The 144179-nt window shown below is 44.5% G+C and overlaps 1 protein-coding gene across 1 annotated transcript; it reads right to left on the reverse strand.

Annotated features, from left to right (window-relative positions):
* Positions 1–21629: 21629 nt before the first annotated feature.
* Positions 21630–78865, reverse strand: LOC144130396 (guanylate cyclase soluble subunit beta-1-like). The gene is made up of 12 exons (XM_077664320.1): positions 78072–78865; positions 52388–52461; positions 51633–51736; positions 50479–50718; positions 47834–47999; positions 44940–45195; positions 39548–39952; positions 31532–31720; positions 30470–30616; positions 27834–27988; positions 24021–24240; positions 21630–23654 (listed from the first exon to the last, which is right to left on the reverse strand). The coding sequence occupies exons 1-12, from the start codon at positions 78072–78074 to the stop codon at positions 23028–23030; spliced, it is 2586 nt and encodes an 861-aa protein (XP_077520446.1). The 5' UTR covers positions 78075–78865; the 3' UTR covers positions 21630–23027.
* Positions 78866–144179: the final 65314 nt, after the last annotated feature.

Genomic DNA, 144179 nt, shown 5'->3' on the forward strand with positions numbered 1-144179 from the left:
GGATGTTTGTGTTCCAGATCCCATGCATTATGTAGTTATGGGTACCTTTTAAGATCTACGCCCTCGGGACAATGTGTGTTTCGTTAAAATTCACATGAACTAAATTGTTCGAATTACGATGAAGGACACTTTAAGCTGGCGTTTCGAGAGGAGGCCTTTATGTGCACCATCTCAATATGAGATGCAGGATGCGCGTTGAGCGCTGCACTAGAATACGTATAGTACAGCTAAACAAAGGGCACAGTATAGAATTAGTCTGCAGCGTCAACGCTTTAGGGCAAACGCCGCTCGCCCTGCTTTCGCAAAGAATGGTTGCAGCCGTGGTTCTTAGTGGGTGCTAAATGACAGCGACTGTAATGGCTGAGATGAAATCATTATCAGCAAATGTCAACCTACCGGCTGAAAGCCTAAATTTCTGAGTACGCATTCGAGATATTTGAATCAAAAAGAAGATTTAACCGCGGCAGTTCTGTGCTGGCAACATCGCCTTACAACGAGAATGCCCTGATTATGTTAACGACGGAATATGCATTGTTCGCAGCCGCAAGCTTGTGGTGCTCTTCTTTTCTTTTCGAGCGGCTTCATTCGTTTCGTACTTCAGCCAGTGCGCACAATATTGTGGAGGCTTGAAGGTGTCGCACACTAATGGTGTCGTCGGTGAACCAGACACCGGAGATATAAGCGCCCTGCCGGAGAGGAAGTCTGTGAATGCTACAAGAAGGTGCTGCTGGGAGTTCGCGGTCTAGCAGAATCACATGTGTCCATGCATTGGGAAGGTTATTATTGACATCCAAGATATAACTGGGGCACTTGACTTAGTATTAAGGCTTTGAGCTTGATTTCAGGTTGTTTAATTTACAACACAAGCAAAGTGAAGAAACGAGGGGAAAGCCGTAAGTGCTTAGCCAACAGAACCCAGAGGAAGGCAAGCCCTCTTGACGAAACGTTGGCGGAGAACCCCGAGGCTCTCCCCTTCCTTGTTCACTTTGTGTTCTCAAAAAAGCCATCTACTAGTCCTTTATTTACCATAGTTTAATTTACGCAGTTGTTTTCTTTATACCGTCGTTTCAATTAATTTTAACCAGCTTTTAAAACAGACGTAATGATCTGGAGTATTTTTTTCTATCTGCAAATCTGTTTAACCAGTACAAATTAGCTATCTTTTAAGGATGTGCTTAGAGAAAAAGATCTAAATTGAAAATTGCAGATCCTCACGGAAATTAAGACTAATATGTTTGCAACAAGGTACCATTTGCGTAGCGTGGATTCTTATCCCGACCTTAAAACAATCCTTGCCGACTAATTAGCAGCTGTTGGCGCATGTCTTGCGGCTACTAGAAGCCCACAGTAAAATCGGGGACAGTGGTCCGAAGATTAGCGGATTTTTTTTTTTTGTCTCAAAGAGCGCGTCTTGGCGCTGGAGGTACACCGCTATCATGCGGTCGTGTTTGTATTTTTCGGGCTTTGAAAAACGAGCATCGAAATTTCGCGGGCTACGCAAAGGTCTCCTTGCTTTAAAATTTGTCTGTTCTTTTTCAACATTGTCCAAATATTTCGAACTGACTACTTTTCCCCCGAAAACCTTATTTAGAAAGTTACCAAAGAAGTCTTAATAATTAACTACCTTTGCAGAGCGAACAAGAAGTGCCAGACTAGGCCGCATGGCTCTCAACAGCACTGGGCCCCTTCGAGTTACCGCGCTCGGACACGCCGCTAACTGCCACAATATTCGCCCCTGACAAGAAGGCGCATCGCGGCCACATGGGCTGGCGGCCACTTGAACCAGCCTGCCCCCAGTCACGGCGGTAAGGCTTGCCACGGATCACGGAGGGCAGATGCTCTTCGTTGCTTCGCGTTACGTTGCTAAGCACGCGTACGGCAGAAATAGGCCCCTTGGGCGCAAAAACAGCAGCCGCCTACCACAGAACAAACAGCTTATTACGCTCGCACCATCAGCGACGACAGCGCGAGCGTGTGACTTCGGCGCACCGTGTGCTGTGTAAGCTTCGAGAAATCCTTAAATGCATGCGACGAGCAATCGCAGTCAAACGGCTTAAAGTCGACACAAAATCGGAGGAAAAAATTGCAGGTGCTTTGCTCATCAGACGACATGCCGTACTCTAGGATTATCGCGTGTGTGCTACGTACAATGTATAACCAGACGATCGACCCTGCATGGTGATTGCCTCGGCTGTGGTCGTTGTGATGTCATTGCTCGTGAACTGCCACCTGTAGGCTGTAAGGGGAAAAGAAGCGGGGCACAATTCGCCCAGCTGTAGTCTGTCGCCCGCCGTCTATGGGGAATCTGCGCTGCCAAGGTGGCACTGCAGTTGTTCCATTCGGTGATTCAAAACTGCTTTTGTCAGCCGCTTGAGCCGCTGCAAACGCGATAACACATTCTTCGCGATTAGATGCCCGCATTTGGCGGAGAGCACTCATTGCCTAGCTTCTATCGGCGTAGCCCAGATAGCTGACGTGCCGCACGTACGCCTTCGACAGAGCGCGGAGGCTCACTCCAATAAGCGCCTGAAGGCGACGCGGAAAAGTACTAATAGTACTACTCAAAACTACTTGCTCTTCTCGCTAGGCAGTGTGTTATGGCGCTGCAATCGGCACCGCAAACTTCAGGGCAAGTTCCCCATTGCTGCAAGCAAGGAATGCACGCATAATTTCGACAAAAGCGCATATCAGCTGGTTAAACGTTCATTTAGAGCTAGCGGGTGTACTGTACACATTTGGCGGCATATCGCACCTGCATGTTACAGCTTTACCGTAGAAAGATAGCACTCGAATGAAAGGCTCTGCAATCCGGCCCTGTGTGTCGGGGCTTCACGTACCGCGCGCGCTTCTCTTATGATCCCCCCCCCCCCCCCCCCCCCGGGAAACATTTTTCTTTAAGAGTCATATGCGAGGCGGTGTACTTCTCAGATATTTTAAGCACTTGTCGCAGAAGGCCCGATCATCAAGCTTTACGGCAATCGGCGATGACCTAATCAGCAGCCGCCTCTGTCGCCGTGAGAGCTGTGTGGGTGCACGTATGTCCGCACATGATGCCTCGAGCAATGTGTTCGTGAGGGTTTTTAACAAAGGACACGAACACCCCGGCACGCGCCTTCATGACACGCATGTATGCGCACATATGAGCGCGTACTCGGAGCTGAAATCTGCGGCTGTTCTCGCGAAAGACCTCGAACAACATCATAATATCAGTAGGGCGCACGAAACTAAGGACCTAAATATTAAGGCGATAGCCTTTATTTGCTCATACTCGCGGTGACCGTCCGTCCGTTCCGTCGCCACCTAGGTCGCGTGACCTACTCGCGGTGACCATTCATCCGTTACATCGCCACCTAGGTCACTTGGCGCCACGCTTTAGCCAGCGGCTCTTCTCCTCTCTCGTGAAATGAATTCAAGCGCGGCAAATTAAAATCAGTGCAATCAGTCGCAAACGGCTTTAGAATTCCCGCAGTTATGTTATATCTAAGTGCCTCCAACAAATGTTTTTTGTAAATCAGAACTATGCGAGCATAATATGAAGTGAGAATTTATACTTTTGAAGTGCTGAGACGATCGCAACAAGGTGATACACATGCCAAAATAAATAAACAGCAAGAACTGTCTTAGGCGCTTCTCGGTGGGTCGTTTGAGTGCGTTGGATTTACCTGTTGCTGCAGATTTTGTTGTATGCGCTCCTTAAGGGTACGACGCGATAGATTTAATGGGTCCATGACCATATATGCGGACTTGGTCGTGGTTTACTTGACATTCATAGATGGCGAGGAGTCCTCATACCACTCCTGGGGCAGTGGTGCAGCAGTTAAGCGATGTGCCACTGCCCCTGATGGTGGATATTTCATACTCAGCCACGGCTGGGGCTTGTGAGACCCAGGTTTCTCTACCTGACCAACCTCTCGTGACTGCAAGCTGCCATGATGGGCAGGTGGCAATGGGCAGGTTGCGATGACGTCTGAAAGTTCGCCCCGTTTCACGCGTCACGCGTGTTGGCGGTCACCATTTCCGCCTGAACAGACTTTTCTGAAGCCAACGCATGAAAAGAGAGACTACCGATTGCTGTCTCCTGCCTGCAGTTCGATATTTAGGAATGACATGCAGCGAAGTAGCACGCTGTTCGGTCCTCACCGCGCCAAAGAAGCGGCGTCTATAGCGGCGCCACAACCTGCCATCGAGTCAGCGCTCGTCCTGTGCATGCCTTTCTTCTTGTCCGTTGTTTCTTGCGCTCTTTTCGCACCATGAAGCCATAGAACTCGCCCAACTCAACCTTTTACGGAGCGTATATACGTTTGCGCAAATGCTGACTACGATGTGTATAGAGCGCGCATAACAACCACCGCCGACGCAGTGCGTGGGCTTCAAAAGGAAGCGCAAGCGCATCATGAACTGGAAAGAAGAGCAAAGGAACGCCCGCCCACCACCATAACCCGCCTCTTCGTATCTTCAGTTCGACGCAGAAAAGCACTCTCGGCTGCGAACAACTTCGTAGGAGCTGCTTGGAACCTCGCCTTCAAACGGGTCGCACAAAGTCGAGCAAGGCAGGTCGGACGTGACATGGCGAGCAGGCAGCTTTGCATTCTGGTGACATTTCCGCGGTCTCGCCCACGTGTCGACCTGAAGGGGATAAAAGAGCACCCCATTCGCTGAGTTTTTGAAACCTGGGGAAGAATATTAATAAGAACAGGCACAAGTGAAGGGCACCGGTCATAGAAGCGAATGCGTTTTGTTAATTGCGTTTACTTGCAGCTAGTTCTGATTTATATTTCATGTAACATGAACGGTGCTGCAGCTGAAGCGGCCTTTAAAATTAACTGAGCTTTAGCGCTGCCTTCCGTTCATAAGCAGTAAACATTACCACAGCGGGTTAACAGAAGCGACAGGAGCTTCTAGCTTAGTTTTTCATTTGCAAAATCTGATGCTGTATGGTCTCTTGCTAGTATGTCCTGGCTACTTCATACGATGCGCTGACAAAGGAGAGAAGACATCGCTACTGCTCCACCTTTCAGAACGCTGCTCCGGTGGTCATCACCTTTGGTGAACGTTGATGATGGGGCAACCAGGGATTCTACGGGAGCATGCACATGTTTATATTCCTTGGAACAAAAAAAAGGAGCCATATATTTATGGTGTTTTAGCTTGCTTGTGTGAGGCAGTGGTTGAGTTTCTAATATTTTTCCCGGTTCCAGTGCCTTGCACCATCATAGCAGATAATGGCATTTATTTTTGCTTTGATTGTGCAACATATTTCTGCACAGTTAACAATTTTCGTATTAATATACGAATGCGGCATTTAATTGCCTAGCCGGCTTGCAATGATTTTGCGTTGTGGCAGCAAATGCCAGTGGCAAAGGCAGCAAAGAAAAAACGAACGCCTATTACCAGGGATTTCGGCAAAGTTTGGTAATATAACCTTTTATTATACTTCTGTCTTAGTTAAACAGCAGTTTCTGGTTACATGAAGCAGTTTTTGTTTCCTAGCCTCGTAACTATCTGTGATCATTGGAGACAAGTAAAGAGCCCTAATAATGCTCCTCCTGAAAGTGGATCACCCAGCATCAGCACTCAATTACAGCTATGTAAGGAGCGAATGGTCACCTCACGCAGCTGAAACTTTGCGGAGGCGAGGATTTTATCTTTTTTCCAGCCACCACTCTCGTGCTCTTCTTAAGGCCCTGTTGTGCTAGATTCCATAAAATGCCGGAGTCGTTCTGTCGGCAGTAAAATTTCTTGCCAGCTGTAGAAACATAAACGCAGAGCTTTCTACAGTCTTCTGCGAAGCGACGTTTATGTTCGACTGTTTACTTCTATTAAGAATTGGTTTTGCTAGAAAAAAAGACTCCACCATTTTAGCTATGAAACGGCATCACTGTAATTACATTTATGCCGCAATTATTTTATGCCTGCTTTTCCTCGCGTTATCTTCTCAAGTAAAGAACATAGTACGCCTAGGCATTGTGCGCCCCCTGACAGTAATCTTGTAGTTTCTATGTTTAAGAGATATATACAGCGTTTCATCATCAGTTCTCAGCCAACGGTAGCTAGGGCACGAAACACGCTTTTATTTGAAAATTTATTGCAGAGCTTTGCTTTGAAAACAGTGATATTTCGCCGGGCACAATGCAGAATGCGTCAAAGTTATTTACCACCTTTAACCGATAAGGTGAACGTGGCAGCTGTTCATTAGGCTGGAATGTGCTGCTTTCGGTGTTTGCTTTATAGCAGACTGGCAGGTGACACTCAACAGCTTAGACGTCAGACGTAGTGACTCCTATAGAAGGAATGCCAGGATGCGTTCGCTCTGTTAAGATAACACTGCCCACCCATTTTTTTTTATTATAGCCCACCGCACTCTTCAGTATTTTAGAGCTTTCTGGCTAGCTTCGAAGTATTCATGGTAGAATCCGGAGGTTCTAAAAATTTATCAGCAAGTGCTTATAGATTGCTCACGGGTCAATTCAGCAAGATAGCACTTCGCTAACTGCGCTGCCTTGTAAATGCTTCGTTCCAGTTCTCTAACTGCCTCCTATTGAAGTTTACTCTCCTGACAATCGCGATGTGGCTCCTGTTTTACACTAAGGCGCAGCGTGTCCTACAGTTTACCAGGTAACCATGCATACCACGTTGTGGTATCCAGCTTAGATGTACTCGTTTCTTTTTTCTTTCGGGTGTTTCTTCTCTTTCGTATTCATTTCTCTTTTATATTTGGTGCTTTGCTCCAAGACTTCCCTTCTAGCGCAGGCTTTGTGCCACATCACCCCATAGGTCTTGGCGTTTTTTCCAGATTCACTGTGTTAATTTTATTACAGCTATTTCATCGACACTAGACATGCCACATTATCTCTTCTGTCCTACTTATCACTCTTAGTTATTTAAACCTCTTCATTTCGAGGCATACGGGTGAAACCTTGTTTATTGTGCGGTTGGAGAAAAGGCGTTCGTTTTTTCGCACCAACTCAAACAACGCTTCTCTTGCTCATAGAGCCCATCTTTCGTTGCGTGTCTCGTCGGAAGCTGTATAAGACCTAAATGATAGTTCATCCAAACTTCAAACCATAAGAAGGTAAATCTGCGTTGTTCCTATAGCCACATGCAGCTGGAATTTCGAATTGTTTCGACCCGCCGCGGTGGCTGAGTGGTGAGGGCGCTCGGATACTGATCAGGAGTTCCCGGGTTCGAACCCGACCGCGGCAGCTGCATTTCCATGGAGGCGAAATGCGAAAAGGCGCCCGTGTGCTGTGCGATATCAGTGCACGTTAAAGATCCCCAGGTAGTCAAAATTGTTCCGGAGCCCACCACTACGGCATCTCTTTCTTCCTTTCTTCTTTCACTCCCTTCATTATTCCTTCCCTTACGGCTCGGTACAGGTGTTCTTCGATATGTGCGACAGATACTGCGCCATTTCATTTCCCCAGAAACCAATTTTCAATTATTTTTCGAAACCCGCCGCAGTGGCTCAGTGGTTAGCGGGCTCGGCTACTGATCCGGAGTTCCCTGCTTCGAACCCGACCGCAGCGGCTGCGTTTTTATGGAGGCAAAACGCTAAGGCACCCGTGTGCTGTGCGATGTAAGTGCACGTTAAGGATCCCCAGGTGGTCGAAATTATTTCGGAGCCCTCCACTACGGCACCTCTCTCTTCCTTTCTTCTTTCACTCCCTCATTTATCCCTTCCCTTACGGTGCGGTTCAGGTGTCCAACGATATATGAGACAGATACTGCGCATTTCCTTTCTCCAAAAACCAATTAATTATTATTAATTATTTTTCGAAACTTGAGTCGGGTGCCGGCATCACGTTGCTGCCTTTGGTCTTTTCTTTATTCAGGCGGAGACACTTACGACCATGGTGTCTTCATCCCCAGCACGCTTATGGTAGTACATGTTTTTGGGCGTCGTGGCTCACGTTGTAGATGTGCAGGAGCTGTAACCTATGACGAGGGCGTGTAAGGATAAAACAGACTGGGTAAATGAAATGGCGCAGTATCTGTCTCTAATATTGTTGGACACCTGAACCGCTCCGTAAGGGAAGGGAAAAAGGAGAGACTGAAAGAAGAAGGGAAGAAAGTTGCTGTAGTGGAGGGCTCCCGAATAATTTCGACCACCTGGGAATCTTTAACGTGCACTGACGTTCTTGAGATTTGCAGTGGCTGTGGTATGTCAGCTACTCCTTGTCAATCACTGCTCCTTGATTAAAGGTCCGTTTTTCATACATAATATTGTTTCCGTCGCTTTTTTTGGGTTGTATATTTATGCTAACTGTTTAATACACTGCCTTCCATTGTTTGCGATTTTACCCCACTTGCTTTGCTCTAGGAGGTCTCCCCGACAGTCGTGTACTATGGGACCTCATTCTGTTCTAATTTTATTGTATACACTATTACTCTGGGCGTAACTCAATGAACTTGAAACTTGAAATTTGAAACTTGAAACTTTAGCTGTATAGGCTACCTTCACACTCGTAATTAAATCGCTCTAGCTTCGCCCAAGGCCTTGAGGTGGATCATAGCTGCAGCAGCAGAATTTTGATGGAGGCGAAATGTAAAAGGAAACTTCCGTCTGCTCATATTTTCGCTTAATTTTCGAAAATGCATTGGTGGGTGAAATAAATCGGGCGCTATTCACTAAAGCGTACCTTGTAGCTCACAGTGTTTTCTGGATACTTAAATGTCTCCTGTTGAATTATGCGCAAGGTCTTCGGTAATCGGTACTTGAGGATAGAAATAAAGTTAACCTGGAAAAGACTTAGAGCATTTGTACCCATAAAAAAGTAGCCGGAAGGCAAACATACATCTCTCGGTGAGTGGACTTGCGAGTTCCTAATGTGTTGATAAAGAATTATACACAAAACATTGGTTGAGCTCCCCCTTTTCTTAAAAGTAGCAATTAAAGTAGCAATGGTCTGGGCGTCCGTTTTGGCTGCGGGAGGTGGTTGGTACGAAACCCACCGCCGGACAACCACCGGTATATATGGGTACAAGCCACCCCCGGCCCGGCGCCCGGCTTCTTCAGGGGTGTGTGCTTGGAGGAGGCTCCGCAAACCCCACCGCGCCCCTTCGGGGGCAAACCCAGTTTCGAATAAGTCAGCCTGCAAACAGGTGGAAACAAGTGAAGAATACACTTGAATAGTTCTCAAGCGAGGAGTACACTTGAAGAGCTCGCTTCCAACTGGAAATGGGTCAAAGACCCATTTCCCAAGCATTTCACCCTAAATAAGCCGAGCACCAGACCAAGGGAACGCTTGTACCTATTGTATCACCGGTGGGTACCCGGCGGCACTGGGGATCGAAACCCGCACCTCCGGCATACGAGGCGGATGGTCAACCATGGCAAGGTTCAACGATTCATTTTTCAAACATTTATTAAATGCTTGTGATGGTATTTACATTAGTTAAGAGCTAAAAGAGACGCGAAATTTGTAGAAGTATATGTCATTCTATCTGCAAGTAGTACTCGTTTTTAAATTTTTCCGCACAACATCTAAGAAACGAACTTGTCTTTGTTTCAGCAATGCAGTAGTTCAGGTAACTATACAGTGAAAACGCATGCACTATATGCACTTAAGGCTCAAGCGACGTCGGCAGTATAAACTAGATTGAAAGAACTTGACATTTGGGGTGATTTTTTCTGTCGTTCAGTACATTAATATACATTTCCACTTCAGATCTTTTTATATGTCAATGCGTGTTCTTTCCAGCCATGCATTTCCGCTGATTGTATAATATAATATACTCGGAGACAGCCATGACGATTGATGTACGCGTCCTCTTCAACTCGCGTAGAGAATCGATGCTTTCAAAGACGGTGACCTGTTCATGCGAGCGAGGGTTGTTTCGTTGCACCATTGTCTTCCGACGTTCCATTTAAGAGGCTCTGCAATAACAAAGGAACCATTATCATATGAAGAATCTTTGTTTTAGCACCAAAAAGACGAGAAAGAAGGGCAGATTGAATAGTACGAGTCTAAGCTCATGCTATCGCTTTCAGGTGCTTCTATAAAATTATTCTGCACTCAAGACATCTCAATTTCTCGGTAGATGCAAGAGCAATAAGCGTGTCTTACAGTGAAAGACGGAAAGAGGTCAGAATCGCTGTAGCCTAGACTTAAAGCAAGTGATAGGGCAGCTATAAATCTACTGTCAGGTGACCCATGAAAATAGGGAGTAGGACATGCAGAGTTTTAGTACAGGGAAAAAAAAAATTACCTGTCGTGTTGATTTTGTTCCTTGGAACTGCGCCTTTCCTGAAAATATTCAAGCAAAAAATAAATTTGTCGTGTTTTGCGTTGTCAATTTGTTAAGCGGCAGATTAGAATTCCATTTTGAGTTAGTTCTTTCCTCGCTGCAAGGAATTAATGATTGCTGTCTTATTCACTTGTTAGACCACCGCATGGCGCATTTCAAGGAACTAAGAGTTGTATTTCTTTTCTCTGTAAGAAAGATACATGGCGGTTACAAAGTTTCAATATGAAACCGCTTTATTTGTGCAGCCTGGCGTTATACCCCCCGCGAATAGAGCGACCTACACGCGCTTGTGGACACATTGGCTTATAGACAGAGATCATGAGATGGGTAATTGCACAATAAAATGTCAGTTTAGGACCATTTTTCTTTTTCTGTTGAGTGAACGGCAGTGAATATTGAAATGGTCGATCTCTGATATATTTCAAGCCGCTGAAAAAGAACTAATGGAGCTCTAGATTCTTCCAAAATCGCGTCTCTCTCCCGACAACGGGCTGCTATTTTGGTTTATTTGCACAGACGCGTATTTGTGATATTAATAATGTCTTAGAATCAAACGTTTGGTTAAGTATCAAGACCTAGCTGCCTTCAGCGTGTGCGGAAAATCACTTTAGGCTGTACCCAGGGAAAATACTCCAGTTCGTTACGTGTACTATTGGTTCTAAAATGCTCGACTTTTCTCTTTAAAGTTGCATAGACCGTACGGTTTAACGGCACTTGATAGAACGTGTTCCAAATTCCTGGTAACAAGTGGATCATGAAGTACATTAAGAAAATCTCGTAAACAAGCGGCGATTGGGAGTGGCTGTTCCTTTTACTGAGCTTTCTTCTTTTACTCTGCTCGTCGCTGTCCCCGCAGGGGGGCGTCTGCAACGTGCAGGCGTTGGTGAGTGGCGACACCATGGGGTTCCGAGCATCCGCAGGGACATCGTCGCAGGGGGATGATGGTGAACAGTGCGTCACCACGGACCCCAGCACCCGCGCTTAGCCGTGCGTGGCATCGCCGTGTCCGGGGAAAAGGGGATCCTAGTGGTTGAGCCGATGCCGAGCGTTTGGACCTTTAAGGCCCCTCGGTGGAGGCAACACACCACTTTGTGGTATTCCAGCGCTATGGCACATAGCCAAAGAAAGGAAGATGGAAAAGAAGAGGACAAACACAGCGCTGGCTAGCAACAATCCATTTCAAGTTCTTGTTCCACCAGACTTCCGTCAGTCTTGCAGCTTCACCTCTGAGGTGATGAAACCGTCTCGGCGCGATCCATTCCGGGTAGTGCGCAAAGCATGCAGCGCGTAGCCAGTCGGTGTATAGCCTTTCTTGTCGCCACAGTTGTGACCTTAAGAGTTTGCAAACGCGTTTCACATGCCCCCACGACGGCAGAACAGCACCAAACAAGGCACTCACTTCTGCGGGCGTCACTCTCTTCTTTATGCAGAATGCCAGGAACCTAGCACGGTGCGTCGATCTTGCAATGCTGGTCTGGAGCACGTTCACATCCTGAAGACCAGGAACACAGAGGAAAGGCGAGCCCGATGTATAAGAAATGTACTTAAGTAGAGTCAGCTGTTGGGCTAATGCGTATTCTTGAGTCATTGGTATTCTTGAGACTTTCTCATTCCTGAGAAGTAGGCTGAGGCTTTTTATTTGATTGGTTGGGAGCCTCAGGATCGTCCTTGCCCTGTCAAGGATAGCTGCTGAGGCTACCTGACCTTCATTAAGGCTTTTACCATTAGCTATTTCCAAATTTCTTCCCCAATGTTATTACTAGGCAGTACAATCTTTTTAGGCCATCTACACTATCGACTATTTTTCATAGTTTCAAATATTCTACAGAAGACCAGTTCTATAACTTGAGCTTGGCGCATGGTGGCCTTAGCTGCCTATGCGCCGTAAAACCCAACACAACACTCTGCTCGTCGCTGAACAAAATGGCAGTTATCAAAAAGTTGTTTAAATGCGGGCCCCTTAAGTGGAGAAAAAATTTTTGGCCTTTCAACCGGCAAGTTTCACGAAAGCAGAATTTGTGAAAGCGAAAATTTCACTAATCGTTGGATTAAACTTTCAGGCACCACTAAAAAGCAGATTTGGAGCACATTCACCACCATTAATTAGTTATAGATATCTGAGGCAAGAAAAAATTTTCTATAAAGAGTGATGGCAGCTTTGCATAGAAAAAAATCTACCTTTGTAATAAACCAGGACTTCGACAAAATTCAAAGGTGCTTCACGTGCGGGCAACGTACTAAACCCTATAGCTTTCCGACAATTCTCAGCATCCAATTTATTGCTCGTTAGCTGTGCGTTGTTCACAAGGTTTGGAACGAAACTGCACGGATCGCCAGATGGCGCGCCTTTGCGTCCCCGTTATACTAACACGAGTCACTGAACATTACTTAACAAAAGGCGTCAGAAGTAAGCTTATTTTTGCAGCCTCAGAGGACCTTGTTTGTTGCCAGATATATGCAATATTTCTGTACGCCTCTGTGCAAACTGCTCGATGAGCCTGAACAGTACTGTATATATTGCTCTGAGAAATATTTTTCTCTGCAATGACAAGCTGAAGTGTTTGTGGTGTGGCAAGTTCAAGGTTCATAACTAATCTCTGTGAGTAGTTTTAGAACATCGCCGTGTGTTTTGCACTGAAGACGGGCAGTATAAGCAAGTAAGTCATCTCTGTGCTCGGAAAGGGGCGATGAATTTGAATGCAAATGTCCATGTCGCCCTACAGTTAATAAAATTGCTGCTTGCAGTGTTCATGTTCGAAAACTATGGGTCAGTAAAACAATAACTCACAGAAGCTACAAGCCGCTCACTTATGTTAGGGAACTAAAAGTGCCAACACCGTGCTGAACGACAACAGTCTCTTCATTGTAGCGTCTGCAGCTTAACAGGACACTTGTTAGGCACACAAAAATGAGTTCGAAGAAGACATTGCGAATAAATCTTTGTATATAGTCATTAATATACTAAAACTTTTTTTGTGTTCGACATCGTACCTACATCCACATTCCGCTTAGTTAACTACGATCGCTACAAAGAGCCCTTCAATCACAGTGGATGCTGCGTGTGCATACCACTGCGTGCACGTTTTACAGTCTCCTATCGCGATGCGGCGTTGATGGCCGTTAAGAAGTTATCGTAATGGCGCATATTGCCGTTCTCGATGCACGTTCCTATCTTCGCGTTCTGTACGTCGGGTTAGCTTCAATCGATTAGTAGTAGTTTTAATTCGCAGATAGCGGGGGTGTTTTTTTTAATGCATTACCAAATATTTTTTTTATTTTATGGGAAAGCTCCGACGTTTAAATGCGACTCGGCATGCTTCAATAGATAGAGTCCTCCGGCAGGAGAGTTACCGACATGTTTCCGCTCAGGCTTTCAAATATTTAACGTAATGAAAAATTAGGTTTTTTTTTTCTTTTTTTGTCAATGCCACTTGACCGCAGCCGTCCAGTAATATGCACTCATGAACCGTCACTCTTTCCAGTTCTGGGGCGTATACTTGAGCATGACAGGTTAGGATGACCCTGTATCGATTATCAACATTTTCGCACGGAAGCAACACCAATGTGAAAACCTGGAATACACAACTTTTGACAACGTAAGATGTTACTAGCTCTTTCACGGGTTTCACGGCATGGCTGTCGGTGCACTATTACACCATCTGCAGAGACATATCTCGGCACCCTGGCGGAAGAAAGAAAGAGAAAGGTGTGAGAGAAAAGAAAAAACTCTGCCCAATGTGTGCCGTGTCCCAATGCACGGCTCTGTCTCTTCTTCACCGAAGAGCTTGGCAGCGCGGCAAGCAGTTTAAGTAAGCTCCTAATAAGTTTTAAAGGACATACGTACAGAGAGACGAAGCTCAGAGACGCAGACGACAAAGTAATGAAGTTGGCCTGTTTCGAAACATTTCAGCATTTGAGGACAAAGACAATACTTTCACCCAAAACAGAGCTTATGTACGCTAAGAATAGATTGAAAACAAAATACAAGTTCCAGTGCCACCGGCCCGTTTCGCTTGAAAAAAAATCAAGGGGACACTAAAGCTCCGCCTTAAGGATATGACGCGATAGAGTAATGGTTGACTCCCAAATATGCAAAAAGATCATTCTCTACTTTAGATTCGCAGATTCCTGAGAGTCCTCATACCACACCTGACGCAGTGGTGCAGCGGTTAAGCGATGCGCCACTGCCCTGCAATGGCAGGTGATGCCACCAGTAGGACTTGTGTAATCCAGGTCGCTTTTTCCAGCAACCTCTCGCCACCAATCATTAATTTAACTGTCACCTACCACGGTAGCCAGGTTGTGATGATGCCGCAAGGTCACGTGACATAGGTGGCTCACCATCCTTCTAGGTTGCTCTCTGGGGACCCCCTGCCAGAGCCATGAGCGTAAGTTTTCGCTCACGACGCTGACGGCGACTACGTCGACAACGGTTTTTCTAGTGAACGGGGCCTATAACGCTATTGCGTTAAAACTGCGTGGGTTGACGGAGTTTCCTGTACAAAGATCCCAGATGCGGGGATCCAAAGCTATTTACTTGAAAACAGTGATCGCGGAGTCTTTCCCGGTTATAATCTCACGAGTATGAATCAAGTGCGGGGAAATTTTTAAATGCGATTTTTGTCGGCGATAATCGTGTCGTTTGCGGACGTTCGAACATCAACATGCCCATGTAGCCAGAGTATCGATTGTTGCTAAGGGCAAGAATAAGATGGCGTGGTCCTCGTTGTCCCTGTAGCGCAAGCCGCAGAGGCGGTTTCCTTTCTCGCAGCTGTCCAAGCGACGCCCCCGGGTTCGAGTTGTTTCACGCAGGTTCTTCGCCCTTCTCTGCACTTTTCTTCGCCTCCTCTATGCTGACGACGTAACGGACAAGGAACATAGCACTCAGAAACCAAGTGTTGTTGCGGGAGCCAGGAAGAAACAGGTACGCCTAAAAAAGTGAGTGCCATGATTCACCATTCCTCCGCGCCATCTGACGTTGAACGTTCCCGTCATTGACCTATAGACGTCCTGTGGGTTCCTTAGATTTATTCTCAAGCACCTCTTGTGGCTCTCGCAAGAGTAAAGCATTTCAGATTTTTGTGACCTTACGCAAGAGTAAAACTTCTGATATTTCGTGGTCTGCATATTACCCACCTCTTGGGTCGTATTGAAGCGAGAGCTTCACTACGCTAGGTAAAGCCAATCTCGCTGTGCGTTCCCAGCTGACATTCAAGTGAGCCAGAGGTCAAGTGTGGCTATAGACCTTACCATAAGTGGTCCACCATGAAGTCGCACCGCTTGACTTTTGGCCTTTGACCTTTCGATTTGCTGGTAGAGGGCGGTAGAATAGGCCGCTGCGTTCCTTGGGTGCCCAACCTTTCGCCATGAACCGATAATCTAACTGCTATCTGCCAGGTTGGCAGGGTAAGCGCGGTGCCTATTCAGGGTGCGGAAGGCACTCAACCTTACAGACGCCAAGCCACGTATACTCGCCCGATACACCAAAGCTTTCGCTCTCTAACCAGATTCAGCAGTAGTTGAACCGCAGCTAATGTTTTTTCCCACTGCTAATGAATGAACTTTTAATAGTTTCTTCTTAGATCTCTTTAAAAATATAGCACCGTCACAATACTGCAGCTGAAATGCGTCTTCCCTACTTCATTTGGCTCAGGCTAGAAAAGTTGGCGGGTTGCAAGCTAGCGTTTCATCCTTTCTGGGCGGAGAGCCTCAATTAAATGATTCGAAAAAATAACGCTGCCAAAACATAATTAATTTCTTGCTCGGTCTACGGAAAACAGGCTTTAGAAAACACCGCTTCTATCAGAACTTCCGCGGTGTTGAGCATTCAGCGCTGAATATTTTTGTTCTATTCATGAAGATTCAATTATGTTAGGAAAGCTGCGTAAACAACACGCTTCTTCCTGACGTAGCAGTTTCCTTACCGGGAGAAATGGTGGCCGAGCACGCGCGAGGGTGTAATCAGGTTACCGGTGGGTCGCCCAGTTAGTTAATAAATTAGAGAGTAATTCGATTAACCTGGTCATTTTGGCTCAGAAGATGAGTCACAGGCTGTCTCTCGAGGGCTACCGAAGGGGGAACATTCATCAAGGGAAGCTGAAGCATTCAGAACTACTGCAGGAGTGCAGCTCCCCATTAGCTAACTACCGTCATCGGCAAACTTTCCGCGATATAACCTTGCTAACACATTTTAAAATTTTCTGTAGTAAAGGAGGTTACAGTGGGCCGCCCTTTCATTCCGAACTGGTAGCTATATGACGAGAGAGAGAGAGAGAGAGAGAGAGAGAAGACTTTTAATTAAAAAGATCTTTGCTCGCGTACAAAAACCGCTGACAGGGTACTCTACTTCCAGGGGTGTGCTTAGGAAGAGAAAGGCAAAAATGCAAGGTTGCGGAAAATGGGTTGGAAAAAAGTTATACAAAAACGCAGTAATAAAACGGGAGTAATACCGCTGTATAGCAGATATCATTTCTAGGCCTGTCAAACAGAATGTGATGCAGGTAGATCGGAGCCATAAGACACGTGTGGGACGGCGAGTGGAGCTCTCTAGAAAGCACCACCAGAGATGATGGGACGGTGATGAACCTGCAAGGGCGCGAATATTGCAAAGGAGAAGTGGGGAAGAGATGAAGTCATTGCTGCATTTGTTTGCTCCAAAAGTAGGCAGAAACTTCAGCAGCGTGACCTGCTGAATTTTTTCTTTCTGTAGAATTCAGAGTCGTCATTACAGGCCAGTAGCACAGGTATAGAGCATACGTCAGTCTCCAATCTGCCTACTATGCTATCAGGAATAAAACCGCCTTTCTAATGCTGCTCAGGGAGTACATTTATGAGATTGTTGCTAATGTGGGTTGACAAAAGAAACTGCTCTGCTTGTTGATATTGTATTATGAATCTTACAGCGCTGTGGAGGACACGGGCTTGAAAAAGGATGACAAGCACTTAGCGCTGTTCTTTATTGAGCTATAAAATTCAAAGTGCTGCAGCTTGTATGATTTTTTTTAATAGGCCGCCGCAGTGACTGAGTGGTTATGGCGCTCGGCTGCTGGCCCGAAAGTCGCGGGTTCAATCCCGGCCGCGGTGGTCGAATTTCGATGGAGGCGAAATTCTAGAGGCCCGTGTGCTGTGCGATGTCAGTGCACGTTAAAGAACCCCAGGTGGTCGAAATTTCCGGAGCCCTTCACTACGGCGTCTCTCATAGCCTGAGTCGCTTTGGGACGTTAAACCCCAATAAACCAAACCAAACCGAGCTTGTGTGATTTTTAAAAAATTCCTTGAAGAAACTGTCATGGCCAAAGTTCCCTCGCCCAAATAAGATCGTGAGTTACCCTCCAATTATAAATACAGAACAAAATGACGTTTACGCGCGAATAATGATTTTTAATTGTTTATTGTGGGGTTTGACGTCCCGAACCACCATGTGAGTTATGAAGGACGTCGTAGGTGAAGGCTATAGATCAATCTAGACTACCTGGGTTTTTGACATTCGCTGATATCGCGCGGGACACGAAATCTTTTTTTTTGTGTGTTTCGCCTCCACGGAAATACGGCCGCCGTGGCCGGGATTGAACCTCTGACCTTGGGATCAGCAGCCGAACGCCAAAACCACTGAGCCACCACGGTCAGTTTATGGACAAATACAAGTGACTCCAGGAAAGTAAGCTGGGACCTAAAGCCTGAAATTCAGTGTCAGAATTACACAATATGCAATACGCAAGCGAAATCACTTGCAAAAAAAATCAGAAAATGTTCATAAATCTCACTTAAAAGAAGCCTTATCAAAGTGAAACAATGTAGCACTTAATTTTTTCTGGGGAGACAAACGCAACAGGTTCTGTTCGGCTTAGGCGAAGAGGCGACCAAAAGTAACACCTCGCTTCGTTCAGATAAATTGCTCGGCCTGCTCTCAGAGTACCTCTAACTGAATCGGTGAGCACTGAAGAGAATTTTGCAACAATATAGGATGAGAAACACGAGAAAGAGAACGAAGCCCCATACCGTGTCTCAAGCAAATGTTTTCCAAACCACCATTGGGTCCCTGGAACGCATTGCCTAGCACGTTCCGGCGATACGTTGACAATGGCACATATGCTGGTGTCGAAAACTCTATCACGTCCCCACCTTCGCCGCTCTTGAACAAAGGCAAACGCTGTACCAACATCCATACCCTATGTTCTTGCTGCATTCCACGGGGAATGAGGAAAACCGGTCACGTAGGCCATTCCATTCGCCCCTGTCTAGCAACCAAAGTAACCTTCTCCCTCCTCCCTTTCAGTCTGTGGCGCTTTTGTCCTCGTGTCGTCGACGCTATTCGCATGTCTGGGTGTTGTAGCACATAGCGTGCTTAGGACAACAGCTGCGTTGAAATGAGGGAGACGGGGTGCTGAGGTAGCAGCGATGCAATGCCGCTGAATGCGGCTTCTCGTGCAGCCGCTGAATGTCCCGCGTCATCCGTTCGTCAGTGGACACTTGCGAGGAGTATTTAGAATCGAGTCTGTTGTAATTTTCCTGTAGTCTCTTCTGCTATTTGCCTCGGTTGCTCCTTTGTAACACCGTGCTCTGTAACATCGTCCTAATTGTCTCTGGTTACGAGCCTTTGAGGTAAGTTGTGCCTGGGTCATGTAATCGCCGCCTCTAAGAGAAAACAGCACCAATCGCGAACACATACATCCGATACTGAATAAGGCAATCATGAGGCTGGCGTTTGTAGTTTTATTCCGTGCATCATTTTCACAGCAGAGACCTTGTGGGGTTTTTAAGAAGCTCCGGCTTGAACATTTTGATCCGTGAACGCCGAATACTGGGAACTTGTTTATAACAAACTTTGTGTTCAAGCTCTGTGCAGCAATGAATATCACGAATTCGCGGCACTGAGCAGTAAAAGGTTAAAACAAGTGTGAACCGCATACGAGTAGTTGGTTGGCTCGCTTTAAAATAAGGCCCATTCCATGAATACCGCTGAGATCTCGCAGCTTATCGTTTAACAGAGAGGCATCTCTCCGACCGCCCGCCCCTTAACATGAAAACACGATCAGGAGAGCATCGTTCGAGTGGGTGGCGACCAATGCGACCAATTTACTGCCCCGGAAAAAGCAACGTGCCCCGCTTCGACAGAGGTGCTCACACCCTTCTATAGCTCGGACTGTCAAGCACCAGGCAGCAGTGTGATGCAAATAGCGGGCGTCAGCAAAGTGGAGCTGTCTTTATGGGGAGCTCGTGGCAACCAAGGCAAGGGCAGGATGAGACGCTCAAAAGCTAACTATGGAATGAGCTAGATAACCTCTAGAGGTCGCTGCCAGTGTTAACATGCTATCAGTATTTTTTATTTTGTCCGCGAGAAAGCTGACACAAGATCTAGTCCCCGCAGGCCTGCATGCATTAACAGAAGCAGAGTGCTGTCAGACGTGGCTGTTGTCGTTCCCATGGGTAGCATAAAACCAGCTGCTTTTTTCTTTCCCCCTTTGCCAGCGAGCAAAGCAAGCTTGGACGCCCGCGTGAGCAGCGCAGTGAAAACCATTATTACCGGGCTCTTGCCGAAAAGTTATTTGGTTGAAATAACTACAGAGCTGAGCGTTGGTTCACACTACCGATTTTATTTGGAAGGTTTTAATATAACGTTGCATTTTGCATAAGTTTCTTGTGAAAAAAAGATCTTTTCTATCATAAGGAAAAGAAATGATGCACCTTACGGAGGGATCACGGAGTCATTTTACTTTTTAATGTTGGTGGCGGCGCTGCGGACTTTGCATTTTGAAACACTGATAACGTATTCCAGAAGTGTTGCTTGTTGGGCGAGTTGGTGATAGATAACAATAGAGCAGCGCGTAACAAGACAGGACAACAGTAGGAACACGGAACGACACGACCGCTTAGACAAAACAGCTAGTGTTCCTCGAAGCGCTCGTGTCGTTCTGTGTTCCTCCTGTTGTCCTGTCTAGTTACGCGCTGCTCTATTAGATAACACATTGCTGGAGGGCTTTGGCTGCTCAGGTTCTGGCCACGCAAGCAAGAAAGTAGGGTCATGCAGGCCTGCTACACGTTGCTTCTCGCAAGGTTTTCACCTCGTCACTTTTATTGCAAGTGTTCCTCTGGAAGACTGAGTACTGAAATAAATGTTACGACCTAAAGTCTCTTTGCGTTTGCTTTCTTAGTTTAGAAAACACCTTAGATAGATTTTACATTGCTGCTGTGTCATCTTTGTTGCTGTGGTGTGGTGTTCACGTAGACATCAGATAACTTATCGTGCCCACCTCACAATAGGCGAAAATTATTTTATATTGTACAGAGTCACCGCATATGCTACGGTATGATGTACAGGTAAGAAGTAGTTCTACGCAGGTACGAAGGATGCCCCAAATGGTATAAGGTTTCCAGATAGTAACATGCGGCTTCTCGACACGTGTACGGTGATATCTGTCGGGTAAATAAAATAACTTTCTAACACGAAACCACCGCCTGGCAGGTTTTTTTTTCGACAAAACAGAAAGATGTGCAGATGAAGAAACTGAACTAACATTAATAAAGCACATAGGAACTTCCGCGATGACAAGATTTCTCTGCTGCCACCGGAACGCGTTTTAATAAAACGGGTTACATTTTTCATCTTCTGCCTCGAACGCGTTATGCTAGTGTTCCTCTTTCACCATCGCCTTTCTCGTCGCTTAGGAAGGTAAAATTATTCTAAGCTGCACCTGCGTCAATGAATGCCGCACTGTCAGTATAGTTAAGATAATTTCAAGCGAACTGATATCATCATCGTAGCGTGCAACATGTGCCTATTTTCATTTATGACAGGTACATGTAAGGATCGTCACGTAATTTGAGCGTCGTCAAAACCTCGATCAGTTAACATAGCGCGTTAAACATGTGTGAGCGGCTAAAACGTGTGCATATGTGTGTCCGTGCTTGGCGCTGAACAAAATGATTCTTCCCTTTGAAACCAGAATTCTCATTACTCTCGCAATATTTAGAGAGTTCAAGCATAAAAGCTCGCAGAGGGGCCATGATGCGCCGGCAGTTGTAGCCAACGGAACCTCAACAGTTCGATCCCGGCCGCGGCGGTCGAATTTCGATGGAGGCGAAATTCTAGAGGTCCGTGTACTGTGCGATGTCAGTGCACGTTAAAGAACATGAGGTGGTCGAAATTTCCGGAGCCCTTCACTACGGTGTCCCTCACAGCCTGAGTCGCTTTGGGACGTTAAACCCATAGAAACCAAACCAAACCAAACCAAACCCTTAGAGTTGGAAGTCTGCGACCGCACCTGTCACCTCGTGAAGAAGATACCAAAAGCGCGCCGCTCATCCCTCTATGCAAGAGCTTTATTACATATTAGAGTACGAAACAAGCAAATACAAAGAGCATCTACACTGTAGACCAATTTGTGTTCCAGGGTTGACGATTTTATTCAGGCGTACGAAGTCCATGTGGGCGAAGGGAGGTAGCGTTAATTTATGAGGCCATCCATTCATTCAAAGCACCGTGATGAGCATAATGTCTGAGAAGACACGACGACAGCCCCAGCTTCTCAGCTTCTTGAAGGGGAACTCCTATCGGCAAGCGATGTCACCACGTTCGAGAAAGTAGAGCACGGTAGCATCTGCCGGCACCAGTAAGTTTTGAGCCAGGGCCTGCGTAACAGGGCAATAGAAGCCCGGTTTAGAAATGAGAGTATTCGGGCTATTCCACCAGAAAGTGCACTCGTGCCGTCTTCACAGAAATTGCGACTGCTTCTTAGAAAGTAACTATACTTGATTTTCGAAATCGCTACCTGAGCGGATCCAGAGTTTTCTGCCGACAGAGACGGTGCGCCACTAATCTTGTGGCAGAAACTTCATGTCCAAGCACGTACTTACAGGAGCATTAGAAATATGTCTAGCTTTGAATATGAAATAAATGTTTCATGCATAGCGTAACAAAATTCTTGTGATTGGATGGCGTTAAGGTCTCACACTTGTGCACATAGAAACAAGGAAGCCATTTTTTTCCTTTCCACAAGGAATACATTCCATGTACATCTTTAGGAAGAATAAACCCCGATACGAGAAAAGAACCTTAAAAATGTTAATAGCCCTTTCTTCTACATGAATTTAATTTTGAATACTTTCTGCGGAACTGTACTTCATATTGATGTTGGAAAAACAAAGTGTGATATGCTACTGCACGATGACCGCGTATAAATTAACGCTGTACACAATACATTCATGTGAGTCATTAATCGGCAACATTCGCGCCACGACGAAAAGTTTGGCTGACGAGATATTTCGATATTTCGCGAGCGTTCTCGGCGATGCCGTTGAACCCCCCAATGCATGTCGAATATACAGAAGGAGTGATCTAGATGCACAACCAGTGTGTTTCGTGCGGGTAAGAAAACAACATGCATCGTACCTTAATTTACCAATTCACAGTTGCAAAGTGAATGAGCATACACTGCATACGGTCGCAACAAAGGTCTTGAAAAGGATATATATCGAGTGTTCACCTTAATGTGGGTGTATACTTCATCCAGCGTCGCGGCTAGTTATCGCTCATAGATGTGCGGTAGTGGAACGAGTGCGAGGCTTCCATGTAGTCGTGGAGAGCTTGGTGACGTAGGAACCCTGTGCGGCCATTTTCATCGAGGATGCAGGCACAGGGATAACAGGGAATGACCAGGTGGTCGGCGACGGGCAAGAGTCATTGGACACGAGCACGGCAGACACAACGCGGCCTCGTACTTTCATTTTTTTTTGTGAACCGAAGACGAAGTACGCTAGGCAAGATAGGACCGCACTAACTATCACGAAGGAAAGATAGCCCGCGACCTTAATATGTCCTTCTTGCGCACTCCGGCGTCCCGTGAGGATGCGCTGTCGTGTAACCCACCACTGATTGCACCTTTCGTGCCGGATGACTCCAGAGCAGATGATGGTGGTATGCGGCCACTGCTTGGGTCTGGCGATGCTACGTGAAATGCAGGGTCCTTATTTCGGAACCGAGAAAAGGGACACTGCTGACGATCTGCGTCGTTATCAGCAATTTCTGATGGTCGAGCTGTTCCACTAACTTGGCCATGCTCTCGGCTGTAGCTGTTGTTTGGTGGGGACTGTGTAGATTTGTTGTCGTTTTCCATTTGCTTGCTTGCATGTGGCAGGTCCCAAGTGTAGGCGAAGGGGGAAGTCTTTTCGCTGGATGTGCTGCTCTTGTCATGCTTCCCTCCAATAGAACGCCAATCCGAGTGGTCCGTGCTGCTAGTTACAGGACAATCTTCAGTGAGCACTGTGGAGGCGAGGCCTGTAGGAAGTGATAGGTGTGGTTCTCCTTCTGTCGAGTCAGGTTCTTTTTCGTCTACTTTCTCGCTTGCACTTCTGTCCTCAGTGCTCATAGCATCACTGCAGTTCAGCCTACTCTTGATGAACATTCCGATCTGCAAGAGGAAATAGTTCCTGCGTTACCATAGTATCGATCATTCAGTGCTTTAGCTGGTGCCGCTATACAAAGACCGCGAGAGAGTTATATTGTACTGCGACATATTAGAAAGAATAATTTAACTGCAGCGGTGTCATGCTCTGCATACTAACCAAAGAGTGGTGCATTGAATCTCACCTTCGCCTAAATGTTTTAAAAGAGAAGTCGGTTTCTCATTTCCACCGGCACCCTGCACTTTAGAGCCCATCAAGTCCTACTCGCGCATGACGAAATATTATCTTTCTCCCTCAGGTAAGACGCACTGAAATCCGGACAGGCAGTGGCGGATACAAAAACTCATGAGCCACTCGAAGCATAGTCGTACCTCGCCTGCCTCTAAGGACGGCGTCGTGACGGCGGAGTAGCGGCGCACAGGCGAGGACGACGGGGACAGCAGCATGCTGTCGTCGGCCGGTTGCTCGCCCGCGGCCGCCGGCTGAGCTTCTGTGCTGCTCCGAGAGGCAATGTCGACCAGGTAACAACGAAGAGGGAAGTCGCCCACGTCCAGGTTGTCTTCGAACACGTAATGCTGCTTCGTCAGGTGCCTTCAGGCAGAAAGAAAAGAAAAATGCAGAAGTGTCAACAAATAGTGTGATTTTCGCCGCCTGACAAGGATAAAGTTTAGGGGAAAATAAGCTTCGTAAAGAAAATATAGAGAAAAAGAAAGAAAAGAAAGGTTGGTTATTTAGAAGGTTGTTTCGGTTGGCTAACCTGATAGAGGTGAAGGAAAGAGGGGAACTAAAGACGCTATGCAGGGCCAAGCAAGAAAGCACGTTCGTACGCATAGTAAGAAGGCACAGCACGCCTGGATCTCGCTCAGGTGCAAGCATGCAAAATCGTTGCTCTGTTACATGTTGCTACGTTGCATATTGATGTTGTGGTTGTATAAAAATTGTTAATATTGTTAATGAACGGCACTCTTCGACCACCTCGGTTGCATAGATTAGAGTTCAATACTTGCCCTACATCATCATCATCATCACCATCATCATCACCATCATCATCATCAGCCTGACTACACCCGCTGCAGGGCAAAGGCCTCTCCCATGTCTCTCCAATTAACCCGTTCATTTGCCAGCTGCGCCCATCCTATGCCTGCGCACTTCTTAATCTTATCCGCCCACCTAACCTTCTTCCACCCCCTGCTACGCCTGCCTTCTCTTGGAATCCATTCCGTTACCCTTAAGGACCGGCGGTTGTCTTGCCTTGGCATCACATGCCCTGCCCAAGCCCATTTCTTCCTCTTGATTTGTACTAGGATATCATTAACCCGCGTTTGTTCCCTCACCCACTCTGCCCGCTTCCGGTCTCTTAACGTTACACCTATCATTTTGATTTCCATGGCTCGGTGCGTTGTCCTTAACATAAGCTGAACCCTTTTCATTAGCCTCCGCGTTTCTGCCCCGTCGGTGAGTGCCGGTAAGATACAGCTAATGTACACGTTTCCCTTGAGGGATATTGGTAAACTGCTATTCATGATTTGTGAGAACCTGCCATATGCGCTCCACCCCATTCTTATCCTTCTAGTTATCTCCCTCTCATGATCCGGATCAGCTGTCACTACCTGCCCTAAGCAGACGTATTACTTTACTACTTCCAGCACCTCGCTTCCAATTGTGAACTGCTGTTCCTTTGCTAGGCTGTTGAAGCTAATTTAGTTTTCTGCATGTTAATTTTTAGACCCACCGTTTTGCTCTGTCTGTCTAAATAATTGAGCATACTTTGCAATTCATCTCGTGAGTGACTCAGCAAGGCAATGTCATCAGAAAATCGCAGATTATTTAGGTATTCTCTATTAACTCTTGTTCCTTACTGTTCTCAATTCAGCCATCGGTATAGCTCCTGTAGACAGGCGGTGAATAACATTGGCGAGATCGTATCTCCTTGCCTGACGGCCTTCTTTATTGTAATTTTATTGCTGACTTAATGGAGAACTACGGTAGCTGTGCAGTTGCTATAGATATCTTCCAGTATTTTCACATAAGGCTCTTATACACCCTGATTCCGCAATGTCTGCATGACAGCTGAAGTTTCCACTGATTCGAATGCTTTCTCGTAATCAATGAAGGCTATATTTAGGGGTTGGTTACATTCTGCGTATTTCTTTATCACCAGGTTGATAGTGTGAATATGATATATTGTGGGATATCCTTTACGAAAGCCTGTCTGATCATTTGGCTAGTTAAAGTCCAAGGTTGCCCTGACTCTATTAGCGATTACCTACATAAGCTCTCAATTCACGCCCCCATTGATTTCCTAAATGTGACAAAAGTTTTGACCATTAAGTGCTTCTTTCGTGATGAATGTATTTGCATTCACACCTGTGTGTTTCACTACCGCTACCCGCAGAAGCGGCGTGAATCTATCTGCGGTGGTACCGCACATGAAGTACGCCACACGCCACGAAGAAATCACGGATGACAAGCGTAGGGCACAACGAAGCAAAAAACTGCGACATTGCAGTACGGACTGCTGATCACTGTGCCTTTTGCTCCACTTAAGACTGCCTTTATGGAACATATTTTGGTCAGCCTTAAAACCCGGCCTGAAATACCAACAAGCCACATTATGCAATATCTACAGTGTACAGTATCTAGATATCCTGCTTACATGTCACATTGGGAACCATCGTTAAATGTGAGTACAATGGGTATATAATGCTCTGCGATTGGTTCTTACAGCCTCCCAAAGTGCTAGCGTAAGTCTGACAGCCGTTGGCGGTTGCAATTTCTTTGGTTTCAGTGACAATGAGTACTGTTGCTAGCTCTTTTAGTCTATCGCTCGCATTACTGTATCAGTGCTCGTCTCCTGTGAATAAGGAAAGCCATTACCTTTGCCTTCAAAATACCGTAACAACGTCCCACTGGCATCCGCATAGTGCTATTTCAAGTTCCGGAGGGAGTTGTTCCGGAACTAACGTAGGTTGAACAGCACAGTGTGAAGTTTCGCTGATAATTTCTAACAGCGTGCCACGACAAGAACTTCGTGCCTAACGCCACTTTATTGAAAATTACTTGCGATTTTCATGGACCATTGTTTACACAGGGGAGTAGTTGCAAGTTGTTAAGGTACAGAGCTTGCGTCGTCAGCCAGTGGTGAAAGCGCCTTTTTAAGCTTCATATGTCACTCGTAAACAGGCTGAAGTGGCAGACAGGCGCCCCATCTTCATTTCTCGATAAATGTCGACTTGCGTTTCGTCCTCACTTGAGAGAAAACATACTGTAGCACGATATTACTTTCTTGTTTATGTTTCCAAATGAGAGGTCATCTCTAAAAGCGCTAGTCAAGTCATCCTTCCCGCCTTGATGTCGAAGAGCGACAGACTGCCCCACGTGGCGGTTGGCAATAGAATAACTATACTAGAATTACAAGGTTAGACTAGAAGAAGCAGACTAGAAGCAAATAAAATAAATAGAGAGAACGAACCAGCAAGGCTGTGCGGTGTAAAGCCAATACGAAATAAATGAAAAAGAGCTAAACGCTCATAACAAAAAGAACCATTTGAAGCATATCTTGAAATGTAAAAAAATGATAAAAACAAAGCAAGTGACCATCCTAAAGTCTAAGTCGGCAAAATTCCTTCCACAATGCAACAAAAGAACAAAACAAGAAAGACAAATAAAAAGTTGGTGGCCGCATAACTTCGCCTCTCGCTACTCGGCTGGGTCAGCTACCGATGATTCACTAGAAGAACGAACTAAGCCCTGCGTCAGCCTTGGCCATTATGAAGCTGATTAGTGCTCTGACTATCAGCGGTGTACATATGTGTTTGTCGTGGTTGCAGAATGGGTGCGGTGTCGTGCACCTGGCACTTGGACCTCCTCGCCTCAATGGGGTTCTGGTGATGCGGAGACAAGAGACAATATTGGAGACAACAGTAAGGACAATAAGTAAAGAGATAATAACGCTTCTGTATTGCACTTTCTTGAGCCCAGTTTCATGGTCGTCGTCACTACCAAAAAACTTCGTCTGTCACGACTAGTAGTTTTTGTTTATTATCACCCCAAGTTCTTCGGCGTGAACAGCAGGGTAGACTTCTTGCTCCTGTTCTTGCATGTGACGTCGCTCGAGGACAGACGAGCTGAGCAGACATGACAATAGGCCATTAGAATAACTCGATGGCTGCGTATGCGCTCACCTTCTGGCCACCTCGGTGACGTTCACCCTTGACGGTTTGGACAGGCTCTCGGTCTTATTGGCCAGTGTGACCGTGTTGCCGAAGAGGCAGTACCGCGGCATAGTCTTGCCCACCACACCGGCTGTCGCGTAGCCCGTGTGAATGCCAATGCGCATCTGCGTGAAGAATCAGTTACTCATAGCACGTATACTAAATAAATAACGCAGCGCGAGATTACCCTGGTCGGGGGAGACTTGAACACGTGCGAAACTGCCAGGGATTTGTATTTTTGCAAAAAATATTAGTAGCGTAATAAACCGGACGAATCTCCTGTCGGCTAGTAACACCATAAAATGCGCTGTTGTATAAACCGTTGTGTCAATTTTTGTAACGTCGCTGCACTTAAGAGCGGCGCTTATCTAAGGTCATCTTCTATTATTGTTCTGAAATTGTAGTCTCTAAGCGGAGCATTAGGCTTCTGTTTCTTTACTATCCAGAATGTCTCACGTCGAGTCCGCAAAGTATTAATCAGGGCTAACGGACCACGAAGGTAGGTCGCCATTTTTGTCCGATGCTTATCGGATTGCAGCCCTCGCCTAAGCAAGTGAAACTAAATATTCAACCAGTGCATGTCTCAAAGCGAAACGCTCGGGAACGTTAAACCCAGCATGCCAACAAACTGATACACTAACTCCAAAGTTATAACGCTTCTAAGGGTGAAGAAAAACTGGTACCTTCGATCTAACTGCAGCCCAATAAAATGAGTGAGTAGTCATCAGTGAACAGCGCAGGCTTCCCGGCGTAATGTGTGTTCATTGACACCGGGTGAGATACTGGAAGAGGAACTAGTAGGGCTTGAACAGGTGTGTTCATGCCAGACATTTCTTGCGGATAGTTACACAACCGACGCTGAAGTAATTGTCGAACACTCGGAATTCATGAACGAAATAATCAGTCTTACCCACGTTCTCGCTATGCGTGGTGTGCGTGGTGCTCACCGTATGATGAGAATATTTGAATATTGGTGCCGCAGGATTCTTTTCGAAACAAGGACATAACACCTGAAGAAGCTCACCAGTTATCATCTGACATGTACACCAACAAAGTAACAACAGAAAACCTTGGCGCTTCGTGTGGTTGTATCGCCCTGCCCACTTGGAAACAAAGCTGGTGCCACTGTAAACATCAGCTCCATTTTGCAGCTTATCTGGCCATAGGGAAATCATTTGCGCGGTTTTCCTGCGCCATCTCTTTTTTCCCCTACGTACGTATGATGAAAGCGTTAAATGGGAACCTTTTCGAAATATCCTCGCACAAAATCTGAAGAAAAAGGTGGCAAGAGAGAAATTTAAAGGCAGAATAAACCGGCCGGAATAAAATGCACCAGGCGCAAACCTAAAAGCAAGCTAAGACGATTTTGAGTCATCAAATCCAGGCGGCCCGTTTGTACTACCACCCCTAGTATAAACAAATATTCTTAACTTTCTTACCGCGCATCGCTGAGTCCTTCAGCCCAAGCATTTTCAGACTTCAGAAATTGTCTTCTCTTCTTTTCATTTTCGTCTTTACCTTTTTTAGTTCTTGCCGCGCCAACAGAAAAAAAGTAAGTTCGCAGTTCTGTAACGATTGTGTTCTAGATCTTAGAGTCAAAAATTTGTTCGTTTTTTTTTCTTTTCTGATTTCTTTCCGCTTAATTGCTTAATTATGGGGCAAAAAGCAGCCTATTTATGAGCCAATAAACCGCTACAGAAAACAGTGAAATCTCGATAGCATCAATTGTATTCTGGCGGAAAGAAAGTTCTTGACCGCTGAGACAGTATGATCTCAGTTCCCTCTTCCAGCAACTGTTTGACGATCCCCCTAGGAACGGTTAGTTCCGGTCTAGTCGGAGGAGGGCATTTTTCTCGATTTCTGGAAGCCTTTGCCAATTTCTCTCTTTTCACTGCGCAGATAAATTTTTCTGGTATTGAACTTTTCGTGCTTGCTGAGGTATAGCATGTGCTGTACAGGGGTGTGATAGGGGTTTAAGTGCGGCCGACTTCAGGTGAAATTATATGAGAAAAGCTGCTACGTGTGTCGGAGACGGCAACATAACTTTGCTTGGTGGTCGTTATTTTTTTTTTTATGGCAGCCACTCGTGTTAACACAGTGAAGTTTTCATCATTTAGCTTGTGAAGAGCCAAATGCATATTCGATGCGGTAGTCATTCGACTATAATTTACTTTCTTAAAAGGACGCTTCAAGCAAACTGGCAAGACTCGAAGAATGATTAGCACGGCAAATTTGTGAGCAGGAAGGGAGTTGTGATTGCGCGCCTAGATTCTCCGAATGCTAATTTAAAACCTTCCAGTTTAATCTATTTTTCTTCAATTGGTTTAGCGTATTGCATCTGCTGTTTCATTTGATTCCCTATTTGGATAAGCTCTTTGAAAGCAGATTGTAATTAGTAGCCAGAAACTCGCACAATTTTCTTGTTTGCAAAAATAATTCATGACTTTTATGAAAAAAATGTTTTCAGAATATGGTGTAGCCAGATCTGCGCTGATGAAAAACGAAAAAATTCATTAATAGGGAGACGAAATCGACAAAGAAAGAGATATGCTGGTCGTGTTATAATGGCTTACAGCAGTGCTTCAATTGCCACTATCACACATTACCTGAATTGGCTCTCCGCTGACCGGATTCACGACCGTCTTTGTAGCGGCGATCATGTCTAGTCCCATGACAACCAGCCGGTCAGCGTGGTCTTGCACGAAGTCCGGCACACCCGCCACCACCACGTACGCGTCACCGATCGTCTCCACCTGCGCAGGCAGCCACAAAGTTTTGCGTCCGCGATGGGCCATGCCCAAATGAGCGGCGCGCTCACCGCTAGTCGCAATTTCAACCGGCCTTATAAGATTTCGCACAACGCCTTTTTCTAGCTACGGAGATCACTATTATGAATTAATAACTACGCTGGCGTTGTCCAGAATATGCCGATCATGTGGGCTGATAGAATACCGTAGCATCGAGCTCTTTTGCACATATGATATGCGCAAAAGCGCTCGATGCTACCCATTGCACGGTGACCCCAAACTTCTCCCCCATTGACTGAAAACCTCATGCGTGATTGCTTCAGGCGCCATAGAGATACCGGGCGCTGTGTGACTGCAAAGACAAGAAATGCAAGTGTACATCCCGCCGAATCCAAGATCGAACCATATGAATGCGATGATCCAACAGTGAATGTAGCCGAATTAAAGGAAGACGGGTTCAGCGCCAAGACGCTTCAGTATGTGGAGCAGAAACCGACAAGCAACAGCGCAGGTGCAAACATTTAGCAGCGCGGGCCACCATTCGGTATAGTGGCTCTCTCTATTGACACGGAAATGCGCCCTTACATTCGGAAATCGTCCTGCCAGTTTATTTGTTTCTCTTTTCAGGCTGAAAGCCTTTAAAACTGAAACCTTAGTTTTTCGCCTTTCACCTGTTTCAGCATCACTGGGCAAAAACAAAAAAAATAATGCACTCGAATAGCAACATTTTTCTCGTTTGCATGAATTATCTTGTCGCCAAGAAGGCGCAAGTGAACAGCTACGTCTGAGTCAAAAGCTCTGCCTTGCGTTTGGCTTGATTTGTCGGTATCAATGCTACTGTTTCTAGAGGACATATTGAGGCAGCTAAATCGCATTTTTGCAGGGAAAGGATTCGCAAGTGCTGCTGAGAAAGCACCTCACCTTGTAGACGCCGTGGACGTTGGAGAGGTTGTCGAACTGAAGGTACAGCTTGTTGAGCAGGCGCACGATGTCCATGGGCGCGCAGCTTCCGCACATGTTCGTGAAGCCCACGATGTCGGAGAAGAGGCAGGAGACCGTCTCGAACTTCTCAGCCTCGACGGGAAGGTTCTGGCACAGGAGCTTGGCCACCTACAGAGTGCAGAGATGGGCCTCATTTTGAATCCTTAGAGAAAGGTGAACACTTAAACTGAGTTTAACTATCCTGAGCAGAAAATATCCTATGAAGGCAAGTCTGACATGCAAGACACATTAAACAAAGTTAATGCTAAGAACTAAAGCCCCTTGACGTCTCATCGCCATCAGTCTAAAAACTACCGGGGTACATAGCCCCACCTTGAGCAAACGAAAAAATACCTTGTGCCATGGCGCTCATTGGCCGCACACGCCCTTGCGCCATAAAAATTTACTATCAACGAAAATTACCTGAAGCAAGGTCTGGGAGCATCCGATCGATATAAATATGGGGGAAGCAGTATGGCGTATATAGCCGCAAAGATGTTACGTTTCTGCCTGAAAACCACGTAATTAAGCCTGTAGTTTTATGAGCAATGTTTTCTTTTTCAATAAAAGTTCTGAGAAACTATTTATAAGACCATGCGAAAAAGATTCCTTCATTGAAGATAGTTTTTTTTCTCATAATAATATTAGCGCTTGTAAATGCTCAGATAATTTTTTCATCTCCAAAGACACGTGATGTGTGCAACTTGAGAAATTTCACAATTTTTTCTTTACGAGGAAACTTTGAAATCCACAATTATCGATGCTTGAATCATTTTTCACGAAAATCACATTGCCCATGTGTTCGTATATATGTCTCGTCTATATATGCATCAATTTACATCAGTACGGACCCTATCGCAGTGCGATTACAAATGCTGACGCGGAAAAAATAAGCGCCACGTTTTCACCCGCAAGCACACTGCGCGACGAAGACGCGTTAACTGTAATGTCTGGCGGTTTTCGGAGCATTTTTTGTTGCAGAGTCTAACAAATGGAAGACTATTTTTGCAATTGACCGAGCAAAGCTCTTTCTGTCTTATTATTTTTAAACAGTCAAAATGCTTATAAAAATACTGCGGCCATTTCGTCATGAGAAGGCAGGAAGACAGGATTATTGACATAGCATACCAAAAGGACCAAGACTCGAGAGGGAGTCTCGGTCTGCTAGCCAACGTTTCGGCAGCAGGACGTGGAGGATTTAACCAGACGAAGAGAGTTGCTCGTGTCAAAGTTTTGGCTAGTGGAATAAGATTTCTTCACGGCGGTGCTAATTTTAATGTGCTCATTTTGTTTTGTGTAGTTTATGAAGAATATAAGAAGTGTTGCATGAAAATTGCCGCTGCTCCTAAGTTCTTTCCACTGCAACCATACACATTGAAGGAATAAATAGAACGTGCCGTCATGGTTTTTTTAAAAACAAATTACGGCATCTAAAAAATTCTCTGCAGCTATAGTGAATTCATGAGCATTTCTCTAGTATGCACTGACATTTTTGCATGTAAAAATTGTGCACATTACCTGGTCCTATATTTACTTTAGTCACCACAACTACAAACTGTTGGCATGAGCGCGTACTTGATAAAGAGGCTTAATGCGGCCAGGTGTGGCCCGATTCATATGCGCCAACACACCGGCAATATTTTTAGTGCAAAACGCTGCTTCCTATGTTTTCTCAACGCTTCTACCATATCTAAGAGAATCTCCATCCCAACTATACAAAAGTGGAAATTAATTATTGAGATGAAATATATGAACATGTATAAGAGAGTGATTTGCATAAGCCGTGTTCATGCCTGCAGGTGAGCAAAGCAGCGTCAGGAAAGTAAATCTAAATTATGAATGGAGGCATCTGTACTTAGGTGCGGGAGCCCTGACGAAGACAAAGAAATAGCTGACGTTCTCCACAAGTTGATATTTGTTAATTAATATGTATGCTGTTGTAACTGTTTCGCTTGTTGTTATGAGCCTGCATGAGAGCCATGCACTGAACTAAAACTTTCAGGCAAACAGACGAGCGCAAAGAACCGTGACGTTCCCGGCGAAGTGCATTTTTGATGCGAGCGTTGTTTCAAGAGCCGGAAACTAGGAATGTCGACATGCAGCCGCTCTTCATTCGCATTTCCTGCGCCAAAATGGCAATCAGGTGAGTAAAAAATGTCGGCCAACGAATTGCGTAGTTCGCTAAAGGGTTTGTATTAGCTCAGCGATTATTTTTAATGTTGGCAGGTTTCAGAGAAGTGAATGGTTTTCATTTAAGCATGACACGATAAAGATAACTGTCCTAGTCTTTCACGTTCTGGCGAAGGAATAACTTGGAGACACCAATGATTCTTCCTGTTTTCCTTGCAATACCATAGACATTGATGCAGCTTGACACTCATCAATCTCATTTTTTAATTTCGCGCGTGTACTTCAAGTGAATAGGAAAGAAAACATGGTTTTAGTGCGCAATGTAATATAAACAAGAAACTCTTTCGCCATTTGAGCAATGAGAGGACGTTGGTCTGTGTAATGCACGCCAATTTCCAAGTTCTTTTTTTAATGCTCTTATACACGCTGCAGAATTTCTAATTAAAATTCTTGCTTGAGGCGGAGGCTGAGGCCTCCGTCAAGCGTCTACCTTGTGTTATTCTTTGTCGGTCTGCTGTATTTTGTGCGCTTCATCTACTCAAGCTACGCGCCAACTTGCCCCAGAACGTGTTATATTAAATGTTTGCGGTATCGGTATATTGAAAAACAAAATAAACTGTTTTTGTGATGAAAGCACCTTATTTTTATTGAAGAGAAGCACCTAATTTTTTTTTCTGTTCGCGCAGTAAACCACGGCCTTACAAAGTGTTCACAAAGGCTGCTTACAGAACTTCGTGCGATATACGAGCGTGAGAGTACAAAAACTGAGCATTTGGTTTGTTCTTAATTTATATCTCCTCGAGATTGTTCATTCTTATCTCCTCAATCTTTTTCTTTGTTTGAGGGTTTTCCACCTTCTATTTTTTTAGACAATGAGGATATAGGAAAGAACCTCCTTATTGCGCCTGCTTGCGATCTAGTCTAAGTGGCTTATGCTGACTTGCTCAACTCGTCCATTTCGACACCTTCGAGCGGAAAATGGCCAACGTTCGCCTACATCTCAGTTTATCTGCCATGGCGATGAATACGTGGCCTATCCTAGGAAGATCCATGTCTCCGACTCATCTCATATCAGAAAATAATGAACACAGAAAAAAGGATTTCTTTCCTTTAAAAAACAGAGGCGGAAAGAGAGGCACAAATAAAGCACAACAGTCATTACATACACTCTAATGAAAGCCGCATTTTTTCTTGCGACTTTCACGAAAGTGGTGTTTTTCGGGTAATTTTTTTAAACACATATTTTAGCGCCACTACTTTACTGCATCACATATTCTTACGTTATACCTGGCGCTCTGTTACAGGTACCTTTAAAGTTTTTGGCTATCGCTCTCACCGATGCCCGCGATTGGCTCCTCAACGCTCTCATAAATGGTATCATTTTCGGTTCCATCGACATGCGAAATTTAAACATACCACTGATTCAAAATCCAGGCGCAACTGAGGAGCGGAGCTGGAGACATGCTCTCCTTAGCGCTCCTGGCGGCGCAATTTATTAATGGCAGTAGCCATTCAGATAGGAACTCTTTTTTAAGTGGCAAGGTGGTGTTTCCTGGGAGATAATAATGATAGCAGGAGGTAGCTTTTTGCCATTTGGCAGCTCTTCGAGGAATCCGCCACCAACGAAGTATATACACAAATGAAGCACTGCTGCTCTTTGAATATTTCGTTTTCGTTTTGAATATTTCGTATTTCGTTTTCGAAACAGTGGCCCATACACGGGCATGGTCCTTAACCAAATGTATGCGGTATATTTCGGAGTTAGCCGAGAAGCTGCCGAGAAAGATAAACAAGAAAACAAGAAGAGCAAAAAGAAAAAAAGTAAATTCCAAAAGCGGTTTTGTTAATTTTGCTATTTCTTTCCCATATTTTGATAACTTTTATTTAGATTCACGCCTGTCACAAGAATAAAAAAAGCATGTAGTAAGCAGTAAGTGCTGTCTGGCTTGTTCTGTTGACGCCGTTTTTTAGGCTGTTTTCTTCGTGGCGTATAAAAAGGCACGAACTGTCCGTGCTTAAACGTCACTGCTTTCAAACCTAGAAGGCGGAACGATTTCTGATGAAACTCACAGCATTTAAGCCTTTATCTGAGGATGTTAGCGCATTTGCTGCCCAATTGAGAGGTTTCTTTTTATTCCAATCATTGCTAGCTATGCTGCGCAAGACGTGTGACTTACCAGCAAGTCCGGAACCACAGACACCTTGCCTGCCTTGGGAGTGGTGCAAAATAGTGCTTTCTCTTTCGTCCCTTCCTTTGCTCTGCTATAGAAGTGGACTGCAGTGATTGAGTCTTGGGTGAGGATTACGTGCTCTCGGCGAAAACAATCCTTCCGCACAGACCACTAGCTGCTGGTTTCGGCACAGTGCGGCCTGAGGGCCGGCACGTCCAAAGCACACATCTTCCCCCAACGCCTAGTTTGTTGTATAACTTGGCCGATGGAAAGAAAGCACAGTGAAGTGCATGTATTCCCCGAAGACAAACGCGCGTGCTTCTTCGTGAGTTGTATTAGCAGAGTTTGGTCTCAACCTTGAGGCATGCAGGCATTTCTCCTGCCTGTGTTCCTCTTGTCGAATGCTGATTGCACCCCACTAAGATGGCCGCGTGGCGAACGTTCACTAAGAATGTTCTTCATTGGGCTAAGACGTGAATGTTGTGCCATTTGTTGGCATTTCTTGTGTGTTCCGGGCGACATGTTCAACTGTGTTTTGCTCGTGCTCGTGGGATTACAGCAACATGTTTTCGTCTTTACTCCGGTTTTTCATATTTTTGCAGATTTTATGAATGCGAACATGCCAGGAGTAGTGAAAGTATGTCATTTTTTTTAATCCTCTATCTGAAAAATTAACGGAGTCGGGGGAAACACACTTAGAGACCACTGACCTTCTTTATTCTCGACCGCGATCATTGCGTCTGACGTTGGTGCGAGGATGCCGCTGGTATATCTTACAGCACGCCCTCATTTTAGTAACAAGAGCTGCATGTCGAATTTCGCAGGTTAATAACCAACGCCTATTGCAGTGGGGACTCCTGGGCGATCTTGTTAATATCACCTGCTATTATTAATAAAAGCGTTTGATATTGCGTGAACTTCCTCTGCCTTTCGTGGCATACTTTTGGCTCACAGTGCACGACCGTGTCCGAAAGCGTGTTTACAAGAAGGATATATTCAGAATGCGCACAGAATTATTTATAGGTTTCTTTGCTGTTTGATTCACTGTTTGTTTGTTGTTTAAAACAGCGGAATTTTATGAGGTTATGGCAGGAGTGGAAAAAGAAAGTCAAGCTCGAACACAACAGTAAAAATAAGTAATAAAGGACGGTTTGTAGTTCAATTAAGCGAATATTGTATAAAAATCTGACACAAGCCTTGAAAAGTATTCTCTGAATGTCATCACAGGCTTTCACCTACGGTAACCTGCCCCAACAGCCCTTGGCCTATTGCCATAAAGAAGACGGACCACAAAGACACTGCATTGTTGCCAAACATGTATTAGAGAACAGTTTTCTGACCGAGAAATTTCATTCCACAGATGATGGCTTCTAGAATGACTCAGCCTTGAACTTAGGTTTGCTAAAACTGATATATTTCTTCTCTTCGAGCAACTTTTATGGTTCTCGTGATCTCGTTGCAGTATGATTTTAAGAAATCTTGCGACGCGACAACACTATCTGTTCCGCATTCGAAATGCATAGGGTTGCTTGAACGGTCGTGAAGTAATTCCCTGTGCTTCCCTAGCGGCGCGCATATTCGCTAATCCTCGGCTTGCTCACATAAGATAGGTGTTTAAATGAAGACGAAAAACGCAAGAGGACGTACAGGAAGGAAAAAAAAACAAACTCACGTTGAACACCTTTAAGCGTGGACAACATTTGTACGCCAACACTATTGAAATGAATTAGACTGTCCAGTGCAATAAGCCGGAACTGTGCCTCATAAGCAGACAGCATATTAACGAATAAAAAACAGAAGGTTTGAATATTTGGTGAATTCAAATCGATTGGGATATAGATGAGGCGACGACGCATGTTAGAAGCGAGCTGGTTTACCAAAATATACGGTAGATCAATCATTAAATTCCCTTTAGGATCTGCAATTTTCAGTTTCTACCGAGCAAACGTTGTATATCTTTTTTTTCAAAATAAACCAGGGATCTGTACCTACTGTGCCCGGCGTCGTTAGTAGCTCTGCCCACATTATTCGATGATAATAAGCATGCAGCGGCCATATCTGTGCGCCTTTAGAATGCGTTGTTCCTTTGTTGTAGCTGGAGTCTCTATCTTCACTAGTTACACTCCTATGGCGCGTTTTCTAGTAGGACTTTTTCTGAGTTAATTTGGATCGTTGTAGTGTCTCTATATTCCTAAATGCTAGTATTTCGATAGCACATGTGCAAGCGGGTTTATAAATTAAGCGAAAAAAGTTAGTCCAACCTGGTTAGCTGAAATGACTTTTTAAGGCTTGGCTATTGGCTCATAGATTGTCATAAATCTTCACCCTCAAAATGAGAGGCACTGGTCACTGTATTAGAGAAGCCTCTTCTAATAAGATGCGAAGACGAGCTAATGAATAGTGACAGAGAACTTTTTTTTTCACTAATGCTGAATGCTAATCTGTATAAAAGTGGCCGCGTCATGCACTCATAATAGTTGTCACAGTCGTCACCTTGGAGATGAGCAGTGGCGGTTTCCGTTTCCGTGTCGAATATGGTGCGTAATTATCTACGTTTTATTATCTCAAAGTGCTTAACAACTCCGTGACTGGTATCGCTGCCTTCGATACTGCGGAAGGGTATAGATTACAGGAGTGAGACCATGTGTGAGCGATCTCTTGCGAGACGCACCGAGGACTTCTTTCTCAGAAGGAAGAGTGAGTTGGAAAAGAAACAAAGGGCAAGAAATGTTTTTCCTGTTCCCTTCAAAGACAGCGGCGTTCGAGACCTCTTTCCTGCGGCCCTCCAAGACTGCACTGTAGAAGTGAAAGGCGCGACCTCCTTTCTTTTCTTTTTTTTTCGTTAAAGCTGGCGCAGGGTTGCAGGCAAGAAGCATTCGTGCGTCGCATACGAAATTTCTCGCCGGGTTCCCGAGTCGTCATTAAATATGAAAGGGGATTCTTTTTTTCTCTCGCGCTGTGGGAACGACGAAGTAAAAAATTTTCCACAAAGAAAGCGCGGATGGTTAGAACGACACTATCCTGGAAGCGCACGCTGACACGCTCGCTTTCAAATGCCGACCCTACTTTTATTCTTGTTCTTCAATTTTTGCGCTGAGAGCGCCACGGCTTCCTCAGGGTATCTCCCGCATGAATCTCGATATTTAACGCTGCTTCCCGCTGTTTCTGGTCGATTCTTTCCTCCACTCTCTGCTGCATGCCATGTGCGTCATGGTGAAAAAACACGCACTCCGAGAAAGCCTTGCGAGGTCTTTAAAGGGCGTGAAAAGAATTGAAATGATAAAATCTGTAAAATGAGAGTGAACAAATTCAGAGACTATACAGAGTAATTACTTGGCATCTGGACCAAGGGATAAGCGGCATATTGGCGCAATGCAGAGGACTGCATAGCCAGATTTTAGAACAAGAATTTTCGATATTGGTTTACCGCTGCAACACTGGAACGCCTTGATAGCAGTTGGAGACCATTGACAACGGCTTCCTCCTTTACGCTGTGGGCAAACGTGCCAGAGATATCTATATTAGGGGAGCTTTTTTTTATACTGCTTCGTCAAGATCCAGTCTGCCCTCTGAACCGACGCGAATTCGCATGCCCACTGTGCAATCGTACACACGCTGCCGAAACACTTTCGCCTGAGATCGTAAGGAAACTCGCCTTAGCGGGCAGGATGCCGTGCAGCAGCTCCTCGGTGCGTTTCTTGTCTTCGTCCAGCTTGGACTGGAGCATGCGCAGTCGGTTGGTGGCCTCGTCCAGCTTCTCAATGAGCTCTCGTTCGCCGCGGTGGTGGTGCGAGCGGAGGATGAGCTCCCTCGCCGGGTCGTGGATGGCCAGGTCGCTGAAGTAGAGCCCCATGCGCTGCATGTCGTCGATGTCCTTGACGCGTGGCGAGCACAGGAACATGATGCTCTGCGTCTCCTCCACCGACACCATCTGCCCCTTGAGACGAAGCACAGGCGGAGGAGGAGCGTCTGGACTGTTCTTGTCGCCCACATCCTCGGGATTGGAGGTGGCTGTGGCTGCTGGTTTGAGCACACCTTCCTTGGTCTGCACCACGAACACCTATGGCGAAGCAAAAATCAGGTTCTTTGTCTCTATAGCATCTATTTAGGTGGCCGGAGAGCAAGTACGAGGCCATTTAACGAACTTTTAACTTCGCCGCTGGCTAATATTTTGACATATAGCCGCCGCGCTGGCTGAGTGGTTATGGCGCTCGGCTGCTGGCCCGAAAGACGCGGGCTCGACCCCGGCCGCGGTTGTGGAACTTCGATGGAGGCGAAATTGTAGAGGCCCGTGTACTGTGCGATGTCAGTGCACGTTAAAGAACCCCAGATGGTCGAAATTTCTGGAGACCTTCACTACGGCGTCCCTCATAGCTTGAGTCGCTTTGGGACGTTAAACCCCCATAAAGCAAACCAAACCAAATTGTTTCGACATACTTTTTTCTTTTCAAATTAAAGGACACTAAGTCCTTTTCATTTTACGATTTTGCAGAAAATACTTCTGAAAGCAGCTCCTAGCGAGTGGTCCTTCAGGTAAAGGCGTACTCTCTGTCGGTCTTGAGGGGTTTCTTTCCAAGTAGACAGATATATAAGCGCGACTGAGTACATGATAATTTTGTCTTCTACAGTGTCCTTCATATTTACTGAAAACACGTGAGGGCGTCATAGCGCTGTTCGGACCACCGGCGCGTCAGTCGCAGCCACTCATCAAAGCAAAATGGCAGAAGACGAGAAGCACCACCTCCAGGTTTCCCTGTGCATCCAACACTTTCTTTTGATGCGTGGGTGTCGTACGAACGGGTGCTCCAAACTGGACGCGAACGCGCTCTCGTGTCAGCCTTTAGAATGAGTCAACAGTATAAGTCTTCTGGATTGCAAAATAAAGCACAGAAAGTGCAGAAAGAGCCGAATATCGGCTGTTGCCTTTGCTGCCATTTAAAACGGTAAAAAATTGACAAAATTGTGCATAAAATGGCTGAAATGATCAACGTAGAGTTGTGCCGTATATTCCCCACTACCATAATACGACATCCTTCAGTGGCGATGAAAGAGCAGTTCTCAGAGAGCCGGTCTTTCTTGACGAATAACACATAATTTTGAAACTTAACTGGTGTTTTTAAATTTATGGTACCTCTCAGTGCGATGCGTGAAATGCTTTTCATTCTAGCGGGCGTCAGGAGTTTTGATACAATCTTTGTTTGATTTTCATCCATGCAGCTAGTTTTGTGTAGCCATATTTGGCAAGAGCAAGTAGCAGGAGTAGCTGACACCTGCAACAGCTTTGATTTCTTGAAGTCATAAGTGCCACATGGTTGAATGACTAGCGATTACCCGCCTAATTTAGTCGGAATGATACGCACACATTGAATACGCATAATAATTATGAAGAAATGAGCAACGAGCACGTATGCGGTCACCTGGAGCGGATGCTTATGCTTCGCCTCAAGATATGGCGTGATAGCGTTAATGAGTTAATGGCCATATATGCGGAATTGGTCATTCTCATCTTTGTATTCATATGTCCCTGGGAGTTCTCGTACCCCTCTTTGCGCAATGGTTAAGCGGTTAAGAGATGCGCCACTGCCATGCGATGACAGGCGCTGCCAGCGGTTGGTCTTGTGCGACCCAAGTTGCCATTTCCGAGCAACCTCTCGCGATCAACCATTAATTTAACTGCCACCTGTCAGTGTGGTTAGTTGTCTCACTGTCCGGGCGGTATGCTGTGATGACCCCACAAGGTCACACGCCCGCCTAGGTTGCTTCTCTGATGGTGGCTGCTTGAACCACCCGGCGCCACCCTATTTATCGCTCACCGCCGACGCCGGATTCTCTGTGTAAGGGGGTCTTTAACGCTTTCGCGTTAAACGTATCTTGGTTGCGATAAAGACATACATTTTTTTCTGGGGGTTAAAAATGATAGACGGCTTTTCTAAGGACGTTCCAAGGTTCTTGAGAGGCCAGATTCTTAAAGCTTTAGGTGTTTGCACCGCACACGAAACACGGACGGACAGAAAAGGGAACGAAACACAGCGCTGTGTTTCGTTCCCTTTTCTGTCCGTCCGTGTTTCGTGTGCGCTGCAAACACCTACAGCATGAAAAACCAACTAGCCCAAGAAAAGACGATTCTTAAAGCTTATTTTTGCGGCGTGTTAGTGAGAGCTTTGATGTCATTTTTTTAAGGTTTAGAGATTTTTCGCGCGTTTTATGCTTATTCTCAAAAACATGTGCTCTTAGTTTAAGACGCTGAAACCAGAAATAGTAGTGAATGATTCGACGAACATTCGTGCAGTCAGGCATAGATGTGAAAAAAATGTATTTGCAGTCTCTGACCAAATCAAGCAATGATGAAAGACGTTCCGGAACCCGTACTCCGGAACCCGTACGGGTTCCTTGTTCGCGATGAGGCGGACAAAGCAAGCGGTGCATTGTGAACAAAAACCCCGTACGGGTTTCGAAACGTCTTTCATCATTGCTTGACTTGGTCAGAGACTGCAAACACATTTTTTAAAATCGAAAATTGTGTGGTTCTCCCCATTCTAAAACCTTCCTTTCCTTTAACCTTCCCTGCCACTCCTCTTCACGGCTTACCATTTAAAAGTTCCGTGCTAATTTGGTTATCAGTTTTTCTGAAGAGCTATTCTCCCATTGTCAGTTAGCCAATGCGAGCTGCCTTTACTTGGTGTCTGTTTTCGTCCCAGCTGCAATGTCAGGGAGGTTACAAAAATTGTGTATAACGTAGCTCGTGCTAAAGAGGGCACTAAGCCTTCCTAAAATAAAAGGGCTTTGTAGTTCAAAAGCTTCGAAGTACAGAAAAAGCTTGCGCAGACCTAGCGAAGAGTTTAGTGTCAATGGTTGCGCATACCTGCCCGCAGGAGTCAGGAACGAGTTAAGTGGTGCGTACTAAAGTAAATTATTAGACAACTGTGGAATAAAAACATTCTTCATTGCCGCTATCTGACAGGGCCAAGTGCATTGAACCAGGAAGTTTACAAAGAAAACAGAGTATAAGGGATGTCTGAGGTATGAAAACAACTAAAGCTTTCGTCATGTCGCTCTACGTTATAGGCACCTTATATGTTTTGAAAGCATCGTAGTTTGACTGCTTCGTTAGGTCGTCTTAGTCATGCTCTCCCGAGGCTGCGCAGTGGTTTCAACAACACTTCTTTAGCCTGACGTCGAAAATTTATGGCGTTGCAAAACCTTACGACGAGGAAATGGTGGCTACGTAGCGAGAGATAGAGTGCATCGAGACCTCTCAGAACAACAGAAAAAGGAATATTTTTCGTATGATTTTTTTTCATCACGGCGACAGAGCTACAGCGAGGAAAGCTTTATGTACAATTTCGGACCCTAGTCTAACCGCATTCCGGAAGCACGTGGCTTAGAGAAGTAAAAAAAAACGAGATACTAAAGCAACAGACGCTACAAAGGTATAACAATGAAAAGCAGAGGGCGAGGCTGGGTGCGGAATCTGACGTCTAGGAAGCAGCCGGAGAGATCCTGAGACGCGGTGCTGCTGTTGCACTCTTTTATTATGTCGCTTTTCTGTGAGGTCATCCGACGCTCCTTTTGGACTATAGGAACCTACCGAGTCGGGCTGCCTATTTCTGCGGAGAGAAGACTAGCGATGCAGAAACGGGAGTGAGCAGATAGCCCATTGGAGCAAACCAGAGATGACTCGAGGGAGGCTACATCATGGAAACAACACAACGCTAAGAGAAAGAAGGGAAGGCCATAAAAAATATCACTTCATGAACTGCCGGCAAAGATAAGAGGCCGATGTGGCGAACGTCGGAAGAAAGACGGTTGTAGACAAGGGTAACTGTAACCAAACGGAAAGCGACGTGGAGCACCGAGATCATGAAAAGATGCACACTATGGCAGTGTGGTCGAGGAGGGGCGCTGTGGCAAGAAAAGAAGCTCCTACGAAAAGAGGTGTGTTCTCGCGTGAAAGCCCCGTGAGATAGAGCTACTGAGTACGCTACTCTCATCGCCGTGCTTCCCCGTGTGTGAGTCACTACTGGTCTCCTTCGTTCAGAGCAGTCATGTGCCGTTTTTACAGTTGATACGACTATCGTTCTTTCCGTCGTTTTTCTGCCTCCTTATTTGTTCGTCATTTGCTCCGAGGACGGAAGAAACTTATGTAGTAGCGTGCTGTTAATGATCAACTGCCGAGTATGCACGATATCGGTCAAAGATTTAGAATAATAAATTATTTTTTTTCATGTCTAAGCAACGAAAAAGTATTAAGGTACTCTACAGTATTCATACCAGCCAGCGTCCAGAATCGTTAGGAACAAACCAAGCAGCAATTCAGCCCGAGCATTCGATATGATACAGTATGCCCTGCTCTCGCCGAGTACGGCGTAAGAGACGAAATGAAAGTCCGTTATAGTTCATTTTACAGATGCGATACCACCTGTCAGCTCCATAAGCAAAAAAAAATTATTTCCCTAAGTATTTAGTGGTTCCACAAGGATGATATTAGCGACAGCTATAATTCGTGAGCTGGTAACGTCATCAAGAGAAATGATACCGAAAATGTTTTTTTCTGAACTGGACTTACGTTCATGCCAGGCCATTTTTGTCTTATATCTAACGTGATAACATGCAGACAGAACAGAACATGCTGGTGACTCTTGATGGTTCTTTACAAGCAAACATCAGTGATGTACGGTGTCTTCTTCACATTACTACGTCTACATGTGCGAATTAGCTCGAAGTGTGCCCAGAATACGAAATTTGAAAGCGGATGCATAGCCAATGTCCGACCTTGCTTTCGCCAGTTAGGAATTCGCAGTGTTGAAATCAAAATTTGGAAGAATTGGAAATCCGCTACTGATTTCAGGTTAGGACATGTGCGAATGCATGACAAATTTCTGGCTGATATTTTACAATTAGCGTTTTATTTTAGCATTCTGATTTTAACACTGCCGCTTTTCGCAAGCTGATCTTGTAGCAACACCTGGCGCCGTTTACGAAGAAGGAAATTATTTTGCACGAAATTTTCTACAAAAAAATATGCAAACGTAGTCGTGAGCACCGACCTGGTTGCAATAGCTCCGTATAGACTCGAAAGTGCACTCGATGACCGGACGGGTGATCTCGAAGACTTCGTCGAACTTCAGATGGTGTCCCCGGTTTTCTTTCCAGCGATGTCCGGTGAGACGCAGCAGGCCTTTGCCCGCCTGCAGGATGCCGAAGTCGCGACCAAACAGCACGTGGAACGGGAACGCCGCGCACATGGTCCGCATGCCCATGGGAAGGTCCTCGGGGCGGTTGCTGAGCGTCTCTGATGCGTTGCTGTTGACAAACAGGGAGGACAAAATGAGAAAACATTGAAATAATGGTCGTCATTTCAGTTCTGGCCGAGGTGCTTCGTCAGGATGAATAGCATAGAGTTCGTGTTTTGTTTTGCGTAACCGCTTTTAACTAGGTGCTGGTGTCTCTCTTTTCTTGTAGCTTATGTTCTTATGGCTTATGCTGATTTGACTGCTCTCCTAATTCAAATGGTTCATTATGGCGCCGCTACGAAAATCAAATCGACGAAGCATTTTAGCGTTCAGTAGCCGCGCTGCAAAAACAAGCCACCGCTGAAGAAACTGCACTGGTGGTATTGCTCTCAGGAACAAGTATTTCACAACACTGTACCAATACATCCTTTCTGGGGATTTCGTTTTAGTGATCAGAAGGTTTTCTTAAAGGCTGCTCAACAATAGAACATATTCACATTATCAATAAAGTTATAGAGAAATGCGTAGAATATGACCAAGCCCTATATATAGCGTTCATTGATTACGAGAAAGCGTTTGATTCCGTTAAAACCTGAGCCTTCATGCGGAGATTACGGAATAAGTGTAGAATAGCCTTACGTAAAGGCCCTGGAAGATATGTATAATGGTTGCAGAGCCACCATGGTCTTCGATAAGGACAGCAATAAAATTCCAATATGAATGGGTGGTAGGCAGCGAATAAAAGAACACATCTCCAATGGTGTTCACAGCCTTTTTACAGGAGCTATTCAGAGACCTGGATTTGAACATTTGGAGATAGGAGTTAATGGAGAATAGCTTAGTAATCTACGACTCGCTGATGGCATTGCTTTGCTAGGTCGCTAAGAAGATAAATTGCAAAGCACGATGAATGGCTTAGACAGGCAAAGCAGAATGGTAAGTCTAAAACTTCTGGAGTAATTCTGCACACTATCGGAAGCGACTGGTAGCAAGCAGCCGGAAGTGGTAAGGGAATACGTCTACTTAGGGCTGGTAGTATCCACACATCTGCACCACGAGAGTGAAATAACTAGAAGAATTAGAAAGGGGTCGATCGCATTTCACAGGTACTCTCAGATCCTGATCGGCAGTTTATTATTATCCGTCAAGAGTAAAGCATATAATAGCTGTATCTTATCGGGACGCGTTTATAGCGAGAAACATGGAAGCTATTGAAAAGGCTTCAATTTAAATTGATGACAACGCAGTCCGCTGCGGAAAGGAAAATAATACGTGTAACGCTAAGAGACAGGAAGAGGGCACAGTGAGGTACGGAACAAACGCCGGTTAATTGCGTCTCAGTCTAAATAAAGAAGAAATGGGCTTGTCCATGACTGGTAATGCGAAGGCAAAGAACCGATGGTTGGTAAGGGTAACAGACTGAATTCTAAGAGAATGCGAACGTAGGAAAGGCGGTGACAGCATAGGCGTGCGAATAAGATTAAGAAGTTTGCGAGGATATGATGGCAGTGGCTGGCACAAGAAAGGGTTCATTGAAGAGATATTGGAGAGGTATTAGTCTTGGCGTGGGCGTAGTCAGGCTGATAGTGATGATGAATACGAAAGAGCTACTGCCTTCAGCAGCTCCTGGCTATTATATTTAGATTCATGTTGCAGACATGAAGTTTTTGTCACAACATATATATTTTAAGACCTGAACATTTCTTTTTCAATTCAATGATGGAAGCGAAAACAAATGTTCTATTGCTTGAAGTTTACAAATGGAGAACATCAAGCTCTGGATATTCTCACAAAGTCATAAAGCCTTCTGCCAAGAGCGGTTCTTAGTAGGCGTTATTTCCCAATAAAAGTACAATGTAATCTCAGAAAATAAAGAGGAAAGGTTCTCCGCAATAGCCAAATGCGTGTCGAATTTTCGATATTTCTGTGTTATGAAAGCGAACATAAGCTACATGTGTCGCTCTAAATCGCGCATTAATTTACGGCACGATTCGTTCATGAAGTCACACGAAGACGTGCAGTCGTCTACAGCTGCCATAGCTTTACCTAATTAGGCGATGGCATAGCAAAGCTGTTTTGAGCGGCAATACAAAACTCGCGTTTATGATCACTACATGCATGGTGCAAGTCTTTATTGTGGCTGGGTTCGAATAGTGTGAGTCAAAGTGATAGCAGCTTAGAGGCAAAATAAGATATACGCGTTCTAGGAAAAATATTAATGTAGCTCCGCCTTGCTACCCCACTCGCGTGGTATGGTTGCCAGTGGAGAGAGTGTGCACGTCCCATGATATTTTAAATCATTTCAGCTGACTGAAATACGTGACTGTGTAGAAATATTTTTTTTTTCTGGACACTGGCGCTGCTTAAACTTTGAACTGTATAGCAGATACCAGCATCTCAGTAGATGGCAGTACCCTCCCGTTTAACAGCTTGATTCCTTCTTTAACTGGTGGTTTTTGCCCGTAAACAAACTAGAAAATGGAGGTCAACTTCGAACGTATGTAAGCAGTGCTACATGTAAAGGAAACGTGGCAGCCAAATCCTAGTATACCAACGTTCATCGTTTAGTATAAATTTTGTATCTGGAATGTTATTGTGGAAATATATTACCTCTCGAGATTTTACCCAGAGGCTAGCGTTGCGCAGGAGTAAAAGAACGCTATATAGAAGTGCCGAATATCAGCAATCGACGCGACATCTCAGCGTACCTCGGAAGCAGGCAGCTCTTGCCTTGCGTGTTCTTCTCAGTGACTTCCATGGTCACGTGGGCCTTGTCTCCGAACTCCGAGACATTGAAGATGTTTGCACGAACTTCTGTGTTAAAGAACTCCCTTCCGACTACCTTGACGATGCCAAGCACGATTGGATGCAGCCCTGAATATGGGACAATAAAAAAAAACAAAGAAAGCAATAACCCTGTTGTGGCACTGCGAATGATACATCAATGCGTTAAAAAAGGCGATTAGCATGAAATATTATTCTCTAACACGAGAAGACTGTTTTATCAATCTCAATGTTTCAGTGACCTAGACCATAACATCATTTGAGGACCGAAAAAAGACAAGATAACATCTGGATGTTGCGTTTAATTTCTGTACATTTATTTGCGCTTCGTTTATCACAACTTGCACTGGTCTACTGACAGTTCTTTCTTTGAGTGTGGACCCTAATCATTAGTGTCAGAACATTAGCTGTCATGTTCTTAATTTGAACAGCAGTGCAATCCTCGGGTAACATTTTTTTATGCTGTTCTGAGCGTGATGATGGACTACAACATCCTTAATTCGACGACTTGTATTCTGTGCCTTACCATTGCGAATACGCAATTCACCAACTGTTTAGTTACCATCAGTGCAGCGCAAAGGTGATAAAATGATTATTACTGCTTTAGGAGGAGTACTCGCACTTTGCGAAAATGCCGGCGCAATCTATGTGAAGCCTCGACGAGTGAAGCCTCTACCCTCCAGAAACACCAGCCACCTCACAACAGCATCCCTATAGCTAGAGAGGCGGCTTACCCTCCACAGACACCCCAGATTCACCTCTCCCCCCTCCTTCCTTTCTCTCATTAGAAGCGCCACCGACTATCACCTACTACCCTCCATCCTTCTCAAGGCCTCCGCCCACAAGAGTCCCATGCAACGGAGAAACGGAAAATAAAAATTGGTTTTTGTGGAAAGGAAATGACGCAGTAGCTGTCTCACATCTCGTCGGATACGTGAACCGCTCCGTAAGGGAAAGAATAAAGGAGGGACTGAGAGGAGAAAGAAAAAAATGCCGTAGTAGAGGGCTCCGGAATAATTTCGACCACCTGGGGATCTTTAACGTGCACTGACATTGCACTGCACACGGGCACCTTTGCGTTTCGGCTCCATCGAAACGTAGCCGCCGCTGTGGGGTTCAAACCCGGGTGCACCGGATAAGTAGCCGAGCGCCCGAACCACTGATCCACCGCGCCGGGTTGAACGAAAAATCGGCAATTGGCAAAATCGGCGGCAATATCGAATTCAACGAAGCAGTGAGAAGGCTAATTGCCTGCCAGAAGTACCATTAACCGCCATTTTTTACCCGCCTCCCATTCCCCTCAGCAGTAACCACACCCGAAAAGCATTGCTTAGAGTAAAAGCGTGAAAGATATTATCGTGGGTAAATCAAACTTCTTTCGAAATTTCTTGGCACCAGTAAAATTGTTTTTTATTGCTGCGAGAAGCTGTTGAAAGGAGAAGAACGAGAAGAAGAAAGATAAGGAAATGTAGAAGGGGAGATGCCAGTTTCTTTTGCTCTCAGAATACACATTGCTCGTCTAGAACGTAAACCCAACCGCAACCAAAGCAGATACCGAGCTTCCCTTCCTGGGACAGCTTCTCGCTGAATTGACAACATCCGGCCATATCGAGCCATCCAAACTTTTTATTATCGCCTTCTGGGTATTAATGCGTGCACGAATTCATAGATAATAACGACATTTAGTCAGCACTTGTCTGGTTTAGTTTCGTCTTTTTTAAATTCTAATCAGCCAATATGCAGCTTCGTCACACACAAAAAAAGAAAGAACTGACGAATCACCCCGGCAGTACCAGCTGCCCTTTTCTTAACGCCGAAAAACTGCTGGTCAAGGCGTTGTTTTTCGTTATTGGCATTTATAAACACAACGCTTGCTGGCTGCGGTTAGCTGAACTGTGCCTCATTATTTTATGTCTCTTCACTATTGGGTTATTTTAATTTTTTCACCTTTGCATTACCTCATATCTGTTACGTCTTGTACTGTAACAGGTTAAAACCATCTACGAACACTCCCACAGCCGCTGATTTCGGTTCCTCCGAAACGCACCATATTCCTATTTCTCGTTTAGTGGTTTTATTCAATGCTGGCACTCTCGTTTTCATTTAACACTTTTAGTATTCTGGCCTGCGTGAACGTAGTGACCTAAACGTTTCGTTGGTTACTGAGGTTACATGTTATTCCAGGCGAATCGCAGGCAAGCGGCACCGCACTCTTGATCATCATTGATAGCTTTACTAATGGTTGGTGAACTCTAATGTACCTTTTCTTGCCTTGTACTTTTGAGCTTAGCGACACCCCTTCTCAAAAACCACCAAGCCGGAAGTGTTCGCAAGCCCGATTAGGTGTTTTCTCTAGTAAATGCATCATTACAGGATAGTGTTGCTTGGGTATCACTATCGAGTCTCATGTGGCAATGACAGAGAGAACCGGGCTCATTCCTAGGGCAGATTTAGCACTTTAAATGAATCGCTGAGTCAGCACAGAGCCGAACCATAGCCGAAACACAGCCGAAACATATCCAGGAATTTGCACCAGAAGAGAACTCGCGGTACATGATTGAAGTCCTACCTTTCCTGTCGCTATAGTAGTGCAGCAGGATCTGTCCACTGGGTCCCGGCGTGACGCGGAAGGAGGGCGCCCGCATTCCGGGGTAGGTGGAGGCCAGGTGGTCGTGCAGGTTGTCCAGGTTGGTCAGGAAGTCGGCCATGTTGGAACCCAGCACGCGCAGGATGTGGTCGTAGCCGTGTTGCTGGCAGAAGTACAGGAAGTGCTCGCCGAACGCCTCCAGGCAGGTGTCCAGGTCGAGCCCTTGGGCAGAGAACGCAAACTATGTAACCTTTGCGTCGAAAATGCACTTCGCTGTTACATAAATACTTTTCAGAAAGTAGAGAGAGGGGGAGAGGAAAAAATAATGGGCTCTTTGGAGGCAGTGCAGTTGTGGTGATCATTTTTGTTCGTCTAGAGACCTCCTAACAGGAGCTGAAAAAAAAATTCTGGCTACATGTCGGAAACAACTAAGTGTTTTTTTAAGGGCATTTAACAGCTCGCATTTGTGATGGTTTGTAAAGGCTATATAGCAACGATTTCTTTCGAGAAAGCTGCAATAATAAATGTTGGGGTTCCTTTATTGAAACATGCATACGTGCATACATACATACATACATACATACATACATACATACATACATACATACATACATACATACATACATACATACATACATACATACATACATACATACATACATACATACATACATGCATACATGCATACATACATACATACATACATACATACATACATACATACATACATACATACATACATACATACATACATACATACATACATACATACATGCATACATGCATGCATGCATACATGCATACATGCATGCATACATGCATGCATGCATACATGCATGCATACATGCATGCATGCATACATGCATGCATACATACATGCATACATGCATACATGCATACATGCATAGGCACATTGCCACAAGCAGGCGTCAGACAAACATCGCCGAAATCGATGAGTGGGGCTTTAGTGCAAAGCTGCATCCCTCTGCACTGAATGGACCTCGGCCTACTCAACCAGGATCGTCAGTGCGGCAGACGAGAAACGTTCTCAGCGAATACAACAAAAAGAACCTTATTACCGAGGACTACTCCTTACGGCTGTGCTTTAAGCGGCAAAAAATAGCTTGATGACTCACCGAGCACCTCGCAGGCAGCTGCCACCAACTTCAGCGTCATGTCGTCCGTGTAAACCTTGTGCATCAGGAAAGAGGCCCCGTGCATAGTAATGCCGGACTTTTCGCTGCGCGGTAATGGACGTGCACAAAGACACTATTCAAGACTGGAGTCTTCCTTTTTGTTTCAGGTATGCATTAATATAAAATGCGATCTTTTTATATACAACAGTGGGTTAATTTGTTTCAAGACTGCTACATTAAAAAGTATGAAGCATTATGAAGAAGAGGAGACTGAAATTACAATATGGAGGTAACGGCAGCACGATCACTGCCAGCGGTCATGTTTTTCTACCAGTTTGCTGTTATGTTCTTGCCTCTTAACTGAATTCGTAGGGACACGGCGAGTACTCCATAGTGGTACAGAGGGAAAACAGTGGTCTAGAACAACCGAATTGCGTGTTCCGCAGCTCCCAAAGCCGCTGCGACCAGGAAGGCAAAAATGAAGATGAAATCCTATGAGTTTAACTGCACATGCTTACATCCAGACCATTTGTAACCGAATGTTATCGCTAGGTGTCGGGTGCTCAGCCCGAAACACGCCCAGACCGTGTTCTAGATCAGCGTTTTGCCTTCTGTACATTGTGCCGACACATTATTCCTTGCGCCAGCTTATTTCAAGGCATCCACTTGTTCCGGGATTATGAGGATTTGGGGAGGATGCATTTATTTCAGGTCACATATTGTTTGCAATGTACAATTTCACGAATATTACTCACAGAAGCGTCTTCCATGTTTCCGGGCCAAACTTTTTTGTGACAAGGTCTTCCAGGGCACAGTGGATAAAGCCGTACTGCACAGACACAAAATGAGGACTCGAGCATCATATAGCGGTACATTCTTTAATATCTTGATGAGAGTAATTTTTTTTTTGCGTGAAGCTGCTTCAAAACAAATTTTAAGCAGTAATTTGAATCCGTTGGTATAGATTCTGTGAACATTGTGTGGCTCGCATATTTAGAATTTTTTTCGCATTAGGCATTTTACGAATTTCTCATGTCGCAAATTAGTAGTTTTAGGTGCGGAAAACTTCCGGGCACTTTAGCATGAAGAAGAGTAGAAAATATCTGGCAAAACACTTACTGTTTCACTCAGGCTTCTATAAGCAACAATGATAATGCTTTTTTGTCGGCATTAGTACTCATATAACAGTTCAGGGCACTAAACTGTCCGTGATAGTTATCACCATGCCCTGACATCTTGCACAAGTGTGACAGCTCAAGGAAAGAAGCATATCTGGAGGTATGTCTGCACGAGCTAATGAACATGCATACTAGTGACATTTCTATTAAGCACCAAACAAAAGTAACAATAGAAAGTCTACAAGAAAACCATCGCCTTCAACGAAGAGGGAATTAAAAAATATTAGCCCTAGAGCACCTAACCAAAAGTCGTACTCGCGAAGCATGCGCGCCATCGCCCGACGTTGGAGATATAGAAATACTAAGAAATATTCACGCAAGTTTTACTTTGACGAATGAAGAATGTGGAGGCCCATAGGCAGCAAGTCGGTGCATAGTCAGGTAATTGAATAAGACCAGACGAACGGTGCAGCCGATGATTTACGATGAGAGCTGCTTTGGTTACCGGAAACAATATGGTATGTTCTCGGCGTGTCTCGTTTTAGGGACTCAGAAGGATACAACAGAAAGTGCTTGCTAGGTCTGCAGCAAAGAGCATAAGGTAGACGTATATACGGGTAAGGGGAAAAATTCGTTATCGAGCAGCGCTCGTCTGGAAGCAGTCTATCATCCTCAGTTTTTCAATCACTGCGTCATTATTCTATTCCTTCGAATCGCTGGCTCAGAAGAGAACGGAGGGAGGGCGAAAGGGGAAGCAGCAACTCTGCTCCATTTGGCAGAAAAGGATGACAAAGTGAAAAAAGAAAAGTGTCCGCGAACATACAATTGGTGCTTTTTCTCGCAGGTCTTCCTTCTCTCCATACAAAAATGTCCTATGGCCGGCTATAGAAGTTTGGCCCAAATAGCTATAGACCTTTCCTATTTCTGTCTATAGCTGTATATACAGGCTGATATATTTTTCTATAGAGAGCTTAAGACAGTTGTATGGTTCCAAAGCTATAGCTTTAGTGGCATAGATTTTTCAATAGCTGGCAATAAGCACATCTACGGGTGCTTATAGATGTTCATAAAAGGCCATAGACGTACATAGCTTTTTCCACAGACGCCCATAGGACGTTTTTGTATGGGTCGGGCTGGATCTGTATGATTGCTTGGATGAGTACCGCTTAGAGCGCTTTACCGCTCAGCTTGTTTTGCTACAGCAGGCTGCATACCATCGCGCCTAATATGAGCTGCAACTTACAGGTTGTTGTAAGAGTTCAGTTCCCGAAACTGTGCCAAAACAGCGGTGCTTGAAACCAATGGACTTAGCAGCCAATGAAAAGAACACAGTGCAATATTAGTTTGGGCCATTTGTGTGGTCTGTATAAAAACGTTTTGATGTGCTAAAAAGTGGGAGCTTCAGTTGCTGCATTTCGGGCACGTTTCAGCTTATATTAGCGGTATAGGACTAGCGTTGTCGACGTAGACTGCGAAAAGTTGTGTTTTCGCTCTGTTACTGTCTTGGAGAAGCATTTCCATGAAGCGCAAAGTGTGTTGCTTTCTTTTCCTTTCTCGATTTTTATTTTTGTGGGTTCTTTATTCTTTTGTCCCTAATCATGTTCAAACGCGTATCTTCTTGAGCATTTCCCCTGGAATAGAAAGCTCTGCTACGATGTCACTCACACCCTGTAGAAGAGCAGTGTGTCCCATGGCTGCTCAGCTATGCTTGAAGTGTTGACCCATCTACTCTAGGTATAAGAAAAGAAATTTTATGATTGCCTACTCGATTGTTTGTTCAAATTATAATGCCGCTGAAATATTTGGGATTCATAATAGAGTCTATTATTAAAATATTCTTGCATGACGTTTGGTAATCTTATTTCAACCGGCACCAGCTCTGGAGAAAGTGCCAGCGTGAGGAATGGATTCTACTGGTAACAACTGATCGCTCATGACATTGCTAACAAAGAGTCTGTGAAAACAGCAGAATGCGTTACCCTCAATGTACTCGATATATCAACCAGTCGAAGCGTTTACAAAGAAAACTGCGATTTATTTATAACAGTATTGAGGAATTACATGAGGTTTACAAATATTTTTCTTGAATTTTTCAATTTTAGGAGTCTGAGCGTGAAGAAACCTCGAGCCTATTTTCTTTCCTCGGCGCAGAAGTGGTGCTTCTGAAAATGTGTGACAAAATTTCATCACCTGGTGAAGCATTAGGTAACACCGGTCCCTTCAATTAACTATTTTCCTGTAGAGCATGCACCGCCGCAATAATGTCACTAGTGCAAAAAAGCTCGCTTGACGGCTTCTTTGCTCAGTCATTTCTGATCCGTCGGCTAACCTGCGGTGTTAAATACTGCTGCACTGTTTGAGCCACCTTAAACACTATACAGCTCAGTAGTTTAGTATCAAGAAATTGCGATGCTGTTGGAAAGCACGCAATCAGAGAATACTTAAATTGTGCATTCGCTTAAGCACTCGTGAGTTTCCGAACAGCTTCCATCAGAGCACGACGTGTAGTTCCCCTGTTTAGTGCTGACATGTTACCTCAGACGCTGCCTGAGAAATTGAAGTATGTTTTTGTTTTTAATAGCGCAAGTTGTGCGACCTGCACCAGCTGCTCATTATAAATGTTTGGACGTGCTCGCATTGTAAGCTAAATGAAATCATGTTTTGATGATGTTCTAGTTAACTGCTAGAAACGCTAACACCAAGTATCCATCGTGGATGAACATGGGCGTATATCTTTTTATGTCTTTTCTTTTTGGGACCGCAGCACTGCCCTAATCAACTCATCACATTTGGCTCGCACGGGGGAGGTGCGGGATTCGATCCCAGTGGCAACGGGTACCAACCAGATTACTAATGGGTACGAACTCTCCCGTCGCCTAGTGCTCGGTTTATTTGGGGTGAAATGTTAAGAAAATTGGTCTCTGACACCGCCCTAAATGCACCAAACTACATTATGCCATAGCGCTCTTCGACCAAAGCGGCGCTTGCATGATTAAAAGCTAATCATCATAACAATTTCTTGCTTTATTAAGCAATATATTACGGCAAATTAGTGCATCTCCAGCTTAATAGACTACTACAGAGTTCAGAGTGGACTACATTTATTATTTTCTTAGTCGTCAGAGAGTAGTAAATTGTTTCAAGAGCTTTATACTAAATGTAGGTAAATTTTTAGCAACACAAAACAGTTCTTTTCTGCCCCCAAAATTGAAACTGACATGGAATAGCCATCTATCCTCGTATCCTGTTAGCTTTATGAAGTGTATGGTAACTAACAAAACAAAACCTTTTCTTCTTGTAATTTCAGCCAGCAAGCTTTAATCTTATTCGAGCTACAGGACACAGCCTGTGTTATTTTGATCTTAATAAGAAATTTTGTAATGTAAAGCCTTACATTTTCGCACAAATGGATACTGCTTTCTTCAGTTGGGCATGTCACTGAGCTTCCAGTCATCAGACAACCAGACGCAGTTTTATGGCTGCGGAGTGACAGTGGCTACTTTTTGCCTTCTAGTCGGCTGTGCGAAATACTATTTTTGCGCAGACCAAATTTTTTGTTCAGGTCCTCCCCCGATGAGCACTTATGGCAGACGTTAGCGCGAACAGCAAAATGCTACGGCGGGCAATTTTCAGCCTTTGAATTTTCTTGTCTTGCTGGCTCCATTCTAAGTTGTTCTGTACACAGCGCATAATGCATAGTCTACATTGCCTATAATATATGATGTATTCAGTAAGATGATGGTGCAAATATTTTCCTTAGGTGCTCCTCTGCCGAGAACCTAACCAATAGAGGAAATCTGATAATTTGTGCTCTTCGCGACATGTCCGGAGGTAATAGTGTGGTATTTAACTTTACCAAGACCAAGACGGACTTTTCTTCGTCTTTAAGCCTGTATACCGCTGCAAAAAGTTACCTGAGGCTAGAAAATACTGGTATATTAATAGTTGACACGTTTAAATTGCTATACGCCATTTTCGACTAACCCATCACATAGTCTGACGATGGAATGTATATTGGAAGCAACATTTCTAGAACCGTAGGCTTCCTGTGTAAATGCCGTAGTGAAATTTTGCTGAGTATATGCTTACAATTTATTAGGCAATATTTAAATCATACATAAGGTACTGTGACTTTGTATGGGCAACAATATATAAAAAGTACCTAAATATGCTTCTCGTTGTTCAGAAGAAATCAATTAGGCTTATCGCTGGTGCATGTTGTACTGGTCTTTTTGGAAGTCTATTTCCTGGACATGGAGGTATTTTCGAGCATTTCGCGTTTAATTATCGCTTAATGTACTGCCTTAGAATTTCGCCACAGCTTCTGTCTGATTTTCTGAAGACTGTTGTTGGACTTCGTCCGAAATAAACAAAAATTATTGTGGATTAGCTCAGCTAGTCCAGGATATACAAAGCGAAAGATGTCGGCGTTCAGTGTGTTCATTGGCGTTGGCGTTCACAATGTTCTAGACGGCGATGGCTTTGAGCAAAAGAAGGGCGCATAACTGGCCCCCTGGATATGCGGACGCCTCATTCATCCTTTGATACATGGGGCGGTGGTGAGAGAGAGAGATGTGGCCTGAATGCATTAGAGCTGACAGCGTTGTGGCTGACATGCGGCTCTGCAGCAATAGCTAGGCCGCAGCGTTCATTTGGTGATCAATCTCTCGCTATCAACCATTAACTGCATGCCACCTCTTAGGCTGGCAGGGAGGGCGCACTGCCAATCCAGTGTGCGGAACGCAATCAAAGCAGGTTTTTGCAGTTGGACACCAACGCCACGTACATGAAAGCGAGATTGAGGTCTCCACTGAGCCCCGCCGCGGTGGCTCAGTGGTTAGGGCGCTCGACTACTGATCCGGAGTTCCCGGGTTCGAACCCGACCGCGGCGGCTGCGTTTTTATGGAGGAAAAACGCTAAGGCGCCCGTGTGCTGTGCGATGTCAGTGCACGTTAAAGATCCCCAGGTGGTCGAAATTATTCCGGAGCCCTCCACTACGGCACCTATTCTTCCTTTCTTCTTTCACTCCCTCCTTTATCCCTTCCCTTACGGCGCGGTTCAGGTGTCCAAAGATATATGAGACAGATACTGCGCCATTTCCTTTCCCCAAAAAACCAATTAATATTATTATTCTCCACTGACCCACGGAACTGCTTATGAGCCTTTCCTTTCGTGAAAATGAACAGCCTTTGCAAAGCTGTCAATGCCAATGAACTCTATGAACGCCGTCGGCCTACTTGTTTGGTTTTTGTGGAAAGGAAATGACACAGTAACCGCCTCGCATATCTCGGAGGACGCCCGAACCACGCCGTAAAGGAAGGCATAAAGGAGGGAGAGAAAAAAGAAAGAGAACCCTGAAAATTGAAAGTTGAATTTTGAGGAAAGGCGCTGCGCTGCGCAGCGGCGGAACACCTGTGGCTCGGTGCTATTAGTGGCGCATGCGCAGTATAGTGACTAGGGAGCGAGAGAGAGAGAGAAACAGGCGGCGGAGTCGGCGGCGGCCGCCTGCGCCGTGCGTGACGTCACTCGTGCATCGACATACGCCGGCTCGCGCGAAGCGCGGTGTTGACTAGCTTAGTGAAGCTTTTCGCTTCAAAACGCTTCTTCATAATAATAATAATAATAAATATTATTATTAAGAAGCGTTCTGAAGCGAAAAGCTTCACTACGCGATTAGAAAATCAGGATGGTACGTTTCTAGAACGAGGACATTATGTGGCAACCAGAGCATTAGCTTCACTTTACCGTACGCGTTGAACCATCATAGCGCGAACAAAAACAACTATTGTTACAGCATACATGAAGGACCTTAAATTGAGTTTGATCTATGCAACACAGTCTTCGGTTCCTTTTATAGTTGAGCATTACCGTACATTTTATATATTTTTAAGTAATGAAATCTTTTACATGGTTAGACCTTCAGCGGTCGCTCACTATTCTTTGTTTCACTTGCTTGTTTCATATTTGCATATTTCGCCCTAATCTAGTTTTGCAGTTGATGCTCAATATAAGTGCCCGCGAATGATCGTGCGCATGCTCTGTTGCTATGCCGTTTATCTTATCTTTGTGCTTGCTTTTCTCGGCCTCCGACTCCTGGACACCTATGTATGTCGAGCTTCGTTATGACATGCATGTGAGAAGCCAACCGTCACAGAAACCAAGATAAGCATAAAGGGTTGTTTTCAATTTTTCTTATAGGTTAAATGAACCAATGGGGAATTAATAGCGCAAATATTTTATAAGTGAACGATAATAGATTACCGAATAGAAGAAAAGAGAACCACAAGTCGCTGCTTGTCGTACAGTGCTCTACCAACTGAGGTACGGTGGCGGCTGTCGAATCTTTTGCTTTCGGGGGTATTTAAGTTCTGTGTAAACGAGCCCTGATATTCTTCACTAGCGCCAATTTCGTCCATAGCGGAGGAAGAAGTACGTCGTTCTTTATCGCAGGTCACACATAAAAGATAATAATAAATAACTACTAAAAGATGATCGATTACAATTAAAACGTGATCGAATGGTTAGGACGGAAGCTGTGCGAGTGCTGTCTTATGCTACTTACGGCATGAAGGCAGCAAGAACGAAGGCCCTCATTAAGCTTTCGAGCAGAGAAAGGCAGGGAAATAATTGGCTCATTAGGACATTCGTATGAAACAAGCAACCAGTCACTGAAGCGAAGGACGGCATAGGGGAATTTTTCCAACTTTTTTATTTGATATGTTAGTCAAGGGGGGGATTAAGGAGTACTTTGGCTTGGGCTAGTTGGTGCATAGCTTCTAGGTGATGTCAGGACGGCGCGAAAAGAACAAGGACAAAAGAGGCACAAGAACACAACAGGACAGGCGCTAACTTGCAACTGAGGTTTATTTGCCCAAACACTTACATTTTATGAAGCACCCGAGCCGTATCACAGAAGCCTGTCACACAAGGATAAGAGATTCTAAACAACAATCACAATTGAGGAAGCAGATGCTACTTCCTTGAAGAACGGAAAAGACAAGTTCGAACGAGAAGCAGTAGATGCATATTTTATTAAGAAAGCGGGAAGCGCATGCGTTAGTAAACCGTCCATTTCAATCACAGACGCTGAGGTGGTTTTTTCGCAGCGTGTCTTTAGGTTTTAATGTGTTGAAGTTTTCTCTGCGTAGTTTGTTGTTCCTGGATGCGTTTTAACAGGCAAACGAGAATTGTGTAGAATCCAATACCTTTAGTTCTTTGACGCTGAGTGGATTTCTCGAAGGTTTTATGTTTTGACACTTTTTTCAGTACTTTGACGCTGGGAGGATTTCTCGAAGGTTTTAGGTTTTTATATCCACCATTTTTTCCGTGTTTGTTGTTGGTCATTCATTCATTATGACACGATGTGTTAATGCAGGAATTTTGATACTGCGATATATTTTCCTTTGCCAAGCGTGCGTCCTTGTTGTGACGATGAATTGCTTTCTAGTTGGTTTTGCGCTCGCGTAATGTTGGGACCTAGTAAAAAAAAACTTTGCTTTTATCAGGAGTGTAGTGTTGAATGCATGAATGTACCTTCCGCTCTGTTAGAAGTAGCACCTACTTCCTGAATTCTCATTGTTGTTTACAATCTCTTATTGTTGTGTGATAGACTTCTGCGATACGGCTCAGGTGCTTCATAAAATGTAAGGGTTTGGGCGAATAAACCTCAGTTGCAAGTTGGCGCCTGTCCTACTGTGTTCTTGGGCCACTTTTGTCCTTGTTCTTTTCGCGCCGTCCGGACATCATCTAGGAGGGGATTAAGAGCATAATTATTTTAGTTGTGGAAAACTATTGATTAGAAATACAAGAAAAAACAATCACTTGCTGTACGCAAAACCCTGAAATCTCGAGTTCGGATCTTACCGGCTTGATGTGGTTGGTTTTCTTGTACTTTTGGTTCAACAGTAATTTAAGCACAAAACAATTGCTCTATTATATCGTAATTGATTAAGGCTACTATTAAAAATAAAACGATAGAAATCACTTTCCTATGGTCTCCTTGGTTTCGGTGGCTGTTGGCATTTTTCTTATAATTGTCATAGCGAGCCCCTTATTTGCTTGCCCTGCCCTTCGTGCGTGAGGGGTCACGCACGAAGAGTCAAAGTTTAATTTTAAGATTACTTCTTCACAAGAGATTAGGTTTTGGCACTCTCAGTGGGCCACAATCTTTCTCTCTTCAGTATATTTCTGGCGTGGCTAGAAAGTGATTGTGCTGCAACAAGATAAAGGGCAAATAAGTTTCATGCTAATTGTAGAAAATGTCGCACGCTCCATAACCACAAACAACAAGAGCAAGAAAGCACTCGCGTTACAAGTCGTTTTATGCTGACAAGTGCGTAGAAAAGACTTTTCATTACAAGTGAACGGTTCGTTCTCACTTTTGTCCAAGAGGAAGAAATGTATTCTCACTTAAGACAAAAGAGAGGAAGAATGAGGGAGGGGGTAGTAATAAATGAAGCTTTGGAAACTTCAGCTTGTTAGCACCACGGAGATATCACGGGTCGGATTCCCCAAGGCTCTCCTTTTACCAAATCACGACACAATTGTCTTTGCACATTTATAAAGCTCTTTGTACTGTGCTTTCGAGGACGTTCTCTGATAAAAGCTCTTTTTCCTGGAGGCCGGTAATTCACACTTTTTGCACCGGAAAAGCAGACGGCTCCGGCTCAAGTGGGTATCGATGGGGATTAAGTGATTCGGGAAAGAAGTATGCTAGGTAACCTTTGACCGCGGCTTTGTTGCCTCTCGGTCTCTCATTTACATATGACTTTGGGGTTTCGGGTATTCCTCCAAATAAAGAAATTTGGATGCACAGAGTGCGTGGCAGTGTATACCAGACAAACAATTATACTGGGCGGGCAGGAACAAGCCAGGTTTTATTATATTCTATTGCTTCTTTTCTTTTTGACGAGTTATTAAGGTGATGCTCCTTAATAATTAACCACATTTGTGTTGACATCGCCTTAAGCAAAACGACAAAAGTACACGAATCGCTTCGACCGCAGTTCATTGCTTTTTATCAAGTCTGCGCTTAACAGTTACACTTTATAGTTTCGCAGTGTCAGTGTCAACAGCGACACCACTCATTGGATGAAATTATATCGTAGACGTGTTCTTGTTGAAGACTCTTTTACCGGCTTAGGGATGTTTTTCGCGACATATTTCGATTCCTAATCACCCGACCAGCTCGAGCGCACCAAATCAAAAAACAGAAATCAAGATGCTACCCAGAAACGAAATATAAACTTGCCGAGAAAAGATTTGCAAATCTGCGGATCCCGCCAGATAAGAAAAAGCAGCTAGCCGAAATAAGCATCGCCAAACAACCTTCACCTCCGAACTGCATAGTCAAGAGAAATATCTCTTTTGTAGTCTTAGCAATCAGTGCCGACAGTTGTGTGACCAGATGTGTTGCCAGTTTTTTTTTTCAGACAGCGTTCTTTCCCCTCATTTTCGTTTTTATTTTTCATCCACTTGATATCGATACCGGGCTCTGATATCGTATGTAACGGACTTTGTGGAAGCACGGCCTCCATTAAGTACTCTTTTTCATTCGTGCTCAGCCCTTTAGTGCCGCCGCGTGAATATTTATTCACTCCCATGAACAGCATTTAGCTTTTGCCTCTACAAATGAGAAAGCAACCGATGTTCTGAGCCGGAAAAATATTCACTGTGTGGGTGAGGCTAAACGGCACGCCTCTAATTTATTAGTACTGCGTCTTTATCGTCTGCTTCTTTTGCTGTTTGTGTTTGGAAAGATTTCTGATGCTCATCCGAGATTTATTCGCTTCTCAATTCGCAGCCATCACCACTGAAAACATTCACAAGGGCGTTCAGGTGATCCTTACCGCATAACCAGTGGATTGGCCAACGCACTTTAAAGGCTTAGAAGTGGGCCCTACCTGAGAACCAGCCCGTTATCATCTCAAATGTCTTGCTTAAATCAAATCAGTAATGATTAGAGAAGCGAACTGAGCTGTAGACGTTCTTTGGACTTAAAAGGGTTGTTAAATGCGCTAATTGGTTTTCACTTCAGGGTGGTTACAGGAGAATTTGTAGTACAAGTTAAAAGAATGAAACGAACAGACAGTAAGATAAAAGAAAAAAAATATTACCGACGAAATAAAAAGTGCGCCTTTTCAGTGAAGAATTCAGTTGACAGTGCAGTTTTGTCGAAGTCTGTCTGTTTGTTGCGTTCTTTGTCTCCACTCTAACCATTCTTCTGCAGCCATATCGTAGCCCACTGCCAACTTACACCTAAGGTGTTATCTTGTAGTATGTGTTACGCGCATAGCGTCACATGTTTGGCCGCATATACACCAGCAAACTTAGCTCTGGCTCATAATTATGCCGAAACAATTACATAAAAACGAAGGTGCAGGTCGATCTATCGCGTCAAGGTCGGAATAATCAACCGATTTTGTTCTAATTATAGTCTTTATCGCCCTTTGTCCTTTGCTTTTACGCCGTCGCACCTTTTTACCGGCGGGATCACGCAGTCAGCGCACTGAATAACAGAAGATTGTAGTAACGCTTTTACTATACCAGGATTTGCACTGTCAAGCCATCTGCCTAGTAATTTCGAATCTTGGCTGGCTTACGCCTGTCACTTCGGCTACTCTTACATTCCAATAAACATTTTTGTGTAGTGTTTAAGGGTTCCAAATCGACATAAGCTCTGAGGTACGTCCTAGTGGAATTATATTGGGCACCTGGTGTTCTTTAGCGTGAAAGCGTGCTCCAACATTGTACAGTACATGGGCGCCCTTAGTTTCACCTCTATCGACAAGGTGCCGCAGTGTTCGGGACCAAACCTGCATCTTCTGGTTCATCACTCGTGCGCCCTAACTACTGGAACACCCCTACGTACTACTGAAAATGTGCCTGTCAATCAATGATTTTTGTTCTGCGCGAACACGTTTGGAAGTATCAACCGCTGATTCTCTAGCAGCAGTCGTAGCATTCATTTCAGTTTCAATAAACAGTGAAATAAATACACGGTGCCTCAGCTTTCTAGCCGAGCACCCGGCGAAGTGCACAGGCTGCCTCTGATTAGAAGAAAAAAAGCGGTCATGTTAATTGGAGGCGAAAATACAACAGGCGCGATGAATTTTTACTCGCCAAACTAACGCTAGGCTAGAAGGCGCGCTTTTGTGGACGTCTACAAAATAGCGCCATGTGCCTGGGGTACTTTATTTGGACCAAACGTTCAGTGCACGATCGTGATTTTGTTTTTCTTTTATCAAGTCCATTCAACTCCAGGAGCCGCAACTAGGCTTCAAAAAAACCGAATATCTAATGCCGGATTTCGAATCTGATTGTGCTATCCAACGAGGTTGACAGTCGTAACACGAATTAATTAACAAACAATATTTCGCTAGTTTGCTGAAACATAGAAATCAGCGTAAGAGTTAAGGTCTCTAAAGGTAAGTTCAGAGAGCGAAGAACAGTGATGTCCTTAGTTATCGTTGGTAGCGCAATGCTTCAAACATCCGGAATTCAAAGTAACCCTGATATTGGCTTAAGACATGAGACAAAGACAGCAAGACGGCAAGCAGTTGCATGTGAGAACATGTGTCTGTGTCCTGAGCATGCTGAGCACCCTGCGTTACCAGCGAACACAAAAACGTTAAGGCGTCTCTACCGTAAAGTATAAAGCCACATAACACTCATAAATGAAGTGCAGCCTAGCAAGGAGGGCTAAAGCAGAGTGCTTGAAGTGAACAGACTTTAATGTGTTTGTTTAAGAGAGAAGGGAACGTGCGAGTTTTTTTATCTACAGCCTCGAGCACCAGCAGCATTGTAGATGAGATTAATTAAAATCTCATGCTCGCGCCTATTTTTTGGCTGTGGATGCGTTGCTTCCAGAGATGCGCCTTACAAAGGGGAACCTAGAATGCTTCGCTGTTTATTACATTTATGCCATTAACGAACATTTTCTTTTCGCTGTTGCTCGCCCCTCTAACGCCACAACAAGTTGGTAGATCCTATCTACCATCAGACTTTTCAAAGCAAGGTGTGCTTGCCTGTGCTGACGTATTCATTTTGTTCCTCTCTCTAATTAATGTTAGTGGCCCGGCAGCCACTCTAATGAGGAGCGATGAGTTACAGAAAATGAGTTTTCACCTTCATGCCAGCGGGCGAGCGAGGCAGTAATGAATGCGGGATTCCGTGTGGCCGTGCCATTAGTATTTTATGCAGTGCCTCGTTCGCTCATGCCTTAGGGTGATTTTTTCGATTTCTCGCACTCTTCTTTGCCCTACATATTTTTAAACAAGTGCTCGGGCTGTTACTAAACGACAGCTTATAAAAAGAAAAAGAAAATGAGAGTTGAACTTTCACTAGACATAAATATTATGTCCGCGATCGTGGGGCTTAAGCTTGGAAGAACGATACAAATATTTATTTCGTGCGGAACACTTTTTAGGCAAGGATTCCGTCGCTGTGGCCGTTTCGTTGAGCTCCTGGGCATTCGTTTTTGGGTGGAATCTGGGTCCGTCGACAGCACTGAGGTGCAGGAGACATGCAATATCCTGCGCACCAAACGGCGAAGATTCCAGTGTACCATATGAGGCATTACACTCGAGACGAAGTAAGGTTGCTCTGTGTGATTAGATTACCATATTCTTATTAAATGTGGGCTATATTCATAAGCATTATTTTATGGACGCCTTATAAGCAAAATTTTATGAGGTAGAACAAGCAAACGAAAAAAATAAAGATATCGCCGTCGCTGGCCACTTTTACAAAAAGAACTGCTATGACGTCGAGAGAAATTTACGTACGCGACCCCAGAAGCATGTATACATCACCATTCACTTTAACACGATCATCAAAATGTGCTAATTGGTCCAGAAATCTGCACTTGAAATTTATTTGCAAAAAAAGACCATAGGCAGCCGAAAGCACAGCGAAGCATAGTTAGACCAAAAAGGCAGATATTAATTAGCACGTTATTTTTTAATACTATTTTCTCAAAATGAGTGCAAGGTTTGGGGCGAGTAGACATGAACATCAGTACAAAGAGTAAAATAATCGGGTTTAAGCAAGAAGTAAAATTATCTAGAGTTTTCTCTCTCGGGTGCCTTTTATCTGGGGTACCCTTCCATAGCAATTAATCATCATCATAATCGTATCCAGATGGAGTCAAGCAACCAGAGCCACTTCGTGTGGTGTTCCTTAAAAGACTAAGCACTACTTTCACCCGTGACATTTGATTGACGCTTAAAATGAGTTTAATAGATGAATTTACGAGGCACACAAAATGTGGATAATTCGACGTGTGGTCGAATGGCTGCCGACACGGCTCATATGGGTCTTTCTATGATCATTATTTTCCCTATGCTACGAGCATCAATTTGGACTATACCAGGACGTAAAAAGTATGTATGCTGCCATGGCTGGTGGCTGTTCCGATAAGGTAGCTTTGAAATATCTATTTTTGTTCTAATACCTACCACTTTCCATGTATATGGATACTAAGTTACTAAATGTTGCTACTAATACTGTGTTTTGCTATGACTACAAATTGACTTACGGCGCAGAAGGCTTCTTTGGCGCCAGAACTTTTTTGCGCGTCGCTTAATTATTTACTACATCTTTATTAATTTGCATTCCCAGTGGTGGGTCAGGGTTTTCGCGTTTGGCAGCTGATCACAAGGTGTCGGTTTGAAATCTCAGCTGCGGTGGCCGCATTTAGCGGGAGGCGAAAAGCAAAACATCACTGGGACACTTAAGCAATTCTAATAATGTGTAAATGCGAGAGCATTACTCGTCGCTTAGTCTGCCGCTAAGTTGTCCGAGATTTGGGGGGTGGACGTTGTTAGGCTGCAGCAGCTCGCTTCGCAAGTTTCGCTGCATTACGAAGGTCTTTTACTCCGTCGGGAGTGAACTTCCGCCTACGGCAACGAATTGCTGTCTCACCGGATGATGTAGACGCGAGCGATACAACTTCGGGTAAAGAAGACTCCATCAGCCGCATTTACATGAATATGACAGTGGCGCATCGTATTTCCTTGCGTATCTCGCGGGAACGATACCCCACTGTTTACATGCACACATCATGTCTGTAGGGACAGTGATCGCTAACCAAGTGCACGTGAGAGGGGTCCAGCCAACCTTATCTTTAGCACTGTCTGCTGTGTTATTCATTTGAGGGGGCATTGTATAGCCACCGCAGGGAGGAGGAGGGGCGTCTTCAAACTTGTTTTCATTCCCCACGAAAGTTGACTTCCCTTTCTCGGTGTTCGCCTTCCTGGCGGATTAGCACGACGCATTTTCATGCATGTAAACGCGGCTATAGTCTATAGTGCACCACCTCACTTTCCGAAAGCTGAAGGCCAACTGATGGTGGCGGAGACTTTCCCTTTTGTGTAACCTTTAACTATAGGCTCCTTCTCGCTCTTTCCGCCTTCACGCAAAGAGGTTTAAACACCAGCGGTGGCTGTGAGTTCCCGTTCGTTTTGTGTCGCGTTGTGTTTCGTCCAGGTGTAGGGGGAGAGTCGCAATCTGCAATGGGTGGAGCAATGCTTTCCTTTCATGCCTGGGTTGCAGCAGTGATGCTTGTGATGACCTATTGCTCGAGGAGGCATGATTACGTTTAGGTTTATGGGGGTTTAACGTCACTAAGTGACTCAGGCTGTGAGGGACGCCGTAGTGAAGGGCTGCGGAAATTTCGACCACCTGGGGTTCTTTAACGTGAACTGACATCGTACAACACACGTGTGCCTCTAGAATTTCGCCTCCATTGAAATTCGACCACCGCGGCCGGGATAGAACCCGCGTCTTTCGGGTCAGCAGCCGAGCGCCGTAACCACTGAGCCTCCGCGGCAGCTGTCACGGATTTATAATGATGGCGGAGCTTTCACACAATGAGCAAAGTAATCTCTGGCATTAAAACTTCTTTGTTCTGTGCGACGCCAGCGCATGTCAGACCCAGGTCTAAATTATCTCGGAGCCCTCCGCTACGGGGTTCCTACTAGCTGTCATATCACTTCAAATGGTCACCCCCCCTCCCCCCCCCCCTTCGCCCCCCCCCCCCCAAAAGCCATAACCCGCTTGTATTCCAACTTTTCTTAAGTTTATCCGAATACGGAAAATTTTGGTGTTTGTACATCTGTACATACTTATAAATTGTGATCGGCTTTTAGGTGAAATTTCGCGATTTGAACTGGCAAACAAAATAATTGCGTGTGGCGGAGGATGAATTGGCGGTGAGTGTAGATAGTGGTAATAACCACTTGCTTGACAAATTTAGGCAACCGCGTAAAGCCTCTTGATAAAACACGTTGTGGGGCTTGTTGGTGATGCATTTTCTGTTCTTGAAATTAAACAGCGCGTGTCCTGGAATGTATTTCTCTATAAGCGTCTAAATACGTAGCGCTGTTTAATTTTAAGAAAAGAAAAACACGTAAGGTCTTTCAAAAAGTTCGACAATCCGCGTCGTGCTGTCAGATACGCGTCCACAAGCAACTCTTTCCTGTACTCTGCGATTGTGAAAAGAAGCTTCTTCGCCTACGCTTTATTCTGCGATGCCTTTGGCTCTGTCCATGACCGAAGTGCCTCGAATTAGAAGATGTCCTATGCCTGTGTGAGTATTTTAGAGAGTGAGGCTTGCGGTGAATGTGTGCAATCGTAACCTACAATAAACGACTAGGATATGAACCGCGGGGATGTTTTGATATGCCGTCATGCAAAATAATGTGCCCGCGCTGCTTACTTCAGGCTCATAAAGGCAGTGGTCACTTCAACAATAATGTCTTTCTAATCACTTTTTCAACACGTAAAGCACTACATGCCGGATCACAATGAAAATAAAGTTGGAGACGACGCAGAATAAAAATCGAAATTATAGGGTAGCATCTTTGTAATGTGGGCTGCTTTTTTTTTGCTGAAGAAACAGTAAACTTTCTGAAACGCACAGCACAACCTTCAGCAAAAGCGGGATGTCAGTAGGATGGAACAATAAGCCGGGCAATTTTCTTCAAGATGGGACGGCCGCCTCTAGTAAATATGTTTGTGATGGACTTAGTTTGTCTGTACTTTGAACCCAATGAAATTGCTTTGAGGAGTGCATCAAGCTGCAAATACAGGCGACCACTGACCATACGGGCACCGCCTTCGCGACGCGTTAAAAGAAGAAATTTGCCTGGAAAATATTCAATGAAAAGACTCAAGTGGCTACATTTTTTCTCAAGACCATGCACTTGCTAGGTCCACAGCTTAGTTTTTTGTCACTTTCATGCACCGGTAATACTAATTTATTCTCACCTCTTAACCGTAAATAAACCAACAATTGTGGGTGAAGATTAGGTTACGCAGGCACAAGAATTTCAATGGCAATAAAAAATATAATTTCTTAGGCATAAGAATTTTAATGGCAACAAAAATAAGACTTGTTCCTTTGGCCTAAGATGTTTTTTAGGAAGCTTCAGTCGCAGGCATTGAAATAAATGTATTTTAATATAATTTTGAACACTGTCCGAGAAGCCATTCGTCATTTACACCCGAATCGAATAAGGTCAAGGTGCCTTTGTCTCAATCATTCGAACGTCGCTTAACCAGACGGTTGTTCACAGAAAAAACCACTGCTTGGCGGCGTTGCTGACGTTATAAGAAATGTTTGGCCAAGTTATCCGGTCGACCATGACGTCGTGCTTGCTCCACTGCAGCGCTGGAAGGCCGAGAACAAAAGTGCGATACAAAATAGTTTGTAGTTAATTAGTCACGCTGTGCACTGGCGTTTCGAGCACATTTTTATGTTACTAATCTTTTAACGTCCACGAAAAAACATGCCCTCGCCTCAAACTAAAAAAAAAAAACACTTTGCGTAGGTACTCCTTTAAGCCGATGTAAGATGCGGCACATTTTGAAGGAAACCAATAATTTTTGTCTGCTGTGGCGAAGTACCCAGTTTTAAATGGCAAGTATTGTTTAGACGGCCTAATAACCGTTTTTAACGCAGTATTTCTCCTTTCAGGCGTCTACATAAGTAATAAAAACATTAGAAACGCCATATCAGCTGTCGTATTTTGCAACAATTGCTTTAATATCTCATTATTTGCCTCTTGGACACTGACTTGTAAAGCCAGCAGCTACATTGCTCGATAGCTATCAATCGCGACAGTCGAGATAGTAGCTAACATTTATGGTAACTTGTTCGGATCTGTGGCCTCATTGTGAAAATCAAGCCTCCGCTGCCTCGAAGTCATTAGGCACAGAAATGCGGACCTATTAATGCCTTCCACTTGCGACAACACGATACCGGAAGCAGGTACGCACAGAGATTTCACCGCTCGGCTACGCAGGCAGCGGAGCGCGCCCGAGCGTGAAAGCTGCTTCGGGAGGAGTCCGGCAGCCGAGAGACGCCGCGAAACGGTATATTGCCCGAGCGCGACTTTGAGTCTTGGTCGGGCTGGGAATAACATTTTTATTGCTATTTTAGCTGCCCACACTAACTTATGCCTATCCTGGAGTTGTTGCGGTAAGACAAGGCTCGGCGTCCCGCTACTCGCACGTGGGGAACCTCACGTAGACAGCAATGTTCCTCCTATCATTGTCGAGGGCTGACCACACGACGTGAATGACAGCCGTAAGCCGTTAGGCTGGAGAGAAAAATTGAAGTTAATTGAAAAATTGTTCTTAATAAAAAAAACCCCCCTATATACTCTTCCTCCAGGCGTCAACGTAGGCGTGCGGTCTTGCTGTTGTCGCGTGGCTTAATACGCTGTATGTTTCTCCGCTCTCCGCAACCGTCGGTAGCCGTAGAGAAGGGAGCAATTTACGCTTCACTGCATGGCTGTCGTGGCCCAGTCGGCCCAGTTTTCGCAAGACACGAATGTAAGAATCAATCCACTGCCACGGCTAACACAAAACAAGGCGCCTTGTTCAGCTTCCCAACTAACCTGTCACTTCTCTTGTGGCGCCCTATCTTGCTGTTCGTGTGCCTTCACACAGATAGCATAACGATTGGATCACACTAAAGGGACACAATGCTGCTAGTAGTAACATGCTGTCCCCAAGCTGGTTGCTCCATGCCATGAAGTTTATATATCAACATAGAATTAAGGATTCTCATGGGACATGACGGCTCAATTCATGTCAACTGGACCCCAAAGCCAACAATATGCCAGTTTTAATCATTCAGTGCAAATAGTGCATTAAGAGAGACTAGAAACCCCTTGCACAGGAATTTCTTACTAGAACATAACAAACTATATGTCGCAGAAGATAGTCAGTTACAGCAAAACGTGATTTGGACTAAGCGGATTTAAGATAATGAAGGCATTTCTCATGGTAATGTAGCCTTGAATAAAACACATGCTTAATAAGGAGTAGCTTATATAAAGAACACAGGGAAGTAAGATGTTTCCTTTCACCTTGCAATGGTCTGATATCTATTGCAGAATAGCTTCGTCTCAGCGGCACTACTGCACGCCTGTCTGTAGCGCAAACGAAAGCAATGAACTCTATGTCAGTGGCGATTAAACCAGGACTTTGCAGTTAGTTCAATATTGTATAGACTTTCTTCCATGCACATTAAAATGAAATGTACCAGAGGTTTCCAAGCAGTAACCTATTCAACCTTGTGGGCCACAGCTGCGCACTTCATATAGAGGATGTTCATGCGTGGGAAAATGTTTCTTTCTTGATGCTTTTAATGTGCCATTCACGTCATAGAGTTTAAGGGGGTTAGTAACCGATCGCAATGGTAGGCACGCAAAGGTCAACTAGGAAATTGAATACAAGGGCACCGTGACCAAGCTATACACGTGGCCTCCAGCAAAAGCGAACGAAGACAAGATGACTCAGTATGAGCATTAAGTGAAAGAAAATACGGGTGGGGAAAGTAGTAAGAACGGAATACTGATTGCACTATGGCGCATGGATAGCAAACCATTCATTACAGGCGACATCGCAATAACGGCGGCGCAGGAAAAATGAAATGAGGAAGAGAAGGCGATCGAATAAAGAAAACAAAATGCTGGCGTTCGTTTGGAGCTAGAGAGAAGAGGCAAAATTTAACGACACGTGGTTTGAAGTGGCTGCTTGCTTGCAACAGTCTTCGCGAAGCTCTGTCGGTGGCGGTGTTTACGCAGAGACGCGCGGCGCTCGGGTGGTGAAAGTCTTGCTTCAGCCGTCTGGCGCGAGCTGAGCGCTTGGTCCTGATTAAATGCTGTCCGCCATCGTGGTCTCTTCCTCTCCCCCTGCCGCCCGTTTTCAATAGAGTTTCGTTCCGATACAGAGTAAAGTTTTCCTTCTCCCTTTCCTCCTTCTCCTCTTGGCTTTAACACCCTCGCAAGGGTGATTCCAGCCGAACGCACAGTAAACACGGAAGGAGCCGTCTTCCTCACCCCTTCATCTGTACAGCGTGATCTGGTGTTGTCTTGGCACACGCGACTAAACGGAACTAAGTGGTGATATTACTATCTATTGCAACAGAAAAGACTTTTGGCTAGAGAAACGTTACTGTCGCAATAATGATGCGTTTTGCTAATTTTTGAGTGAACAAGCTTCTTTACCGTTCAAACAAACAAAAAAAAAGAATACAGACTGCTGGAGCCTGTACTTTAACACTCGCCATGTTGGCTCAGTGGCTTTGGCGCTTGGCTGCTGATTTTAAGGTCGGGGTTTCGACCCCGCCCGCGTCGGCCATGCTTCAAAGAAGGCAAAATGAAGCAACTCCTGTAAGCTCTAGATTGTCAGGGCACGATAAAGAACCCCAGGTGTTCTAAATTAATCTGAAGCCCTCAACTGCAGCGTTGCTCATAACCTGAGTCTCTTCGGGATGTAAAGCCCCGCAATCTTACGCTGTGACGCCGAAGAGGGACGTAGTCTCTATTAGCGCGTCTTGCATTTCGCTGAGAAAAAAAGAAGTTGCTTTTATAAAAGAGCCGTAATGTGACCGAGGTGTCCGAGCTTGGGAATTTGTATACGTTTGGGCGTATGAAACTATGTCGTTTACAACGCTATTTATTTTTTAGGTAGCGCCCTGTAAGTTGTTACAAATGGGTGCCTATAGTTTAGGCTGGTGCGAATTCACCTTTCGTTTTCAGGATTGTTCAGAAATAAAAGTTACAGTTGTCTATTTGGCCTCAACCTTGTTTGTCCTGCGTTCTTTAGCGTGTGTTTTTAGATTTTTTCCATGCAATGCAAATTCGCAAATTAGCTACCTCCACTATCTGTGCATAATTGATGCTATTGGAGCAGTGTGAATTAGGACAAAGATAAGTAAACAAGCTTCTGCACATACAAGGAGAAAGATATATTGCCACACTGCTCGCATCCTGCGAGCGCCGCCATGCGGCCGAGCAGCCCGACTTGGCTCGTGACGGAGCGAAGAAGAAGACGTTTCCGCTCGAATGCACGCTGCTGGTCTTCTTGGCCATCGGATTAAAAAGCCCATTTAGGTCACCCTACGTTTGTCGGCGATAATAGTGCAAAACTAGACAATGAGACCGAGCAATCTCGCAGGCCTATTTGTTTTATGTGTACTTCCGACATTCAAAACAGAAGTGAAAGATTTAGCTCAGGAACACTATTATCTTCATTGCCACTAAGTCTAGAAGTGCAGAAACTGGTGCGCGTTTATTTAGGTAAACACTAGGAATAAATGTAATGGTAGTGATCTTCAAAGAACAGACTTATAGTAAAATCCACAATTGAGCCTCAAGAATTGAAGGTTACTTTAAATATCAGACATTGCAACACCGGCCCTCGAGCGCTGAGCGAAAGGCGACAGTTCCGTTTAATACAGCTCTAATTATTGTTTTTAATGCTGATAAGCGCGAAGTACTACAGCCAAGCGAGTTTGGCAGCAGGCATTACATGATTGAAAGTATGCTTAACAGTATAGAATTACCATGGTAGCCATTCCTCAGTCTCAACAGCAAGCTACAGCTAACTTGTATCACTTCCAAAATCTCACAAACTATTTGTATATTTCAAAGGTACAGCGTTATATTGGTGAAAGAACATTGCAATGAGCGTCACGCTGGTATACTAAGGAGATAATGATATATCCAACTTGAAATTTTCGCATTGCTCAAAAATCTTGATGGACAAATGCTTCTTATACATGCTAAGGCGATGCCGTGACATTTTAAAAAAACGTGCTTAACCAAGATGTGTTTAAGACTATAAGATCCCCTAGTTTTCTTTGTACTTTTTATTCTTTTTATTCCTTCATGATTCCTGGAAAATCAAGAAATGCAAATCTTGACGAGTTTATTTTTTCTGCTTGACAGTGTGAACGCGGCTAGTTGTGCACCAATGTGCAACGAGAAAAAATGTCCTTCCATCGCCCCGCTGTCGAACGGGCTATGTCAGCGTGTATACGATTTAAGCGTTCGAGCACACCTCCACAGAAGACAGCGCGCTGGAAAATGCATTAGTCTGGCTCTAAAAATAGCATCACCTTTTCTGGTACGAGGTGTAATACAAGGTGTTGGACAAGATATAGTACCAGGTATATATCTGGCACTATCCTATTTCACCAGCGTCAACTTTAGGCGTGAAGTTCCTACTCAAACTGAACACCGCTTGGAGCTCCAAGAAGAGCCACAAACTGCACGGCGCAATTTCAAAGCTCGCACCTTCTTCTGCCCCCCCCCCCCCCCCCCCCCCTGCAGATCCCTATGCATCGATTCTCAACAGTTTCTCTCCACGTTGCTATGTACTTTCAAGCTGTCTTTGATAATTTTTGAATGGTACTGCTTCGGAGCATCGGACATTGTTTTACATTGTGCTCCTTATTCGGTAACAAACTTGGAAGTATTGGAAGCTGGAATGCGTCGTACTCTTTTTTTTTCGTTGTGTTTGTTTTCGCCTGAAAAATTACCTTCAACGCTCCCTGCTTGACAACAAGGCAAAGAAAACCTAAGTTTTGGTTGATGTTTTTTAAAAAAGGAGTAAAAACACACTTTTTATTTGGAAGGTGTCATATGTGGTTCCACTAGTACTGCTGTTTTCTTCTCTTCGCCTTCCTTTTGATTCCTGTTTTGCATGCAGAAAATACGAACGGAAGCTGCTCTGGAAAAATGCACGTCTCCTGCGAACCGCTCACACGTCATTTGAGGGGACGTCTTTTGTTACCAGCAGCTGGGCACAAAGTTTAATTTACATTCGTAAATCTGTCTCTTGAATGTGTGAATGAAAGATTGATTGTGGTTGCATAAGGGTATGTCTGCGGCACCCCTTTTAATATCTCTTCGAAAATATTTGAGACCGGGGGTCTTTTCGAGTCTTGCTCATCAGAATTCTTTTTATTTGTTTCCCATTTCTGCTGTAAGTTTCCAGGTCCCGAAGGTAAATAATGGACTTCACTAAAAGGCGTGACGGAACGAAGGTTAAGCAAAATAATGCGGCAACAACTGGCCGCCGTACGTTACGGCATCAGCTGTCATTTTACCGATTTGAGAAATTCCCGATGGGAGTAGTTTTGCCCAAACTTTTTTTGTGTCTCGACTAAAATAAACTTACTTTTAAGAGACGAGTCATAACCTTAATACCCTTGGGTGTGCCTTTATTATTCCCATGCTTACATTTCTTATAGGACGATGACATTGTCAGATAAGAGCTTGACACCACAGCGCGGGAGCTCCAGGTTCAGCTTACGTCCTTTGATACATCGATACGCAATGATGTGCAATTGCGTAATCTGTGCAATTACCGTTTCTTACCAGCGTTTACCAGAAACGCACATACGGAGCAATTTTGAAATCAACTCATCATATAGTGTGTATCCTGAAGTGGTAAACTACGTATGCTCACATTTTTTTCGCTCGGTTTGTTTCAACAAAAAACAAACATTTCGATAAATTACGTTTCAAAGGCTGGAAATAAACTAACCAGACCGTTACTAACTAGACGGGCCTTGAACACCGGCACTTTCATAAAGTACCACGGGATTATCTGATACGGCATTATTCTTCGTGCTGGTTTCATGACGGGAGACTTAAGATGTGTCGCATAAGTTTAGTGGTCTTTGCAGGCATTTCCGGTGGCTTGCTTACGTTCCTAAATCACTTTATTCCGGCTGCTTTGAGTTTCAGAAACGAAATAAACGCGTTAGGAATTTGCCCTTTACAATGACATCGTGGGAAATGAAATGGGCTTTGATCAACACAGCGGAGGGGCTGGAAGTAGCAACCTTAAAAGAATTAACGGTTCAAAACTACCACAACCGCTCTCTTTTCAGCGGTGTGGTTATGGATTGTTTGTCAATGTGTTCTGGGCACATGTGCGTTGAGAAGAGAGAAAAACACTTCAACTCACTGAGTATTTGGCAAATAAGACAAACTGCAGCTGCCTGTAAAGCGTGCTTTGTTGCCTAGTGACTATTAGTGAGGAGAAGCCACTTTTTTAAATCTGCGATTTCTTTGAGTGTTTTGTCATTCGCTGCAAATGTTGACCAGTGAGCGATATTCGCTATCCCACAACAAACATATTGGAGATTTCAGCGACAAATTTTCTTCGTTTTTTATCTAAACAGTGTTTGCAAGCACAATGCAGGTCCCTGTAAAGCGTACGGTGTCACTTAAAGAGGCATTTTCACAAGCAACCATTCGTTAATTCACCAATGCGCTACCAATGAACATATCTTAGCGGTGATCATGACTTGCTCAACATTTATAAAAAATTGACTCGGTTACCAGTAAAGGCAATATTATAGCACAATTCTTGGACCTCAGAGGAGAAATTTTTTTTTTCGCTTTCAGTTTGGGTTTTCAAAATGACGCATTTGAAGGTTTTCGTTTCATGGCAAGTTGGCCTATGTCTTCAAATGTTTAATTGTTAGGAAATGCTGGAAAGAATGATTGTCTGAAACGCTCTACTCTTCACTGTAAACTGCGAATGCCTCTAGAAACCATGCACCGTGCATAGGCGTTATTGCCCTTTCTCGTAAGTACCGAAACTTCATTCCTTTTATGCGCTGTTTATACATCCTCAGCAAGACGGTAGATGAAAATTTTGCTCATGGCGTTACAAAGAAGTTAAGGAAGCGATCACTTCTTTGCCAGTCTCTGACGTGCCTGACGAAGAATCTAAGCTGTTGGTGGCCAGATTGTGCCGAGGCTGTTGTCCTCGCACAAAGTCCATTGTCTGCGGATCGATTAGAAAGCTAAGCAAGAAAACCAAATGTGCCTCTTTTAGCTCGCGAAGGAAAAATGCCATAGTTTCCACCGTTCCAAATTATATGTGCTAATTTCGCACGGAAGCGTTAACTCACTGGCATGCGTACAAAAAAAAGAGACTAACTGATCCACTAACAAACGATTATGTGTGCAAGAAAAGAAGAGGATGCGTTGTTGAAGTAATTTTGCATAATTAATCTGGTCTCTCTGTTTATTCATTTATCATTTACAAGAAATCAGATTTGTTTATGTCGATACTTTTTTTCTGAAAGGCAAACCTCGTAACCACGTCTTCTTCTAATCAATGAGGTGCAAAAAGCTGGATATATATCAATCGCTAAAAAGAAGCATGTCGCTTGAAGAACATTTATATGTACAGTCTGGAGTCACTCATGTGTAGAGCGCTGGAATGTTACAGCTCCTTTGATGAAAATCAACACCTCGTCGTAACTTCTATCTTAAAGGGGGAACACTAGTGCACAAGTAGAGCAACATAGACCTGAACGCAACATGGTTACAAGGAATTTCCCCGGAAGCGATGGGCTACACCCTATTTTCAGTTTTAATGCATGGTGCGGACTCTTCGAGCGCTCTATACAAGGGTGACGCAGACTTGACGTTGGCTACAATCGTTGATTATCTTGTTGGTTTACAATAATTTACTCTCTGTATTAGTTTAAGAAAACCTATACATGTGCGACATTTCAGCGTCAACTTAGAACAAATGGAATAAAAATAAGCAAAGCGCTTCTTGCGATGAAGAAGTGCGAAATGCGTTTTGCGCTTTCTCAGCTCTTTTCCTTGTTACCTCGTCTCAGCACTCTTTTTTTGGTGATAGGATAGATAGACTAGCTCGACGCTAAGTCTTGTAAAATGTTCTTAGCGGGAACAATAACTGGAGATATAGTTTCACTGATTCTCCCAAATCCAGCTTCTGTTAAGCTTTCGGAAGCGATAACAGTGACAGTGGTGCCTTGGGATTAAGGCTCACAAAAGTTTCGGTTTATGTTTGCATAAGATAGAGTGCTAAAGGGATAAAGTACTTCCTGCTATTTAGAGCTCTATCAGTTAGCGCTTGAATAAACGCAAAGGAAAACACTTTTTCGCTCGGCGAGCATCTCATTGGTATAGTGCTTAGAGCATAATTAATGGAAGCAGTATATACGGCTCAGAAAGAGAGATCTTACCATTGTTTCTTGAGATTATGTTCAGCAGAGATACCAGCATATCCAGTCTTCACGTCGAGTCACAAGAGTCACACTTTGGAAGCATCCCCTTTACCGTAACGAAAAAGAATCCGGGAAACGCTGATAATGAGCACGAGTTGATAATAAGATGTCGTTGAAATGCTCCGCGTGTTTTTTTCAGTCTTCAGATTTTCAATTCAACTTGTATTCGTGGTGCGAAGCAGTTCATTCTCATTTAGGCGTTCTTCATAAAAGGTGGAGGAGGAGAAAAAAATTAAACTTCGACGTCAAAGGCACATTTCACTTCCTCATCTAATCAGTGTGATTACGCTCTTCTTTCACTTGATTGTTAAGTTCACATAAAGCACTGAACTTGCTGGTGTAGTTGCAGCATTCCGGTTTAAACTTGTCGGCTCAATACACAGAACATAAGATTTTCATCTCTTGCTTTCAGTGAACACACTACCGTTGCTTTTGAACCAGCCTTCGTCACAGAAGTCCACCATTCATAAAAGGTGCACAGTATAAGGCATGGCACGTTTTTTCTGTTCAGTGACCACGCCGGCCGCAAAATGTTATGAGAAATCCAGAAACATACGCTTCGCTGGGAGTCGCAGTTTGCGTCGATCCACTACGCCAAAGTGCGCCACATCACGCTGGGACGTCGTTTTTGCCGCAACGACGAAGTCAGCTGAATGAGACTGGAATAGCAAACTGCATGCCGCGATCGAACCCGCTGCGCGCTCGAAGGCGTCCCAGCTACGGACACTCCGATCGAGCGCCGCTCGAAGTCTGGGCTCCGTTGCGCTCTACAGAAAAAAATGGGATTCGCGTTGCCGCCGTGGAGGGCGCAGTCGTCGGAAGTTTAGCGCCCTTTCTCTCGCCAGCCGTCTGGCATGCCACCGTTGCTTCGCTTGCACGTTGCCGCCGGTGAAGTGGCTGTATCGAATGACATCGGTTTTCTCACCACTGGTGGGTGGGAATACGGCTGGCATATCGTCTTTTAACCCGCGCCTTCCGAATGGCGGCAATCAATTCCCAGTGAAGACGAGCGCCAGAATAGGGTTTTGTTGCTCGGATTTTATGTGTGATTGATCGCTGGCGGCGCATAGAGTTTGGTGAAACGTAGTGGGCCGTATTCTAGCGGTAAAAGCCTTGAATGCGAAGCTGTTGTCATGACGACAGGAGTTTAGGACTGCAGTCAAGGGGTAATTTATTTGCTGTGATGCGCTACACTCAAATAATTACTGTCTACAAATTCTGTTTTATCGGTGTTGTCATATTTTATCAGATTTCATTTAGTTAAAAAGCTGCTACTAAGATACTTCAGAATGCGGGTTCTTCTTATACTTGTTCATTGTTCATTCACTAATCTTAGGCGGTCAGTTATTTGTGAACTTACAATATTGACCTCAGCAAGAATTAATATGATTGGCAAATAACGACAAAACGCACTGATTATCAATCATTTAAGAAACCTTCATTGTTTGCTGGCATTCACATCGGTCAGGTTCATGACTGATTCGTAATGGCAACATTCAATGCAGTTTTCTTTCCCCGAAAGTCGAACAGTCTGGACGTTGCATACCGAGATCACATAATAAGCTTCCTTTTGACTGTGAAAAAAGAAAATCAGTAATGTCATTTTTCGGCCTCGCTTTTACAGACAGGAAAATTTTGTACCCATTTTGACTACAGCATTCATTTAGCTTTCGCTACATCTGTCACAAAAAAAAAAATTGGCGGTGGTTTAGCTTTGGTTGAACCTGGAGTGACGCGATAGCTACAGCTGGCTGAGTGGAACTTGATCACGTGACCAAAAACGTTACGAACCACGTGATCAGCCACGGCGCCACGGCGCCGCCACGCTGAAGGCTCAGAAACGTACCGTAATGTAGCTATCGCAACAAGATGCCGCGGCTATCTAGCTGCGGCATGAAAATTTAAAAGATCTGCGATTAGCGTGTGCAATGTTTCGTAGCCTATCTCGATAAAATAAAGGTAGATTGCCTGTTCATATCGCGAAACGACGAAGAGAGAAGAAATATTTCGCCGAAATAGGAAGGCCGTAGGTGCTCTGGCAGTTTTCTCGCCGTGCAAGTGGATAATTTGAAGTTAAGATCTTTTTGCCTGACGTTATATTAACAAATAAAATCTCTTGCATTTAATTAGGAATATTAAGTTGGAGTTTAAACAGACCAAAGTAGAACTTTACTTCTTTTGCATTCCTAGTAATTGAATTGTTTAAGGAGTCGTGCGAAACTTAATATAAGACGAAGCAATAGGCGAAGGAATGATTTAAAAACAAAGCGCATAATTTATTATTCTCACATTTTTACGACATGTCGATTAAAAGACAATACGTTTCATTAAAAAAAATCTGCTCATCCAAACGCGGGGTCAAATACGTTCGGGAAAAGACTCAGGGAAATAGCGAAACCGGAATAATGCTCTCTCCTGTCCTTTCTGCAGGTGATGATATACGACTACTTTCTATCGAGTGTTTCCACTCCATCAGTATACAATCTACAACCGGCATAAAACACAAAACAAAAGAACAGTGCGCCACTTACGAAAACACGTAGGCCAAAAAGAATGCACCTTTCAGGGCTCAGCACAATTAAAGGAACTTTGATTGCTTCATGCATTCGTGCACCAGAATTAGGCAAGTAGATGATTTTTCTCTTTCGTACATAGAGGTGTTCTGTAATGCATGCAATGCTGCGTGCATTGCAAGCGCTTCGATTCGTTGAAGATAAAACAAGCATTTGCACGTCAGAAGGCGGAATCATAGCGCCACAGTAGTACGCAAATGACCAGCGCTTTGGCTATCCTTTTATTGCACATCTTGATCGGCTATTCCTTGCAGTGTGCACGTTTACGAGCTGTTATTCCGAACAGTTCCGCGACATTGTCGGCTGTCATTCAGAGTATTGGCGTCGCTGTATTTCATTCATTCATTCATTCATTCATTCATTCATTCATTCATTCATTCATTCATTCATTCATTCATTCATTCATTCATTCATTCATTCATTCATTCATTCATTCATTCATTCATAGCGAGAGAATATAGCACAGAGTAGTACAGGACGCAACAGAAACGAACAACACGCACAGGAAGTCCAGAAACCGCTCTTTGAACTATCATTCATTCAATTTCTCATTTCAGCCTTTTTTTTTATCCTTTTTGACACCCTGTTTCTTTCTCTCTCTCTCGATTCCTCGCTTTCTTTTCTCCAGTATTTACTTATTTCCTTCCTTCCCGCTTTCTTTATTTCCTTCTCTCTCTGTTTTCTCTCTTTTCCTTTGAATTTCATAAAATATTTTTGTCTCTCGGCACAGTCACTTCCACCCCTTTTTTCTCTTCCTTGCCGCATTCCTTCCTTCCCGCTTTTACCCCTGCAAACTTCCATCTTACCACCTTTGCCTTCCGAAATGGTGCGTGAATAATCAGGCTCTCCTCCTTTGACCCCTCTTGCCTTTCCGCAGTCTATTCCAACTTGTCATCTCCGCCAAATTCGAAAGGTCATGGCTTCAGCTGTAGCGTGTTCCAGGGCACCTTCCAAACTTTAAGTAGCTTCATCCTCGGCTACGGAGCATACGAGTGAAATCTTCTGGCTAACCGGATTGCAGGCTCGATGTCTGCCTTCCTTCACTAGGCACATAGCTCAAATGGTCATCTCATTCTCTGTGCCTCCCAGTCTGTCGCTCATTTGTTTTTCCTGTGGGTTGTTGTGATCTTCTCTTTGGTGCCGGTGGGCCAAAGGAACTGACCTCCATCCGTAGGGTTGGGGCGAGAAAGCGGAGGAGGTTTTTATTGTTGACGTGCCTGGTCCGTTACCCTGCTGTTGGCATACAATCGCATCACAAATATGATCTTGATCTTTAGCTTTGGGATTTATCGTTTCTACATTGATATGGTAGTTTACTTTACGATGGTTCTTTCTTCCTTGTTTTCTCGCTACTTCCCGGATGACACGAACTTGATAGCTGCGTTCTAACCTATTTTTTGTAGGTATGATGTTTTTTTAACTGTGATGTCGTAGGGCGTAATTTATTCGCTTTCTCTCTGAGTGTTCTCTTCTGTGAAGTCCTACCTTCGTGCCGCAGTAGGCCTGTTTAATTTCATTGCTATTTTCTTGCCAGTCGGTTTTCTCGGTAAATTTGAACTGGGAGGCGTCTTCTTCGGTTATCAACGCTGCGTTATCGCCCAGCAGAAATTACTCCTTTCGGAAGCTTCGCGCTCCAGATAATGAGATGGTCGTGCTCCAACTCGCACAAGGACATATGATCTGTTCCAAAATTATTGCTTTTTAATTTTCACAGCTCTCGTCGCTCATAAAACACAATCATCTGAGAGGGCAGTTCGTACAATGATGGCTTTGAGGAGGGCTGATCAAAAGCCGCAGTCACGAAGGAGGCATTACAATTTACGCTGCCCCAGGACCAAGCGCTTGGCACCTTCTAAGTTTGGCCTCTATCATGCTGCTGCTTTGGCTGCCGTAATACCAGCTTCATTTTCAAGTTTTGGTTGGAAAGCGCCTGTTGTTCTTTCAGAAAAACCTAACTTAGTGAATTTGAGTGCTTAAGATGTAAAAATTTATAACATTAGGACGGCTAAAATTCTTAGATAAGAATATTACTCAAATCCAGAATTTATTGTACTTTTTTGCCGAAGAAGGCAGCCAGACAGTTTTGCATGTAGAGAAGCTTCTAATGACAAACATTGGGTTATTGTTAACATGTTTAGCAATTTTTATTGCTTTTTAAGGCTTATTTTTTCGCCTTTTTAAGGCTTCTTTTCGCATTTTACTCAAGTAAGGCTAATGTGATGAAAATTTAGTGAGAATAAAGAGGTACCTGAAGAGCTCTTCTGCGAAGATACGCGGGAGAAACTAGAGTCCGCTAGCTTCCGCGCTGCTCTGAGACCGCCGATGCCGCTGACGCCTCCTGCACCACAGCATACTTTAGCTTTTCTAACCGTTCTACGAAAGCTGCAAACATACCGCCTATCGTGTGTAATCTGCTTACCTCACAACTGAAGTCTAAGCAGAAGAAAAACTTGCGCATAAATCCCGAGAACTTCTGTTGCATTCTTGTCATCCTCAACTTAGAATACCTAAGTGCACTCCAAGCTTTTTACATGCAACTTTCTTGGCTTTTCTGGCCTCGGCAATAAAACGCCTTGCCCACGGAGCAGCCTTTGCATTAACCGCCACGTCCGGAATACTAGCGGTTGAACGGCTGCCAGCATTTGCATTCAAGGCGTTGCTCACTAAAGAGGCCACTTGATTTGTGTCGAAGAGCAGCAGGCAAGATGGGTAGTCAAGGCCTTCTTTCTTGCTGTTTTCTTCCCTGCTTTTTTCCTTGCAATCCGCCCTGAAGGAGCCCTTAACGTAACACTTACCCTTCCTTCAATTGTCTCAGAGGACTCGCGTGAGTTTGGAGGCGTGACCTTTCGCCGCGGATGCACTTTGCACTTTTCACACACGTAGTCCTGCACACGACGGAAACCCGACAGCCTGAGTTTTAACAAAAGGTGCGGGCTATAGACTTCGAGGCTGGTGCTAAACAATGCGCCTACTAAGGAAGCAAGAATAGAACGAGGAGCATTTGCCTAAACATTTAGCGCAGCAAGACGAGGACAAAGAAAAGAAGGGGACACGAGAGTATTTGCATTTGAAAGAAAGTGCAGCTAGCTTTGTGCAATAGTTTCTTGCGGTGAACCGGCTCCCTAAAATGTTTCTTTTTTTTTACAGCGCTTAGCCAACGTCTTACATTGTAGCACATTTCTGTTGGGCCTTCCAAGTGCGTCATTAAAGCCGTTCAGGGCCTAAATGTTTTTTACCCATTAGACACCATGACTTCATTGAGGTAGAGGTAGAAAACCGAGAGCAAAATAACTTTAGAAGAACTTTTTGTTGGGCTAGATGGTGCATTCTGTAACGAAAGAACAGTAGCGCAACCAAGACGGCCCTCGAGCGGCAGAACATTTGCCGCAGGATAGATGCCAGTCCTGCAAAAATTGTCAAATACGGTTTCGTGAGATAAAGATTTTGGGCAAAAGCAAATATACTAGGGCAAGGGAACTACTGGAGGCATTTCATATAAGGAAGAGAGGCGTATATTGTGTTAGTGATACGTCTGTGAATCTATACAAATCGGAGATGGCATATCTTGAACTGTTCTGTTGATAGTGGTGTGTTTGTAACCTGGTATCTGCTGGTGGTCTGGTATTTCCCTTATATTTGCTGCGCTGCCAGTGAATAAAGTTAGATGAAGTTCAGCGCTAGTCCTGTGTGCCTCTTTCTTGTGTTCGTCTTGGTTGCGCTATATTTCTTTTGTTACAGCAAAATTACTACACTCGGTAACGCGGTATTACAATGCAGCTGTCGACACCATCACCTTGTTGAGGGAAAAAAACCGACTAAACAATTAAGATATTCTCCTCTGTTTGACGCTATAACAATGCAGCAAATGCCGGTTATTACTTTGTTTCAATGTAAATGCATCTGCCCAGCCAACTGAACTACTTATTCGGCTTTCTGAGCTTTGTCTTTCGACGTTGGCGCTGGGCTTCTTTTTAAGCAGCTAACGCAACTTGATATTGGCGGTGCTAAGGTTCTGCGCTGGCGTCGCGTCTATGATCGCCTCTATCACAGATCGTAATCGCGCTGTGAGTTTGGAAGAACGGCGGAAGGGGGGTGGGTGGCGGCGTAACAGGCGCTTTGAAGCTTTTGGGGGCGTCTCATGACTGTACGTCCGAACCTATGGCAGTTAAAAATGAGAACGTGTCTGAAGGATGGCGATTAAGGTTGCGTGAGGCATACGGATATGGTGGTTACATGATCTGCTACAACTGCACCCCCTGTGTCGTCGCCACAAAAAAAGAAAGCCGTTCATTACAGTTGCGCTGTAAAATAGAACGCTTGAAATATTGCGATGCGACCACAATTCAGGCGCCGCCTAGACCCACGGATGTCTTTCCTTTTTGATACCTACAGTTGTCAACACGTTGTTGCCTAAAAAAAAGCTAACGGGGGGGGGGGGGGTCTGTGACGCGCGCAATGAGGTCAGTAGATATGCTGCTCTTCCAGAAGAACCGGGTCGTGTAAGAAAATTCTTTCACAAGAGTTGAGTGACCGTAATTGGGTTGCGATTAGTAAATTCACCCTCCTGATTCCGGTTTCTTTGGTTGGCTGTTTTATTACAGAGCATCTGTTAGTGGTTCTCTCCAGGCGTGAACATCGGCGACAGCGTTGAGCGCTGGACCAACGCATCACGTAACCACTCTCAGTTCACATGATCTCGGATCAGTAACGTTACTCATACAACCCCTCTGGTGGGTTATAAAAATCGTGGCATCATCATTCATATGCCATATTTGACACTTTCAATTGGTTTTGCAACGTAATCATCATTTACGCGATCTCACAGACACCTGTGATTGGTACTCAGAATGTGTGATGTCATCGCCAAGGTTATATAAGACCGCGTCGAATGTTCCCCTCCCATGCTACTGGTTGGTGATTTCACTGGCGATACCCAATAGAAAGAGCTGACGCTGGAAAGTACAACCGCCAAATCATGCACAACACTTAGTTGGTACCCACAATAGTTACGCTACCAAACGTATTACAGGGTATTGTAAATGTCTGGTGAACTTATATTTTGCTTGGTATTGCCTGCTTACGCACACACGCATTTCCTGAGAAGAGAATTTATCCCTCCGACCTTCAGCGCTGCCTAGGGTCATAATCGCATTTCGGAGAGTTTTGAATTGAGCGCATGCGCTGTAGTCACGTAGTTATATTTATTAGATTCCGCATACTGTTGTTGCTCTCTTTTTCTCAAGATGCTTTAGCATCACGCTGCTAATGCAGACGCTAACACTAACATACCCCTTTTCTTTGGCTCAAAGTCTTGCTTTGAGTATGTGTCCCGCGTGTGACACAAAGCTTTCTTAAAAGTAACGCCTCATGCTGGTTAGCAGGCGTTGCGGTCCGAACTTGTTAAAAGCTGAACATTAATTTTCACCTGTTTTGCTATTTGCTAATCTACCGTATTGACATGAAACATGCGCAAATAAAACGCCACCGAAAGAGGCATGGAGCAAAGTAATACAAGCAGAAAGCAATAAAATACATTTTTAGTGCTGTAATTTATTTCTCGCGCTTCTCCGAAAAAAAAATAATGTTCTGAGCGGTAAACGCTAACAGTGAATAATACAAGAAAGATAACACACCTAGCTCACTAGTGTGCTGGCGATGCATTTCGTCTTGTGTGGTTGCCTTCGCTGCTTATGAGTTCAGAACATCCAGGAACTCGCCCCGCAGTGCGCCATTCTGAGGCTGAATGTCCGTTTCCCGCCCTATACCTGATCATGGCGTCGCGTGGACCATATGTCATCACAAACTTCCTTTCAAAAGAAAGTTCGCTGCTGCAAATTATCTACAGCTGAATTGCAGATTGAAGAATGCTGCACTAAAATGGTCTATCTGTGCAAAGAAGCCTAAACAATCGAGGGCCTTTAAAACTTCTTTGCATCTACTTTTCATCAAAAAGGCTATTTTTGCCTTTTCTATTCTTCTTTCGTCTCATATTCATTCTATTTCTTTTATCTAGCACAGTTAAATCGGTTTCGCCTTCTAGCGCTTGCATGCGTCGCAGGCGCAGTCCTTCTCCCTTTTATTTTTCCTCGACTTGCATAGTCAGTGCTTTTTGACACGCAGTGCGATGAAACACCTTCCATTCATGCTGTCGGCAGCGGAGCGGAATTTCCCTCCTTTCTTCTTATTGTTCTTTTTCAGTTTTCTCCTTCGACTGGGCCGGCACGCATACCCTCTTTCACTCCGTCGTTACGCCTGCCTAGTCGGTCGTCGGGCACCTCTTTTTCCGTCTTGTCCTTCCCTGCTCCACTTCTTTTCTTGCCTCGAGGTCCGCTTATGCTGCGAGATAAGGGAGCTTGCTATGTCCCACACCAGCCACCCCCATTTAGTTCTTCGCTCCGTGGTGCAGTGGAGCTACCGCTATGTTTTATCGCGTCTCTTTCTACAGTGTTTATTTCTTCTTGGTTTTATTGGTTTTGTTTAACACATTGCGTCCGATGCCTCATGATTGTGTTTTGGTGCCTCGTGATGTCTTGCCCCATTTTCTGGTGGTCTATATTATTCGATTTTCTTTGCTTTGCGCAGACGCTTTTCTTTGTGCACGGTGACGCTGAGATTACGTATTGCTCCTCCTCCCACGGCTGTGCGTTCGTTGTCAAGCTTGTACCACTGTAACTCTCCATCTTCTTATACTGCCGCGGTTCTGACCTTTGCTTTCAAGATTCTCATTTGAATTCTTGTTCTTTTCTTTCTGCTGTTTTTCTTCTGGATTTCTTCAAGCTTATGGTCGGCATTCTTATTGCAGACTACCGGTGGCTGCCATTGCCGCCTTGACCAAGTTGACGAGGTTGCGCTGATATTCCGGATCACTGCTGAACAGTGTTGCTTCCCACTGCTCGCACGATGCGTGTCGTGTATATAGATGCGGTTGTTCATCACTTGAGCTCAACGATATGTTTAAGTTTATTGGGTGGTTGTGAATCCAGGAGTCTGTATTAAGGAGCTGATTAGAAAAAAAGACTGTATTAGCACAAGTCGGGATATGAGTTAGTCTGGATCTGTCGTCAAGATATGGCTTCTTCCTTGGGTACCGTTTTTTGAGGTGGGGACATTATTCTCCTGTTTAGTCTGGGGACTTCTAGGCGATCTGCGTCGTTTGAGGCCAAGGCTATGAGGCGAGGAATGTGGTCTGCTTGGTTGGTTGGCGCTCGAGCTAGACCATTCGCCGCCTCTTCTCCTTCTAGGTCATTGTGTCCAGGAGTGCAGATGACTTGACGTGTCAGTGCAGTAGCACCTCTACCCGCATCATTGAAAAAAAAAAATTGGCGGTGGTTTAGCTCTCGGTAAACTTGGAGTGACGCGATAACTACAGCTGGCCGAGTGGAACTTGCTCAGTTGAACTGCAAAATCAGTCTTTCGCCGCCCCGTTTCGCTGGGCGTTCCTTCTTCATCTTCGTCCCACTTGACACGGCGCTTGCGCACAGCTGTTGCAGGTCAATTTTGCCGGCGCACAGCACCGCCAGCAGCAGCAGCTGCTCCGTACCACGTGGCTAGTCACGTGATCAACCACGTGACGAATAACCTGATCAGCCACGGCGCAGCTGCTGCTCACCACGTGAAAAACCACGTGACAGCTTAACGGCGCAGCCACAGGGTGGCGGCGCAGCTACATGGTGGAGGTGCAGCCACATGGCGGCGGCGCCGCCACGCTGAATGCTCGAAATGCTACCGCAATGTAGCTATCGCTACAAAACCCAGTGTCTGATGCCGGCCTTTCTGTGCGCCCGTGGGAGAGAGGAGGAGGAACACAGCTGATCAACGGAGGAACCAATTAGATGCGCGTGCCTAATGTGACATCAGAGCCAATCAGAGAACGTTCACTCCACAGGTGACGTCGCAGGCTGCTCTGTCGCAGCTGCCGCGCGGGGGGTGGAAGGAATCCCCTAGAATGTCTCAAAAGAAGAGAAGACGACGAAGATGAAGAAGAAGACGAAAAAGTAGAAGTTGAAGGAGAAAGAGAAGAAGAGGAACAAGAAGAAGAAGTTGAAGGCGAAGGCGAAGGGGAAGACGCGCTGGGGGTGGAAGGAATCCCCTAGAATGTCCCAAAAGAAGAGAAGACGACGAAGACGAAGAAGAAGACTAAGAAGAAGCATAAGTTGAAGGAGAAAGAGAAGAAGAAGGGGAACAAGAAGAAGGAGTTGAAGGAGAAGAAGGAGAAGGAGAAGAAAGAGAAGGAGAAGAAGTAGTAGTAGTAGTAGAAGAAGAAGCCCTCCTCACTTCGATTTCGCAACTACGCGTGCTTAAACACTTTCTGCCGGGGCTCTGCTTTTCGGGTGAGCATAGAGGCTAACCCGAGGGCAACTGGTCTGTCTCTCTGAGAATATCGTGTGCGACGAAGTGAGCAACAACGGGCAAGGCGACAGCTGCAGGGGAAATCAAAAGAGACCAGTTTCGCGGCTAAGAGGCAACGTACTGGAAGCGCATAGGCAGTATGTGATGGGAAGACATCAGCAAGAAACCGATGAAAAACAACAGTTCCGATTGCACGTGGTGGCGGCTTACCGCAAGCAAATATCGGCAGAACGTCTGATTGAAAATGCCGCAGAGAGGAAAATCTTCATCCGTGCCTTTGTGGAAATGACATTTGGGTTTCTGTGCTGTATGTGGTAGACTTTCTCACCAGTATGACTTGAAAACTGTGACATCAGTGTTTGTTCATTGAGACACAACAAGCATTACAATATAAAAACAAAGCGCTAGTTCACGATATTTCCTGATTATCCAAGTTAAACCGCCTGTAATTTTTTTGAGAAAGTGGAGAGAATCTCCTCACCTTTAAGAGCAAAGCTGCTGACATTTTCGGGATTCTCCCGATCGTGAAGTCTCGGCAGGTTTGCGTAGAGTCTGATTCAATTGTTAGGAATCGTCCGGTCTCTTCCCCATAGTCATCAGCGTGGGCGTGTGACCGTTGCAGCTTGCGAGGATAGCGCAGATATTGGTTTGTTTAGGTAGCTGAAGACCACTACCGCTGCCTTGTCGTTTTCTGAACAGAGAGATTCGTCCACGTAGACCACCAAGGTACCTTCGTAGTCGTGCCAGTGTGGCTTCACGCCTTCCCGCGTGAGTTTCCTTGTCCAAGTATCTGGGGATTAGGAACATCTTGATCCGGCTCCCGATGAGTGAAGTATGGGAACTCCTCTCAGCCATTAGTTTTTGGTCCTCTGGCGAGCCAATTTGCTGCAGGGCGGTTCGCGGTTTATCTTGAAACTGCGGGAAGATTATAGTTTGCCTTATTATACTTAATTCTCAGGGTAACTTAGTACGATATTTTGCCGATAGATTTGCGGCTGTTCAGATATATTTTAGCCTTCCTTAGCCTATAAGCCTTATCGCAGTGAAATAAACAAGTCGTCGTACATAGATGCCGCGACAATACTTATTCATCAGGGCCTGTTTCTGTCTCGATAACTTAGAGGGCCGCCCCTGAGAGTGTGAAATTGCTGTCACTAGCATTACCGCTGCTACAGCGTCAACACGAGCAAAACGAAAGCCATTGTTAGAATGAGGTTGAACTGCACTTGACGCATCTGTGTTAAATGTGTCGAATTTGGAACCAGGCGTGTTCCGAGGCCACTCTTGTTCGATTTCGCAACCTGTTAATATGAAAGTGCTCCTTTTCTTGCCGCCTTGAAGATATCTTCTGCCTTGGGTCACTCAGTCTTAAGAGCTAGGACCATGCATATGTAAACGCTCTACTAATCTCTTTAGACAACCAAGACCTCTAAAAAGGTTGACAACTCCAACGACGCCCATAAGGTCGTCTTTCTGCCTTCGGCTCGTAGTCGTTGCCACACGATTCACATTGCGAAACAAACTATCAGCTAAGCTTAAGGCGTTAAGTGTAATAGGCTTACTCTACCACTGGCGTAATTTAAAGAAGATGTTGGTTAACACTCAAAGGTTTTCTTTAAGCTCGCACTCCGGCAATTTAAAGACGAAGCTCTGTGCATGAAAGTAAATATTTTAACATTAGCTTATTAACCACCGGCTTCAAACATGCAACTGCCGTGAACCAAATCTGCGATTTTTGTTTCAACATCTAGTTTTAATTTGAATATTCAGGGCAGTATATGTTTAAATTCGGCGATCACCAACTATACATTAACGAAAAAAAAAAGCGTGCTAGCATTTAAGAGCGCGTTTCTTTCTTCATGTTCAACGATGAGCACGTCCACTAATCTTTCACGTATGCTCCCACCTACAACTTAGCGCGGCGCAGTCAGAGAAACGTAGCTAGTATCAGCAGTCTGAAGAAGGGAAGTTAGAATCTCCAGGCGGGCAGTCCCACCCTGCGTGGCCATCCATTGGGGAACTTTTTGATGCTCGCATGGAATATCCGCAAGAGCGCGCTTTCTTTCTGCATGATAGCCCTTTAGAATCCCATCACATCCGCCATCCTTTCTATCCGATTATAGTAACTTTTCTCTCTCACAGTCTTTCTCTCTCTCTCTGCTACAACAACCCTACCATCGCTTCATTCTTCTCCGGGCCCGCAGAGCACTACGGCTTATCGACGAGTCAGTTTCCGGAATTTCGCCGTGGCTGGAAACCTCGGGTTCCTATGTTTCATACCCATGAAAACTTTCATATTTTTTTCTCGAGACACTCTTATTCTTGTTTCCATTCTCTCTTCATCATCTGCCATTCATATCTCTTTAGCCATATCCTGGCTCTTTGTCTTTCATCTTTCCAAGAAGCTCCCACGTCCGAAAAGGTGCAATTTTGTTCGCTGGTTGCTCCCGTTTTTGAATGAAACCAAGGCCTCTTAGTGCAGTAGTACTAAATCTCGCAATGTTCGGAGAAAATGTAAGCGAAGAGAAATCAGTCATGAGCGAAATTTAAAAGTTGTAATTGTCTTCATCGCTCGAGGCCGCTAGCGGCTTCATCTGCAGCTTTCACTCTTTCTGTTGCACTTCTCTACAGTCTCTGATCCCCTTATTTGGTATTTCCTTGAAGCGACCATTTTCTGTTCAAACAATTTCTTCATGACAGTTTCTGAACCGTGCGAAAAAAAACAAACAAACAAAGGCAACATTATAACTTCCTTCATTCTGTTTCTGTACTGACACAGATTCAAATTACCAGAAGCGATACACTATTCTACTGAGCCGGAGATCCCGGGTACGAACCCGACCGCGGCGGCCGCGTTTCGATGGAGGCGAAACGCAAAAGACGCCCATGTACTGTGCGATGTCAGTGCACTCTAAAGATCCCCAGGTGGTCGAAATTAATTCCGGAGAACTCCACCACTTCACCTTTTTCTTCCTTTCAGTCCCTCGTTTATCCCTTCCTTTAGGGCGTGGTCCGGGTGTCCACCAAGATATGTGAGACAGTTACTGTGTCATTTCCTTTCATCAAAACTTAATTTAAATTGAAGGGATACGATGCTTCGTTTCAACGTAATTTTTTCTTAGTGGTGTTTTAGTTAGTTCTTTACTTGCCCTGAGGTACGTTGCTAAGTTTTCAGTCGAAAGCGTACTAACAGGTTGAAAAGCGGCGTAAAAGAGTTATTTGTGCTAGAGAACTCAATATGAGGCCGTCGCGGTCATTTTTAATGTTTCTGAATAAAAAAAAATAATTCTGTCGCAAAAGAAATTCATAGACGTGAACTTAGATTCCAAGAGCAGCGCGCCTTTAATCACACCGCAGTTCATTTGCCTATTCAATCGCATAGCGTCACCTCTTTGTGCAACCCTTTGCAGCAAATGAATATCTATGGGGCGACAGGTTGACGCGTACCGGTCCGCGAAATTTGCAGCCACTGTGGGAACCACTGACAGGGTGGCTGGTATTTTGTTCTAGTCCAGCGCGAAAGAGTATTGGCTCCCCTGAGACTATGGAATGCTGCTCCGCATTCTCCTCTCCTTTCCCACCTCTCGCACACGCAGCGGAGGCAGGTAGCTATTCACGTGTCAATCGCCGGCGGCGTCTAACGGGCCGTTTGCATGATAGAGGTTGTTGACGCTGCCCTGCTTGGCTGGAAGCGCTGATGTTGCCGAAGCCGAGCTGTTCGGCGGAGCGTTTTTATCGCCAACACAATATTTGCTTTCTTCAGTATGTAGGTTTAAATGCGCAGGCCACTGCGAGTGAAAGGGCTCAGGTTGTTCTCAGGTACACTAAACGAACTATGCGGGAATCCCGTTCGGTCCTGTTGAGGGTGTACATGGAACCATGTACTGAGCACTTGTCGTCTTTCTGCTGGCGGGGATGAAGTTTCAACTGCCTGCAGGCCTTCATGGCCACTTTAGGCCCGCACGCTGTCTTTCTTTCGCAGTTAAAATCAGCATCGATGCTAAAACTATTTTCTGCCTAAAGGCATTTTTTTCGTCGGTTTCCGCAGCGCGTCTCAGACGCTTCCGTTCTGTGTTGTTGGTGGTGCTGGCGTTATTCCTTGGTTTACTCTGCCGGGCATCACGGAAGCCGACCCCTGAAACCCGGGGAATGCGGTCAGAAGTGCTAACGCACTATGCTCAGCTGAGCATGGCTTAGCGAATTCGTCCCGACGACGTAGAGAGCTCCGGCTGACTCGCACCATCCATAGCGAGAACTGCAATGCGAATGCAGCGTGAGTTACTGCTGCGACTGCAGGAAGAACGAAATGGAAAGTGCACGGGCGCCTGCCCACTGGCTCAAGCTGAGCCACAATCGCTGCCATGTGCAGGCAGTAGGAGAGTTAAAAGAGATATGAGGGGAAAGATTTAAAGAAAGGACGTGCGTCGCAACAACAGCGTCATCTAAAGAGAAGACGACGGTTTAGCAACAGATACCCCCCAGTGACAAGGAGCACTCGCCACATCTGCAAGAGCCCCTAGATCCCAGCCCCGCCGCCGCGAGAGTGGCGCCGGCTCTATCTCCGGGAAACGGCAAGTCACGTGGTTAGTCACGTGGCCTTAGCTGCCAAGGTGGTGGTCGGCGCAGCGATCGGCACGGTGGTGGCGAGTGACGTGGTATGTCACGTGGCATCCACACCTCCACCGCTCTTCCACTTGGTGATCAAATTGCGGCGCCGAAGACCTTGGCTTGACTAGGCCATTAAAGCTTTCGATTCAAAAAAAGGCAATATTTCATCGGTTAGTTCTGCACTGACAGTATTGATGAGTGTGTTGAGCCCACTGCGGCCACGACCTCTTCGCCGTGTAGAGCGACGCAAATAATCAAGGCGTGGCTCTTTGGGCTATTTACCCAATACCGAGATGAGTGTGGACGTGAAAAAGCTAAATAACTACGAAGATTGGAAGATATATTAGAGAGAGCTCTCTTAAACAAGAAAAAAAAGTTGCTTCATCAAACCAGCAACCGCTTCAAATGGACAAAGCAATTCTTTATCATAAAGCGCACTGGTGCTAAGCCTTACACGTTCTAGCCTGTTTTCACCAGATTTCCTCAGCATATAAAGTGCCGTTTAGCATAAAATTTGAATACCTAACTAGGAGGCCGAAAAAAGAAAAGATTGCATCTCGGCGAGAGAAATACCGTGCTCGGGGCTCTTTAGAACGAGAGAGCGAGAGTGAGTGAAAAAGGTTGGTGATAAAGAGTAACAGGGAGTGAACATTGCGTGCATGCTGAGAAAGGCCGAGCACATCGGGCAGATGTGAAAAAGACCAAAACGAAGCCGATGGTCCATACCGAGCTTCGAAAAAAAAAATGAGACTCGCAGATAAGCCGCATAGCCCGGCACGAAAAAGGACTAGGCGATGGAAAGAGGTAAGAAGAAGAAGAGAGCGGGAAAGTAGGAGGCGCAAGTGGTGGGTGGAAGGAACTGTCGATGACTCTCGCCGTACCCCCGCTTCTCCCGCTGCAATCGCGGAAAAGGGCGCACTCTGGCGGATATTATACTCGGACAACGTTTCTGAGCGCAGCCGGCCCGGATGAGGCCAGCACCCCACCCCCGGATTGAAATCTATTTTTTCCTTGCTTTGTATTCTCGGTCTATTTTGTGCCTCTTTCAATTCTTCCTTGTTTTACTCACTCTAGCAAACTCTAGTCTTCGACACATCGTGCGCTGCTCTTTTCTCGGTGCTCATGGTGGCGATAATGGGTGCAGGCTTTCCAACAATAGAACACCCTCGACGTTACTCTCTTCCTTTGAAGCCTTCGGGTCTCGTCTTTGCACCCATCTGTTGGATATTGTGGTGTTTTGCTCTCTTTCTTTGAGATCTTTGGCTCGCTGTTCCCAGCTTTCCTTGTTATTTTGCGCTGGCATTCGCCTTTTTGCACTCTAGGCTTAATGGGTTTTCCTCTGCCCAAACTGGGGCAGCCAAAATGGCTCGTTTCCTGAGGTGCACTGTTCTATACCAGGCTAAGGAAGAAAAAGACTAAGCCGACGCGGATGAAGTAGTTTTGTGTTCCTTATTTATTTACTAAACTTGAAGGACGGAAGTTTTACAGTGGCTGGATTTATTTTATAGGACACACTTCTTCGGTGTGATTGTGAGCTTCCTTCTAAAGGAAGAGAAGGAAATACCACCAATGAACATTTGAGAACTGGTCACAAAATATGCAACACCCATGTGCACCTTTTTCAGCAGCACGAGGCTTATGCTCAACTAGCGAGCTTTAAGTTTTACAGCACAATTATTGTTTTTATTTTATTATCGGACTTCAGTAAGAGAGCATCAATTTTTGAAGTCTCCTGTCACTTGCTACAAAGAATAACAAAATCATTATTCTTTGAATCTGCTGGTATCTTTAAGAAATTTGAGCAAGCCAATTGTGGGCGCTGGTAGCACAGTTTTTATCGCACATTCTTTGCTTAACTGTAAGATAAAATATCCAGCCCGAGATTGCAGAAAAATATTGAGCTAGTGATAGTCTTAACGTGACAGAAGCACTCGGTCAGCCGCTAAGAAAACATAATGGGATGCCTACTAAAAATAGTGAAAAGACAAAACAAAGCTTGTACTGAAAGAATTGAGCCGCCCTTCGGTTGAAGCATTTTGGGAACCTGAGCAATTCCCAACTCTGGGTTGCAGTGTCAAGGGAGCATTGAGTTGACGAAGATGATGCACAGAGCTCTGCCCATAGCTTGTGAATAAATTATTTCTGAAGAACTCATGGTGAAAGTATTCCAGACCCTCCAAGCTCTTGCTACAAGAAAACAGACATCAGTTCGAGTTACGAACAAAACGCAAGCACTTTGCCACAACCTCCTGTGTAGGTCAATTGTTGCACAGAGCTCAACGGCTTTTTACGTCATTTACGGAAGTATATTGAAAGAGAGAGAAACAATAGAAGTTAGTTTCTTAGAGGGGTAATGTTGCTGTCCCTCAAGTGGAATCCACATAAACCAACAAAAACCACCATAAACAAACAAAAAAAAACTATTGGCCAGCGCAAACGCACTTGTTCGGGAGAAAAGTCTTTGCTGGTCCTCAAGTAATGAGGTGGTAAGCGCCGCCTCTCAGGAAGCCTGCGTGTAGAGATGGGTGCGGCGTTTGTGCCTTAAGGTGCTGGGCACTCCCAGAGGTTGTGTTGAAATGGTGGGGCATCCGTCGCATTCAGAATGACTGTTGGGATACTGTGAGGGGCAGAGAAGGTGAAGGAGTGAAGGTTGGGGTATGTCCGCGGCTGAAGTCTGCGCCAATCTATGGCTTCCTGTCTGGTGAGTGGTGTGTGTGGCGTGACGAGGGTGTTGAGTGTGCCACGATAATTAGCTACTTGGTGCGTAATCTAGTGAGTGTAGTCTCTATATCTTGGTTGAGAGCTACACCAACGGGGCCCATTCGGTGTAGCCTCACGGCAAAGCACGAGTGCACTCATTTCCGTTGCCAGGGATTCTAACGATTCGCCCTAGGGGTGTCTGCCAATATGTGCATGTGCGTGTGTGTTTCATGTTTATCTGGTTAGGAATTTGCGCCGTATAGCGTTCGACAGGCTCGGCAGGTTGGCTTTGAGCCCCTGACTATGAATGAGGGGGGGGGGGGCTGTGCTAGCGGCGTGCGCACTGCCTAGCATTAGAGCTCGTTCTTAAAGATGTAAGCGGTCGGTTGATCGGAGAGGTGCAACTAGCTCGAGGGTACCTCTTTGCTAGGTGACCGCTGCGATTCCGGGTGGCTCGCTGTGGTAGAGTGAGGCATGAGTGTAAAGTACTTAGGATTGTTCTGTCCCATTTCCAAAAACACTGGCCAGTGTCTGAGATCTAGCGGAGTGTTAAGTCCGGTGCAGTTCGGGGTGCATGTTTGCGGTATCACAGCAAAAAAAATCAAGGATCTGACCCGTTCGAAGAGGCAAGGTTTCGAAGTTGGTGGGGTGCTCAGGACGGGATAGAATGTTAATAATGAACAACGGAGTCAACCTATGTTCAGATATCAACTTCTTAGGCTGTTGCTTTTTATCGCAGTTCATTGCGTGATTTCGTCGTATTGGAAGTCAAGAAAATCGCCAGAGAATCTCTTTATAGCCGTGTGCTATAAAGAAGAAGCCGTGTGCTTTCTGCTCTTTCCTCAATAGTAACATAATTTATATCATATTTCAGGCTACCTTTTTAAAGCATTTGACCTGCAAACAACTTAGTCATGAAATATTTAGCCTCACGTGCTTGTCATTAGCATTTATCGTCCTTGCTTTACAGCTTGTATAGTAAAGTAAAATTTACGTTATTTATCCCTCACTGCGCAGAGAAGTATTAGGAAAGTAGTTACTCAGTAGCATCAACCGAAACGCAGCCACTACTGCTACAAATAAAATGAAAGGAAAGTCCACTTCGAACTGTTCGGATCAATTTGATGTCGCCCTACCAGCTGCTGGCCGACCTCAATAGCACGGTTGGTACAGCGACGCCTCGAACAGGCTGTTGTTCCTAGTTTTAACCGTAGTCCAGGGTGAATTTCGCTTCATCTACGAAGTTTCTGTGAAAGCTGAATAGCTTTCCTCTGAAGGCATATGGCTGCGCTTTGGTGGATGCTAATGAGGAAATTTTTATTTGCAAAGGGAGTCAAATGTGCTAAATGTACATCAACATGCAAAAGAGCCAATTACTGTGGAACACACAAAATCACCGTGAAGAAGCAGTCCACTGATTCAAGTGCATTTCATTGTTCGTACTGGTGAACACAGCTCCCTCAGAGACTTAATTCCGCTCCTGGTCTTTCGTGTCCCAAATCAAATTATAGATTTATCTATTTGCGGGCCTCGGATGTTAGTGCCTTTATTCTGGGAAATCGCAAGCACGGAAGATCACAAGCGATACTTCTTCCGCCTCAGATCTTTACTACGGCCACTATCCGGCGGGAAAGGAACTGATCCGGATCCTAATTGGAAACGTTGTGTGCTGGAAACAAGTTGTGTACACAGACAGCGGCGAGCCACCCGACACCATCCGGACAGCGGAGCCAGAGGCGACAGGCAGCAAAGAAGCGGAATCATTCGTTTCTTTCGCGCCGCCCTCCGACACTTCCAGCAATGTGATCCCGCGACCTGTGGCAGTGGGTAGAGTTGCCTTCATTCTTGTGCAATCTCGTTATCGTGTCGTAAATCAGACTGTGTCATCAATTATCATGTCGCTGATTTTTCGCTGGTGCTTCTTAGCGCAACTTATGAGAAAAATAAGTACAAAACATGCCTCGGTAGCTAATTTTCTATCAACTAGTCTTCTTCGTGCTTGAGCTGAAGGCACTGCTTCAACTAATCTCTTACCTTCTTAAGAACTGGAAAACTGCAGTCTCTTCTTATACCTCCAAATGTTTCTTTTAGCCCAAATCTCAGTGCCGTACCACGCTTTCATTTCCGAGCCGCTGCTCGAATGCAGACAACAGCTGATCGCGCAAAACTAGAAATTGGTGGGCTGACGAGCTATAGCCGAAGGCGTGTAGATACAAGAATAAAAGGAAACGAGAGTGCTCTGAAGATTGTCCATATGTGTGGAGATCTCTGTTTGAATAAATTCTTTTTTGCTGAGTTTTCACCGCTTTTGTGAAGTGCCATCCCTCTGTGAACCGTTATCTCTGAAGGAAAGACACCTGAGGGCATGCAAAAGATTTAATGAGCTAGAACACAGGAAATGGCAGGAACTTAACATTTGACAGGTACACGCAAAATGAACATGGCAGCGGAAAGCCTCAGGGTGCCTGCTAACATTTTGGCAAGGGCACTTGTCTTCGTCTGTGCAAAGCGTTCATCATTAGCTGGGTTTAAATGGGGCATTCACTCCGAGGGGAAAGGCCCTATAAAGGGGAGGAGGGCGTTAAGTGGGAAGAGTGTTTGAATGCGGAGTGTGAAACTAACCTGCTCTCTCTCTACCATATATAAAAGGTAATGATTATAACATAAAAAAATCGAAGCTTGCCTGAAGGTTTCGGAATGTTATATGTACTTCTGAAGGAGTTGACTGGAAAAAATTTGCAGAGTCCCGCACCAAAAGAAAACTATGGGGTGAATAGGCCCTAGGCGCTAGGACCCGAATAACAGAATACTTGTTAAAGGCACCCATTATGCTCATTTGTGTTATTTCGCGTTCTTTATGTACAATCTTGTCTACCTGTATGGTAATTTTGTTATCCGTTAGGTCAGTTAAATCTTCAAGAGGTTTGTCTGCTGCCCAGCACATAAAGAAAAAAAGGAGTAAATAATTGTTTTCTTTACCTTTAGCTAACTTTTCGTTCAACCTTTTACGAAACGTCTTCAGAAGCTATAAGTCTGAAAGTTGACGACTTTTAAAGAGCGCAGCATATATCTTATCCCAGTTCATTATTATATTTTTTCAAAATGCATTTTATTGTCAAGGACTTTTTAGCATGTCTGCATTAAAGAGGCCGGGAATAGTTTCGGTCGAGGTAGTAGCTCTTGTATTAGTTTTAATGATGCTTATGTACGCATGTAAGACTAGCATATTGACAATGTCTCGTTTCCTGGGCGTGTCACAACTCATGTCGATAATGAAACCGCAACAAAAATGACGTCGTGCCCATTCGGAACAGCAAGCTCGAGGATAATTTCTAAAAAGTCAGAAAAATTCTTCTTGTTGTTTTTCTTGTTGTTGTTGTAGTTGTTACCGCCTAATTCAGCCTTGTGCCCTTCATTATTGACCAACGTTGTATTGTGATGTATCGTTTTTCATTTTATTGTGTTGCATTATGTTTTGTTGTATTAACGTATTATTCTTAGTTGCATTTGCTTTGTCCCCCCCCCCCTTATGTAATGCCTCAACAGAGGCCTTTAAGGGTATAATAAATGATGATGAAGCAGTAAATGCGTTAATTTTTAGGCAAAAAAAAACCACAAGTAATTTTTCTCTACCATGAACACACCGCATTTAATAGCGATCTGATCTTCAGCAGAAGTCTTTAAAAAAAAACTGAAAGAGCCTCAAAGTCATGTTTCTGCAAGAGCGGAAGCAGTAGTATCTGCGCAAGACCATTGTGACATTGCCAAGAAGGTCCTCATCAGCCATCAACATTCAGTCATGTGCTAAATGTTTAGACAATAGCTAGACTCAAACACTTCAACTTCAGACATGCGTAAGTTTAAATCCCTCCAGAGGAGAGTCCAGCCGTTGATTTTCGCCTAAATTTTCTTTCAAACTTTTATTACCCTTGTCATGGTCACCACGATGGTGGTTGATCTTGTAAAACTGGTCTGACAATGCATAAAAGAATCGCTCGATGGCGTCAACCTTTTAAGGAGAGCCTAAAACGGAGGAGAGGGATGATGATATAGTAATAATATGGTACCCCCGGGAGCCCCTGTGGGCACGACACTCATGTTTATGCGAGAAAACTTTATACACATATCCAAAAGAAAAAGAAGCATAGCGTTGAGAACTAACGTTATGCTTTGCGAGAGCTTACGAAACCTCAAGTCGAAGTCAGCTGAACTGAAAAAAAAAACCAAAGCATAAATTTAGGGAAAGCACTAAAGAATATAAATGGGAAACGTGCCAAACTGCAATAACTATGCAGGAGACTCAACATATAAAAAAACGCAGTTTTAATCGTTGACTTCCTGAAGCTTATATCATGGTAAACCAAAAGGTTTGTTCACATTAAAAATCATTATTTCTGGGGGTCAAAATGACAACGACATACAGCAGTGTATTTTGAAACGTGCTATAAAAGCTGTTAAGTGCTCTGTAGTTTAGCTGTGCAGTGCTTATAAATGGGCGCCACTTTCTTCTTTCTAGGAAATATTATGAGAAGGCAGAAAAAAGTCGCCAGCAGACGAAATGAGAAATGTTAGTCAGTTCAGAAGGAAACAATTTTTTTAACGTGCTGAAGGCCCAGAGTCACTGAAAGAAAAAAAGAACAAGAAATGATGTTAGCGCTGTGGTCGTGCACCAGATTTATTGACGACTAATTCGTCAAAGAATTGATCGGCGCCTGTCTTGCTCCCTCGGCAAAACGCTTCTTTTCTGGCCGGAAAGTAAAGCGCCGTGGGCCAGATTTATTGACGACTAATTCGCCAAAGAATGGATCGGCACCTGTCCTCCTTCCTCGGCAAAACGCTTGTTTCCTGGCGGGAAAGTAAAACGCGGGCGTGGTTTTTTTTTTTGTAGCTCAACTTAGACCTCTCACGTTGCTGAAAATTGGCCGGGGTTTACGAAATTGCGGCAGAAGCCTCAACAAAGAAGCCCCTCGGCAATCGCAGTAAGCTGCGGATTGAGGCTGCGATAAGAAAATAATGGTTTTTTCTTTGTGCATAATTTAGTCGTCATCGCAGATGATTGAACAAAACTGTTCCAACTAAGTGAGCCGTTGCGAAAATTTTAGTTTCTGGTTGCGATGAGTACAACTATTAACTCTAAATTCAAGTGACGAGAAAAAATGAATGATACACGTGAGCACGGTAGAATTCTGGGCTAGTTTGATATATGTGCTGGTGCGTTCAGTACAATGTTAAGCTTATTTTGATGCAATTTAAAACTAGCATTTTTCATCGGTTATTCGGGAACACGGAAGTAGTTGGACGTACGAAGGGTAATTTAACTGGAGCAGCTCCTCGAAGCGTCACTCATCGAGAAGTTAAGAGGGATATGTGTGTCAGTGATTGGCCTCTTCCTCTCTTTTAACGAGAAGTAGTGTTGTCTAATCCTAGAAAGTTTTTGTTTGGTGTCTGAAATTTGAATTTTGTGATTTTTTTCCTTGTCTTGTGCTGCTGAGATTCTTAAGCCTTCTTTGATTTTCACGATTTTAAGAGGTACGAGTTTTGATTCTTGGAAGCGCATGTCTTTCTGCACGGCTGTTATATTCGTGGCTGGGCATGCGCGTTTTTTCTTTAAGCGAGTTTTTCGAACAAAAGCTGCCACCATGTCTAAGCTTTTAATGCTCTGCTTTTCACGCTAGCATTTATTGTCTACTAGTAGATATAATATAAATGTAGTCCTGGCCACCTCTGCGGATGGTTGCTAAATTAATATAGATGGAATTGAAAACACAGAATGGTGGCATCAGGCATACATCGGAATAATAATTGTTACCAGATGCATGGACGCTGCTTTTGCAATAAATGAATTATTGCAGTAAAGACTTATTTTCTCTTTAACTTCTGTTAAATTCATGTTATAAAAATGAGCAGCTGTCTTAGGTACAATAATTGAAACTGTAAAATTGCTAGGCTTTGGAAACTTTATGCGCAGACCTGTTTCTTCAGTGGAGGTGTAATCCTGGCTAGTGAAAATCATCGGTTAGCAAAACGAACTGTCACCGCTCGTGGTAGTGTTGCCAGCATCATTTCGTTAAGAGCGCTCAGTTAGGCAAAACGCATCAAATACGCTGCCACAGAGTACGTCCCAAGCTCGTAGAAGGAGGGCTAAGTTCTGTACAACCACAATAAACTTGTGCGTCTGAATAAACGAATAAGAAAACTTCACTGAGAATCACGATCTGAAGGAAAAAAAAGGTACACATTATGAAGAGAACTCACACGCAAAAGAGACATCAACGAAAGAAAAAAAGTGTACTAGTGCGACTTTTTTTGCCTGCATGGATTACTAACGTGTTCAGAATGCATCGTTCAAATGAAAATCATTAAGAGGTGCACTGCCAAGCAGCCAATACATTCAGATGCTAAATGTGAATAGGAAAATAGAAATATTAAATCAACATATATCCAAAAACTCTGATAATTAAAATGGATCTCATCGATCTGCTTGTGCACTTTAAAAACAGCACTAAAAGGTGAGCAGCGGTTCTGAATGCTCCTGTTAACATTAGAACAGGAAGACGCCTAAGGGGAACTAAGATGAAGCCGCAAAAAAAAAAAAACTGGGTTACACCGATCGTTTTTCATTCCCCCTAAGTTTTATGACCATTGAGTCAGTTCGAGCACACAGCTATAAATATGGCGTTGCGATTACACATGTGGCTTACCGAACAGCCAGGCTAGCTAGTGGCCCTCTACTCCGTTGACGGGGTTTCGCGCTGGACACTTATATCGCCGGTAAACAGGCTTCGGTAGAATATCGTGATTTACACGAAGCAATTTCTTTTTCACCACCCGTGCTTATTTTTCTGCAGCCGATACGCCGTCGTCCGCGGCTACATGAGCAGGGTACGTTTACTGTTGCCGTTTAGCCACCTCTCTACATTCACGAATAATGCTGCATCTTTACTGCCGTGGCGGTCCATGAATTTTGCCGTCGGAAGCCCGACGACTTATGCTCGTGCTTGAGCGTGAGTCGTTAAATTGCTTGCAGTAGCGAATTAAGTGACAATTAAATCAAAAGGTTCTCTGCTCTCCCGTATGCGAACTTACTGTTGGCAGAATGGTGTGTGAGAAAACGCGAGACGGAGGACGAGACAAACAAAGTAGGCTTGAAATAACGCTCCGTGTCATGTCCCCTGTGTTCAACTAGCAATGTGGTCAAAAACCAGCGATTGATTTCTCGGGCTGGAAATGCTTCATTGGGAAAGGCAGAGACGTATTAAAAACAGGGAAGAGCATCGTACCCTCAATTCACGCTTAAGATTAGCAATGAAGCAAAAAAAAGTTATCAATACAGTGAACACGACTCGAATCGAAGGGGAACCGTACAGTGAGGGCGAGAGAGAGGAGTAGAGGTCGGACGTGCTGACAGGAATATAGCGGATTATATTGCCTTACCTGCAATCGTTTTCCGGTGGAAAGCAAAACGCCTGTTCAGCATCTCTGGAGGAAAGGAAGATAACGGAAGAGAAAACGACGCTGCGTAGACGCACCCCAAAAAAAAGATACAGAAAAAATTAAGCGCAAATATTTAGGACAGGAACATGAATTACTGCCGAACAATGTAGGAGAGAAAGAACAAACAGCGACAGCAACGACGCCGGCTAAGCGAAAGGATGGCTTGCATGCAAAAAAAAAAAGAAATCTTGATCGCTTGGTTGCAGCTGCTGTCGCTCCTCATCTGTCCACGTTTGCGGAGCGCAATTCAAGGACACCAAAGAAGATGCAGCGAGCAGAAGGCAGCGCGACTAGCATTACACGAGTTTTAGTGACGTACATAAGAGTGTGAACACGAGTTGGTGCGTGATCAGTAAATCTCCGGAATAAAAAAGGCAGGAAAACGCGTAACCTGCTATCCAGAGCCGCGAAAAAGAAAAGATAGAGGTTGTTTTCTGCGAATCGCACGTTAAGAATAAGACTGCAAGGAGGGTGGCTCTGAGCGAAGAATGGAAGAAAGCGCGTGCAGTAGACATCATTTACATGCAAGCGCATGAACTCAGTGCCCATGTCAGTCTCTTGGAAAAGAAGGAAAATTAGCAAAAAGTATAGTGATGGAGGTGGCGATGCGTGCGTGCAGCTCTGGCGTAACACCTGACACTGTCATTTCTTGCAGAACCAGTAGGTTTACTGAAAGTATGGTATGTGCTTGGGTCTTATCTTGCCCGCAGCAGGAGCGTTTATTTCCCATTGAGCGTATACATAATTATCCATCATGGCCAGACAGTATTTCCAATATGATGAACAAAGCTAGTAATACTGCACTGCTAGCTGCAATTCCACCGATAAAATTTTTAACAGTCTAATTAGTCGGATCCTGAATGATTAGGAAGGTTTAGAAACGCATGTCCTGAACAGACCACGTAATGAGGCGTTTGTAAGCTTCGGTTGAAAAAAAATACTTGGAGAAGCCGCTAAGGATCAGAGTCCCTGAATGTGTAGCGTCTATCATGCTCTTTATGACGTGTGTAGTCAATAATATTTTTTAATCAGTTACCGTGTTCAAATATTTACCCCCGCGCCGCCTTGTAGCAGATTTCCTTTCATGAAGTTTCCTTAATACATGCTTACATTGACAGTACAATCTTAGCAAGTTGGACTGGAGAAAGAAAAATTAAATATGAACAGAGAACGCGGATAGTATTTGTCGGTTTCTCTTTATAAACCGTGTAAAGTATACTGTGTACCTGACACGACCTTTATGCGAGACATTTGTGATAAGGTGGTGCGGAAATAACTGTTTCAGAACAAATAGATAACGAAAACAATCGTGCCAGTGGCGCACGACTTCGTGGATTTTTAAGTATGCGTGTATGCTGTCTGCCAATAAACAGTTGAAAGTGGCGCTTGTTATCGTGTTCAGGCCTTACGTCTTGTTTCTGTTGCGCCTTATTCTAATTAATCATGTGGAGTATAAGGTCACAGGATGAAATCCTGTCTACAGCCGCCACATATCAGCCCGTCCGTGCGTTATGGGATACCAAGGAGCGTTAAGGATCCCCGGGGGCGAAGCTTAATTTGAATCCCTCCGCTGAGACGTGCCTCAAAGGCCACTGGCTGCAGTGCTGTTAGCGGCGGCTACGAACCTGAGGGTGACTTAATCACGGACTCTCAAGCTTCATGACGCAACTACCTCAATAGCCGAATATGCCCCTTCAGCCTCCGCATACTCAGCTCATAGTTCAGAACGTACTATCGGGGACAAAATCCCCTAGGACACGCGAACCGGAATGAAAGCACAAAGCTTTATTGTCGGCTGGTGTCTGCGCACTACAATTATGATAGTGAAAGTTGCAGTTTGGTTCTCTAATATGTGGTAATGAAATCAGACCATTGTTGGTACACATGACACTTATTAGAAAAAATTTTCCATCCACGTGTCCTGGAAACGTTTGCTTCCGATAGTAGCTGTGTTATGGGCCCCGGGTAACCGGTCGATTACCGGCAACGAAGCCGCTCACCTACATTCTCACGAGTTCCTCATCCAAGCAACCTATTATCGGGACGAGGTCTAAGCCACTCCACTCCTCGCCTACTCAGAATTGCTATCTCAATATAGAGCCACCCAGCAGACATTACCGTACCCGCCCAATGACTTTTCCAAGCTCCAAGAGCGCACGTACAGAAAGATAAAAACTCACACTTTCCCGTCGCCGTACTTGTATATTTATCGTAGCTTACGGTGTACGCCCATATGCGCATACATTTGAGGAAACATGGCCACGCTGTTCCGCATGGTTGGGGCATGCCAGCAAAATGCTTCTTTAGAACCACTCCCAACCCTGAACCTACGTAACATGAGGACGCCCTGCTCAACTCGAATCCCCACTGCCAAACATGGCTGGTTGCTATGCGCCTGCCACAGCCTAGTTCAACCCGTACTACGCACGCGTGTGTTGACGCGTGCGACGCGAATGTAGGCGCGTATCCTGTACTAGGGAACCATTCATTGCTCTTGCGGACAATAAAGATGTCTTTAACAATAACAACCACAGTGGTTGCTTATAAATATCAATTTTTACAGCCGCTACACCAGCGATTTGCGCTAGCTGTTTTGCGAAACGGTTAACACAAGGATTACGCCACGCTCACTTCAGCTTCTAATGAACAATCACTGAACAAAACAAATACGGTAGTAGGATATAAATGCCTGACTAATTTGTGACTCAGGGACGCATAACCTGCATCACTGTGTGGTTTAGAGCTTCCAGTACCGATTCGATTGCACAATTTGGCGTTCACCAAAGTGCGAAATCTGGGGTAGAGTGACTATGGGGGGCTGCGCACGAACCGGCAGCTTTGACTATATGTGTACGCATGTTATGGGGCATCGGTCGGGACGAAGGAGACGACAGCGACGACACCAGGCTGATGCAGCTAGCGCTGCCAAAACATCAGCGTCACACTATTTCGTGTAGCAGAGCCAACGAGGCAGCCCTGCGCATTCGCTTTCTTGGAGTACGAAGACAAACGCCTGCTGCTTGAGTGCACCACTGAAAATCAAGTTTCCTCCAAAGTTCACAATGAGAATCTCAAGTAGTGCACGCAATATGTCCACGAAAACTGGTCAGCGAGTCGCCACAAACGCCAGAGCATGATATGGCGAGCTAAAACTCCCTACAAAAAACTAGAATGAGCTTCAAAGTTAGAGCCTCTAAAACTCCTTTAAATCGCGGGTCTCTCTTCCTGGATCTTTAAATTAAACCTGCCATTTTTCTTTCAATAGCTCGCTGCACTGTCCTCCGTCTTAGTTCAAGCCTTTTCATTAAACTCGAAGTTTAAGCCTCACACGTGAGTACTGTCAATCTATAACTGTTGCTTATCTTAATAATTATTTTATTCTACACAACATGTGTCGGTTAGAATCAAGCAACCTGTAGATGCGGCGGCATTATTGCTAAGCCCAAAAGCGCGGTTACGAATCCTGGCTCGGAATCTTTTATCAACTGTTGGGAATCGCACTGCACACCTTCACAGATCAACATGCATATGGCTGAAGCAGTGAGCTCCGGCCAACGCCGTTCTTTGAAAGCCGGATCCAGAACGCTTGTGCAGCAAGTTTGCTCGCAAAGAGAAATAGGCGGATAGACGGAGAGGCTGGAAATTTCGCCCCGTCCAGCGCTTTATCTCGCACACCAGAAGGGGCGCTGATATACCGAGGGGAAGTGACTGCTCCAGAAAAGCGGAAGTTCGGATTACTTAATCATGCTCTCACACTGCTCGCCAGGCTGCTTCAGATATCGTTCAAGCTTTAGAAGCTACGCTACTTGACCTGCGCACAAGTTGCTGCTGACAAGAATATGTAAAAGGAATGAAATATTTTCCCTCAGCCCGTGTCGCCTTCAGTAATGCCTGCAATCTTTAGTAACACATGACTCCGAAATGAATGTACGGGATGGGTCGCGAATGGTCGTCATGCTTTGTTCCGGATGCGTGACAAACGCTGACAAAAGCACAGAGCAGAAAAATAGTGGAAGAGAGCCGGAATACATGAGCGAAACCTGGAGGATGGACCAGAAATAAACTCAGGCATGAAAATTAATGCAAACAAAAGGGACAGACCCAAACACGTTATAGTCTCTGAGCAGATAAGGTAAAGGATTAGGTCTCTATGTTGGATCCACAACTTTTTCTCCTTTGATCAAGTTTATAACACACCGCCGGGGCGTGCGTATACATGATCTTGCGGGTTATCGCGTACCTATAAAAGCATGCTTGACGCGTGTTGAATGACAAGACCCTTATGAAGCGGTCCTCATAGCTAACCAGACAGAAGGCGCCTTCAAGACAGGCTCCAGAGCTCCTGGCAGATGAATGCCGGAGCTACAAATGCAAGCACAGAGGACGCTCACGCTGTTCATAGTCACATGCCCTAATGTGAGCAGTACGTTAGGAAGTAGTCCTCCAAGTCAGCCGGCAGGGAGGCTATGATATTGACGCGTCCTCTTGCGGGTTCCTTCCGCCGCCGTCTGAGAGTCAGCGTTTTCCGATAAATGGTACCGCACGGCGCCAGTCTGGCTTGAAACGAGCGGCCTGTTCTCTAACTGGCATTGACAAAGAATGGATCGCCGTGAGGAGCCGTGTCGTGGTCAAGTTGTTGGCTGTGTTCTTCGAACCTTGAGGCTCGAGGCTTGAACTCGTGTGATCAGATTTCCTCCTGGGTGGCTACACACAGTCAGGAAAATAAATCCTATAATAATTATGTTATGGGTTCGTAGTAAGGCGCTGAGAGGTCGTAGAAAAGCTGCATGCTTCACATTAACAATTAACGTATAAAACGCAAAATTAGAGTTATTGTAAAGAAACAATTGAAAGGAAACCCAATTACATTGTGTGTTTGTAATACTATAGTATTGGAAATGTGTGAACCTTTCACATAAAGTCATACGCCATTCTCTCATGATTATGTGCGCTAACCCCTAGACGTCTGTCTGCGCGCAATCAGACAACTCTTCGAGTTGATGGCGGTGAAATTTCTTTTCAAAAATATCTAGAGGAGGCGAGGCGGACTCAATGACGACACACACATATAAACGTATAGTTGTCACTTCCAGCTTTCGTGATGTCACTTCCGGCCCTGAGCTTTTTGTGGACGATGACAATTTTTCAGCTTCTTTCTGCTCGGCGCCTACAAGCCAGGTGCCAAACTTATCTTCAGCAAAGAGCCACTAGACTGACCGCGTTATCGGCAGCCTGACCGATCACTGACTTTGGCCTTGCTCCAGACGTAAGCACTTGCCATTGGTCCTCCGGCTACGGCTCCGCTGGGGCGGGGGGGGGGGGGGGGGCAGTGGCGCGCCGTGCGCTACCCTCAAGCAGTCGCCTCTCGACGACGAAGCCTGCGTTTTCGCACGCTGCTTGAGCGGCGCAATAAAGCGTGTCGGTTCTAAAGCTAACACGATCGGGGCTGGTTTTGTCGTCGCCGCAGCGCCATCAGAATCCTGCTTCCTCCCACGTTCTCAGGTATTTCCGGCATATTTTCTTGTCTCTGCGCCATTCGCATCATATAACTAATGTATCAAGTTGGAGAGCTCATACACAACATATGTGATATGAACCGTTTCTTTGACTAGCCGTCATACGGTTTGAGGCCCAGGTTTTGACTGCGGCTAAGCGTGTAGAGGAAATGAACTAAATGGAAGCCATTAAAGACTGGAAAAACGGACTACCTTGGTGAATATGACTCCGACGCAACACTGTACAGAAAGTTCTATGAATTTTAATTGCGGCTTTATTATTCTTATGTCGCGCAAGGAACGTGCTAATATTATTTGTTTATATTAAGGGTCATATTAGAATGCTTCTTCGTTGGCTTCGCATAAAGACCACGCGGTTCACATTTATGCTGTCTCTTCTACCCTCTTCTTTCACTCCTGTTTCACTACATTCGCGCGTGCAGAGGAGCAGCCCCGTTATTAAACCTAGCCATCCTGGCTGCATTTCTTTTCCTCTTTATCTCATCCTTATTGCGCTAACTCCATTGCTTCCTCTCGCCAGTGTTTGGGCGTAACGTTCACTGTGGTCCGTGTGATTACGGCGCAGTCTGCGTTAAATAACTAGCAGACAGAGCCTAACTATACGCCCCTCCTCACGCTCTTGTTCACATCCGGCCCTGGCCCTGCCTTGGAAATCACGCCTTGAGGAAATGAGACCCGCTGAGTCGGGAAGAGGGAGCAGCGGAGCTCGCTCTGCTCCCCACTCACGCTTTTACCTCACGCGGCTCCATGGTCGCTCACCGCTTTTATCCCGCGCTTTACTTCACACACACTGGAAGCTGGTGGAGGATGAAATTATTTTTTTGCGCAATTGGCACGCTGACAAGCTTTGTACAATGTTTTCGTTCTTGCATCAAATTGCTTCTTTCAACGTTTTAAGAAGTGGAACCGTGTCTTGCCTCAAATTTGCAAAACGATGACTTCATGCTCTACGTGGCACTGGTGCTATGGCGTCTTGACCACATTATAGCGAGTCTCCTTCCCTCATTACAATTGCCTCAGTGCTAATAATAATAATAATAATTGTTTTTTGGGGAAAGGAAACGGCGCAATATCTGTCTCATATATCGGCGGACACCTGAACCGCGCCGTAAGGGAAGAGATAAAGGAGGGAGTGAAAGATGAAAGGAAGAAACAGATGCCGTAGTGGAGGGCTCCGGAATAATTTCGACTACCTGGGGATCTTTAACGTGCTCTGACATCGCACAGCACACGGGCGCCTTAGCGTTTTGCCTCCATAAAAACGCAGCCGCCGCGGTTGGGTTCGAGCCCGGGAACTGCGGATCAGCAGCCGAGCGCCCTAACCACTGAGCCACCGCGGCGGGTGCCTCAGTGCTGCATCTAGTGTCAGTTTTGTTCTCTTTGTCACCCAAGAAGTACGATGACACTTCAGTGAATATGCGAAATTTGGACGGAGAATATACGGAGTTTATAGGGCTTAATACCGGGACTGTTGTCATCACCATACCGTCATATCATAGTCGGCCAGAACCTATTACAGCGATGTCGCGTGGAATCTCCGAACGAAGAACTAGGATGAAAACAAGCTCGACATATTTGGCCGTCTTCCACGGGCGCAAGCACCTTTCCTCAGCGCGTAATTAGTGTGCCTATGAACAGGTACAAGAGAACTGAGACAGCGAGGCCACTCCTCGCACAGGGACACGCTTCAACTCTTTCACGACATGCCTCGGAGGTTACGGAGACCGAAGTGACAGCGGGGGGACGCCAGCTCATTCTTGTCCTCGCACGCACTATGGACGGCTGCAAAGACAAAAAGCATTAAAAAGAAAAGAAACAACGACGGAAGAGAGGAGGCCGGGCTTCCCGCTCCCTAGTGAGCTACTCCAGAAGCAGCCGTTACTCAGTAGGGGTGCTGCACTGGCGTCGTGACATTACCTCGAATTCCAGACCCAAGGTCGGGCACGGACCATTTGTAATCTCCCGGCACCTCTCGGCTGCAGCGCCCTCCACGAGCCATTGTTCCTGCTCGGTCGCGCTCTGTTGCCTCGAGAAGAAAGTGGAGAATCATGCGAGGTAAAGTGCCTCGCCGACCGAGCTGCCGTGAGCGGTAGCTTTTGTGGTTTCGGGCTGCTCTTCTGCGAGCTCAGAGTAGACGTGCTTCCGTCGATAGTCCACGTATCCTGACGGCACAGCGAAGCGCCACGGGTTCGAAAGCCGCGCGCAGCGCCGCCACGGCAATATCTATTTTATCAAACAGGTCTAGGTGACTTCAGACAAATACAAATGCAGGAAAATGATTATTTCGAGATCGGGAGCCTTAATGCTAGTGCACTAAAAATCTACCAAGTTAAGGCATTTCACAGCGCAAACCTAAGGGGGCATGCTGCGAAATGTGATATTGCGAGGCAAAAAAAACAATAACCAAGACCTATGTTATTACAGAGACGGCAAAAAAACACAAATAGCATTGCAAGGAATGCGGTAGAGACACTGAAGGTGGCTTTATTCATTGGGGAATTTATTACTACTCTTTGTAAGGGCTGCGCCTTCTTTGTTGCTTAATGTGACCGTGCCTACATCACGGCGGAAAATAGCTTGCGAGGACTTAACGATACTGCAGTTCTCTTGCTTTGATGCTTCTGCTATCTCCGGGGCAAAAATGAAGGAAAACAAATGGAGGTGCTAAAGATAAATAGAAGAAATTAAGGAGAAACAACACTTAGAAGGACCAGTTATACGAAGTTCCTAATTTCGTTGCAAGATATCCTTCGAAATGGCTGCCATTACAATACTACATATTATGCCGCAGGATTTGCGAGATTATTCTTGAAATTGGGATTCTGCTGGAAGTGGAGGATGAGCACATATACGAGGCCATTAGTGGTGCTGGTAGAAGCGATGTCGGGAGAACATCGCATTAGTTATGCCCATGACTGTCCATTTTTCCGTTGCAGCAAATGCATGTGTGCCCGCTAGAAGTATTGTTGGCCAGCAATATTTACTGCGAAGTAAACTGCCAAAAAAAGGAATGAAATGAAACCACACTGAAATTTCTAGTGCTTGGTATGGCGGCGTCTTCATTTTATGAATGAAGACGCCGCCACTGCTGAAACCTTAAATCTATTGGAATCAACTTGAGATCAGTTCCAAAGCTGAAAAGCACTGGACTCGCTGCTGTCGTTGGTCTCCAACGATTTCACATTAGCTGTATTCTCAAGTTGCGAATGTGTTCGGTCTCAAGTCGGCATGCAGCCAGTTTAATTCAAGTTCAAATTCAATTCTCTTAAAAAATATCTAATTCAATCTTCTTTCTCACACTTCAGTAGCATCCAACACCCCGAGCAATTTGCCCTGGAAGTACCTTGCTCTTACCGAGTGCCGTAGTACAGTACTTTTGGCCTGAGTAATTACTATGTGCATTTCTCGAAACATTATTCACATTACTGCTGCGTGGACCAAAAAGCAAATAGTTAAAATCAACTTTGGATAATTAATGAATTTTTGTCCTGTAGCTGCAGATGAAAACACGGAAATGAAATCAAGCCATTCAGTGTTTTATTTGTTAGATTTACAGCAAATTCTAAACTTCTAAATTTCCTTCATCGTGGTGTCATGAACTATTACAAAAAAGTCACTGCAGCATCTATAAAGATGCAAACATCTTTGTCGACACAATGTACAGCTATCTACGTAGATACTTGTAAAAACACAGGCACCGAAGCTGGCGCAAAAACTAAATGTTTAAATTACGAAATATTTCCGTCGCAAAGCGACAATTAGGTTATTTAGAGCACCCGAGTTTCTCTCTTGCATTGTCTTCCTGTTGTGTTGTTGCTGTTGACCTCTCTGTCCTTCCTCCTCCTCCTCCTCCTCCTCCTCCTCCTCCTCCTCCTCCTCCTTACAGTGCCCATTGATCATCGTTAGCCCGCTAACTATGATTTCTCGCTCCTATTTTGGAACGTTCCGCGTTGCTTCTATGACCATGCTGCGCGTCTAGATTATAGTAAAAAAAACAAAAGTTTTGTTTCCGATCTAGTGTTATTTTGGCCGCGAGGGGCATTTTTTTCACGCGCGTGGTACCGCGCTCATTTCCAGGTAAAGACGACTTAGCCTCTCGAATTTGAAGCCTTCTGCGCTGCTTCCGGCACGCTGCATTATCTGGCTTGTAATTAGACAAAATTTAGTTTCCAATGTAGTTTTCCTTTTTCCAGAAGGCGGGATTTTTTTAGCGCTCTACGTGGTAGCTTCAAATTCGCTTGGCAACTTCAATATGAGCGATGCGCACTCAAAAACACCGCAAATCTCTGAACTCCGCTGTCACTGCGATTGATTTTATCGATGACCCCAGGAGCAGCGGGGCGGAAGATACTGCGTTTTCGTCGGGATTCAGTTCTGACATCGGCGACGGCAGAAACCAGCCTGTAACGCAGGTGGCCGCTCTCCAGTGGTCAGCTATAAGGTTTCCAGTTATTATTTTGTATCAAGAATACTAATGAATGCAGAATTTTAATTTTTTCGCAAATTTAACCTATAGAATGTTAAATAATCTTTGTATTTCAGAAAATTCTTAACACTTTTTTCAGATTAAAGCTTGTCTGCACAAAATTAGTTAAATTTTTACCTAAAAGTTTTTTCTTCGCAACTAAAACTTTCAGTTTCAATCCGCAATTCGTAGTTCAATTAATATGAATGAAAGCACATTTATTTTGGTTAGTTGTCGAATATTTCAAGACATTTTAAATGCAGTAGTGTTTGCAGAAAAAAGAACAACTTATTGTAACCTACACAAAACAGTTATTTTCCCCACGGTAAGTAAAAAGCTAACAATTGCAGACATCTAACAAAAAAGAGAGTTTTTGTATTTAGCTTCCACCGGAACTCGGGATCCAACCCAAGGTCTTCAGTAGGTTCAGTAGGATCAGTAGCCGAATGCCAAATCCACTCAGCCACTGCGGCGGGTAATGAAAATATAAATAGTCAAGAAGAGTGGTATATTACTACCTATCATGTCTGTTGTTCTAGTAGCAAGGAAGTTATCATCACCAGGGTATTAATTCAAATAGAGATAGAAAGTTTTGACGACAGGCTGTATTTTGAGGCCACATTTTAATTGCATTCGTAATGCGCATTTATGCTAGGAATGGATGTATTTATGGCATTCGGCATCACTGATTCGCTCTTTTAGGTATCCACTTATACCAATAGTGTATTAACATGGTATTAAAGTTGTTCATTCCGTATCGTTTATGATTCAGTGTTTGTTGGCTGCTGAATTACGATGACGACATTTCTGCCTGCGGTTTGTTTAGAAGTGTCATGCACGTTTATACGGCACAATGGAAAGCCTAGGAACTTTGATTTTTCAGCGCATAGGAAAATAAGTGTGTATCGATAGTCGCGATATCATTCATTCACATTTTTTTAAGAAAATGGAAAAGCCCGGAGTTTTGAGATATTTAAACACAGGTCCCATTAGTGTACCTCGATGCCACCCTCAACGGCAAGGCTTAACATCAGGGTACACTTGAAGGCATGTGACGAAAAATGCCACCAAGGCAGCAGCCACAAATTTCATTCGCCACTTACACGGGTGGCGTCACTGGCAAAAAAAAAAATTGGTATGTAGGTTATTTTGAATCTATCATTAGGCCCGCGTTGGACATACGACGTTTTGTTTTTGGAAGGGTTGTCGAATTTTTTCAAGACGTATAAAAAATGCGCTGCATGACAATGCACGCTGTTTTTTTTTATGTTGACACGCAGATGTCCTCTATTTGCATTGCTTTTAGACAGTGCAAACCGAGCGCTGATGCATCACACGCAAGAGCGATGCGGCACAGCCAGTGGACTCTGTGAGCGTTTTACAATATAAAACATTCAGTTTCGTTTTGTTCGAGACGTGCACCATTTGTGAGCGCCCACGAAGAGTACACATGCTGCTGCCAAATAAAATGCATGCCAAATCACACACCTTGGTTTTCTGGTCAACGTTCTAGGATTGCAAAATTTCTAGACTGACTTTCTAGGCAGAAAGAATAATCTTGAAGCTCCTTAAAAAATAAAATTTTTGCAATGAATTTGTACCATTTTATATTTTTTTGTACGCTTTTCATAATTTTCATATATTCACTAAACTACCCCTCTGCGAAATTATTTCGATGACAAACCAAAAAAATTATTCGCTTGCACTCTCCCATTAATAATACGCCGGGAATTTCAATGTGAGCTTGTCGAATGTTTAGTAAAATGCGAAAGTTGGTACGAGAATGGGGAGAGGCCTGTGCGATCGAACCCGACCGCGGGGGCAGTGTTTCGATGGAGGCGAAACGCAAAGGCGCCGGTGTGTTGTGCGATGTCATTGCAAGTTAAAGATCTGCAGGAGGTCGAAATTATTCCGGAGCCCTCCCCTACTGCACTTATTTTTTTCCTTTCTTCTTTTACTCCCTCCTTTATCCCTTCTCTTAGGGCGCGGTTCAGGTGTCCAGCGAGATGTGAGACAGATACTGCGCCATTTCATTTCCCAGAAAACGAATTTTAGGTTTTTCTTGTCGAATATTATTCGGTCTATTTTCCACTGAACTTACCGTTTTTCTAAATGTGTGCAAATTCTTTGTTCCTAAACTCATACTGGAACACATTTGTGGTGGCAGGGCATCAACAGAGGCCAGGGATGCAAACAGCCCATCGGGATTAAGCGCATGAGCAATGCAAGCAATTCACAATGAGCCCCGCGGACATGATGTTGACATGAGGTAATATCCAACATATTTGCCTTCATGTTTATCGATATCCGCCTGCGCCAGTTGAAGAGGTGATGCTGCCGGCAATAAAAGGCACTGGTGAACTTAAAGGTGGACTCTAGATGAACTTAAAGACAAATAAGCCACTCGAGCACACCTACACTGATGACCATTATTGCTGCTACCAGACTCGAGGTTTTCATTCAATTGGCAGTAAAGACTGAAGGATCATATTTCTTCAGTCATGAAGCTTTCAAAGAAAACACCTAAGAAACAAGGGCTCAAATGGTAGCGAATAAGATGTTTTGCAATGAATAATCTCTGCCCTGCACAGAACTGCAGGTGTTATTGGCTTTCATGAAGCAAGGGGCACATTCTTGACGTAGTCGAAATCGGACGCCCTCTCTTCCTGAACAAAAGGCCGAACGAGGACCAGCGGGATCAATACACGTGGTCAATGTTCCATAAAGGTGCAGCAGCATGGTGATCCAGGAAGACAGATGCGCTGATCTTGGGATGGCCATGATTAAGAGAGTCGGAGATCTTTCGGAGAAACGGGAGTAGGAAGAGGACAAACAGCGGAAAAGAGACCATCTGGTGGCTGCTTCATCATATCCCCTTCCTTTCATCTCTTTGTCGCCGGCCACCAAAGCTAAGGTTGTTATTATGCCTTCAGAAACGGCAATCGCGGTGTCTGGGCCTTAGGACTTACTCGCTTTGAAAGGGAACTACTACAGCAGAACGAGTTGTTCACATCCGGACCGGGAAGCTCTTTCATCATGAGGAAAAGGTGATGTATTCGCGAGGCATACCCTTTATGAGGCAAGATAATAGAGTGCTGCGTCTCTATGTCATTGCTTTAAGGAGTCGGGAAAGCAGAAAGGCGTATCTGGGGTACTAGAGACGTATTCTTAGATTACAGATGGGGCTTACAGACCCTTCTCTATGCGAGAGCTGGCTGAAAAGGAAAAAGGCAATACGTAGCCACCCGTTGAGAAGATTCACTTGCGAGAAGAGTGGGACAGATAGCAAGTTTTACTCGCAGGAAGGCACTTGCACTGTGCAGTGTAAGTGCCTTCTGATCCAAGAGTTAAAGTTAGCTGGTTGTCGCAAACTTATTTAAGCGCACATTCAGATGCAGGTCTTTGTAGATCGGTGCGCTTCTCTGCAGCCGAAATTAAAAATTATGTTTTTTTGAATTCGCACTTTATTGCAAGACTACGCGGTGATAGAATTCTTGACGCTTAATCAACTAACAAAAGTGCTCACTGTACGTCGAAGACAGCTCTAAACAAAGACACATCTGTGCTTATTTGTCGTAAACAAGATACACCCCACTACACACAGGCCCTCATGCTCATGGTGCGGAGAGACAGCCAGACTATATCACGCCAGATGGGGATGGCAAGGCTACCCTGCAGTAGCAGTCTGTTAACATCTGTGCGACAGAATAAAGAAGCATTTAAGGATCATAAATGTGAATTTCATGTTTTCCCGCCAACCGAATGAAACTCGTGACGTCTACAGCGAAAAGGACTGGTTGCCATCGTCGTCAAGCGATTGGTATAACGCAGCCTTGCCTTTTGGGTCCGCGCTGGAAACTGATAGGGTGAAGGTGCCAAATAACAGTTATATGCGTGAAGAAGTGGATGGATATGGCAGAGACAACTTTATAAGAGGGCAACACAAATGGTTGCTGGTTCTTCATCAGTGGTGTCCCGGAGGTCTTCTGGTACAGATGCATACCACCTGCTTTGCTTCCAGGCTGCCTTTACATGTACGACGGGGTCTCTGAAAAGATACTGACCAGATGACACGAGAAAAGCCAAATTGTCGGCTGTGTGTGTTGAAGGAAAACGGCGGGAATATCATTTTGAATACTATAAAACCTACACAGCGTCAAGCGCACTGCTAATGGACCACTCTTCACGCACCTCGGTGAGAGCTATAATTTTAACAAATAAGGCCATGATTTCTTTATGAATGGTTCAATTGCTAGAGCACCCTGAAAAAGGATGATTAACGCTATGTCGCTTCTAGCCTTCTATGCCGCTCTGCCGCTTCCGGCTCTTCCTCTGGCCGCGCAATAAAGAGGCGCAGTTAAAATCATCATCACTCTTTTTGCTAATATAATTGGTCGGGGAAAAACAGTTTTAATTTCCTCAGCCTGAAAAAAGTTATAAGGAGAAGCATTGGAGTAGGCATTCTGTGGAACCTGGCAGCCATTTTACCGTAACTTGTGAGAGTATATATGGCTTGGCTTTCAAAAGAAATTCATGCGCCAAGTTCTCTGCTTTTTCTGTCACGGCCGCAACCTAAATGTAGTCGCGCAAAAGAGGCAGAAGCACAGTAAGCCATGCCGAGAAATTCTGTAGACGCTCGTTCTTTGAAGAAGAAATTGTTTATGAATGCAATTTCTCGCATATAGAGAAATTGCAGCTAAGCAATAAATATATTCCCAGATCACTCATCTTGGCACTTTCAGTTTTCTGCTATCTAATATCCAAAACGCACTCCATTGGTCTTTTGTGCCAGTCTGCCAGTCGTAACTATTCAGTGGGAGCGCCGGGCAAATTTTAAAACAGCATTGTAATAAATATGATACTAATAACCATAGAGTTCCTTACTATTAACTAGAGGAAAGCTGGCGCCCCGCCTATGGGAGTTTGCATGGATCTTCCTCGAGACCATCTGTACCATCATGGGTGCTCTAAGCATTGTCAAAAACGCACCCCCATTGGTCTCCTAGGCCAGTCTTAACTACTCGGTGCGAGCACAGGACTAACTTTAAAAGCAAGATTTTCCTACACGCCGGACTGTCGGATCAATCATTCCCATGAATGTTTGGGCAACAGTATCTTAAAGTATTTTACTGTTGACTCAGAATTAAAAAAGGGTGTCCAGGAATTCTGGACTTGAACACGATTAGCGACGTTGCCAGCGAGCGCGTGTCACAGGCACAAAAGCAGTACTCAAGCAGTTCCACGCCCCCCCCCCCCCGAATTGCTTTTTACTTTCATATCATAGAGCCACCACCCAAAGACAACATTGTCTGCAGCCATCCGCGTATTTGGCCCTCGTCCGAAGTGTCCCCGTAGAGACGAGTTTGCAGCTCGACGTCACACGATCAGTGTGCAACAAGCCAATAATCGAAACATTTGTATTACAGTTTCAGCGGTTTCGAAAGCGCTTTATATCACAGCCGAGCACTAATTGCGAAAAAGAAAAGCGAAGGCCATAAAAGCCGCCAAGATGTAAAGGCTGTAAAGAAAACTCTTCTAGCACTCAGGTGGGAAGCAGCGCGGATGACTCTCTGATCATGTCTATGCGTGGGCTCTGCGTGGCGGGGTCTCGTGCTGTCGCAGGCCAGAGCCATTCGACGATAGCGTCGCTGATGAATGGAGATTGATTCCCGGCTGAGAGGGCCTTCCGCCGTAGCAGCCGCGATACGAGAGCCTGGGCTGTTTGATCGGGCAGCGGCGAACGAGTCTGCCCCCGGCGCTCACTGAATCCCTTGGCTTAAAGCCGTTCCGTCGCTTGACGGTTCTCGCGGCGGCTCGCGGGCTCATCAGCATTGAGTGAGCTCTATCGCGATGGGTTCTTCCTCCTTCTTAGTGCGCCGGTTTATTCGCGGCAGCCTCGAGCGGATTTGCATGGAATCATCACGTCATGAGGGTGCGGTACTCCTTAGCTTGCACGTACGGCAGTGGCCTCTTTGGATGTTCTGTGCCAGCAATCACCACTAACGGCACTGTGTATTTGCCCTTCGCACGATGACTTTGGCATTGGTTTCGTGACACAGTTTTCGCGTCCAACGAAGACGCACATCGGCATGCTAACCCTGGTGCTTTCCGCGTCTGAAACGTTTCGAGTTTTTATTGGGAATATTTCTTTAAGAATGAAGAGAAAATGGCTATTTGGAGGAGACACCGGATGATAACTGTAGGAAATGCTTCACCTACGACTGCTGCCATACTAATCATCATATTTTTGAAGAGAAACTAAAGGTTAAGAATTGCCGGCATCAACAGCCATGTCCAACATAATTCCGCAAAAATTTTGAATTTTGGAAAACTGTAAGACTTTTATAATAATATTGCAGAAAATGGTCTATTCTTCTGACGTGTAAAAAATATTTCCTTTATATTGTTTTCATCGCTCACATCGAGCAGTTTGCTGCCATAGAAAACCAATGGGAAAATGTTTTGTCGATAGAAAAAACTTTAATAGCAAAACTATTCAAACCTGCCCACGGGAGATTTGCGGATATAATAGTTGTTATAGTGAAGTCTTTAACATAAAAACAAATTGCTCATAACTCTTTCCGTTGAAAAGAAGCTTTTGTCCTGAATTGTTGGGTATGTTCAGGCGTCAATAATAGGGCACGAATACTTTTCAGCCGCAGGACTGCAGTAAATGACGTTTAAAAACAAGAGCAGTGATTTTTTTGTACATGCTACGAAAACTTAGTGGCTTTCCTACCGCTGCGGCTTTAAAACTCGAAACGCTTCTTTCCGTCGCCTGGCGGTTTTCGCGAATGCTCGCTGGTTGATAAGCTTTATGTGAGTGCTATCGAAATGGCTCGTTCCGTTCTCAGTTCAGAGATTTATTCACTGCAGATGCGAATGGTTTTGCATGCAGTGTGCAGTGGCTTGTCCGAGCTCTGTGAATTCTCAGCATTTCTCAGCTTATTCGCACTACAGTGGTCCTTGTGGGTGTTTTGTGCTTGTTTTCTCCGGTCGCAGCTTTGTGGGTGTACTGTCGTCATGAGGGCCGTGTGAAATAATGTGGCATGTGGCGTTTAATGTCTAGGAGCTGCACATGGTGAATAAGAGATGACATAGTGGAAGGCTCCTGCTGAATTTCAACCACGTGGGATACTATGTCGTGTATATATATCGAACTGCACATGGGGATCTTTCAGCCAAAAGGTATTATAGAGAGCTCTACCACAATGGCGTTCGGTAAGCCTTGAGCGCTAATTAGCACGCGTGACGCCCTAAGACAACAAAGGTAGCACGAGGCACGGGCATGGCGGCGGTAACGCGACTGATTCTTCGACCGCTTGGATAGCTGACAATGGAGTGACGAAGCCACCGCCTCCCACTAAGCGCGAACCGGTCTACTTCCAATCATTCGTGTATGCGCCGTAACGTCCGAGTTTTCCGCCAGTGATCAGCGCGTATGTACGATTGATTGACATCAGACTGGCGTTTATTTTACTTCGTAGGCTGGTTCTCAGTCGCATTTAGTATGGAATTTGCGCACCAGTGGCGGACGCTATGCGTCGACAGGAAGCGACGGACTTCAAGTGCGAACGCATTTGCCGTAAAACAAGCGCGTAAGCGTCTGTGTAATCCAGGTCAAGGGTACGCGCCCTCATTCCTTAGTGGCGCAAGGAACGAACGAACGAATGAATGAATGAATAAATAAATTAATTACCTAATTAATTAATTATTAATTAATTAATTAATTAATATTTTAAGTAGCTGTTTATTTAGAAAGGAAAACCCGGTGCCTTTTGCTGGAGAATTGGGTTGTTTAGGAAGGGAAAAGTAGGGGTCTATGGATACATGAAAGGACGGCATGGGTGGTTCACCCACGCTTTACACTGCTTTGTAGAGGCCACTTATATTAGCATATTTGCCAATATCTTCCGATATGCCGTACAATTCGGCTCTGGTCAATGAACGAAATTCGCCGCCATCGATGGGAAAACCGTGCTTGACGAAGAAGTTGTCGGGTTCCTTTCAGAAGCCTGAGCAATGCCAAGCTAGGTGGTACAGATCAACACGGCTCATAAAGTCCCAGTACGGACACTTCATGACGTCTACATTGCCCCCTTGATGCCAGCGAGTTCCGGTAAGCCATTTACAGAAGCATTTGGCGTGTAGGCGGCATCGGCGATGATCTTCTTTATGAAGATCTGCTCATCCCACGCTAGAGGCAGCAAGGTAAGCCGGTGGTGCAATGGCCTTAAGTCGAGTACGGCTTCTCTGTTTGGCACGCTCTAGTCTGCACGTTAGGGGAGCCAAGTTATTGGAAATATCCGTAGGGTCGTCGGTAACGGCGGGCTACGCCAACGAAGGAAGGAATGAGACACTGTCCCGAGCCATGTTGTGAGTGGTCCGGCTCCCATCGTCATCGCCCATGCGTCCAGGGATCCACGCGAGGCGGATGAGCACGTTGTGCTTTCAGAGCCCTCTGATGATATAAGTAATTAATCTGCTGTGCGATTGGGTGCGTCCATAACGGTTTCTAGTGCTCATGCACGGCCTCATTTGAATCAGAGAGTGTTCGGATTTTGCGCAACATGGCTGTTTGTAGCACTAGATTACCGGTCAGAACTTTTTCTACCTGTCGGCGAGCGCCGTATATAGCGAAAATTTCCTCTTCCTTTATGCGCTCATTGGACACACGAATAGTACGGCAGCCATTGCAGTTGCGGTTGTCACAGAAGTCAGAAGAGGCTGTGTATATTAGTGGTTTTAAGGGATGGAAACGGCGCAATAACTGTCTCACTTCTCGGTGCTCACCTCAACCGTGCCGTAGAGGAATGGAGGGAGGTGGCAGTAAAAGAAGCAAGTCCGAAAGAGGAGCCAAATGGGGAGAGCTCCGGAACGACTTCGACCACTGTGACACTTGTGACGTGCTCTTACGTGACACAGCACATTGGGACCTTTTGTGTTTCGCCTCAGTAGTTTGAGCGGCACGAGATCGGAACGTCTGTAGATGGGATCCTTTCAATCCGGCGCAGTTTTTTCAATTTAGGGCACAAGTTTTTTTATTCCGGACTACCTCAGGGAGGTTAGATGGAACAATAATGCCCCAATGAGGGCGCTGTAGGTACTGTGTATAAATAAATAAACAAACAAATAAATAAATAAATAAATAAATAAATAAATAAATAAATAAATAAATAAATAAATAAATAAATAAATAAATAAATAAATAAATAAATAAAACGATGTCACACCGTGGCGAGAAATTTTGGCATTATGCTTCAGTCTTACTATATTAACCGCTTCAGGGTTAGGTATAGTCAGCGACTTGAAATGACGTACTATGCTAAACATCTTGTGCGTGTTTTGAAGGTTGATTTTTCCTCCATGAAGGCTGGCTGAATAGCGCCACCGACGGTTTTAACAATCGACCTGCGCCGCCATCATTTTTGGTCAATTCCTCTAAAATTCTTCCTCACCCGGCCTCCAGGTGTATACGTGCCGAAGTCTATGCTTCTCATCATCATTATCACCGCTCTTAATTTTAATTACGTAAGCGTGCCGAACAAGAAAAGGTGTAATCATTCTTCACCCTTTTCTTACATTGACTGCGCTCTTTAACGGCCGTTCTGAAGGCATCAGGTCCGAAAGTACTAGTATGTTATTTTATATCTCTTTCCTTTTTGTAATTCTTCTATGCAAATTTTTGATCTAGGTGCTTTTTTCTTTCTAATTGGATTAAGCTAGGTTTATAATTGGTGGCACGGGCTTCGAAGTTTATTTTTCAGTCATTTTTGTTCTTAGTTCCACCCTATTATTAGTGTCGTGTTAATGAACGCTGTTAAGCAAAGAAAAGTTGTTGAAACGAAGCGCTTGAAGAACGTAAGGAAGTTAAGTGCTTCATGCGCTGTTAATGATGGAAGGACCTATACGAGTCGACCGAAACAGGAGATTTAATCAAAAATGCGCACGAAACAAACTATCACGAGCAAGACTACGCGAACAGACCACTACAATGCGTTCCTCTCGCGCTCGCGAACCGGTAACTGGATTTCCAGGCCACTCGCATTAGTGTTAAAACAGATGAGATCAGTAAAAAACAGCCCTTTTGCTAGCCCACATTTTATCGCCGCTACTCTGCGCTGCCTGTTCGCTCTCTGTGCTTGGTTGTGAACACAACTGCTCATCTTGCTTGATTTTCGGGGCCACCGGTATCCACTTCACCAGGAAGTGTTCCATCCTCCTTTACCGTGAATAAGACCCTGAACTGCACGGACTGATACGAGGCACTGGCGTGCTACGACAACACAATGTCATTGCATGGAGATCCCCGGGAACGCTTGGGTATTTCAGCACGAGCAAAAGCGCGATCTGAAACGTGACCTAACATTGTTTGTAGTTGTGTGCATTGAGCCAGTTTTCAACATATTTTGGCAAAAACAGAAGGTCAGAATGCCGCCCCCCCCCCCCCCGTTCTTTCTTTCGAAGAATAGTAACGAACCACCCATTCTCTTTCTGGTATTTTCGTGATATAACAGCATTGCGTATCGCGATTTCGTCTCTCCGGCAGTCCGCCACTTGTGCCAATGTTTTCACGAGCGCACTCTATTTTTGAACTCAATGCATAAAAATGAAGCCCTGCAACGAAACAGAGATGTTTGTGGTGTTAACGAAAAGGTGGACAGGCACGTAACAGTTGTGATGACGATGCATAACTACGCACGGATTGCTGGAAAAGACATCTTGTTCTCACTTTATGGCCGTGCGTGCCTGGAAATTGAGCTTATGATTTCTTTTTCTAATAGGTCTTTAGTTTTATGGAGATACAAATGTTGCTGCGAGAACAGGTGTAGAGAGAAGTATCCAAGTCTTTAAGTAAATAACTTGTGAATTGCGGGGTTTAACATGTCTATGCGGCACATGGCCTAGAAAGGTAATAGTGGAGGGCACCAGATTATTGTAGACCACCTGGTACCAAAAGGGTTCCCCTTGGCGTTTCACATTCTTCGAAAAGCAGCCTCCGCAGCCGGGATACAACTTGGTCATCCGACTCAGTAGAGCAGCACTCGAACCAGTAGGCAACCCTAACGGGTCAATCTTAAACAGATAGCTGATTCGACGAAGACGCGCCATTGTTTACGATTGTGAGTCCGGCTTCGTTTTGCTTGCGTTTTAGTTCCTTTAAACGTTTTGTCGAAATCTGTGGTTTTTACTCACAGGCCTGAAGGGTGACGTGCGAGACTGAAGAGTACAGAGCATTTTCCTCAAGAAAGTGCGGGAGGAGAATTTTCTTATACTCGACTTTTCGGAGTCTTTTGAGGAGGGTTTATCTGGGGCACTCAAAAATGATTCATACATGTGAAATAAAATCTTCGCCGCGTTACCGGGGGGTGCAGAATGCTGGCGATAAATTCAGACATGCACAATTGTGGGAAACGTGCGTTTTCAATCTTTTACCTGCACAACCGCTCTCAGTTTTTCCTCAGAGCAAAACAATAAACAAAAATTAACTTAAAGAATAAAACGAAAACAGTCCAAAAATAGATGAAGTAGAATCCTTCAAAATGGATTTTGTATTTTTCACTCCATCGCCAAACAGTGGCCTGAAATCGAATTTCCTTTCATTCCTTCAAGCGGGGCCGCTGGATCTGGTATTCTTGGCGAAAGGAAACGTATAAAACTGTTGGAGTAAGCGAGTGCAAGGAGGGTATGATACATTACAACTGGCTGTGGTTCGACGTCTGTGTCGACCTAATCCACACACATAAGAAAGAAAGAACTTCTGATATGATAAAGCAGAAGTAGCGCGCCAAATGCACCCCAGACAGAAGAAAACAATAAAGCTGCCAGGAAAGAAACTGTCAAGAATCAATGTGGCGAGAGGAGAAGGTGCCAGCTCAGATCGGGATCGCTTCCCGTAGTCTGGGCCTCAACTTGAAGATCCAAGCAGTAGTCAGTTATCGAATTCAATATATCCGATCTCGTGGGAACATCGCACCGACAGCTTGCGCCACGAAAACGTAGTAGCAGGAGATAAGCACCTTGTACTACACTTTGTATTATGCATTTTATCCTGCCTGGTGGCTGTTAACAAGCGCAATTTTAAGGGAAGTGGATTATTAACGCGGTTTCTCGCAAATCGTAACGTTGCACTATAACAATAAATATATCTGCAGATTACTCCATAGCACGCTTGTAGGTTTCTGCTATTTATTGTCAAAAATGAACCACCAATTGTTTTCTGCTGCAGTCTTAACTACTCGGTGCGAACACAGGCTCATCTTTAAAAGCAAGACTTTGCTACGCATTGGAAGATAAGTCCATCCTCATCAATATGTTCACAACAGTATCTCGTAAGAAGCCACAGTTGCCTCATATTTAAAGTGACGTCCAAGAAGTTGGACATACAGCTTGTACCGGGAACAGCGATGCTTTTTTTATAGCCAGACCTACGCATGTATTAAGGCAGGCATATGCAAAGCCACTCTTTTAAACTCTATTGTCGTTGCGCTAGTTGCTTGTTTTTTCTAGAAATCGCTACGTGAGTTTAAGGAACGAGACCTCTTTGAAAGCCTTTAACGCCTTTCTCATTTCGATTTTTTTTCACAAAAATAGAACAAATGAATATACAAGGCTTGCCTTATTCCTTACACCAATGCCATTGCAAACCTTGACGACGTTTAAAATAACGCTGTTGCACGAGCACAATGCCTGTCATTTAAATAGATACACACTTGTAGCTTGCCATTGAAGGTGGCGAATGATTACTCGGTAAATTTGGTTAAGCAGAGTGTTCTATTTAACAACACTACTGAACTTCGTTTGGGTGAAGTGTTTTGTGCTCATTAGCGCAAAATAAGGATACTGCCGAGAGATGGCACAGGAGAGATGTGCACAACCAAACTGTACTCGAAAGCCCGGCGCAAAAAGGCGAGTGCTGATGTGTTTGCTTGCGCTAGATGTGCAGAAATTGTAAGAATAATTTTCGAGACGCAGTGTTTAAAAGATAAGGAAGATCTTAACGGGCGATTGGTGTAATTTACAATAGCCGAATTCATTATTTCACGATATCTTTTACTGTATTACCCATTTGTGCCAAGCTAACTAAACGTGCACCATTTCTTGTACTTCTAGAAGTAATGGCATCAATGATGAAGCTGGAATTCGCGGCGGCTGCGTTTTTATGAAGGAAAAACGCTAAGGCGCCCGTGTGCTGTGCGATGTCAGTGCACGTTAAAGATCTTCAGGTGGTCGAAATTATTTCGGAGCCCTCCACTACGGCACCTCTTCTTCCTTTCTTCCTTCACTCCCTTCTTTATCCCTTCCCTTACTGCGCGGTTCAGGTGTCCAACGATATATGAGACAGATACTGCGCCATTTCCTTTCCCCAAAAACCAACTATTATTATATTCAATTCAGTTAGGTCTTGTACTTGCGTTTTGAGTGTAGTAGACACATTGGAAACATACCGGTGTGCAAGATTGCACGAGGCCAAGGTGTTGAGTTGTAATGTATCTTTCTTCTTTTATGAGGAGCAGCTTGTTTAGACCTGTTCATTTCGCTTTGGCTTGCCTCAAGGATACTTGCTACCCTCAGACACAAGAAGTAAGCGATTTTAGAACTTGCGCTGGAGAAAAAAAAGAGAAAACAAGGACAGAGAAGAACGCTGAAATAACACGATAAATGGCAAACCAACAGTTTTATCTAGGAAGAAACATGTTAGGGCGCGCCGCTCAATAGGGCAAATGGTTTTAAAGAAAAAGCAAACCACATAAACTGATAGATATAAGGAATCAATGCAAGCGTGCAGAATCACATCCTGAAGTCATTTTGAATTCCACTTTTTGGCTGCTCATGTTCAAAATTAACCTGTGGTCAGGCCATCTAAAACACTTCACCTATAGCCCTCTTCTCATTTTCAATCACCAATCTCAAAAGAACCGATTTGTTATTGATTTTTATCTCCCAATCTGCATTTCTTTATTATTCTTTTTTCTTTACTTAAAAACATTTTTGAGTATCTGTCAGTCGCCGCTTGTGTCTTGGCAGATCCCCAGCAGTGGGTACGGGCCATTTACCCTTTGAGGACAACAGCAACAGCAATTCGTACTCGATGAGCTATAAGGTGCTAGATTTAAACCATAGTCTCAAGCATTTTGTTCGATACTTCTGAATCAAATCAACTTCAGCACCTCTAAAAGATCAAGCTCTGTTTTTGTAATTGAAATGGAATCCGAGCTAACTCGGATTCCGTCACCCTTCGGTGCTGTACTAAACGCATAAAATTATCTCTATTTTTTTGTTGCTTTGAAGATTGGTTAGAAAACTCTAAATTAGTAACTTGTACCTACGCTATGAGCGACTTGTACAAACTAGGCAGAAAAACTAGTAACTTGTACCTACGATATGGGCGACTTGTACAAAATAGGCCGAAAAACTTTTCCAACGTGAAATCTCCTCTCAGTAACAAGAACTAGTGACCCCAGCACAGAGCGCAGTTTGCTCACGGGAGCCTACACCATTCGTTTCAGTGCTGTATCCTAATATACAAAGGGCTAACCTCGCGAGCTTTGTTATAACTAAACCAAGCGTTTCCAAGACACACGCTCTGAACGGGGCTTTTCATGGTTGCTGCAAGCAACGCCGGGCTTCACAGAAGCGGTGGCGGCATGGAGAAGAAGAACACTCCGCCCATATTTACAGTGCACACGGCTACAACCAGCGTCGTTAGGTGTCGTTGGAGGGCGGGTGGGCGAACGCGGAAAACCTATAATTAGGACTAAGTACGCAGCGCTCGCCCGACGTTTGAAGCGACGTTTTCGGCACCCGCGCTCCACGAGTTCGTATGTAAACACCGCCACTAATGGAGCTTGCCGACAACTGTTGCAAGCAGGCAGCCACTTCCGAACACGCCTCGTAAAAAAATGTTGCCTTCCTTCTCTCCACGACCACCGCCTGTTTATTTCTTTTTTTTGGCTTCTACTTCCTCATTTATTCTTTTTTTCCTACAATGACGTCATCACCAGCACTTTATGCACTCGTTATTACAGGGTCGCCTGTACAGCGAATGACCTCGCTGTCTGTTTCGCCAGATTGATCGCAGTGTTCTAGAGCTCTTCACCTCTTCTACCTTATCTTTCATTGAACGCTAACTTTAAGTCAAGTCTTCGTTTGTGTTTTCGCTCTGAGCCACGTGCTTGATTTCGCAAAAATCCCCTGTAGGTCTAAGTGCCAATATACCTTTGCATGCTTACAATTCCAATCGTTTATTAATCCGTGTAACGATTATTTAAGTCTTCGAGGTAAACAGAGAAATCAGAGGCATCAAGAAAGGGTTTAATTTTCCACGCGCCAACTACTGATACATGAAGTTCGTATCGCTCGCTAGCAATTTTAAATTGTTTGCTGGTTCGCAAAGGTGTCCATAAGAAAAATTTAGGTGTACTCTATAGTCGCGAGAGAATTAAAGAGCGAAAAGAAAGAACGCCGTTCTTAAAAGCTTTTCAGAATCTTTCTTAACTGAATAAATTAAAGTTTGCAGGATTCAGACTTATACTGCGCACTCTGACTTTCTCAGGGAAGAAACTTAACAACCGACTTTGATTAAAAACTGGTTGAGTAATCGAAAGTGCGAAAGTAAGGACTATACTGTAGAGGCACAGTATTGTGAATTGTGCCGTGGCTTTTAAAGAAAGTGAATTCGGAGGCACTCTACAGGTGACTTCCCGCCGTTCTTACGAGCTCAGATTTAAGATTAATTTATTATCTTATCATTCGTGAATTCGTTTCAGGCTCAATACTCAGGTTTTCTTGAGACGACAACACATTTCTTCCTGTTGAACAAGTATGTGCTGGAGTTTTGACAAAACGTTCACTTGTATTTCAAAATTTTTCAAAGCATTACTGATGCCGCGAGAACGTTTTGATCGAGATGTAATGCAAAAACGACCGCGTGCCATGAGATGAAGTTAAGTCGGAGCCCTCCACTACGGCTTCATATCCGCTTACGTCATTTCTGCAGGTTAAACTCCACGCATTATACCATATTTCAGAGCACTTGTCAAGCCCCTAGAGGGTAGTCGTGTGACCACTTGCTTCCTTTTGTTGTTTTTGAGTGCAGCGTGTGGCCCTTTTTTCAATAAAGCATAAGTACAGCATAGCATGAATACAGTAAAGGTTAAAAATAAGGTGACCATAAAGTAAACCGTCCATAGCCCTGTAGCGCTCAAAGCATGCATAAAATAGCTAAAAAAGTGACTGAAACTATGCTGGATTGCTGGTGAAGGTTATTCCACACATAATGTTTAGTGAAACCTTTATACTTCGCACCTGACTATACTGAGCGGAAATGTTAAATATATAAACACGTGGCGTGTATGGGCTCGATTGGAACACGTGCCTATGAAATAATAATGGTGCCCGGAATCCTTAAAGCCTGCATATTTTGTGTAGATATTTCTTGTGCAACATCTGTGTTTCCCTGCAACGTTTTTTTCTTGAACCAAACATAATTACCGTTAAATTTGTGGATCATGTCCAAACACCATTTTCACCAATGTCTCAGTTTTTTGTTTGTGAAGGAAGACAGCGTTAAAAAAAGATAGGGAGAAGATCCAGTTTGTTTCGCTACTTTAAGGCTTCATCCACTGTGCTCTGGAAAACCATGTCACAGAAAGCAAACTTTGAGTCAAAAATGTGGGCCATGCCTCTGTCTGTAAGTGTCTTGAAATACTTGTTCACAGTAATGGGGACACCTAAATTGAGTTAAAAAGCCGTCGCTCCTCCTTAAACCCCGTTAAAATTAGAGGTTTTTGAGGAAATGAACTCCTTACCCTAAGTCCAGGCAAGTAGTAATTAGCTGGCGCAACGTACGGGGCTAATGAGCTGGCTTGCCCGTAAGGGCTAATGAGGCCAGGCATGTAGAGCACAAAAAGAAAGGCGGCAGGGCGGTCGAAAAAAAAGGCCACCGGAAGCGATCTTTTTGGTTCATATTTATATCTTATTCGTTGCGCTACACCTGTTAATAATACTTATGAATCATTTGACGTCGCAGATTTTAATGAAACTATCACACGGTTGGTATTTCTGAAAGTTTGTGATTTTATTCTTACACACAGAAAACAAAAATAGCGTCTAACTTCGAAAAAATGTCTGCGTCCGCATTTATTTTTTTTCATCATGGCAAACCCCAGTCGTCAAAGTGCTCGGGGTTCTTTTCCTGATGGTCCACGTGTACACAGATGACATGACGCAGAAGCAGCTGGGAGATGCTGGGTGCTCGCTGAGTGAGCTGCTTAATTTTTGTCTCCTCAAGCATAGCAGTAGAGAACAATCGTTCGCTATGTGGTAATTTTCGTCGCACTAGCTGAGAAGTATTCTGTATCGTTGTGTGTCGCAGGCGAGACATGACCAGAGGCTTCGAGCCAGGGGGGCAGAAGCAGCCCCCCCCCCCCCCCTTTATTTAACGGCCGTGATTTTGTGCAGTAAAGAGAGGGTGTTTCCTCACCACCATGTTTCATGTTTGACGCAGATATTTGCCGCACCGCACTTGGCGTAGATGCGAGGGCCGCGCAGCGCCAGATACGATACACGTTCTCTGCATCCTTATTGACGTGGTAATTGTATCCTATTAAATTTATCATATACATGTTCACAACATTGCCAAGAGCAACTCGAGAAACATGTAATGGTCAGTCAGAAATTAAAAAAAGCGCGTTGTAGTTTGTTGCGAAGCTTTATTTTCGAATGATTGGCTGTTGTGAGAGAAATTTGATAAATCAGCGTTCAGAGATGAAGCAGTTTTCCTAAAACGGCTAGACGCCAACCTTCAGCAATGCCGGCCAGTGAAACGGAAGGGGGTCAAAATTGCTATTAGCAGCCCTTACAGATCCAATCAGTTTAATCCCTAAATAAACGTTTAGTTTAAAGCGAGTTTTTTCTGGTAGTTATGGGAATAGTAATCTGCAATTCGCATTGCTATATATGCGTCTGAAGGACTCCTCGCGGCTGGGAAAAAGTATGGAGGGTCTGTTACTTGAGACAACAGTGGCGACATGATGAGTGTGGTCGGCCTCCACTCTGTGTGTACTCCAGTTTTGTCTTGTCTCTTCTCGCCTTTGAAACAGCGTCAAGGAAAATTCAGTGCTTGATGTGGAATGCTATCTCGGTCGGCCTAATAAATTATTACCGTTCTACCCGAGAGCGCCACAGCGTACGAATCTTGTGAAAGTTCATGTACCAGCGGCGTCTGCGGAGGCAATTCTTCGAACCACTCTCCTTCCCCCACGTGAACGGACTGACAATTCCTAGAAATGTTTGAGAGGCAGCGATTATCCAGGTTCACTCCGCCGGATATTTGTGCTTGTTACTAGTACTCGCAGCGTAATAAACAAAAGAGACCGTCTGGGTACCATAATCGACTCGTACAAGGCTGATATCGTAGCGCTTATTGAAACATGGCTTAGCACTCGCGTTAACAATGAAGAACATTTTTCAACTTCAAAGCCCTACAACGTGTTTCGGTTCGAACCAGATGCAAGGCAAGGCGCAGGGATTTTTTTGGTTCTTTCCGAAGCACTTATTTTGCAGCATCTGAACGTCGGCAGAAAAATAGAATCCGTCCGTGTGGTGCTGCATTGCACTTAGTAAAAAGAAGCATATATTTACGGCTTTCTGTTTACCATTATTCTGTTTCTAAATTTATCAGTGATTTGCATGATGCAATTAACATCATCATTACGTGGTATCTAAAGTCTTTTTTAGCGCTACTATAAGATTTTAACTATCATTTTAAAATATAACTCACTTACTCCACCCCATGGTGCTCCTTTTTTCACGGAGTGTTGTGCATATTTTGGCACTTGGTCGTTTTTTAATCGAAATCAAAAAGTTAAAAGCCCAAGTCGCACTGCTGCTGAGTGTTATAACACTGTAGGCTTGGTCCTTAATACTGATCCGGAAATTATTTGATCCATATCTCTCCTGCCTGCTTTTAGCAATCACTTCTTGGTAAAAGGTCAACATTAACGTACTTACTTTCCTAAAGGAACAAAATATTTTACAATGATAAAAATCTAATTATAATTCAATTAAAACGAACTTTAAATATTCGACCTTTACATGTCGTGTTTCGGCGCACTATCAGTCCAGGAGAACTGGGAAGTGTTGATTAACAAAACAAGCGCTTTTATACACACATACATAACCATGGAGCTGTGCCTGCTAACATATGAGACACAGAAGAGCTTGGGCTAGCTTATCGGGATGCTGCAATCTTTTATGATCAGGCTGTGAAGAATACAAAATATAGCATTTTTAAAGAAAACTTCCGCAATGCTTAATGATAGTCGGAGTGAGTTTTGAAAAACTGTCAGTAATAACGATGGTAAAGCTGTTTCTCTTGTTGAATCCAGAGATGTGCTTATTTCTCGGAATACTAGCGGTTTGATGATGAATTATGTATTTGTCTCAGACTTTTCTTGTTATACATGCTGCGCCATCATCACGCATGCCTTGGCAAATTAGACCTATGGCATCTGTTGCAATTTATAAAGGCAGTGTTATCAAATTGATAGATTTCCTGGAATTGCAGCCTTTTGTTGTGAACGACTATCTAGGCTTTCTCAAAGACGCAAAAATCCCGACAAGAAACGTAGTTTTTGTTTTTGTTTTTGATTTTGTCGTCGTCCTTTTTTAAGTTTCGTTATCAAAAATATATTCCTCGCCTATCTTAAATAAACTTATAGAGGCCACCACGGGACTGCGCATACTTCTGTCCAAGCTGGATGAAATAAAGAATTACACCGAGGAACGCTATACTGCCAGCCCGCTAAGACAAGCTGATGTATTTTGTTTTCAATTTTTCGCGCTGATTCACTCATTTGCAGTTGGTCAATTGTTTTGCCCTGTGGATAATTGCAAGCTGAGAAGCTTGTTTAAGTCGAGGGGGCAGATTGACTATATACCATACTCTACAAAAAAAACATATCGAAATCAGAATCAGTTTATTTTAAACGATCAAACAGTACGTACACATATTTGTTTAATACAGGAGGAGAACCCAAAGCCAATGGCGGCACAGGGGACCTCCTGTTACAAACTTACAAAAACCAACATGTACCAAGAACAGTGAATAAACTTCAAAGAGATTACTTAAAGTAATTTGCTATAATCGCATTCATCGCTGGCTTTGTCACCCGCAGGGCAAACAAAGTCTGAGTCTATTACCAACGCGTTCGAAACTGCCAGCCCCAAAGCGATGCAATAACACCGAACGTTCTTATTCCGTGTGTGTGACTAGTCCTCCGCTTTCCCCTGCTCTTCTGTTCACCCCGTGTTGCAGCAGCGAGGTAGCTAAGCGTGTAGTACGTTAATCCGTCTGCTCTGAATGCACGTATTTGTTTGGTCTCAAATTAATGTTTTGCTCTCAGTGATTGGATTCAATTTATTACTTTAAATGATGCCCACTAACCTCGTGTGGCTTTCTCGGTGTAGGCTTTACTAACATGACGTAGAACGTACGAGCATAAGAAGGTGCGAAAAGAGTCAAGCGAAAAGTGCGCGAAACAGCACAAAGCAACGAGATTTCAGAGCGAGATGCATTTGGAGAAATCACCCGCTCCGCCTGAGTAAAAGAAAACAAAAACCTGGTTGGGATTTGAAAGCGAGCTCGCTGAGGATCATGTCATTTCCGACCCTCGGATGTTTCTTTTTTTTTGTTTTCATTTTCATTCTTCCTGCTTCGTCGTTTCTAGACTGTGCGAGAAAAAAAAGGGGGATGCTCTTACATATTTAATGGCGACCAGGAAATCCAGCGCGAAATTTCGTATGCGACACTCGGATGCTTCTCTCCTGGAAATGTACCCGAGGTTGGATGGGAAACAAAAAGCAAAGAAAAGGGGTTACGCTCGCATCTTGCTCAGCGCAGTCGTGGGCAGCAGCAGGGAAGATGTTTCGTTTGCGGCTCTGTTTGAAGGGCATTAGAAGGGTATTTTTTTGACGTTTGTTTGGTGTGCTAGCGACTGCCTGTTCTGAGTAGGAAGTTTTAGGAGTCTCTCAGATCATCGGTAACGCATAGCACTATCGGCGAAATCAAGACGGCCCCACAATATAGAAGGAAGCAGTACCGATTGCTGTTTCTGAACTGGTGTAAGATAATAAAGCGAAGGGACCTACACAACGTTGTGCTGATGAGAATGGAATCATCGGCTACTCAGTTACAAAGTTATCGCATATGAAATGTACCAGGCAGCCGGTTTTATCCGGAATGATTCAGCATGGACGAAAAAATGTTTCCTTTAAGTGCCAATACTCTTTAAATTAGGCGCTTGTATTATTCCGGGCATAAGCTTGACTAGGAAAGGTGCTTGAGCAACAGCCAGTCCAAGCAGCAGCTCGGGCATATCTTTGCTCTTAGCGCAGCATGGAGTGACACCTAATCTGCAGGTGCGGTTTGCGGCAATCGATGAGTCGGAAGGAAAACGTTATGGTTCAGTTTTGGCCGCACAGTGCAGACTGTACTTTTTGCGGGTATTTAAAAATTACACGGATAAAAATCCAATTGATTTACCAGTGGTTTACCTGATGGAAATATTGCTAATATAAAGTGGCCCGAAAAGGGTTTAAAGCAGCGCCGAAGCAGTATAACTAATCAGATTGCACACTGAAACATGTAAATATAAATCACAACCCTTACTATTGTTGCAGAAATATGGGCATTGTCCGGACTGTATGTGTTCATTCTTGGCTGGCATAAAATTTGAGCTCCACTTCCCCATGTTTCGATTGTTCATCATTTTCGTCATCCTTAAAACTCCGACTACGGACAAAAACCTCTGCTGTCTCTTCCAGTACCCGGTTCTGTGCCAGCTGCGGCCACCATAGGCTCTCAAGTTACAGAATCTGAGCCGCCCAGCTGGCTTTCAGGTGCTAAGATTGCCTTCGCTTGGAATCCATTCCGTTACCTGAAAGAGCCATAGGTTATTTTGCCTTCTTATGTTCTGCTCTCTTCCTATCTCTTAACGTTACACCTGCCTTTTTTTGTTCAGTTGCCTGCTGCGCTAGGCTAATTTCAAACTTTTTCCTTAGCCTCGAACTTTCCGCCCCGTTGGAGAGCACTGGAAAGACACTGAAGAGGTTGTCTTTCCCTACGTGATACCTTTCATGATGGTGTCGGTACTTAGTGTTTTTTTATTGGTCTTTCCTCTCTATTGGCTCTCTGCTGGCACAGCCGGCTGATTGGAATGGGCCGTCTTAGCACTGTCTTTGGCTGTAGTGCCTTTGAGCAAACGTGTGCCTGACAGGTGTCCGGCGTTAGGCGTTTTTTTTTCTTTCCACCTCTGCAAATGCTTTCATTTCTGCGCTTCACAGATTCACTCGTCTTGCCAGGCGCCAGATTAACAAATATTAACGCCAGATTAACGACATTGCCTGATCCTAATCTGCTGCCGCACAACACAAGTAAAGAGCAGGAAGAAAGCGAGTTTTGTCGAGATAAAATAACACAAAGAATACATTAAGCGTGACCGCGTGGACTTCAAGTAGTGTGCTATCTCATAAAACCACCGCTACTCACTGGTAGCTCTCCGGATTCAGCGCCATTACTAAAAAAATGGCAATTGACTGCGCTTATCGCGATGACGATAAGGAAAAGTTTTTAATCTTAAGAACCGTGACTAGGAGACCGGTTCTTCTGAAACAGTTACGTGAACACTGGAATGTTTATCTGTTGCGGTTCTGCGTCACCGAGTTCCTTCAATCGAGGCATATTTATGTTGTTACCATCGTTTCGCTGGAGTACATGATCACGTGGCAGTCTTGAAACCTCAGGCACTTTACCGAAAAAAAAAATCGGAACAGTCGAAAGACGTCTTAAACAAGTGGAACAGATTTTTTGAAAATGGTGTGCAATTTTTTCACTGAAAATTTTACGTTTAATTGTGGACGAATGTCTCTTTTTATAATGAAATCAAGTGCATTTAAGAATTGTGTTGACCTGTTGAAATTGACCTCTCTACAGAACTACACCACTGGATTCTTCTTATAGAGCGTTGTGGGTTTTTAAAACTCGGCACAATTTAACAGAAATACCTCGTACAGTAAGCCCCTTGCTTTGGATGTGTCCTTCGGTCAGCATCTTTTCCACGCAAGAAAATATTTTTTTTTAAGTGTGGAGTCTGTACAGACGTTAGTTTAATTTGCACAATTCTATATGCGAAAAGGTTATTTCTTTTTGTCTTTATTTTTGCGGTAATGAGAGTGCCACAGAGTCATATTTCCCTTGGCGAGGCTGTCTGCTGACCGTTTATGGTTAAACTACGGGAAAAAAACGGGGACAGAGACTGGAAACATGTACACACACAGAGCGCAGGCTTCCAACTTATATTCGAAAACGCTTCGAGCATTACTTCTTATACGCTCCAAATCACCCCATGACACAGCCGGTATTAAATAAAACAAAACTGTTCTGTCTTCTTGTCTGCTGACCTACCCGGCAGCCAAGCAGCGTTGTAGGCTGTCGTTCGGCCTCCTCAAAGAGAAACTAGTTGAAATGTACGCCTGAAAGCAGCTTACCAATAAACGCAATAAGTAGGTTATTTTCCGCGTTCGTAATGCTTTTATAATAATAATAATAATAATTTGTTTTTTCGGGAAAGGAAATGGCGCAGTATCTGTCTCATATATCGTTGAACACCTGAACCGCGCCGTAAGGAATGCTTTTATGAAGAAAAAGAAATAAAAAGCTTCAAAGAAAGGAACCGAGAAAACAGGGAAGCAAGAACGAAGGTGGTATATCGGAGGAAGCCCTGTTGGGACTACAGTGGGTAAAGGGAAGGATATGGGGCTCCGCGTGAACAGCAAAATGATGTAGACTTCTTCTAAGGGAAGCTGATACTTTGATGATCATGATGATGATGAACATTTTTATGGAGCAAGAGCATCTGCGGCCAAAGACCGCCATGGCAAAAGGTATTTTTCTTCTGCTCAAGGTGGGGTCAAAGACCCATTTCCCAAGCTTTTCACCCTAAGCAAGCCAAGCATCAGACCAGAAGAAAGCTTGTACCCATTGTATTACCTGGGGGTACCCGGCGGCGCAGGTGATCGTACCCTGCACCTCCCGCACGTGAGGCGAATGCTCGGACCACTAGGCAACCACTGCGGTAAGCAGGCACTTTCGTTAGGAAAACGCTGCAATTAATTGAAACTTAGCAAATAACGCTTTTCTTACAGGTAGTGTCAGCGTACTGTTCAAATGAGTAGTGCAGCCTAGTCCCTAGCGGAAAGTGCGTAAGCGTACAAACTCACACTTAGAAACGACATTATTAAGATGCCGCGGGAAAACACAGACCAACGTCGTCGTTTGACTCAAAGTGGTGAAACCTCTAGATGCTTTATTTCTCCGCTTGCTTCACGCACTAGAATAAAGCTGTCGTTTTGCCATGTGAGTGAAGTGCATGCACAATGTTTCAAAGATAACGGTGATAAGTGAAGAAGCTACAAAAATATCAACGTCAAAAAAAAAACTAGAGAACAATCTATAGAACTGCCTAGGTCCTTCCTCAGCGATAACTTCAGAAAGAGATGGTTATATTCTTGTTTCTACACGTTTTAATCAATATGATAACATTTAGTTCTCCGAAACCTTCCAACATCAAGTAAGTTGCTTTAGAGAATCCAGAGGTTTTCATGCCCAACATTCTCGGACAAAAATTTTGATAATCAGAAAATTGTACTGCACTGCTATGGGCATATTGAAGGTAATTGTCCATTCTGAACAAAAATGTAGCGTAAGGACGGGACGAAGAAAGACGAGGACAGGACGGTACTCCAACAATCTTGTCGCCAGCAGACCTCTTTTATGATATTGGCGATCCGCTTCCAGTGTCCTGTGGAAGGACCAACGACTCCAAGCAATCCGGCGACATCATTAGGACAGAAACTTTTCCGTAGGAGCTAATTGATATATCTGGCCAACTAGCCCTACAGTATGCTTTGTTAAAAGGTCCATTAGTCTGATATGTAGCGAAATCCTTCTTTTAAAGTGTTTCCATCGATCGCATCAAACAATTTTGACTGTCATGAAAAACCAAAAGAGAACGCTTTGGACCACAGCAAAAACTTTAATAGAAAACAAGATACAAGACTGCCACCAGGTGATGCGCGGATATATTGATTGTTATACTGAAACGTTACATTGTATGAAAAAGCTGCATTCATAAACGGTTTCCTGCTCAAAGATGGTTTTGGCCAGAATTGTTGGGTTTGAAAAAAAAAAATGCTAAACATTGCACTTAGAGTTTCTCGTATTTAATCTTGCTCCGTCATTTTGCTCAAATATCTGCAAATCAAAAAACGGCGCGTCGACTTGGCTGAGTTCCGGCTGTTGGAAGAATGCTTTGAATACAAATTGGCGGCCCCATAAACGTAGAAAAATGTTTGCGCTTGCATGCTTGCCTGAACGCCTTTTGTCCGTGCATGGCGTTTGTGCAGCCTCAAATGGGATGCCGCAAAGTCATGCGGGGGCACAAAGCGGTAATTAAAATTCCTGCAGGCGCCTATTGCTTTTGCGTGTGCCTTGTATGCTAACCCGGAGGAACCGCTCCTTCCGTGCTTTATGCCTTCGTTACCGTGGAGTTCTCCAAAACCAGCATTCATAATATAGATTTGCATTCCTGGCGCTAATTGCCTCAACTGAAGGCATGAATGCGCCTTATGGAAATGACTCCTGTGTTTTTGTTGTAATGTTTTGTCGGTGTAAACAATTAATTTCGTTTTTTTTTTGTGAAGCGGAATTCATTTACTCCTCAGCGCGCTAACGGCCTTGAACTAACACAGGCAGCATCACTCCGCTAAAAAAATAAATTTAGTGAGTTGGCGCATATAGATTAGGTCTCTCATCTGGCCAGATTAAGTGCTTTTATAAAATCTGCTCTGAAATGAAAACCTTGTCCTTGAGGTTTATGAAATAAATACAGAAGCTGCTAATGCGCTACCCCTGAATGCGCAGAATGCTTCCGCGAAGAAATTTGAACTGTACCACATGCATGCAATCACAATAGCATTAATTCCTTTTTAAAATACCGTTAGCGGTTCCTTAGGAGGCTTCGAGGAGGACTGTTATTTTGGCTGGGTAGCCTGGAGTCTACTAATGTGCAAAAACTTTCTCCTCTCACCTTCGGCCCTCTTTCCTATTGCAGGTGCGCCTACAACTACAGCACCTCGCACTATAAAGTAGAACTTAGCTGAGACAACTCGCAGAAAAGCACGGACCCACACTGTATTTAACACCAAGAAATATTTTACAGTTTTATGCAGTTGGGCTGTGCAGAGTGCGCCAGACCTTCGAACAAAGCGATGGTAAGAACTTCTATACTTTATATTTTTATCCGCTCGTGATCTGCCCTAATCCTCATTGATTCGCTCTTCATAATAAATGGCAGTAAAAATTGTTAATTTGTGGAGATGAATAAAACCACTGAATCATTCTACGCAGACAAAGCTACAATTATGTCATCCGTAATTGTCTACAGAATCAAACAATGGCCGTATTTTAGTTATTGATTCCGTATATCAGTGTCTAGAGTTATCGAAAGGCCTAGAGTGCAAATTTTAGAACTTCTCGCCGGCGTATTGCCATAACGGTTACCCGGTAAGCAGATAATTGTTTCAGCATCGCCGATCGGGGAAGTGAAGCTTGTGTTAAACTGAAGTTGCTAACGCGGCAGGTGGTGGCCATCAGTGACGCCTATGTGATGGTGGGCGGTCAGTGTCTGTCTCGTTATCTCTCCCGTTTTAAAAAAACGCTGTTACTTATTTTCCGCCTTTCTTATCTTAAAAAATATTTCAACCAAGCGGTAATGGCTATAGACGCGGCATTTTTCTTTATATATAATTTTATTTACTGAAGTTATAAACTTGTGTTACCGGCCTGCTTTTGTGCCACAAATCTTCCAACCGCTTTTTGCTAACTTTTACTGCAGATTCATTCACTTTATATTTAAAATTTTTAAATTCTAGGGCCTCACGATGAGCGACTGTGCCTGCATTGACATCCAGATGGATGCTGTCTCATTCTAGTATAAGACGCTCAATTATTTTCGGGGTTGCTGTATACTGCACATGTGTCATCGTACCGGTTAAATTTATTTTTTGCTGCTACGCGTTATGAGACCTTGATCTGGCGTCAATGAGTGCGGCACCGCCTCTCCGATCATCATAAAACTATTCCCTCCTGATATGCCTTTTTCTATTTATATATACTTCTACAGTCTGCTTATTTTCCATTGAATTATTCCAGTTCCTGCATTCTGCGTTTTTGCTTGAAGTTTAGATGTATTTATTTCTTCATCCTTTTTTCCTGCTTACTTACTGGTTTGTTCTATAGTCTCCTTCCCCCACTGTGAGCCAACTCTACTACTGTATAAGTAATTAAACTTGTTAGCCGTCCACCTGTTATTGTGCAGTTTCCTCTGCCGTTCTTCATTAAACTGAGAAGCCGCTGCTCTACTGCGATACCGCCTAAGTAGTACGGCAGAGTATAACCTCGCTTACTTTCTTCTAGCCTTCTTTCCATATTTTTCGCATAAACCATGAACAGCGCCACGTGGCGCGCGGTACATGGAGGTAGCCATGAAAACTGGAATTCTTTCACCAGATTTCCTAGGATTGGATTCCGGTAAGCCTTCTTAGCGGCAATTTAAACGAAGCAGTAAATTGTTACATAGGATAAACCCTGCATGTATATTTTACTGAGTGGTTTCGTATTCAAAATTTTCCGTGGGTTTTCTTCCGTGCAGAGGTGCGTAAATTCGTTATTGAATGTGGATTAAATATTTATTATTGATTATTTAATACTCAATTTTGAATATTATTATTGAACATTGCTTCGTTAAAGCTGTTCTTTGGAGGTAGATTATTACCTCAATTTATCGCTCTAGGATAAATTTTCTTTTAAAGAGCTGACCCCATGAAGGCTTCGAAAATAGGAAAAAAAAGAACAGCAAATGCGAAAACATGAACGAACATGTAAGTGGTTGAGAAACGCTAATAAGAGCGTACAAGCTTGACCACTTCGCAGTGACAGCCCCGAGAAAACCACGAAGGGACCGAATGATACTGAAACTTGAAGCTTGTAATCACTAACATACAGCGCCTGCGAAAGTCTTGCCTTTTTGCCTGATGAGTCCCCGCTTGCAAAAAACTAACTGTCGATTTTCGTCCACATCTGATATGCATGCATTCCTTCTCGCGGGAGCTGGTCATAGCCTTATAGTGCTACCGTAAGGTACAGCTGCTAAAAACCACGTCGGATGCCCCAGCATAGTAATGTCGTAATCCTCGGAGCACGAGGCAGCTCCTTCATATAGATCCATCTCAGCCTACACTTTAGGAAGAACAAGAAATTCAATACAAGATATACGACTTGCGCCCAAGGGCGAAAAGAACCGTAAAGGCTTCCAGGGATCGAGAAAAGCGCCTTACTGTGACTGCACTGGAACTATCAGTGTTCCTGGTGAGCGTAAAACCACTGCTTGCAGAAAAAACTTAGCTCATATGACCTGCACAGACGAGAACTTTATACCCAGCAGTGATTCGCAATGCTAATCAGGTTTTCGCTGTTTTCTGAGGCGTTTTGTGAGCTTGTAAAAAGTTTGAATAGTTGCTCATAAAGAAATCCTTCAGGAAAACAGCAAAGAAATGTGGAAAGAAATATTAAAAAAAAACTCCTCGCACTAGGCTCTATAAGAGAATTGTTATGCAGCTGGGAATTTGGTTTATGTCTGCTCTCCGAAGAGGCGAAACTGGGAAAGCACTGGTCTGAAAAAAGAAACAAAGAATCTCGAAATCACCTAACTTCACTGCAGATCGCTCCAGCGATGCGCATAAAGGAAGTTACTGCCGTGGGAGTAGAAACGGACCGCCTGGATTTCACGACTCTATATCCGGGAGTTTTAGTTTCAGCCTTTATGGTTTTCGTTTCAATCGGCTTATTCCGAGTTCCTATACTTCTCCGTTGCTAGTTTTGTCGAGCGAAGGTTTTGTGCCTGAACTGGTGTCGCCAGCTTCAGTTTATTGCTATTTCAAAATTGTCGGATATCGAATTTATTTGGCGAAGCGCACGTTCTGGAAATGAAGTTACCTTTGAAGAAAAAGTTGACTTTGATTTCGCAATCGCCTGGAAGTTTGCGAATTGGTCCTCAGTTTCACTGGTATGCCGGGTTTTTCTTTATAGTGGGCAGGGCCACAGAAACCCAAAAAACCCCCAAGTATTCTCATTGTTCCTTTATATTTGTTGAATGCATGTACGATGCAAAAGGTGTCATGTGCTTGCTTTGGGAATAGGCCCACATTATTAATATGCAAATAATCTATCTACGCTCCTATATTACTGACGTTTTAAGCACGGAAAAAATAAATAGGGGCGGTCACCGACCCTCTTACGGAATTCGGATGTTAGACAATTACTCCTGCATAGCATTGCTTCTTAGACTTTACATTAACCCTAACGCTTACAAACAGGAAAAGAATACGCGATGGTGACACTACTAGCTCTCTGTAAGGTAAGGATAAAAGCCTAGTGCACATCCAAACAAGCGGAACCTGACAACAGCCCTGAGCTAGTGCCGATCAGCCGCAATGTCCATTTTTTTTGGACCCAAGCAAAGTACACTGCACTTGAGGAAGCATCGATCTGGTCAGGAGTTATTCAATAGCACGGTAGGCGTAATCAAAGAAGGCCATGACCACATCCTCACAGGAGGTCAAGTTCAGGGAGAACAATAATATATCGCCGCGGTCATCTTTCCTTCCTGAAGGCAGAAGCGGTCTTATCTTGGGAAGCCTACGTTGGCTTGCATTGAGAAAGAAAAGTAGGTGACCGTGTTTTGTCTTCCGTGCTCGCGCACGATGACTAGTGGCTGTCACCGACACGTTGTGATTTATTTATCTATTCACTGATATTATTAGCTCAAATAGTGCCACAATAGAAGCGGTTTCATGAAACCTATTATGGGAATGGGACGGGAACAAAACATTGAAATATGGTGCAAGCAAATCAACTGCAAAATACATAAGTATGAGTGGTTTATTGAAAGATAATTAGAAAGCAGGAAGGAAGAAAACCTGTGCCAGCAAAACACAGTAAAAAAAAATACGTCAAGAGGAGAGACTTCGTAAAACTTGGTTTCTCAACTTGAATAAAAAAAGAAAATTGAAAAGCACTGCAGCAAAATACAACGCAGTGTACCTCAATAACAAGCAAACTTGCATCATTTTTTAAAAAGATCGAGAATGAGTGATGAGAACACTTCGTGACTCTCAGTGCTTGTTGCTTATTCCAAGAGCTTGTTCCAATCGCGCCAGGTTAGCAGAAAAAAATGAATAT

The sequence above is a fragment of the Amblyomma americanum genome, chromosome 4 (genome assembly GCF_052857255.1).
Source record: "Amblyomma americanum isolate KBUSLIRL-KWMA chromosome 4, ASM5285725v1, whole genome shotgun sequence".
NCBI classification, from domain to species: domain Eukaryota; kingdom Metazoa; phylum Arthropoda; class Arachnida; order Ixodida; family Ixodidae; genus Amblyomma; species Amblyomma americanum.

Coding starts and splice junctions, on each gene's coding strand:
- LOC144130396 (XM_077664320.1), bottom strand. Junction 30,617..31,531: donor ACGTCCACGGCGTCTACAAG/GTGAGGTGCTTT, acceptor CTGCCTGCGCAG/GTGGAGACGATCGGTGACGC. Junction 23,655..24,020: donor CGTCCTTAGAGGCAGGCGAG/GTACGACTATGC, acceptor TTCCTCTTGCAG/ATCGGAATGTTCATCAAGAG.